At 35.8% G+C, this 113,368-nt stretch overlaps 1 protein-coding gene across 3 annotated transcripts; it reads right to left on the bottom strand.

Moving 5' to 3' along the window:
• Window positions 1–11,357: 11,357 nt before the first annotated feature.
• Window positions 11,358–89,103, bottom strand: LOC137238013 (probable sodium/potassium/calcium exchanger CG1090). Of its 3 annotated transcripts, none has more exons than XM_067762507.1 (8): window positions 88,741–89,103; window positions 87,851–88,636; window positions 55,465–55,710; window positions 55,158–55,398; window positions 42,681–42,970; window positions 41,537–42,548; window positions 22,153–22,341; window positions 11,358–19,785 (listed from the first exon to the last, which is right to left on the bottom strand). In XM_067762507.1, the coding sequence occupies exons 2-8, from the start codon at window positions 87,851–87,853 to the stop codon at window positions 19,775–19,777; spliced, it is 1,992 nt and encodes a 663-aa protein (XP_067618608.1). In that variant the 5' UTR covers window positions 87,854–88,636; window positions 88,741–89,103; the 3' UTR covers window positions 11,358–19,774. The 3 variants fall into 3 exon arrangements, with proteins under 3 accessions (XP_067618608.1, XP_067618609.1, XP_067618610.1); XM_067762508.1 differs by having other exon boundaries at window positions 87,851–88,100; XM_067762509.1 differs by having other exon boundaries at window positions 87,851–88,100; window positions 88,982–89,008.
• Between the last annotated feature and the right edge of the window lie 24,265 nt (window positions 89,104–113,368).

The raw sequence follows: 113,368 nt of genomic DNA, 5'->3' as shown, positions 1-113,368 counted from the left end.
GGCCGACCAGAAGAGAAAACGGTTATACCCGTTATATTCCGGAACTTCAAAAGGCCTTCAGGACTCGATGCCTTACTTTTTATGGAAAATTAGAAGAAGCAATCAGCTGTTGGGATACTTGAATTCGCCTTGGCTAGCTGCAATATTATGAATTCAGTACCAGGGCCTGTATTACGTGTTACGATCAGTGACTGAAAACCATTTTCACTCAAGCGATAACTATGCAACTGCCAAACTTTTCCTAAAAATTATAATAAGCTATTGATCTAACGAGTACTATTTGTCACTACTTCAAATATGCCATTAATTCCATCCACCATTTCAGAGCTATTGTGATTTAAAAAATGAGTTTCGATCACGGATCGCAACATGTAATACGGGCCCAGGTGTTGTTATACCATCAGCTGATTGCTTCTTCTTGATAATTTTCCACACAAAGCCTTGTACAACAAAATCTCAGTTAATCGAAATCTATGAGAATTTTCTTTTGACTTGACATTCATCTGCACGGCGAATTGATTGAATTCGCTTTGCCAGCACCTGGTATAGGTTCGCCTTGATTATGACTGTCAAGTTGAAACTGTTGAATATTTAAAAATGTTGCATACTTCTCTTATCAAACTAAAACAACAACACAAATTCAGTTTGTATATAGATTTTTTATTGTATTATTCTTCATTTAAAGCATCAATAATTGATAACTTCGTTTTTTCAAATTTCTTTTAAATTACAATAATTTCTTTTTAATTTATTTAAAAATGATTTATTATTCGTTCTCATTAAACTATTTAACATAACAACAACAATAAACATTATACATTATCGGTATTTCCTGACTAAATATTTGTTTTTATTTCTTTACGCTTACATTTCGTATAATTATATATTTTATTAATATTTTCTATAGATAAAACAAATATGTATGTATGTATGCATTTTATGTATTGTTTGTTTAGGTATTTATGTATATATGTATATATAGCTAAGTTTAATTGTTTTATGTAGATTTTGAACGCATGTAGGCATGAAACATTTTTTAGTATGTAGGTATGTATGATATATTCGTTTGAGCTAAGATTAACTGTATATGATTTTCATTCATAAGTAAAAGCTATTGTGTTTTTATGTTTTGTTTTACGCGCTTCGATGCCTCTGCTTCTTTTTTACACTTCCACGTTGATTTATATTTCGATCATTTGTTAAAGCCATGCTGTAAGCCAAGACTACGTGAATTTTTATACGTAACTCAAGATACGATTAAGAAAGCGAACCCAACCTGAGATAACAATATGACCACGTTCATTACAAGCCGTCATATATATCAGTTGGGTTATATAAGTTTGGGAAAGAGAAAAGGAAAACTTAAATAAGTTTACTCACAATGCTAGAAAAATTTCGTTCTTAACTCTAATGCTAACAGAATTATTTCGTTCGTTTTTTAATAGGGCTTATTATTTATTCCAGATACTTAATTATATCGGAAAAATATTTTTTTTTTACGTCGCGTATATGCTGATACTTAGATCTCGGTCATAGGTCTCTTAAAATGAGAGCACAATTCTGCTCTGGAATGCAGACCCCTGATATAGATTACCTCGATTTTGTGAGACTTCGCCAGTGGGTACATAGCTCATCGTCCTATCCAATAAATAAGTTAGAACGCTAGAAATACATGTGTGATGTACGATTGATCTCAGTAAAAGGTTGAAATAATTTAGAAGATTAAGTACGCGTACCGATAATAATCGCGCATACTTTGCTTGAAAATGTCGTTTGAGTAACAAACTATAATCCGGAAGCTATTATATCAACCCATTCTGAATGCAATTGACCTTCCCACTAAACGTAAACACTCGTAAAACGATTTATTTTAAAATGTTGCGGGAAATGTTGTTTTTTTTTTGCAAAACTTTTGTGAAAATGCATTAAGTTGTTTGAACATTAATTCTAGAGTGCGACCGATGTCGGCTTTTTTTCAGAGGCCGAGGCCGATGCCGTTAAACGGCTAAAGGGCCAATTAATGGTGACTTGTCCATAACCAGATAAAACAGCTGATCGAACCAACCTTATGGAAATCAATGTAATCGATTAATGGTGCCATATCATAACGCTAAAATCATAACCATACCATAGCCAAGCACTTGGTTTTTGGTTTCTCGCCATATCCATAACCAAAAAATATTTAAGTTGGTGAATTTAATAACTTTTTGTATATTTTATTCATTATGACTAAGAGACTTATTTTTTGTGGAATATGTTTAAAATTTTTTGCGCTTTCTTTATTTTTATGAAATTTTCACGATTTTTAAGTAAAGGCATCGTTAATCGATTACATTGAAGATGGTTATGGATATGGGTATGGTTACGACTTTGGCGTTAGAGTTAAGAAAGTTTATTTGGCCCTGAAAACGTGTGAGTTCGCTGATACCAATACCGATTAATCGGCTCATAGCCGAATAGTCAAAAGAGCTCCGGAAAAATTGTGTAAATTGAGAATTTTGTAATTCGAGAATTTTATATCTCTCCAGAAAAGTTTTTGACATATTGCTCAGCATTTTCCGAAACTTTTTGAACATGCACTTTTGAAGCCTAGTGAATTCAGTCAGTTAAATAAAGTGGAAGGGTTAACTTAAATGTATTGTCTCTTTTAAGTAAAAAGCTTTTTTCTTGCTATACAAGAATATCGAATTAACATCAAATATTGTAAGATACCAATTTTTAGGGCCGATACCCGCCGATGCCGATACCGATTAATCGGTCAAACTCTTATTGATTCACTTTGTTTTGTTGATTTTCCGACAGGGTGGATAATTTATGTATATTGGAACGAATTTCCGTCATCCCTTGTCAAACTTGGTTTGGAAACAAACCAGTTTTGGCGTTTTGTCATCTTCATTGTAATTTTTCGAGAACGAAGATGGCACAACGCCAAAACCGGTTTGTCACCAAATCAAATTCGGCAAGGGATGACAGAAAATTGTTGCAATTTACATATATTTAAAACATCAATTTTACGATGTGTTTTAAAATGGGGATGTTATAACTTCATATATTTCTTTGCCATTTTTCAGTATTTCTTACTTCCAGAGATAAACAGTATAAAAAATCGCAACCCAAAACTAGATACACAAAAAGTAGTAGGTGGAGCATGGAGCATTCATATTCGTTTAATTACAAGGTTCTAATTTTGTCTTCCTATTTCAAGGCACACTTAAGGAATCATAAAGAAATCGTCCCAAATGAGTCCCAAATCAGAGCACTTACGCATTTTAATCGCTGATTTAAGAGTAAGGTATTACACATACATATTAGCCTCATAAAAAGCCCGTTTTCGGCACTTGTCGGCCTCCGAAAACACTCATAAAGCTTCTTGGAGTCATATATGAGTCAGGATATTTTAATTGGGGAAACCCACCAGAAAGCTTTGTTTGGAATCTTTATATTGAGGCGGAAATCCTTAAAAGTAGGCCATGCCAACGTTCGGTATAGAGGGCTCGACACACATTAACTGCAGTTTTGTGGTCACAGTCGTATACCAAATTCAACGTCCATGCCCAAAACACCTGCATAAACTTTGAAGACGCAGATTAGTAGAGATAAATGTCCATGACCAGCATACAAGTGTTCATGCCAATTTAAAAATGAAACAGTAAGACACGTTCTGATTCCATTTAAATTTGATTTGAAAGAAATATTTTTCAATACAAAAATGAATATCTCTTCGTAGTTTAATTTGTTTTCTGAGCACTTTTGGCTTGTAGGTCCTAATTGCCATATCGCAATCATAGAACTTTTTTATGAACATATTTTTGACGCTTAAATTTTGCAGATATTTTGGACAACTTTTGGACAGTGAGCGTTATAAAAATGTTGGAGGGGATCTTTAAATTCTTTACTATGTATGTATCTATAACGCACAGGCGTCGGCCTCTTACAAGGTTATTGTATGCAAATCTACCTTCCTTTGGTGCTGTCTTATTTATAAAGCTTTCTTTTTTAGAAATTTCAATATCAAAAATTTGTTTGTGTTGCCGTTGTACGATTAACTTAAATTCGTTTATTTTATTGCACTCTCTCCGCTAGTGAGAATGAATGAATGTTTGCAAATTTAATATTTGCTAATTTATTCATTGGAAACCATTTATAATTGTAGCGCAAGTTCATGGAAATTTTTTTGAAATTCATTGTGTGTCTGTCTATATAAAGTATACAAACAAATGCATATCTTTTATACCAAAGACCTAGTGTTAGGTTAATGCTAAATACGCATACGTCAAGGCGAAAAATTGGACTAATTTCAGGAGCGTCAGCCCAAATGGCAAATAGATCGGTTTTAATCTGAAAAACACTGTCACTGTCATCCTTTTTGTTTAATCTTCGTGATTCTTCTAAAACGGCCGTTTTTTTTTTTTTTTTTTTTTTTTGGTGATGAAGCTAGTGAAATCAACAAATAAGGTGAACAACAAACAGACATTCAGTAAAATTGTAATTTTTGTTATGAAAACAAGTTTGTTTTGTCATTTGAAGAGAAGAAAAACTGTTGGTCTCAAGCTAACGATATTCTGTTAAAATGACAGTTTCTCAATCAATCTAACTGATTCTTCTGTTAAAAGAACTGATTTCATTGGTCAATACAACAGCGAACAACTGTTAATATTATGCAAATGTATCAGCTAATTTTAAATAGAATTTTGGGTTCACAGCGCTCACTACGTTGTTTTTATGACTATCGTGACACATAAATCCCTGTCATATCAAGAGCCACGAAATCAGTTATTTTAACAGTTTTCTTTGGTATTCCTATGCTTGGTTTTCATTAAGTCAAATTGACTGACATCAAGAATTGCCTCAAGCTGACCCGCTGGTCAGTCAAAGGCGTTTCGATTGTCACAATACTGACTACATTTTGATAAAGCAGTGCGTGTTCATTTATTTCACATGTTTCATTATTTGTTGTTGTTTCACACGCTGTGGCATTACTTATTAATGGGACACCAGTTGGCAAACAAAAATAAATTTCCAATATGTTGGCAAATGAAATTCAAGTGTCGAATTTGCCATGCCTTTTACCATCCCGTTTTCACTTATTGGTCAATTCAATTGTCGCTTTGTATTCAAAACAGACGGCAACGCATTTGATGGTGTATGACAAACCGTTTTCATTGATATGGTCAAGATCGTGGTCAAATTTGACCTGGTGATAACCAAACATTAGAGGGACATAAATAATTGCTAGTAAGCGAATCAGAGCTAGGCGACCACCGTAGTGTGATGGCAGCGCGTAAAACACAAAAAAAATGTGCATTAGGACGGTGGGTTTCGAGTCGGAGTGCTTTAGTTCAGAGTCGTGTGTTCTACCCACTGAGCAATCACAATTGAATTGCACTACTTTTCACATACGAAATCGGAAACTATACAAGTTTCTATTTTTAGAATTCTTAAACTTTTCTTTGTTTCAAAGCAATTTTGAAATTTTAGACTTATTGCTCAAAAAAATTGTATTTTAATCGAATAAAACTAAAACACGCAGTAGTCAATTGAGAGGTTTGCAATTTAGTACAAAAAAGCGTCTTTTCCAGCTGGGTTATTATAGGTGCTCTATAAAGCACAACTAATGATAAATTAATTTGAAAAACCTTATGACAAATTATCATGTTACAATAAAAAACAAGGTCCTGCTTAGACGATCATGTGCAACTCTCTTCTTCTTTCAATCTCGCCCAAGCTGATTGGGACGTCTACGGTGCAAGCTTCGAGGAATGCGCGCTGATTAGCTAGCTGAGTCGATTTTATGTTTCCATCTATTCCCATATGCCCAGAGACCCAATATAAATGTATATTTCTTACAATTACGATTCTTGCTTATACTATGTACAAACACGCACCAAATTGGCAATTTATACCATTTGGGCAATTTATTACGCAATTTATCATATAATAAATTATAATAATAAATTGCCTATTTAAAAAAAATTGCGTAATAAATTGTTTCAAACTGCAAATGCAACTATGTAAAGTGTGTTTATTGAGCAGACTTAAACGTCAGTTACGCACGGCTCAACTATACGGTTGGCTGATCTCATCAGCTGATTTTATTTTTTTCATTTCACTGGAGTAGGGTTTGTCAAAAGAAGATGACAAACTCAAAATGAATCCAAACATTGAACACATTTTCTTACAACAACTAAACACTTCTAAGTTTTATGTTTTCAGTCCATTCCATTCGTCTAATACCAACACGCACATTTTGACAGTCTGAACAAAGGTATGTTGTTGCTGTAGAGATGAGCCAACCAGCTGTCAAATTACTATTGTGCAAGCTAAATCGAGTTGTTTGAACACCACTCAATTTAAATCGAAATTGCCTCAATTTATTTTTCTGTTTGAACATAGTATTACACTCTAACGCACTTTTAGGTGTTGTGCTATGCGAGATTATAGCCTTAATTTCTGCTTGACTGTCGGTATAAAAGTTCACGCGGCTGCAGTTTAAGCTATTTTCCTCCAATGTTTCTACTGCTTTGGTCACAGCTACTACTTGCGCCTGAAAACCACTACAGTGATCTGGCAGCATGTTATACGATCTGTTTATTTCCAGATCAGTGCAGTACCCCGCAGACCTTACTCGTAAACCTTAGTATAAAATTGTTCTGGTGCCAAACCGATACGAATGCGAATATTCGTCACTTCCCTAATACCCATGTATGTGTGTGTATATGTTTTATAAGAATACCCAAATGAAATGAAATTACGCGTAGCATGCTTTTAGGCGCTAGTGAACACAGAGCCATAGTGAACACATTTGCATTATAGAATGATCGATTTGTTCTTAATTTTTTAATTAATTATTTCATTAAATAAATAATAATGGAGTTTATAGTATTATTAAAATTATGTTCTAAATATTTAATATATTACAAATTTATACATTTATTAACCCCGTACATACTTTATAATAACAATTGGATATAAATTAAATATTAAAAGGTATTTTCATAATATTTTTTAAATTACATATTTAAACAGTTAGTTTTTTTTTACTAATTAACAGTTTACCAAAATTTTGTAGAGGGGTTATGCACATACATACTTAAATAAAAATAGCACTATTTTTATAGAATTATACATAGATATATGTATGTATGTATATTTAAAAATAACAAGTTGACATTTATCAATTGACAGTGGAGCAAATATTTAATTAAGTCAATAATTTTTTTTTTTATTTTACTAAAAATTGTTTAAGACTTCTTTTTTTTTAATGAAATTGACTAAATTTCAATGCATTTTAGCGACTATTGCCTTTTGGTCACATATGTATGTATTTTATAATACATACACATTACAATTGACTAACTTTTCTAATCCTAAATTTGCAGAACTTACTTTAAATGTTCCTTACAAATGAGAGTATGTTTTAGAGTTTATGAGTTTTATACTTATGCGTATATAACCATAGAAGGGCACACTGCACACAGTTTTTATGTTAACTAAATTTTTTTAAATAAGGAGATAAGCAAATTTCTTTAAGTTGTAGCTTAGTTTTAACTGCACTAAATATTTAGACCCCTATGCCCAACTACATATTATGTATGTATATAATATATATAATTTTTAACAGCTTAAGTATAAAGTCAGTTATAATATTAAAAATTTAAATTGTAGAAAAAATTAAAATTTTGTTTAATGAATCGCGTGAATGTTACGTTTCGTTTACTACGCTTGGTTTTCATTGAGTCAAATTTGACCACAAACTTGGTCATATCAATAAAAACGGGTTGTCATCCACGTCAAATTTGTTTGCCGTCCGATTTGACTACAAAGTGAGCATTAAATTGACGAAAAAGTGAATTTCGAAACAGTATGCCAAATTTGACATTCGACTTTCATTTGCTAACATGTTGTTAATTTATTTTCGTTTTCCAATTGGCTTGTCATCAATAAATAATGCCGCAGCGTGTGAAACAACGGGAAATAATTAAAGGGGTTGTGACAAAACTTTAACGTGTGTTTTGACCACGCACTGCTTTATCGACTTTAAGTCAGTTATGTGGCATAATGCAAACGCCATTGATCTCAACTGATCAGATTGAAGGGGGTCAGATTGAATCAGTTTTTGATGTCAGACATTTTGACATAATGAAAACCTAGCATTAGCCTTTGATGATTGGAATAGGCTAATAATTTGAAACATACTTAGCCAAAAGCTTCAATACTTGGTTTGAAATTTTGTTCCGTAAATATAAAAAATAATGAACCAAATATCTCTTTCTGGACCTTTTGTACATTCAACTTCGCCAACATCCTGAATAGCTATCGAAAATATTACCAAAATTGCCCTGAAGTTAAGCCAAAACTATCACAAAGACGAACTCAAAATGATCCCGAAACAGTGCCGAACTTATCGAAAAATAAGGCGTAAAACAGTGATCCCTGATCCCGAAATGCTATAGAAAACAATACCGAAATGGTCCCTTCTCAATTTGTGTTTTAGTACGATTTCACCTTTCATTTGATATTCGATTTAAAGATTCCATAGTTTTCCAATTATCTCGAAAGGTGCAACGCATCGGTGGGTAACGAATTTTCCGAAGGTTTAAGGTTTAGATTAGGTTTTTTAAATCTCACGATCCGAGCGCCATCTTGCGGAATTTTTTTTCACCGGCATAGCGTTGTCAGTGAAGCTTAAAATATGTTCAAAGTTTCAGGTATCCATCTAGCGCTTTCCAAACAATGTTTCCAATTTCAAGTCTCTAGCTGTCCAGCAAGTTACTTCAAGATCAATAGCAAGATTCCAAATTTAGTTCGATTTTTCTAAATATTTTGATCCATAAGCTACATTACAGGGTATTGCAATAGTTCCGAATTTATTTAAACGGGGTATTTTTTTGCCAGATCTGATGTTTCGTTATTCACACTGCCTGTAGGGCCACGCTGCGTACGCCCGAGCAATGCATGGTGTATTTGAGCGTTATCGTGAACGTGAGGCAGAAGCTGAGGAGTTTGAGGTGCTGGTTGACAGAAATAATGCCCAAAAAATTCGGCAGATGAGGGAAGGCTTCAAGACTGAAGCAGATTCTTGAAGGAATGATAATGCTATCCTGGTATGGTCGGAAGAGCGAATGTCACACAAAAAATAGTTTGCCATGTTTTTTTTTTAATTGGGGGTGTAGTTCTACACCACCTGGGGACAGCAAGATTTTGATTACTTTTAGCTGAAATAGCTTTAACTATATTAGATTTGAACATTCATATTAAGTCTATGGGCTAAATTAATAGGAGTATAACTATTTACGAGAACTTTGCAAATTTTCCTCCCATTGCACCCCTCTCTCGAACAGTATCTTTAAATTGCTATAACTCTTCGCGTATTTGTCCCAGACCAACAATACTTAACATTTGGGACATATAGATGGAATACTAAGGAATTTCGCACAAGTTGCGTCGTCGTCTTCCCCCACCTCCTTGATACACTCTTCAACTGACATAGCTCTCGAGAATGTTTACGGAATCATTTCGAGGCTGTTTGGGAATCGTATCGGAAGGATTGTTACGGCGATCACTTCGGGATAGGTTTCGGAACTATTTCAATACCATTTAGGGATAATTTTAATAAAAAGTGTTTCAGGGAGGTTTTGAGACCCAACGTTTTTAAAAATCCAGCCTTTATTTGTGTTATGTATGGATGATTGCGGGTTTATCTCCGGCCTATATCACTAGTGTGTGCTCCGGTTTCATAATTCTTTGGACTGTCTCGGAGCAAGAATTTTATGTTATGCTTTTTACTTGCGGACTGGGCCGCGGGTATAGGCTAGTATGGTATATAGTACAGATGTATACAACTAAATTTAATTAATAAAATTATAGTTTGTTTTTGTATTCATTTTAATTTTTGTAGGTATTTTATATAAATATAGCACTGTTAATTGATTTGATTGTTTAATTTGTAGTATATGTGTGTAGGTGTGTTGCAGCGTGAGAATAGATTAAACAATGTTTTTTACAACTACCTAATACAAACACATTTCTCAGCAACAAACAATTTTACATAAAACATGGAAATTGTTTTTGTGTATTTTTATAATAGTACCTATTTTTAGAACAATTAATTTTACCTAAATATTTTTATCTTATTTTTCATTTGACTAAAGAGGTATTAACGTCAGCCTGGTTATCAAGTTAACAAGTTAACTATTCATTATACGCTAGCGTGTTTTTTTTTTTTGTAAACAGTATTAAGCAGATGAGTTGAAAAGGCAGGCCTACGTGAATACCCCATATGCATTATTCATAATAATTAGCTACATTTAAATATCATTATGCACTCATCTTTTTTTTTTACATAAAAACCGTACAAAAAATAGTAAACATAAAATTCGTTGTATGCACGTATTAATGTGCATATTTAAGCATTATTATATATTTTTTAAGCTATGTATGCATATCTGTGCTAAATTTTTTATTTATTAATTATAATTTGTGTATGCAATAATACGAATTCGTTCATGTTTGTGTGTTCTTTAAATTCACTAAAATATATATATAGTATATATGGGGTATTCCATCCAATTTCGACCAATTTTGAACCTGCCTGAATTGCCTGAAAGTTTTTCTTCTTTTTCTAGCTTACGAAAGACGTTTTTCAGAAGTTTTTCAAATTTTTTCATCCAACTCAAAAAAAGTTATGAATTTAAATAAAAACACCGTTTTTGTTTTCAAAATGCTATAACTTTTTCAAAAATTTACCGTTTGGGATTTTTTTTTTTAAATTTGTTTTTAAATGTACTTTTTGGAAAAAATTCAAAAAAATTTTTTAAGTTTTTTTTTGTAATTTTTCAGTTTTTCGAGATTTTTCGAATTCGCCCTTTTTATAGCATTTTGAAAAAAACACCGTTTTCCACTCAAAATAAGTTTTAAATATTTTGAAAAAACGGTGTTTTTTCTTCAAAATGCTATAACTTTTTCAAAAGCTGACCGTTTGGGATAATTTTTTTTTTTTTTTAATATGTTTTTAAATGTACTTTTCGGAAAATATACAAAAACAATTTTAAAGGTTTTTTTTTTTCAATTAAATAAAAAAAAAAAAATGTTCGGCCCACTCCGGGATTAGTGGGGATGATTGCAGAATTGATTGAAGTTGTTTATGAGAAAAAAAAGGGCGAAATTCGAAAAATCTCGAAAAACTGAAAAATTACAAAAAAAAAACTTTAAAACTTTTTTTGAATTTTTTCCGAAAAGTACATTTAAAAACAAATTTAAAAAGAAAAGATCCCAAACGGTACATTTTTGAAAAAGTTATAGCGTTTTGAAAACAAAAACGGTGTTTTTTTTTTAAATTTATAACTTTTTTTGAGTTGGATGAAAAAATTTGAAAAACGTCTTTCGTAAGCTAGAAAAAGAAGAAAAACTTTCAGCCAATTCTAAAGGGGTCGGGTTCAAAATTGGTCGAAATGGGATGGAATACCCCATATATATTCATTAACGAAACCATAGGGACCTTAATTTTAATGGTATAAAATATTTAACAAATTGTTTTGCTACAATAACACTTACAAGGAGGAAACAGAGAAAGTAGCTGCATATAGTGTGTATGTATGTATGTATAAACAAACTATGTGATTAAGAAGATTTTTAAGGCCCTGGCAAACTTGCCGTAGTCATAACGCCTTACTCATAACCATATTTTTACTTAACCATATCTGTTGGTGCCTTAACCTAAAAAAGGTAATGATTTCGTAACCGCTCAAACATTCTCGGAGCGCTCATAATTAAAGCGTCTGAAATAAGCCAAACATATGAGAATCAGAAATATGATTATGTAGTAGTTTTTATGACTCCTATATGGATGAAAATTTTGAACTGTATGCTCAGAATGTTTATTTAACAGACCAAATTTGGAAGAAGTATTCATATTTTACATTTGAATAAAACTGTATATGCATTATATACAAAACAAGTGTGATATCTTATACGTCAACAGCCTGACAGTATGTTCAAAATGCCGACGCATACGGTCGGCTATCTTCAGCGGGTGATAGAAGGAGGTACAGGATGAGACCACGATAGTCACTTTAAAAAACAGGTGATAGGTTCTATTTTTTATTTCGACGTCTGTGCTGAAGATATCAAATTTGTTTTATCTAAAATGTTTATATAAACATCATTAGTAAGAGCGTTTCCTGCCTTACTGTTTATTATGGACATATTCTTGTTCCTTTAATTTTCGCTGGCCGTGTCAAAAATTCTCACTTCTCTCAACAGCATAATTGCTTTCTCAGTATCACATCAGAGAGATACTCACAAACGCATTTCATCATCAGCCGAAGTAGTACTCACATATACACACGCATAGAGACACACAAACTACAAATATACATGTATATGCTGGTAACAAAGTATGAAGTTCACGAAATTACAAGACCTTAGGAGAAATGGGTGAACGAGGAAAAGGAGAGCATAAAAGCAGAGCAAGCTGAGTAGTAAGCAAGCAGTTTGATTTAAAGCCGCTATCAGTTGCGAAGTGAAGTATAATTGTACTACTCCCAAAGTAATCTAATAAAGACTATTTTGCATTACTGAATATTGGAGTTATTTATTTGACAATTTAGCCATTCGAACATTTGCAGAAGGTGTAAAATAAGCGGAGTTTCCCTAAATTCGTTACAATGTGGAGACTTACGCTTTTTCCAAAATACCATTGGTCCAACTAAACGCCTTGCATATGCTTCCCTCATTCCATGGACCTCTCCCTAATGACAAAACACAAAGTTTTTGGTGGCAAAATTGCAATATATGTTAAAGGTTCTGAAGAGTTTAGAAAAGGAGTAATTTTGAAGTCCAAAAGGTGCCGAAAATGAGCGGTTTATAATCCCAATAGGTTTCATATATGCTTTCATATCGGTCTCCTGAATGAGCTCATAATTTTCCTATTGAGAACACCTCTTTGATTTCTTGATGAATGTTTGCTGGGAAAAAATAATAAACTACATCAGATTACTAACAAAGTGCACAAATATTAAGTTACGTGGTCAAAACGTATCCAAAACGACAAATAAATTATGTGTAAAATTCATCAACTTAAATATTTGTAGGCTGTGGATATGGCGAAAAAACAAAAACCAACTGCTTGGTTTTGATATGGTTATGTCTAGAGCGTTATGGAATGTCACCAATTACTGATTACATTGAATCCCATAAGGTTGGTTGGATTAGCTGTTTCATATGGATACGATTATGGCAAGAATAACTGCAATTTTACTGAATGTTCAGTCGCAGTGAAACAGCTTTAAGAAAAATTCAATAATAATCGACAACAAATTTTTAGCAAAAAGCTGTGTATGTAACCTACGAACAGCTGTTTTGCCTAGCATTTGATTTAATGATTGTGTGATGTGTTGTTAAACAAAAATACACATTTTGATGTACATATATTACTAAGCGACTAACTTTATTATCTAACTGAGCATTTTGTTTTTATAACAAAATATGCTAGTTTAAAGTTAAAAAAATAGGTAAATTGACTCTGACTTAATACATATAAAGTACTTTTTTTACCCAAAAGCTTATAATATAATAAACAAATGATGTATATAATATAAATATATAATGAAAAAATATTTTTCATGAGGATTTCAGTAGCACATATTTAAGCATTTAAAAAAAAAAAATCCACTATTTTTTTATCAGAGTTTAATGCATCCTTTTTTCATACTTTCTAAGCAAACCTGCAAAGTAACTCAATAATATTAAGGCTGCTCACGGTTCCTTCTGTTGTTTTCGTTGTTGTTGTAGCGATAAAGACACTCCCCGAAGGTTTTGGGGAGTAGTTTCGATTTTGATAGTCCTTCGCCGGATATAGATCCCGTATGTTCCGGTAACAAGCGCCATTAAGTTACTAGCCCGGCCATCTAGGGAACGATTTAAAATGAACACATTGAATCTTCTAGGCCATCCTCAACCCCTAGTTCCGGGAGGATTCTGGGAACGCCAGAGCCTCGCCTGCTAAATAGTTCCTAAACAGTTGCTTCTATTTTGTGCTCGTTAGTTTAGCAAATGGTACCATTTAGACTTTTTATTTTTAGTAAATTTTTTGTTTCTGCTTTAACTGGAAATCTAAATTTTTCTTTAGATAAAAACTGTCCAGCATTTTTTATATTAATTTCATTGGTAAAAATGGAACTCAGAGAAACACAAAAACACATATTTGGCCGATTTGGATGAAATTTGCAACTATGATAGCTTATATAGTATATAGCTCCGAAATGCGAATCTTTAGCAGGCGAGGCTTTGGTGACCCCAAGTTCCATGGAACTATGCATTTTTTATTGATGTTCAGAGAAACCTCTACTAACGGGCACCTCTATTGGGCGGACACCTCCCTTGGTCGGACAATTTTTCATGCACCAAGTTTTAGGTACATCTTTTAGACCAAATTACCCTCTGTTAGGCGGACACTCTCTTGGCTCGACGGTGACGCTTATTTGCTATAAAATGGTATGAAAGACCCCTTCTGAGCGGACACGAACTTCTTATTGGCAGACATTCAGACCTGTTTTCATAACAAATCAATCAAGCACCTCTCTTGGACGAACGCGAGCTTCTCGTAACCGGACAAAGTGTGAGCACGTATTTGACGCTCGGCGAGAAAAGATCCATAACTCCAAGAAATAGTAAATTTTTCTCTTTTGACGATTTATTACAAATGAAAGTTTGTTCTAGAAATTGGCAAAAACTGAAGATCGAAATCTTGATTACTTTTTAAGCTTTGTACAACCAAAGTCGATAGTATTTGTGCCGTATACGGGCCATCATGCGAAAGGTAGCGCACACGACCCACTATATCCGGCACGTCATGTGAAATCAACGGCGTACGAGTTAGGGGCCTTTTCTCGCGAAAAGTCACATTTGTATGTATAATATATCGTACTGGTTGTGTACATGTGCCTTATGAAAAAGGGGACTCCCCGAATGAAACGAAGTTTGCCATAGATATTGTAACGAATTTTAGGAATACTTGATAATTCTGCAACTTCTGTTATAGTTCGAATCGCTGAACTGTCGAATAAATAACTGAAATATCCAGTACAGCAGCATAGTGACGTATCGAACTGCTAATATTCGCCACAGTATGTAGTCCGAGGAGTGTCGCAAATGCTCATACACATCTAGAATGAAATTTTTATGTAAATGCAAAGTTAGGCTTCCGGATTACCTGAAAATGGGTTAGATTGAATTGTACGCTCCGTAACAACCTCACATAAACAGAATGTGTTCATAGTGTTACCGTAAGTTTATTCGACGACCAAATACTAAATAACTACAGCTGTTGGAAAATACTAAAAGTTTTTGAGGCCCAACCCACTAGTTTCTTCAAGGCCTAAAAATTTGATTTGACATGATTTAGTGATCTGCCAGTTTGTACGAGCGTCTTATTACCGGATAGGCAGAGTATACAATACACCATCTCGGTTATATTTGTTTGGCTTCCCGGACTTATACGTGCATTGAACTTCTGACATTTTCGCGCCCTTGCCTCAACCTTCCAACTCTTTTAGGGTTCTAGCATCTGCGCCATCTCCGAAGCACAGTCTTACATTCATTTTAGAGCAGTGCAATATAAAAATGTGTCTTTAAAATAGAAGATTGTAAGTATTAAATCTATCAAATAATAAAAAAAATTTCAATAATATAGCTACCCATTCTTTTGAGCGGAAACCTGTTTTGGGTGAACAAAATTTGGCTGACGGTAAGTGTTCGCGTAAGGGAGGTTTCACTGTATTTGCTTTTTAGAGATTTGATTTGAAGAATGTATGTATGGACATGAATAAAGGTTTTTTTGGGATTTATCAATTTATATTCTACTATCCTGAAATTATCAAAAATTGGTATGGTTTTATGAATATATGAATAGATGTGTATGTATTGTTTATGTATATGGCTTATAATAATAATATGTAATGTAAATATTTCTTTTACTTCAATATTTCGTCCTATCTACATTTTGTATTTTTTTTAGTGAGTGCAACTATCGCTGTGTTTACTTTTTTATTTTATTCATTTTTGTTTAATTTAATATTTATTTTTGTATATATTTTTGTCTTATTATTATGTACGATTTATATATATTATCATTTCAATTAGCCTTGAACTTAGACATTTCTTTTGGGAGTACATACATACATATTTTTTATTTTGTCTATTATACATTTTTTAATTTTTCGGTCTTAACTTTTTGTTTTGCTTGCATATTTTTTATTTTATTTATTTTTTATTTCTTATTTGTTTAACTTGTTGCTTCGTGCGATGTAAAAACGTATTTACTAACTTTTTAGATATTTTTTTTTACGTTTTGGTTTGTATATGCATTAAAATGCTGCTGTAAATTTGGTGCCGTGCTAATGTTATGTATATGCGCTTTATATATTTTCGTTATATTTTTTCATCATTTAACTATTTATCAATAATTGTTGCAATTTTTTTTCTTCTACCATTTAATCGTTATAATTTGCAATATTTGGAAGTTCTATTTGTGTAACATACACGCATACATATGTACATCCATACATCCATAAATACCAAAGGCAAAATTCATAACCAAACGACAACAGAAAAAGTAGAAAGTGATGGAATTGGAGCTGACTGTATTTGATTAAGCTGACCTATGACATTTAAATTTGCACAATTTTTGTATGTATGTAAAAGAATTGACGTACTAGAACATGTACATTTAGACTAAATGGCATTTGTTTCTTATAATACTAATGGACAACTGGCCTGGAAATATGTATGTTATGTAGTATTCTCAATGGATGTCATATTTGAGTGGACTGAGGAGGAAGATGAGCCGATTCTTTAATCTCCCTCTCTCTCTCTGCCGATGTCCAGGACTGCAAACAGGACGACTCAGATATCTGGGCGAATGGCTTTACGACATTCTGGCAGAGGTGGGTTAAACTTTCGCTTCTACTTAAGTTCACTTGGTCAGTGATAGCAAATGTAGGAAGTGCGGGTTGGAGGAGGAAACGATTGAGCACGTTCTGTGCTCGTGCCCTGTGCTTGCCAGGCTAAGACTCCAGCTATTAGGAGTGATAAAGCTTTCAGATCTAGAAGCAGAAAGTGGCTTAAGTCATAGGAAGCTTCTAGTATTTGGAGTTATTTTATTACACAGGTCCTGGTTTTTGATAGGGTTTTTCAGTTTGGTCGTTACAACAAACTTCTGGTAACACTACGGACTCATTCAGTCTATTTGAGGTCCTCAGGGACCGGCCAGTTGAACCTAACCTAACCTAAGTTCACCTCGGAACGCAAGTGGTTCGTTGAGGACTGGTTGGATGAATGAGTCGGCACTCACAATCGATCAAAATTTCTTCAAATAGGAATGTGGAAGTTTCCATGAATGTACGTCCGCTTAATCTAATCTACTCTGAGGTGACTGAAAACTTTCGAATTTGTGCGCTAGTAGTGGTGGCGGGTTTATACCTATTAGAGCTGCTTGCGCTGCAGCCATCATTTGTCGCGACTCTTGTAGCTGTTGATGGATCCAGTTACCGAATAGTGGAAAATCTCCAGACGCTGTCCAAATGGCAAATACGATGGGATTTTTCAAATAAGAGGCAATGGACTTGATACAGTTGCTAACTGGCCGTGGCTGTTTTAGGCACGCGTCCATAGGCATTCCCCAAAACCTAACGGCCAACAACTTATTATTAAAGCTGGAAAGGAAAGTCGGGGAATAGGTAACAAATAAGCGCCAAAAACTTAACACTATAGCTTATAGCTGTGAAATGACCGCGGATGATTTCGACATTTTAGCAGTTCTATTTCCTAGAAATTCGAGCTGATATAAACTATTTATAAAGATTACAGAAACTACCCTTTCTCCTTTGGTAAATAATTTATATTCCTAAAGAGGTCATAAAAAGAAAGATTGAGTTGTACAGTGTAATTATTCCACCTATAAAAACTCATATCAAAGTAATGGCCGAGACACAATGAAGTTTTTCATATGTTGTTGTAGCGATAAGGTTGCTCCCGAAGGCTTTGGGGATACAGGTCCGGTACGCTCCGGTACTACAGCACCATTAAGGTGCTAGCCCGACCATCTCGGGAACGATTTATGTGGCCACATTAAACCTTCAGGCCATTCCCTCCCTCCCCACACCCAAGTTCCATGAGGAGCTTGGGGTCGCCAGAGCCCCGTCTGTTAGGGAAACAGGATTCGCCGCGGATAGGTGAGGTTGACAATTGGGTTTGGAGATGCTATATATTGCGCTGGCAACCTAAAGGGTTGCGCTACACAGCCCCTTGAATCTTGTATTTTAGTCGCCTCTTACGACAGGCATAGCTACCGAGGGAATATTCTGACCCCCTAACCCGCTGTGGTAAGTTTCTCGTATAAGTAAGTTTTTCATATAGATGCGTTCAACGCAATCTTATGCATTACATTACCATCGCTATAATCAACCAAGATGTTGCGTTAATTGTAAACTTTAACATGTAGCGTAACTAACAGCTGATCGCTCAAAGTTAGCATACACACACAAACATTACTAACGTCCATATTACGAAAATCTTTAAGAAAATTCAAATTAAATTCAAGATAAATTTTTAAACAGACATGAACTGTGATAATTTTGGAACAAATAGCATTTAAATAGCATTAAAATGTTTGCTTATATTCAAGTATTTAGTTATTTTTCTACATTTATCTTTAATATTTATACAATGATTGAAGGTATATTGACCCAATGCAACTCTGCTCATCCTACCAACAAGTGGGACAAATTATTTCACTTACAAAGTGTCAAGGCATCCTTAGCCAAATCAAATGTCAAATTCTTCTTCTTATGCTTTGCTTGCAACAAAAGTTGGAAGTTGGCTACTTTTTCATGTCAGATGGCACAAGTGTCGCTCAATATACCATTCTCCATAAAAACACGTGCAGTCTACACATAACGCATAAGATTGAGTTAAACTCATCTATATGAAAAAATAATTATGTGACGGGGCTTTTAGTTCATTGATATACTCGGTCTTGTAAATATAAGAATGGATGTATGTATGCATGTATGCATTTACATATATATGAATATATAAACTTGATTTTACTAGTAAATATTTGTGTCCAGTATACAACGGCGCGTACTTATTGAGTTGAGATATGGAGTTTAATGTTGATGTTGGTACTCATATAATATAAGTCCGATGAGTAATAATAGTTTTATTGGGAGCCAATGCGGAGGCAGATTTATATTAATATATGTATGTGGTATGTAGGAATAATGTGTTTTTGTAGAAGACAAGAGATCATATATATATATATATATATAGCTTGTGGAATAAACTTAACAAATGCATTTGTTCAGCTTCGCTTTTGCACAGCCTGCACAGCAGTCGCACCAAAATCCAAGACGACAACAAAAGCTCACCCGCATATGAATAGACAGCAGTGACTTTAATTAGAGCGTGATGATGGAGCAAATCTATTAATTACATAAAGACATACATAACTGTTAACATATTTATTTAGATTTGTATCGGATGTCTGATCGCTGCACTTTGTTTTGATGCCTCATATTTTTTTTTAATTTTTTATTGCGAAACCTTCTTGATGTCGACCCATTTATATATTCAATTTAATTATTTTTATATTTTTGCTTATATGTATATGTGTTTGTAATGGTTCCATGTATGGCATGTGGTTAAGTCAACTGATTTCTTGAATTGGAATTAGCTTCATTCGTGCAACGTACATATTTATAACAGCCATTATAACTTAATAATCACCTGAAACGAAAAATTATAAATTGCATTGAAAATATGTTAAAACACTTTTACGGTGGAACTAAAAAAAGTTCGATGATTACAAGATCATAATAGTTTTTTTATAGCAGAAGCGGCAGACGTTGTTCTATTTGAAGATTGATGGCCAGCATTTCAGCAAATGTAGCCAACGCTTCATATCTCGCTACTTCACCCTCTCTTATTCAATTTTTCCCTTCCATCTGTCGCTCGCCTCTCTTCTTGCCTTTCCCTTTTAAATTTTCCGTTTCTTATGTCCATCTACTATTTCTTCTTTCCTTTTATATTTCTATACCCATTTATACGCCTGTCCTATCAAACAGCGGCCCTGAGCTACTCTGCCGCTTTAAGGATCCCAAAACGGTTATAGTGGCGTTACTGTGGCAACGGATAAGCACTTGTCTTAGCTACCCAGAGAAGATTTTGTCAACATTACATCAATACGGTATCGAGAACAATTTTCCTCGAATGCAAAATAGCTAAATGATTAGCGCAGCGTGCCTAAAGCGTACTGATAATGAAGGCTTAGCACTCTTCGAAATTGATCTCTCTGCGCAGCTATGGCAGGTTGTCTAAAAAATGTTCTACTTACTATTCCAAAAAAAAAAATAGAGCACGAGCCCGTGACTGTCAGACCTTCGGCATTTTATAAAAGTTGAAATTTCGTCAGTGCATACTTCCAACTGAAGCAGGATCGTTGGTCTATTATAAAACTTGAGTTATAGTGGCTTTAAAAGATATCGTGGAAAAATATACCTTGATTTCGTCATTTTATAAAGACTGATTTTCCTATACATATGTGACTGGGGCTATGAAAAGGTGGCTTATGACTTAAAAAAAAAAAAGAAAAGCACAAATGTCCTGAAGAAATACATTGTTTATCTTTAACAGCTGTTTCTCGCAATTTCTTTTTTGAGTCATAAGCCACCTTTTCATAGACCGGGTCACATATGGTCTTCGTCACGATATAAGAAGCAACTAGCCTCATTGCCAGACACTTTACATAGTGGCTTTGATTAGCCAGACACTTTTAATACTTCTAAGCTCCAAAGAACATCGAGGTAATTTTATACTGAAATTCGAATACAAAATCTTTAAAAAAAAACTTTTAAAATTTTGTTTGCCGTAAAAAACTTTCAGCTTTCATTTTATAAAAAAGTACAGTTTTGCATTAAAAAAGTGTCTGGCTCGACAAAGCCACTACCCTTCAAAAAACGCGAGTACTCCATAAATAGTGTAAGGAATACTCCTTTAGGAGTATAGGAGTGTTCCAAAACTAATCTGCATTCATACAAAACATGTGCTCCAATTAACATTGCGATGTCCTAGGAGAGGAGTAGGTGATCCAACTCTCGCTTTGTTTGTGAGTATTCCATAGAGTACATACGAGAGAGTACTTTCCAAAGTACTTTCACTGTAGTACTCCATGGAGCACCCACAGAGGATCATATGCCAAAGTACTAAAGAGGAATTGTGTCGGAAAGAATTATCGAAGTGAATTTAATTTAAAACGAAGGTAAATGAAGAGGGGCAATACAACTTTTATATTTTATACTACGAATATTCTTATGTTATTTAGCATTTGCATGAATAAAGAAACTAATATTTCTCTATAAATACTATAGTATGTATACATAAAACCAGTGCGCGGTTGAATTTTATCAGAGTTGCCATAGTAAAATTTTATTATCAGTTATTTGCATGCAATATTTTACTTTTGGCAACTCTGTTCGATCGTCATCGTGTCGTGATCACTGTCGTTAAAAAAACGAGCAATGGAAGGCTGATGGTGGTACGCAAACGCATTGCAAAGGAGTATTGTTAGAGTACTCCAACATGAAGGAAATTGAACACGTAATTCAACAATTTTTGAAGGGTATGGAAAGTGTCTGGCAATGAGGCTAGTGGCTTCTTATATCGTGACGACGACCATATATGAAAATCAGTCTTTACAAAATGACGAAAGAAAGGTATATTTTTCTGCAAAAATTTGTGCACGATATTTGTTATCAAGTTTTATAATAAACCAACGATCCTGCTTCAGTTGGAGGTATGCACAGTCCAATAAACATCGTGAAGTGATTACAATCGTTAAAAACGAGCAATGATCGGCTTACAATATGTTCGTGTAGAAACATGAGTTGGTCCATTGCTGCATTACAGTGGAGTATAAGGTAAGTACTCCAGTGGACCACATGATCCAACGATTTTACAGAGTAGTCTTACATATTTGCCGTAGGATATAAACAATCCGTGGACCTTGCAAGATAAAACAAATCCCCGTATTGTGATATATACATAGATATGTGCAAATAAGTAATATAAAAGTATATAAAAGAGGTGCATATTTACTGGCGCATTCCGGTGGATTCATATATCCAAATACATTCAATTCATACAGTGATGCCAATGTTATGAAGCACAAATACCAAATCATTAGGATAATGCCAAGTCGTTTGTCCAATTTCCAGCCATTCAAGTGTGTCGACAAAATGAGAAAGATAACCGTCGAGAATAGTGACAAAGTGGAGTACGCCAAACCTTTGAATGAGAAAAAGAAATAAAAAAAATTTTATTTTTTTTTGCTTAAGTTTTGAAATGCTACATATCTACAACATACATGTGAATATACACTTAGTGAATAAATTAATAAATATATATTTTGTGGAAATACTTATTTTGTTGCAAAGAAATTTTGATTATACTTATTGTAAAAAAGTTGAAAACAACCCAATAGAGCAAAAGGAAGTGAATAAAAGGGAAAAAGTGCGGAAAGTTAAAGTGTTGCGTTGTAAATGGGATTTGAAATCAACTAATGGCACGGTTTTTAAGTAGTCGGTTAAGCTAAGCCCAAACTAAGTTTGCTTAAACTGTAGTCAAATTTAAACTCCAGTTAAACTACAGAGCAGTTTTTCAGTCACAGTTTAAGGCCGCCTTTGGGGTAAACTTTTTTGTACGGCAACATCGGTTTTTTATTATATAGCTAATTTGTAGATTTGGCCACAGCTGTATTTTGTTTACCCAACAAAAATAAAAAAAATTTCTCCACCCTTACAGGAATATATGTCTAGTTCTGGAGTTGATATCCGACATCATTCTCTAATTATTGTAAAACCTTATAGTTCTCAAGTTAATATCCAGCATAGTTCTCTAATCACTGTCCAACCTTTGAGAAATGTTGTAAAATTTATAATTCTCGAGTTGATCTCCAACGTCATTTTCAAATTAACTATTCCCCAGCCTTTAAGAGATTTTAAGAAATGTATAGTTGTGAAATGAATATTCAGCACATTTCTTCAGTGGAGATCATACAATGGATATCGGCTGAGATGGAGTTGAAAAAAATTTTCTCCAAGACGGTAATACCAGAGAGTAATAAACATCTGGTTGGTAGCATTAATGAAGCGTTATAAATAAAAATAAATTATAAATGTTTTATTTTATTTTCGTGCAAATACTGCAGTATTGGAATATTACATTTGAGTCCAATTAGAGAATTGCCCTTGAATTCAAATTTAGAAATATCTTTTTTCAACTTAAGTAGCAGCTTAAAAAATATTTCTTTTTTTGTTGAGAATGCTACGGTTCTCAAGTTGAGCTACTGTTCCGAAACAACTCTTAAGAACTATGCTAATTATTATTATAGTTTAACAAGAGATTAACCCTTCCAGATCGGCCTCTAAGCTCCGCTTAAAATTCTGTTAAAGTGACTGAAAAACTGCAGAATAACTTTAAGCGTAGTGTGACTGACAAACTGAGTTGAACTTGTACTGAAAAACCGGGCCTAAGAAAAAATTCTGCGCACTGTACGCAAAAAACTGTTGGCGTCAAAACTGCTTTTTATAATTATACTAAAAGACCCGGCAGACGTTGTCCTGCCTTAAATTTGGCCTATCTGCATACATTTTAATAAGCTTTTTCCTTCTGACTCTGCCCTCTCCCCCTCTTCACTTTTTCCTAATTTTTTTATTCACTCCTCCCTCCGTCTTTTTCGCTTCATCTATCTCCATCTTCGTCTCATTCTATCTCTTTCTCAACCTCCTTCTCTCTTTTCTCTTCCCTCAATTTCTTCTCATTCTTCTGCATCCCTTAATGCTTATCCCAGAGGGTGGTATGTATTTTATTCCAGTCTCAGTCCCAGTCCCACTCCGAGTCTCAGTCCCAGTCCTAGTCCTAATCCCAGTCCCAGTCCGTCTCTGGATAATATATTACTCTGTACTAAAGCACTCATCAACAGCCTTCATTGGATATCCATATTGTATAAACACTGTCTAGGCATTCACTGGCCCACGTTTTGGCCTATATCTCGAGACCCTAGTCACCCAGGGGCATGAAAATTACCCTCTACTAAAGCACTCATCAACAGCTTTCATTTGAGGTCCATATTCTATACACACACTCTAGGGGTACCCGGGTCCACGTTTTGGCCTATATCTCGAGACCCTTGTCACCCAGGGGCATGAAAATTACCCTCTACTAAAGCACTCATCAACAGCTTTCATTTGATATCCATGTTCTATACACACACTCTAGGGGTACCCAGGTCCACGTTTTGGCCTATATCTCGAGACCCTAGTCTCCCAGGGGTATGAAAATTACCCTCTACTGAAGCACTCATCAACAGCTTTCATTTGATGTCAATATTCTATAAACACATTCTAGGGGTACCCGGGTCCACGTTTTGGCCTATAGCTCGAGACCCTAGTCACCCAGGGGATGAAAATTACCCTCTACTAAAGCACTCATCAACAGATTTCATTTGATATCCATATTCTATAAACACATTCTACGGGTACCCGGGTCCACGTTTTGGCTTATATCTCGAGACCCTAGTCACCCACCAGTCACCTATCCTATATTTCAAGTTAGATCAATACACACGGGGTGCAAAACAAATTGAAAATCGGTTCAGTAGTTTAGGAGTCCATTGGCCTCAAACATAGTGACACGTGTTTTTTATATATTAAGATTATATTATTTATAATCTTTTATTTACTTTCACCTGGCTGTTGTCTGTAATCAAATCTTGCAAGTTAAATTTGATACACTTCCCGGTGTCCAATTGAGCTGAAATTTTGCACACATGTATAACGCCGATGACAATGCAACATTACTTTGCGAGAATTCGATAAATTAATCGATAACAGAGTTATCGGTAAAGATATGTATTCACAAGGGAATAAAAGCCTAAGTCCTCAAGAACACAGGTAACTTCGCTTTTTTCGTGTATGCAACAAACGTAGAAGTTAGGCTGTTATCGCTAAATGTTGCATACATTTTGTTGCATACTTTTCTGGGCACTTGATTTTGTTATACAGATTTTTGGCGATGGAACAGAGATCTGCAATAAGTAGTTGTAAACTGAACGCGACATAGGCACAGTCACAATAAAATATGATTTTAAGTTAGTTAACACTCCAATAGAAGAACTTGACTATTCAAAGTTGACTTCGAAGAAACCTTGTAATGTTGTTGCATTAAAAGAAATGGATAGGATGAGAAACGTTAAAAATAACTAAGTAAAGATTACATAACTAATTTAAACAATATTTTACCCTACTAAAAATTAAAAAAAAAATCATATTTAAATTAAATTTAAGAAAAAAGCTTTTCTAAGAACAAGCTTATATTACTTGTTAATAAAACGAACTAAAAAATAAAATTAAAGAAAAAAAAAACGGTTTTAAAAATAAGCTTTTATTATTGGTTAATAAAATTAGCTAAAAAGTAAAAAATAAATTGATGTGAAGAAATATAACATTTTATGAGTTCATTGAAACCTTTAACGATAATTACGCTTTTCGTCTGCGACAAAAAAATTCCATATTGTACATAATTATATATTTTTAACATTAAAACTTTACACCTAAATTATTAAATCTTACAGTTTATATCACAGTCCTAATTGTTCTAATAAAAGCGTGTTACATTGTGATAGCAAGAAAAGGAGGTCCTAAATGTTCATAATTATTGAAATTTATTATTTAGGCAGACTTTCGAACAGGTTAATCTTCTATGTAAAGGCGAATGCAAAATCTGTTGGTAACTTTATAACTCAAGATCGGATGAGATAATTTTGAAAATCATAGCTGCGATAACTACGTAAATTTTCATAGATGGTTTTTGAGTGGGTTTTAATTTCATATGAGAACCCATTTCTAATATATAGACCGAAATACGGGCCTGGGTGATCCCAGAATGGCATTTCACAATATGGGTATAAAATAGATTATGTTAATAAGTGAGGGTGAAGGGGAGAGTTTAACAAAAAGGCCATAGGCTGAAAAAAGAAAACGGAAAATAAGGGGAATGCAGTGGGGATTGGAGGCGGAGAGAAAAAGATGGGTGAAAGGGTGGAAAATAATGAGACTGAGTGGTGGTCGGAAAAAGAGATAAAAAATAAAGTGCAAGATAAAGATAGAGAGGAGAGGAACCTAGAAAGTGGAAGTAAATAAAAAAATAAATATAAGGCGCGATAAACTCCGAAGAGATGTAAGGCCGAGTTTCTCTTCCAATTTGCGTCGTGCTCCTCTTGATTTTCCCTACAAATTGGCCGGACGGGACCTACATGATTTTATGCCGACTCCGAACGGCATCTGCAAGGCAGATGAGTTTTCACTGAGAACTTTTCATGGCAGAAATACACCCGGAGCGCTTGCCAAACACTGCCGAGGGACGACCACGCTTAGAAAAATGTTCTTCTAATTGAAAAACCCTATTTCTAAAATTTTTGATGTTGCTTTGCCCAGGGTTTGGTGTGGTAGGCGGAGCACGCTACCATCACACCACGGTGGCCAAGTGGATGTAGATGTAGAAAAAAAGAGGGAGGGAAATTAAATGGGAGTAGAAGGACGATAAATGGAGAAAGTGAAAGGGTGAAGAGATTAAACATGGAGTGAGAGCGATAGTTGTAGTTGGAATCGGTTCGGAAATGGTGGGAAGGTTGTTGGAATTGGGATAGACAAGAGTAGGATGAAAAATGGAAGATAAAGTAGAAGAGCATGGGATAGAGAGTGAAAAAGTGGAAGCGAGGCTCACTTCTGAAATGTAAGCAAACTAATTTTCTGGCAGGACAAAGTCTGCCGGTTACTCTAGTATCACATATGAATATTCGTTCCGATCGATTAAACACTGTTAAAGGGTATCACACAGGGGCCAAATATATGATTTTTGTATAGAGACTTAAAGAATGCAAATTATTTTTTCTTTCATCTAATGCCGGAAATCGAAAGTACTCTATCTTTCTACTATCCAGTTATCATTGAAGTATCTTAACTTTGATCTCTGTGCGACATCATTTAACCATTTTCAATCGAGCCCAAAATTTATATGTGAAATTTCTGAGCTTGCGGAAATGAAACTGAAAAAAAAAAACGTTAATTTGGTTAGTAAGGATCACACTTGTACACATCCACCAAGTCTTGGAAACCAGGTGTATGAACGTTCGAAGGCGTGAACGGATAAAAAGAACCGTCACAATGTTAAGAGTAAAAAAAATGTGTACTTAACTACAATAACAACTTGATAACTTATATATGCATCCAAACCTTCTGCTAACGTTCGAATCGCTAAACTGTTGAATAAAAAACTCCAATATTCAATAATGCAAAATGGTCTTTATTAGACTGCTTTGAGAGTACTTCACAAATACTTCACAACCAATAGCGTTCTTAAATCAAGATTGATTACTGATTCCTCAGCTTGCGCTGCTTTTATACTCTCAGTTTTCTCGTTCATCCATTTCTCCCAAGGTCTAGTCATTTCGCGAAACTGTATTCCAGAACAAGTCTATCCCTTGCTTGGTTATTAGCTATATACATGTATACCTATTTGTAGTTTATGTCTCTCTCATAGCCATATGCGTTTGTATGAGTGAGTAACTACGTCTGCTGATGACTACATGTGTGTGCATGAGTAATCTCTTCGTCGCCTTCTATATACATATGTGTGTAAATCATGATTAATGTGTTTATGTAGCTTGCTTTAATGTTTTTGTTGTTATGCATTTATTTAATAACAGCTTAGTGATGTTAAAATTCGCCACAATATTTAGTTAAATCCAGAAAACTAAGAACATTGCTTATTCGATTAGATGATTTTGTTCGTATTAGTTATACCTAACTCAAATTGCTAGCACTTGATAACGAACATTCAAATCATTGCCAACAAACAAAAGAGGCTTTAGATGTTATGTAGGGTCGAAATCCATGTCGCACTGAAAACGAAAGTGCAGATCTGGGTTGGAGTTTGTTTATCAGCTAATATTTGTCATCAAAATATGAATGTGAACGTTTTATAGTGCACTTAAATTGAACTTTTAAACCCATTTTCTATATTACGAGTTATGACAAATAAGCATTGCAAGCCTCAGATCTTCGCCGATATGAATATCGCAACAATCACGAAAAAAGCTGATGATGCGACACTCTCAAAGTAAGCGATAAAAAATAAAATATTCATACTAATTTTTTGCATATTTATAAATAACTTTTGTCGTATATTGACATGTCATAGTATAAGAAGTACCTACCTATACATATAATTTTCTTACTAGGGCGTGCCAAAAAATGACGATATTTTTTTCGCTCTTAAACGAAAATAACAGAGAATATATCAAAACACAAATTGTGTCAGAGGCGGAGCTGTAAATTTAAGAGTTCCTCCACTGAGCTTGCTATGAAAATAACATGGGAACTAGGGTTTTTAACAATACATATTTTGTTATGAAGACATTTTTTTAGAAATCATGAATACATGAATCATATTCAGCACTAATTTCTGAACAAAACAAAGATCGAGATCAAATTTTCATCGTCGAAGTTTCTACAGGTCTTTAAAACTGAAATTTTTTAATTACATATTTTTTGCATTTTCCAACCAAGGCTGGTTGCGAGTTTATCTAAATTGCTGCCTAAATAGAGAAAACCCTCTCATCACTGGAAAATGTCGGCAAGGTAGTGCGAAAGTTAAAATTTTGTTTTTTTTTCCTGAACATACGCAACCTAAAATCATTGTATGAATGTGATACACATAAACCATGGACACTTTGGACTAGAGACCAATAGCTAGAGGTGAAGTGAATGTTAACTTCGATGATAACGACGTGTGGAAAGCGGCTGTAATGGCGTTCAAGATAGAAAAAAAGAGATATCAATTTTGTAGTTTGTCTGAAGGCTGACACAAAAGTCATGTGCAAAGTTTTCGCACCATCAGAAACAACAATGCTACACCCTCACAAAATACCATTTTCATCAATTTATGCTCTTTTTTCTTCATATTTTGCAGGACGAAATTTTGTTAAAATCCTGTTGTAATTTAAATGGCAAAACTTCAAGTTCCAAGAGGTCCTCCTCTTAAAATTAAAATTAAGAGCTCCGCCTCTGAAACCATTTTTATTTGTGTAAGTTTACTGAACTTTTAAGTGAGAGCGAAAGAAGAATATTGTAATTTTTTTGTCACACCCTAGTACTTGCGTTGTATGTATATCTTTTAAATATTATTGATAGTGAGAGTAGGCAAAAAAATAAAACCAATATAAAACCAAATCCCCAAGCTGGTTAGGGGGCTTAGAATATACCAGGGGCAGGACTGCTAAGTACATAACTTTATCTTCACATATGAAATTGTTGCGCAGAATATTAGTACTGCTGAATTTCAGTATGCATTATACTCAGTTGCAACTGAAATGTGTCTCTGCATTTTATCTCTACACTATTCTCCGTTTCGTAGCGAGTTATTTAACCACTGCCGCCAACCTTCAACAATTGCCGCTAGATGGGTATCCTTAACCTTATTTAACTGATGATAAGCGTTTTTTTAACCCGCAAATATAGATATGTACACATGTAAAACATGTAAGGAAGGCTAAGTTCGGGTGCTGCCAAATTACAGTTTGCAAAACTTTTAAATTACCTTATTTTAAAATTGGGCGGTGCCACGCTCGTTGTCCAAAATTTTACTAATTTTCTATTCTGCGTCATAAGGTCAATCCACCTACCATGTTTCATCGCTTTATCCGTCTTTGGTAATGAATTATCACACTTTTTCGGTTTTTCGAAATTTTCGATATCGAAAAAGTGGGCGCGGTTATAGTCCCAATTTCTTTTTTCGCCCAGATCATTTTTATATATAGAAGTCTATATCTATCTCAATTAGTTTATGCCGTTACGAAGTACCGTTATGCGATCAAAATTAATATACTCTGTCAGCTCTGCTCAGCTGAGTATAAAAAGACAGCTATTGTTACCACCGTTGACAGATTGACGACGCCGTCTTCATTTTCACGATTTTCAACTCAAATGGCGCTTAGACGATTTTGTAATGAAAAATAACGATTTAAGCCTGCCTTCTATGTAAGATTTATTTTAAATATTCCAACACCAAGAAATTACATATATTTAAAATTGAGAAACAAGCTTTATTGAACATTGTATACATTATATTGAAAATATGCTAGCTTTTTCTGCAGACGGAGCCAATAAAATGACCGGCTCGAAGCATTCGGTCGCTCGAATTTTTGAAAAAGAAATTCCTAACTTAATTACTTTCAAATGTATATGCCATTCTTTGGCACACTGCTCTTCTTATGCCTGCTTAAAGCTACCCAGTAGTGTAGAAACATTGGTGCGCAATGTGTATAATTACGTTTCCGATAGTTCTCACAGAAGTACCTACTCAATTGAAAAATATAATTGCAGCCAAAAAAGATGCTATACATCCATGCCAAACTAGCTGGCTATCCTTAGAGGCAGTAGTATACAGAGTATTAGAAATTTATGAGCCATTAAAAATATTTTTTAACTTCACTGTTAATGTTGACAAAATAAACAGTGAAAAAACCATTCTTGATACCTTGGATGATATGAATGAAACTCCTCTCTCCATCTTGAAGTATATCCTTCAAAATATTAATAAAGTTAATAAAATGTTGCAGATTGAAGGGCTTCAAGTACATAATATGTATTCAGAAATAAAAATATTTTATTTAACTATATTTTATAATTTTGTAAAGCCGGAATGTATTACACTAGACAACATAGAAATTATAGATTATAAAAATATTTCAAATATATTGCAAATGGATCAGATTTATATAGGAGTTTATGGGATGCTTATCACCTCTAACATTTCCGAGCAAGAAGAACTAAAATTTTTAACAAGATTGTATTATGTTTGCTGGGTATGAGCTGCTTCGGCCGATGAATTAATAAAGAAAAACCAAAAGTTTTACTTTTTCCCTCTATGCATTTCGGCGCTTTCGCGTCATGATCAGGAAGGTCTACATTTATTTTAAAAAACAGAAACATGAAAACAAAATGAAATATAAGAATACAGCACAATCAATAGACATAAAAATTAACATTTGGAACTTTACTCACATTAATTTGATTAATTTTTTAAATTACAAAAACATCACATATTAACATAAAACATATTGTTTTTATATTATTATTTGTTTACAATATTGATCACAGCTGTGTAAGCGCTGTTTGTGTTGTCCACGTCTTCTTTGAAATTCATTACTTTTGGAGTTGCTGTTGAATTCGGAGACTTTCCAGTGTCATCCGTCTTTTTTCTCTTCTCTCAACATCCAAAATCCTAGCGTTCGCAAGATCAGCTGTGTGTTCGTTTTCGATCAGGTGTTGAGAAAGCGCTGTTGTTGTTTTGTTGTTTTTCATGTCCATTTGATGTTCGTATAGTCTCTATACTAATGCCCTTTTTGTTGTGCCTATGTAACACTTATTGCAGTTATTGTTGTTGTTGCCTTTGCATTGGATTTCGTAGACTACGTTGCTTTGCTGTTCCTTGTCTATTCTGTCTTTTGTTCTTTTAAAGATTCTCCTTAGTGTATTGTGCGGTTTATAGGCAAAATTTATGTCGTCATTTTTCATTATTTTTCTTAGCGCTTGATTGCCGGTTAGGCCAGGCACATATGTAACGCCGATGTATTTTTTGTTGGTATTTGCTTCGGTTAGCCCATTTGCAATATTAGGTTGGCTCATTTTTTCCGTAGTATTATTTAGTAAATTTTCTATTAACTTATTGGGGTAGTTATTTTTAAATAGAAAACTTCTTATTTTCTTCTTATTTTCTTCAGTGAATTCATTATCGCTTAGGAGGTGTATTTTTCTTATTAGGCTGGTTGCCGTATTTAGTTTTTGTTTCCATGGGTGATTTGAATGGAAATTAATAATTCTACCCGACGATACTGTCTTTGCATACCAGTTAAAAATCAAGTTCTTATTTCTTCGATGTATTTCCACGTCTAGGAAGGCAATTCTGCTGTTTTGTTCTATTTCCTTTGTAAATTGTATTTTGGTATGCTGTGCGTTAAAAATTGTCAATATGTCTTCCACGTCTTTGGTTTTTACAATAGCGAATATATCATCTACATATTTGGCTATGTATTTGACAAATATGTCTTTACCTTTTAATTCAGCGAGGCTGTCGTCCAAAATTTTATCAAGTACGATATCTGCAATGGTTGGAGATAGTGGGTTACCCATTGGCATTCCGTAAATTTGTTGATATAAAGTTTTATTGTATGTGAAATAATTATTATCACGCAAGCAGAAATCAAGTATCGCCTGGAATTGTTTCTTATCTATTTTCGTGTATTTCTTCCACTTATCCCATTTTTGCATTATAATACGTATTGCAAAATGTATTGGTATATTTGTAAATAGGGATATTACGTCGAATGAGATCAAAACTTCATCTTCTTCTATTGTGAGATGTTTAATACTTTCTTTGAGTTCCATGGAGTTTTTTATGTTGAGATCTTCGGATATAATATTTTTTAAGATACTTCCAATGAACTTTGAGCACATTAGTAGAGAAGCAAATCGGTCTAAGTTGTGTATTTTCGGAAGTCCGTACAGTCTTGGTGCGTTAGCAGCCGAGGAAGTCAGTTGGTATTTTTGTTTTGTATCGAGTCTGTTCTGTTTGTAGAGGTCATTTATAATGGCGTTGTTCTTCCTCAGTAATTTTTGTGTGGGATCGTTCCTAAAAGTTTTCTACGTGTTCCTGTCATTTAGCAGCTCTTTCATTTTTTCTTCATATTCGTCCTTGTACATTAAAATCGTCTTATTTCCTTTGTCGGCATTGGTTATTACAATTTCGTCTCTATATTTTCTTAGAAAACTATCGTGTCTGGGGACGTTTTTAGTATGAACTTTTCTTTGGCACTGTTGCTTATTTTTTGCTGAAAAGTGTTTATTTTGGCTGCAATTTCACTTCTTACTGAATTTTTGTCCCTCTCGTCCTTAAAGCTTTGTACGGCTTGTTCCAAATCTGCAACAATTTGGATTGGACAAAATGTCTTTTTTGATATCGGCAAAGCGAATTTTTGCCCAATAGATAATAGCCAACGTGACTCTTGCGGGACTTCGATGCTTGTCTTGTTCACAAACCATTCTTCATTAAGTCTCATGCCAAACTTGACCGTATTTTTAGATATATGTGCCTGTAGTTTTCTGTTGTGTGAGTCTTGTGTGTTTGTAGCGATTTTTTTCGAGAAATGTCTGTGGTTTTCTATAATGTTTTCGTAATCTGTTTGTTGGAGTCTGTTTTGTAACATTTCCTGTATGTGCTTCACGGTAGTTGTGATGCTTTTTATGTTAATGTTGGATTCTTTTATTTCTAAATTCACAACTTTTAGAAGAAAGCACTGTTCCAATTTATTTAGGTCGCGGTGTGATGCCATATTCTTTGCACCGTAGCAGGAATTTTAGTCTTTCTTTTTGTTCGCCAAGTTTTGGACGTTTTTCTTGTGCTGTTTGATTATGTAGCACGTCTCTTCATCGTATTTGTATTTTATATGTTGGTAAAATTGCTTCATGTTTCAAATTTGTAAAATATCTTATTTTCCGGTTTTATTTGCTCACCGTAGGATTTATGATTTTTTTAGTTGGACCAAAATCTTTTTAAAATGTTTGCTGGGTAGGAGCTGCTTCGGCCGATGGATTAATAAAGAAAAACCAAAAGTTTTACTTTTTCCCTCTATGCATTTCGGCGCTTTCGCGTGTGATGAAATTAGAAAGCGTTTTGATTTTAACAATGTTGTTCTACAAAATTTAAGTTTCATGGATCCCAAAGAAGTTGCTGGAAAAAAAATTGATTCTTTAAATATGATCTTGCACCATTTTTCGCACACAATCGGTCAGAAAATTGTGCAGGATATTGACATCGAGTATAGGGAATTAAAGTTTTTAGAATTTAAGACATATTTTGAAAAGATTTCTAAGGTTCCCCCAGAAGTTCTTTGGAAAACTATTTCTACTATCAAAAGAGTTGCCTCTACATACGCTTTTTCTAATTTCTGTGCATTCGTTACAGATCTAATGTGCTTGCCACACTCTTCAGCGAATGTAGAACGAATTTTTTCTAAATTAATTTAAACAAAACAAAATTCCGAAACCGTCTGAAACGAATACATTAAAAGGAATATTGCTAGCCCAAGATTATTTAAAAATAACTTTTCCTGTCATAATATTGAACCACAAATAAACATGCTAAAAAAATGAACGCGAAAATGTATAACTAAGAAACTAAAATGATAGGAGTTTATGCGAGGTTCGATTCGAGCTCAAAGAAAACAAAAGAAAACTAATAGTTAAAATTACTGAAAACAAGTACCTTTTGTATCTAATACACAATTTATCTTTTAAAACGTTTTTGTTATTTATAAAATAAAATGAAATGAATTAAAAACGATTTTACATGTTGTATGTGGCAACAAAAAATAACAATCAAAGACAATTTTCAGAAAAGCGCTTTAAAAGTGAATATTGTTGAAACAAATACGGTAATCTCATTTTGGTTTCCAGCGAATGCAATCGTACGTCCCCTCGTAATAACCCAACTTCGTCCTGACTCAACTTTGGTTGTTGCCATAGATATGACGATTTTTTGAGCGGTGTCTGACGACTTGGGAAAAAAATATATGGCAACGCTGATTGTTTTTGACGTATTTGGGGATTTTTGAAGTTTCATAATGTTTGTTGTTTTGCCAGAAGCGTTGCCATTCCGTTACTGTTTAAGGCGACATTGTGGCTTTTCGGGTTGGGAATTTCTTTTAGGGTGAGAACGCAATGGTCATCTGAGACAATAATAATATGCTTTAGCATTTTTTTAGTTGATGACGGGTAGACTGGTTTAGCACGATTTATGTACATTCATATCGATTGGGTATACAGTAAAACATGTAATTATATTGAAAAATAGTGGATAATGACTCATACATTGGTTAGTGTCTCATATCTTTTTGGCAGCTTGACCCCTAGACAGAAAAAAAAATACACGAAAAATCTTGTTGTTCTAGCATGGCCCTATTATCATGCCCCTACAGTGAATATTTCTCAAAGCATGTTCAGAAAAAGTGTACCTCCAAAGTCTGCACATCTATGTCAATGCTAAGAATGTGTATTGGCGGGGCTGCCACAAGGTGACCCCTGATACAACTGGCAAAAAACACTCTCATAACTAGTGGCTAACTTGCAGAGCTACAGGGTAATGTTCTCCCTAAAAAATGGTTTAAAAATTCCCTCCTAAAGCGCAACGCTTGAATTAGACAATAAATAAAAAAGCAAAAAATGTGGACTTGTAGCCCATTTGTCAAGAAATTGCGGTGTCGGTTTATAAGGACCTCATTTGGGCAAGCAATTGACAAACGTGTATGTTTTGTCAAAATATTCTGAGCAAACGTACGGACACTTAAGAAGGCTATTTTCCCTTGCTTGTTTTTTCCACCAAAACAATTTTCGGGAGCTCGAAAAACTTATTAAAAACCTTCTTTTCTAGGCTGATATTTCGTATTAAAATATTTCCAAGGCATAGGGCCCATTTTTTTCTTTTTTATTAAAATAACTATGAAAGTAATTTAGTCGTATCCGTTAATATGAAATCCATCAAAATTAGAAAAATTCGTAACATTCTTCAATCTCGTAGCTTGTTTTTGGTGAAATTGTCATTGTCCCCGCAAAAGTCAAGTGGCTAACGTCACATTAAACCACCATTTTTTGTATCATGATGAAAAGTCAATTTAAATATCTATTTTCTAATGCAATATAAAGTGAAATTAGTTTAGTAAAAGTAAAAAATTTGAAGTGGAAGTACATATATATGGAATTATATGTATATGGCAAATAATGTGCAATTTCTTGGCTACAAATATAAAAATTTGACTTTTAGTACGCATACCTAAATATTTATTAAAAAGACAATACCAAATGTGCACTTAGTAATTGCTTTAAAAGTCGAAAATTTATACGCAAACATTTAACATTCAAAAAAGAAAGCAAAAAACCTGACCTTAACCATTCTCCAGTTTTGAGTTGAATTTACTTAAATAGTAGTAGCTATATAAGTACATATTTTTTATTCTAAAAATATATACATATATTGTAGGGTTATATTTATATTCAACTTTAAATGTACCTACTTTAAATAAATTGAATTTTTGTTCTTGTTAATTTTTTTATATTTCAGTTTTGAAATAATTGTTTCAAAAATTTTCATTATGAGATAAAATTTTAAAAACGAATTATTAGCATACATTTAGGAGTCATTATAATAAAGATATTTTATAAAATAAAATAGTGGTATAGTTAACGACTACCTAGTGCGTGTACAATAAATAGTGGTATAATTAACAACTACCACATTGGCGATCAGTCAGCCTTTTTTTTAAAAAGCGTGCAAAACAACCCAAAATTTAACTACAGCAAGATTAGCAGAAAATTTACAAATGCTCAGTGCCATTACTTGGTCATCTTGTTGAGATCCTGAACGCTGAATGTCTAAAAAGCTAGAAAGCAACAACATCAAGCAGAAAAAACATCTCAGCTAAAGCTATAAATTGGAGCCAAACAATACTCATTGAGCTGAGAGCGTAATCCTTGTGCATCTAAGCCAAAATTTTATTCAAAGCCAAGTCACAGTAAAGCAGAATTCCAATCTACAATCCAATTCCAAACAACAATCTAAATTTAACTAGAGAATTCATTTGAAATAAAGAGCAGTGAACTACAACAACAACATCAAATTTAATAGAAACAACAGCTCGCCCGTGTAAGAACGTGTGGAGAAGGAACTTAGGAAAATTTGTTACGAAGTTTTGGGTCTTCTGGACAAACACCTTATTTCAAAATCAGTAAAAAATATACAATTGCGACAACTATCAACAACAAATAAAGGAATTTGGTGAGCTGTATCTAACATTTAGTTTATTTAAATTTATATTATTTATATGTATGTATATGTAAATGTATCAAAATAGATTAAACATTTTTGTGTTTTGTAAACGCTCCTTTCCGGACATTTTTTTTTTTATTTCTTCCTATAATATAATTTTTGTAATTATTTTTATTAACAATGTTTCATTCATCATCACGTACATCTACACCACGAAATCAAGTAAACGATTCGCTTATTGATTTGGAAAATGAAAATTATCAAAATGATTTACCAAATCCATATGCGAATCAAAACAACGAAATTTTTGCTACATCGGTAAAACTTTCCCAATTTTGGACTAATTGCCCTGAAGCATGGTTCATCCATGCTGAAATGCAATTTAGTCGAAAGAACATTACTCAGGAAGGGACAAAATATGAATATGTCATAACTGCACTTCCGCAGGAGGTAATTATGACAATTCTTGATTTTATTCAAAATCCTCCTGAAGATGACAAATTTTCTGCATTAAAGAAAATTTTAATTGAACGGCATTCATTAAGTGAGAATGCCAAGTTAGATCGAGTGTTATATACATATATTATAAACATTCTAAATTTTATCGGTCTCTAGTGCTACTCTCTGGAAACAATTTTAGCAAGGAAATTCTTAAAAAGCTTTGGATAAGGAAGTTGCCAAAAAATTTAAGTATTATCCTTGCTAGTTCGAATTCGACTGAAATAAGTGAATTAGTTAAATTAGCCGATAATATTTTGGAAGCTTATAATAAAAATGAAATAGCTTCAGTTAGTAATTTTCCAAATTCTAAAAGCGAAAATGCAATTATTTCAAATTTGGTTCAAACAACTAACATTATTTGCAAAAATTTTGAAAAATTATCATTAGAGATCAGTGAAATTAAAAATCAGATGAGTCAAAATTATTCAAGGTCCCGATTTTAGTAGGAATCGCTTTAGAAGTCCCTCTAGATATCGAGCAAAGTCACGTGACAACCCAAATGGGCTCTGTAGGTATCATTATCACCCTTATCGCGAGTTTTATTTTCACCCGAAAATATTCACAGCTTTTGTTTACCCTATCGCAGAGGGTGGCGAAAAAATTTTTCGTGTTCGAAAAAGATTTCACCTTATCGGCAACTCTTTGTTCGGGCGAAATGAACACCCAAATTTGTTCACTTATATTTTACAGGCGAACGAGAGGAAAACAAAATTTAAGTAATTTTTTGTTTTGAAATTTGATACTCTTATAATTATATGTTCTTTTATTATTAGAAATAAATCAATAAATAATACACAATCGGAAGCTGAGTGGAAGAAATGAAATTCCTGTATTGCTGTAAATTCTATTTTTTATAACAACGTATCAGTTGGCCAAGTTATCCATTGTGGAAAAAGCAACGGTTCCAAAATGTTGAGCACCTCTCTGAAACAAGATTGGCTAAGACCCACTTCATGGTCCTTTCCGACGCCTTTTCCCTATGCGAAAAAAAAGACATTTACACAATTTTACAATTAGTGGAACTCCAAATTTTTGCTTCAATGGTGGCAAGGAGTGGTAAGTATAACTAGCAAATATTAGAATGCCGACTTGTTTAGCCTGTAATATTGGCGAAAACTAATTGAAAAAAATTAACTTGTTATTCAAAAGTGCTGAAAATAGTAATTTTTAGCTTACAAACTAAAGTCATCCGTTGTTGCGGCGACAAACAACGGAAATTTAGACACCTTTACACGTCGCTTATTTATTTTTGATAAAACAAACAAATTGAATTTTTTAATAGATAGTGGAGCAGAAATTTCAGTGCTTCCGGTTTCAAAATCTTCATGTTCGAAAAAGTCATCAGATATTATTTTAACGGCAGCTAACGGTTCAACGATTTCGACATACGGTAAAAAACTTTTAAATATAAATTTAGGACTGCGTCGCGAATTTCCGTTCACGTTTTTAATAGCAGATATAGCTAAACCAATTATTGGTGCTGATTTTCTGTGTAAATATGGTCTCTTAATTTATGTTAAACGCAAATGCTTAGTAGATCCGGTAACAAGTCTTTAAGTTAACACAATTTCATGTGTTTGTAATGTTTCGCTACCAAAAGTTTTCGCTGTTGATAACAACAAAGTTATTGAAATAATTTCCTTCTTTATTTTCTGAACCAGATTATTCACAACCAGTTAGACATACAGCAGTTCACAGACTAGTCACTGAAGGAAATTTGCCATTTTCTAAACCAAGGCGTTTAGATCCTATTAAATTCTAAGTAGCTAAAACTGAATTCGATTTTTTAGTAAAGACAGGGATATGTAGGCCTTCTAATTCAGCGGTAGCATCTCCTTTGCATCTTGTACCCAAGAAGGAGCTAAATGACTGGCGTCCTTGTGGAGATTTTAGGAGATTAAACGTTATAACAGTCCCTGATCGTTATCCTTTGTCCCATGTTCATGACTTCAACATGAATCTCAGAAATAAGAAAGTATTTTCGAAGCTAGATTTGGTAAGAGCTTATCACCAAATTCCAATGGCAGAAGAGGATATCTATAAAACTGCAACACTACGCCTTTTCACATGTTTGAATTTGTACGAATGCCTTTCGGGCTTAGAAACTCCGCGCAAAATTTCAACGGTTTATTAATGAAGTAGTTAATGATTTAGACTTTGTTTTTACATATATTGATGATCTCTTAGTGGCAAGCGAAAATGAGGAACAACACTTCAAAGATCTTCGCGTACTATTTCAGCGCCTCACGGAGTACCGTTTAAATATAAAACCAAGTAAATGTACTTTTGGCGTAACAAATGTTGACTTCTTAGGACATAATATTTCTGAAACGGGAATAAGGCCCTCGGAAGAAAAAGTTTTAGCCATTCGAAATTTTGATCGTCCAAAATCTATAAGCAGGCACAAAAATTTATTGGTATGGTTAATTATTACCATCAATATATACCAAAATTAGCAGAGTTTACGACAGTTATCGATGATTTAATTATTAGAACAAATAAGAAGCGAGACGAGATTTTAATTTGGGATGATACATCCCAAAGCTTTCGAATGCATTAAAGAAAAGTTTGCATCTGCGATATTGTTAAATCATTTTCACAAATATGCAAAACTTTCTTTAAATGTAGATGCATCCAATACGGCAATAGGTGGCGTCATACATCAAACGTTTAATAATATATCAGAACCACTTGCATTCTTTTCAAAGAAACTGTCTCCATCCGAAATTAAATATAGTGCATTTGATAGGGAACTGTTAGCTATTTATTTGAACATTAAAAATTTTCGTTATCTTCTAGAAGGACGTCAATTTACAGTTTTCACAGATAACAAGCCTCTAGTATTTGCTTTAAATTCAAAAACAGAACGCAGTCCAAGACAAACTAGACATATGAAATTCATTGCACAGTTTACCAATGACATTAGGTATATTAAAGGACAGGAAAATGTTGTAGCTGATACATTATCTCGTGCGTTTGAAGTAGAAGCGATTAATAATGCGGACATTAATTTAAAAATTTTACAAAGTGAACAACAACAAGATAGTGAATTAGGCAAACTTACCACAGAGCAAACATTTTTAAATTTAAACTAATAAAAATTCCTGTTTTTAACTTTAATATATGGTGCGAAGTGTCAGGAGAAAATCCTAGACCTTTCATTCCAAACAATTTAAGAAAAATAATATTTGATATATTACATGGGATTTCACATCCTGGTAGTAGAGGAGCTACACGTCGTTTGATAGTTAAGAAATATTTTTGGCCAAAACTGAATAAAGACATCAATACTTGGTTCAAAGAATTTATAAGTTATCGAAAATCGAAAGTACATCATCATACAAAATCTCCAGTTGTCAAAATTCCAATTCCAAAAACTAGATTTGAAGACATTCATTTAGATATTGTCGGACCCTTGCCTGTTTCAAAGGGATATCGTTACATATTAACTATAATTGATAGATTTACACGTTGGCCAGAGGCATTCGCACTAAGAGATATTTCTGCAGTTAGGGTTGTAAATAAATTTTTTAAAGAATATATTTCACGTTTTGGGGTTCCATTAGAAATAACAACAGATCAGGGATCACAGTTTACTTCAAACTTGTTTTCAGAATTAACGAAACTTCTTGGAAGTCATCAAATAACGATTTCTTCCTATCATCCCCAAGCTAATGGAATGATAAAACGTTTCCATAGACAGCTTAAATCTTCAATAATGGCTAGAAATGGGTCGAGGGATTGGCATGAAGAGTTACCAATAGTGCTTATGGGTTTGCGATCGATTTTTAAGGAAGATATTTCGGCAACACCAGCTGAAATGGTTTATGGCCAAAATTTAAGATTACCTGGTGATTTATTTGTTTCAACTACAGAGAATGTAACTTCAGCGGATGTTTTAACTAGTTTGCGTGAACATTTTAAAAATTTAAATCAAATTATATGTAAATGCATACATGTATGTTACTCGCACAAACACATACATATATGATATCACAATATACACGAAGAATTGCATGCAAATCAAAAATCCCATACATACCTTTCGAGATGACATTGACGTGCGAGCCTGGCGCTATTATAGCCGTTTGTATAAACCACGGAAGACCTAAGCACACTAGGATATCAAAGACATTCGAACCGATCGCATTCGATACGGCCATATCACCGAAACCTTCTTTAATAACCGCTATTGAGCTTAGGGCATCGGGCACAGATACACCAGCAGCAACAAATGTCAATCCCATAACTGTATCCGGTATAGCTAATGTTGAACCAATTACCGTTATCATCCAAACCATAAAATATGAGTAAAATGATATCCATATCATCGATAATAAAAATGTGAATGGATACCAATTACGGTAACGCTCCGTACGACAATCAGGCATTGTTTTCTGGCATAAATAATGTATGGGATAGACGACATACCATGCGATCAGTGTTGGAAGTCCGCCTGTCATGGGACGATCTAATGGATTGGGGCGTTGCTCTTTTGATTTATCAGTTGATTTATAATACCCACTACCACCTGATTGTTGTGGTTTACCTACAACCGGTTTGCTACCATCACCATTTGTGGTGGATTGTGTAACGACAGCATCCGCTTGATCGGGATTATAAGCCATATTATCTTTACCTAGTCCAGGACCTGAATGTATGAATGAATGTGTACCCCAATCATCGTCACCTGGTGGTTGGCCGTATCTAACACTGACTCCCATTGGATTTGTCGATGATTCTTCACCCCAAGCAGCATTGGGATCCCAACTTGTATTCGGATCGCCGTAATTTTGATATTCACTTCCTGGTTGTTGTAATTGTTGTGATCCAGATGCTCCATCTTGTGTGAGACTTGTTTGTTGTTGTTGTTGTGCACCTTGTGTATACGAGCTGTCGGGCATATTTTTATATGTCACTAACGATGATTGCTCCTCTTTGGAAGGCAATTTGAATGGTAAATTTAATGAGAGCGCCCAACGTTCCAATTCCGTGTTGAAACGTAACGCGACACAATAGCCAACATAACACAGTAACATAAACACAGCTTCGTACTGTCAAGTAGAGAGAAAAGGAAAGTGAGTTTACAAAAACAATGCAAGAGTTTTTAAGGGAATAAAGTAATGGGATACAAATAGCGGTGCGTATTTTCAAAAACAACATTTCATTTTAATTTTTATACTTACACAAGATATAACATCATTACAAATAATCAGCAACATCACCAATATAGAAAGACTATAGAAGAAACAGTCACGCACCAATGGCCACCAATTCAATTGACATACAGTGCCAGAGCACAAAGCACAAACCGATATCACAAACATAATGTTAAATACTGCTGAGCCGATCACACCACTAATTCCAATGTCATCCTTGGCAAAGAATACGCCAATCACTACAGTAGCCAATTCGGGCGCTGAGCTACCAGCGGCCATGAAAGTAGCACCAGCCACATCCGGAGCTAACTTGAGCTCTGTAACAGAATTTAAAAAGTACAATATAATTTAATATTTTAATCGCAGGTGTAAGTTTTTAAAAGTGTTTTTTTATCATGAACTAATCAGAATAATCATGATTATTGGAAATTGAAATAATCGCAGCTACCCAATAACTTAAAACAATCAAGAAAAATTATCACTTGATTGAAATTATTCCTTTCCATTATTTTATTGGTATGAATAACAAACAGAATTCTTTTCATTTATTCGATTAACTTAATACAAATATTACAATGCTAGAAAACTGCAGCAAAGAAGTTTGATTGAATGCTCAAATAAATAAATATTTCATCAAATCTGCTAACAAAATTTTAAATATCCTCAGTCAAACTTGTTATTGAAAAGTTATAACAAACCAAATTTTGATAAATTAATTGGTTTAATAATTTGGGAAAAATTTAAATAACGTTACATCAGGACGGACAAGGCGACAGCTGTTTCGATTATACCTTGTAAATCTATTCAAAGCCTTTTCTCCCGGGAGTGGGATTTGAACCCGCACTCCTATTGGGATAAAGTTTACAACAACTAAGGCAAGACGTGGTTGAATGCGTTTGTAACACTTCAACCATCGTAGGAGTGCGGGTTCAAATCCCACTCCCGGGAGAAAAGGCTTTGAAGAGATTTACAAGGCATAATCGAAACAGCTGTCGCCTTGTCCGTCCTGATGTCACGTTATTTAAATTTTTCCCAAATTATTAAATAAATTATAAAATTAAAAATTGCTTCAAATAAATGTTTTCATACATTTAAAGCAATACGGGCAATCCCCACTTAACTTTTACAAATAAATTAATTGGTTAAAATCAATTGAAAAGGTTAGGCAGTGACATTAGGGTATTCAATGGATCTAAAAAAACAAAAAAAAAACATAATTTATAATCATTATGATTTGTAATCATTACAGAAGAAGTTTCTAAAGTCCAGTTCTCGAGATCATAGAAGATTCTAAGTGGTTTAAATAATTAAGTGGTCGTGTTAATGATACTATTGAAAAAAGTGAACCAGATTTTCTAAGATATAGCCTCGCCCCTTCTTCACTATCTGTCCTATTCTCTTTTGCTCTATCTTCCATTTTCATACCCAGCTGTACTTGTACACAGGCTAATATAAGTTGGATAACAGTTGGTTGTACAGGTATAAAGGAATGGAGATAGATATGGGCTTCCATATATCAAAATCTTCAGTACCGAAAAAAATTTGATTGCCATGCCGTCCGTTCGTCCGTCCCTCTGTCCGTTAACACGATAACTAAAGTATTGAGATAACTTCACCAAATTTGGTACACGAGCTTATCTGGACCCAAAATAGATTGGTATTGAAAATGAGCGAAATCGGATGATAACCACGCCCACGTTTTATATATATAAAATTTTGGAAAACACAAAAAGACTGATTATTTGGTAAATAATACACCTAGAATGTTGAAATTTGACGTGTGGACTGATATTGAGACTCTTGACAAAAATTTGAAAAAAAAAAAATATTTTAAATGGCGTGGCACTGCCCACTTGTGATAAAATCAATTTTACAAATATTATTAATCATATATCAAAAATTGTTAAACCTATCGTAACAAAATTCGGCAAAGAGGTTGCCTTTACGAATGCTTTGAACGAATAAAATAAGCTATATCTTTGCAAAAAAGAGCTTTATATCAATGATATTTCATTTCCCAAGTTATTTAAAACAAGTAAGGAAGGCTAAGTTCGGGTGTAACCGAACATTACATACTCAGTTGAGAGCTATGGTGACAACATAAGGGAAAATAACCATGTAGGAAAATGAACCGAGGGTAACCCTGGAATGTGTTTGTATGACATGTGATCAAATGAAAGGTTATAAAGAGTATTTTAAAAGGGCGTGGGCTTAGTTCTATAGGTGGACGCCTTTTCCAGATATCGCCATATAGGTGGACCAGAGGTGACCCTAGAATTTGTTTGTACGATATGGGTATCAAATGAAAGGGGTTAATGAGTATTTTAAAAGGGAGTGGGCCTTAGTTCTATAGGTGGACGCCTTTTCAAGATATCGCCATAAAGATGGACCAAGGGTGACTCTAGAATGCGCTTGTGCGATATGGGTATCAAATTAAAGGTATTAATGAGGGTTTCAAAAGGGAGTGGTGGTAGTTGTATAGGTGGTCGCCTTTCGAGATATCGCCATAAAGGTGGAGCAGGGGTGACCCTAGAATGCGTTTGTACAATATGGGTATCAATCGAAAGGTGTTAATGAGTGTTTTAAAAGGGAGTGGGCCTTAGTTCTATGGGTGGACGCCTTTTCGAGATATCGCCATAAAGGTGGACCAGGGGTGACTCTAGACTTTGTTTGTACGATATCGGTATCAAATGAAAGGTGTTAATGAGTCTTTTTAAAAGGGAGTGGGCCTTAGTTCTATAGGTGTTCGCCTTTTCGAGATATGGCCATAAAGGTGGACCAGGGGTAATTCTAGAATATGTTTTGGCGATATGGGTATCAAATGAAAGGTGTTAATGAGTATTTTATAAGGGCGTTGGGCTTAGTTCTATAGGCGGACGCCTTTTCGAGATATCGCCATAAAGGTGGACCAGGGGTGACTCTAGAATGTGCTTGTGCGATATGGGTATCAAATTAAAGGTATTAATGAGGGTTTTAAAAGGAAGTGGTGGTAGTTGTATATGTGAAGGCGTTTTCCAAATATCGACCAAAATGTGAACCAGGGTGACCCAGAACATGATCTGTCGGATACCGCTAATTTATTTATTAAATATGTAATACCACGAACAGTATTCCTGTCAAGATTTCAAGGGTTTTTTATTTCGCCCTGCAGAACTTTTTCATTTTCTTCTACTTAATATGGTAGGTGTCACACTCATTTTATAAAGTTTTTTTCTAAATTTATATTTTACGTCAATAAACCAATCCAATTACCATGTTTCATCCCTTTTTTCGTATTTGGTACAGAATTATGGCATTTTTTTCAATTTTCGTAATTTTCGATATCGAAAAAGTGGGCGTGGTCATATTCAGATTTCGGCCATTTTTTATACCAATACAAAGTGAGTACAGATAAGTACGTGAACTGAGTTTAGTAACGATCTATCGATTTTTGTTCAAGTTATCGTGTTAACGGCCGAGCGGAAGGACAGACGGTCGACTGTGTATAAAAACTGGGCGTGGCTTCAACCAATTTCGCTCTTTTTCACAGAAATAAGTTATCGTCCTAGAATCTAAGCCCTTACCAAATTTCACAAGGATTGGTAAATTTTTGTCCGACTTATGGCATTAAAATTATCCTAGACAAATTAAATGAAAAAGGGCGGAGCCACGCCCATTTTGAAATTTTCTTTTATTTTTGCATTTTGCTGCATTATATAATTACTGGAGTTAAATCTTGACATAATTTACTTATATACTGTAAAGATATTAAATTTTTTGTTAAAATTTGACTTAAAAAAAATTTTTTTTTTAAAGTGGGCGTGGTCGTACTCTGATTTTGCTAATTTTTATTAGGCATACATATATTAATAGGAGTAACGTTCCTGCCAAATTTTATCATGATATCTCCGACGACTGCGAAATTACAGCTTGCAAAACTTTTAAATTACGTTTTTTAAAACTAGGCGGTGCCACGCCCATTATCAAAAATTTTACAAATTTTTTATTCTGCGTCACAAGTTCAACTCATCTACCAAGTTTCATCGCTTTATCCGTCTTTGGTAATGAATTATCGCACTTTTTCGGGTTTTCGAATTTTTCGATATCGAAAAAGTGGGCGTGGTTATAGTCCGATATCGTTCTTTTTAAATAGCGATCTGAGATGAGTGCTCAGGAACCTACATACCAAATTTCACCAGGATACCTCAAAATTTACTCAAGTTATCGTATTAACGGACAGACGGACGGACGGACGGACGGACATGGCTCAATCAAATTTTTTTTCGATGCTGATGATTTTGATATATGGAAGTCTATATCTCTCTCGATTCCTTTATACCTGTACAACCAACCGTTATCCAATCAAAGTTAATATACTCTGTGAGCTCTGCTCAACTGAGTATAACAATAATTAGGAAAAACTTCAAATTTTAAAAAATGGGCGTGGCACCGCCCCTTTTATGGTTTCAAGCGCCGGGCTGTAAAGTGTCGAAGATTATGTGTAGGTCTTACAACCTTAGACTAACAAAGTTGCTTCTATAAATAAAAAGAGAGGACTGTAGACTCATGAAGGGTATTCTGACTGGACACTGCCTTCTGGCTTCACGTGCCTTTAAATTAGGCTTGGTCAGTGATAGCAGATGTAGGAATTGCGGGTTGGAGGAGGAAACGATCGAGCACGTTCTGTACTCGTGCCCTGCACTTGCCAGGCTAAGAATCCAGTTATTAGGAGTGATACAGCTGTCAGATCTAGAAGCAGCAAGTGGCTTGAGTCTTAGGAAGCTTCTAGTTTTTGCCAAGAGGACGGAGTTATTTTAAACCATAGGTCCTTGTTTTTGATAGGGTTTTTCAGTTTGGTCGTTAAAACAAATTTCTGGTAACACTACGGACTCAATCAGTCTATGTGAAGTCCTCATAGACCGGCCAGTTCAACCTAACCTAACCTAAATAGATAATTGACCCATTGTCCTGCTCGATAATATACCTCGCTGCGGTTTTTTTACTCGAGATGTTGCTCATCTCAGATCGCTATTTAAAATGAACGAAATCAGACCACAACCACGCCCACTTTTTCGCTATCGAAAATTTCGAAAAACAGAAAAAGTGTGATAATTCATTACCAAAGACGGATAAAGCGATGAAACTTGGTAGGTGCATTGACCTTATGACGCAAAATAGAAAATTAGTAAAATTTTGAACAATGGGCGTGGCATCGCCCACTTTTAAAAGAAGGTAATTTAAACGTTTTGTAAGCTGTAATTTCGCAGTCGTTGAAGATATCATGATGAAATTTGGCAGACACGTTACACCTATTACTATATGTGTGCAAAATAATAATTAGCAAAATCGGATGACGAACACGCCCACTTTAAAAAAAAAATGTTTTTAAAGTCAAATTTTAACAAAAAATTTAATATCTTTACAGTATATAAGTAAATTATGTCAACATTCAACTCCAGTAATGATATGGTGCAACAAAATACAAAAATAAAAGAAAATTTCAAAATGGGCGTGGCTCCGTCCTTTTTTATTTAATTTCTCTAGGATACTTTTAATGCCATAAGTCGAACAAACATTTACCAATCCTTGTGAAATTTGGTAGGGGTATAGATTCTATGACGGTAACTGTTTTCTGTGAAAATGGGTGAAACCGGTTGAAGCCGCGTCCAGTTTTTATACACAGTCGACCGTCTGTCCTTCCGCTCGGCCGTTAACACGATAACTTGAACAAAAATCGATAGATCTTTACTAAACTTAGTTCTCGTACTTATCTGAACTCACTTTATCTTGGTATAAAAAATGGCCGAAATCCGACTATGGCCACGCCCACTTTTTCGATATCGAAAATTACGAAAAATTAAAAAATTGCCATAATTCTGTACCAAGTATGAAAAAAGAGATGAAACATGGTAATTGTATTGGTTTATTGACGCAATATATAACTTTAGAAAAAACTTTGTAAAATGGGTGTGACACCTACCATAGTAAGTAGAAGAAAATGAAAAAGTACTGCAGGGCGAAATCAAAAGCCCTTGGAATCTTGGCAGGAATACTGTTCGTGGTATGACATATTTAAATAAATTAGCGGTACCCGACAGATGATGTTCTAGGTCACCCTGGTCCACATTTTGGTCGATATCTCGAAAACGCCTTCGCATATACAACTAAGGGCCACTCGCTTTTAAACCCCTCATTAATACCTTTAATTTGATACCCATATCGTACAACACACATTCTAGAGTCACCCCTGGTCCACCCTTATTGCGATATCTCGAAAAGGCGTTCACCTATAGAACTAAGGCCCACTACGTTTTGGCCCACTACGTTTTAAATAATCATTAGCACCTTTCATTTGGTACCCATATCGTACAACACACATTCTAGAGTCACCCCTGGTCCACCTTTATGGCGATATCCTGAAATTGCGTCCACCTATAGAACTATGGCGCACTCCGTTTAAAATACTCTTTAGTACCTTCCATTTGAAACCCATGTCATACAAACACATTCCAGGGTTACCCTATGTTCATTTTGCTAAATGGTGATTTTCCCTTATTTTTTATCCAAAGCTCTCAGCTGAGTATGTAATGTTCGGTTACACCCGAACTTAGTCTTCATTACTTGTTTTTATCTTAATTTTCTACTTACACTTTCCTTCTTTTCCTTCACCCTTCTTTCTCTTTCTTCATGTCTATAATTCCCACACCTATCAAGTGGCGTAGTGAGGAGGGGACTTACACGACTAAATAAGTTTAGTTTTATATTTGGACTTCTCTTAGACGTTGGAAATTTGTTAAACTAGATATAATAATAATAATAACGACTTATATAATACAGATTTCGATGGAATAGAACTTTTTATCGAAATATGTGTCTGCAAAATATTACTTCGCAGTAGAAAAGAAATTAAACCTAGAGCTGCGTTAGAATTACTACTTTTATAATCTCGTATGGAGAAGATGTTTTTCCAAACTTGCGAGTGGCACTTCAAATACTATTGACTATCTCAGTATCAATTTCTAGTTGTAAACGTTTATTCATCAAATTAATTAATTTTGACATATTTACGACCAACGATGGGGCAAGGTCGTCTAAGTGACCTAACATTATTAAGTGTGAAAAAAGAAAAATTTGAAATGATAAATTTTTATGATATCACTGATATATTTGCTTCCTCAAAGGCAAGCAAAATTTGCACATATATATTAGTTTTACTAATGTATTATTATCATATTATTATTAAGTATGTATTTGACTCTATTTACAGATCTTTACAGATTTAGATATCTTCAGCCCATGATAAAAATGTAGGAAGGTAAAACCATTCTCTTTTCTCGGCGGCTATAATGGTTTTTTGATTTTAAAAAAATTTTAAAATCTCTCTCAAAAACTTTGTGAAATGCCAAACCAAAGGTTACAAACAAAAAGTTTAGCATATTTGACTTTTGCAAATGCCCGATAAAAAATAAATATAAAATAGATCGAATAGATTACTTCCATCATTAGAGATGTTGCAAGTGTTCGCAGCTGGACGATTCACCTAGTCCAACTGGGGAATATTAATTGGTGGAGGTTGAATTTTTCCGACACCCTTTTCTCCCACTTTGGCGTTAAGTGGGACATCCCGATTTTGTTTTTAAGATATGCAGAGAGCAGCGCACATATACATTTTCCTGTTTATCATCGACTGAACTAGGCGGCGTAGTCTTTTTCCCGTCCGTCCATGTATTGTTCTTATTTTTGTTGTACAAATCCCTCACCTGGGTTAATAGGAGGTCCAAGGAATCGAGCAGTTTCAATATGGTTTTACCAAAAAGAAGTTACTATTACAGACTTTTGTTCCACATTACAGACGAATACATGATTTGTGCTATACACCAGGCTGGGGCCATACGTAGAGATGGAATTTGGGGCAGAGTAACGCGCATATCCTTCCGAAGTATGCATTCTTCTTCGGCGATGTCTGCAAAGGCGGGAACCTGACTTTGAAGGAAATCACAGACTCTGCGTTCGTGTTGTTTTGGATCATACTACACCAGATCTCGCCATAGGGCTTATGCAGAAGTCTTCTTATCTACCTTGGAGGCCCAACTACATCAATCAATTGTCTTTTTGGATGCCTCGGTGCTGAGACGTCTTAAGAAGATATTCCGTGACAGTCCTAAGTGGGAAATTTGGCAGCCCTGCAACTTTCTCCGTTGCAGCGATGTGAGGATTTTGATGCACCTTTGCGCATTGTACGCAATTTCAGATGCATTTGTATTGAAGCAGAGACTAAGTTCGAACGTCACAACCAAAAGTTGTTGGGGTCCCACAGTAGTAACTTTCTGCCATCAAAGTGGCTGTCCAGTTGTCGTGTTATGAGTAAGGTCCACGTCGGGAACAATATGGCCGTATGTACATTAAGTCAGTGCCAAGTCCTGTGATGTGAAAAATTTGAAGAGACAAGGGATATAAATGTTTATTTTGCTGCATAGTTTTCTTTTGTTGATTCCAGTCTGCATTCACAGAGCCATGAAGCTGTCGGATAAAAATTAAGTTGCTCTTCTAAGCCTTTCAACCCGTCGGGGAATGAATCTCCCTCCGTTATTTTCCTTCAGCAACGAGGGCAATGTTTCCTATATTTCAAGATGAGGGTGTCAGAGTTATGATGTCCTTCCCACCGTTATGATGGCTTTCTCACCAAAATGATTACACTACAACGATTAAAAATTCTTAGGTTCTCATAAAAAAGTTTGAGCTTAACGTAAAATTATTTAAAAAATATTTAACGACTTCATCGGTTTATTAATTTTTGAATATATAAAATTATATTGTTTTGGTAATATAGAGGCAAGGGGAGGGGCGCAAGAAAGCCACACTACGCCACTGCACCTATCTGTTATTGTATTTTTTCGAAAGGAAGCAATACGCACAATAAACCAGACTTTTTAGAATAGGTTGGTCCCTGGTCAACATGCCGGAAGGAAAGTTTTTTAATGGTATATATATTTTGTTGAAGAGAGCCCCTGTACTAAATTTTCCAGCGAGTCGCACCATAGATACGATTTTTTCAAATAGGTCGGTCACTCGACCACTTCCCGAAATGAAAAGTTTTTCGAATAATTACGTGTCGATGCACCAAATTTCAAGCAAATTGCAACATAAATAAAACTTTTGGGAATAAGTTTTTCGCGTGGTCCATAGCCACAAAGAAAGGATCCCAAATATTTAGCTTGTCCAAGAGAAACTCGTGTACCAAATTTCAAGCGGATCTCATCACAAATACGATTTACCGTATATACGATTTTTTTAGAGTAGATCAGCCACTGGTCCACTTCCCGGAATGAAAAAATTCTCAAATATAATTTAATCAAAGGGTTACCTCTGAATCGAATTTCAAGCAAATCGCAATTTGATTTTTTTGACGAAATCGCTTCTGGTTCTCTTCCCAAAAAAAAACGCTTCTCAAATGCTAAGCTAGCCAAGGAAATACCTCTGTACCGAATTTCGAGGAAATCATACCATAAATTCTTTTATTTAAAATATGTCGTCCATGGTTTACTTCCCGGAAAGATCAGAAAAAACGGGTCGTATACTAAAGCATCCTCATACCCCCCTGAGTACACACACAAATAAACATTAATCGAAATCAGTCCAGTCATTTAGGATGAGTTTAGTATTCACGAAATATGATAAAGCTATACGTTTTGAAATCAAAATGTTTTATTGTAAAAGATTTCAAATATTTTTCAGTAATCAGTGATCTAAAAAATATAAATATAAACGATAATCATAATAATCAATCAAGATTTAACAGTTCTCTGTAATATTAAATTAATAAATTACAAATTATGGTGATCTAAGGAGATTTCAAATAAATACAGATTCCAACGACATATAGGTTAAGTTAGGTTGAACTGGCCGGTCCATGAGGACCTCACATAGACTGATTGAGTCCGTAGTGTTACCAGAAGTTTGTTTTAACGACCAAACTGAAAAACCCTATCAAGAACCAGGACCTATGTTATAAAATAACTCCGTCCTCTTGGCGAATACCAGAAGCTTTCTACGACTTAAGCCACTTACTGCTGTATCACTCCTAATAGCTGGAGTCTTAGCCTGTCAAGTGCAGGGCTTGAGCACAGAACGTGCCGGTGCTTTTATTCGACTAGTCGAGTATGTTGAATAATCAATTGTTTAAAAAGCCAATTACTTGATTAATTAAAACTTCATTTTACTAATTATTAAATATATGATTTTTATACAGTTGGCAGCTAAAAAAAAAGCTAAAAAAAATAATAATATGTATATATACATGTTCAACAAATGATAGCCGACCGCGAGTAGGAAAAGTATGAAAGGTGTGAGACACTTGATTAATTACTTTATTTAAACTGCGATTATTCAAAAAGCTGACCACTTAACTTATTTGCTCTTTCATTAATTATTAAGCCGATTACTCGAGGAAACATCAATTATGATTATTCGTACAATAGAATAATCGATAAATTGAGTCATTTCAAATGTATTAAATCAAATCTAAGAGTCATTAATTAATCGCATAGCAATAGTTTTTAAACAATTATTATAAAAATAGTTGATTGATGTATGGTTACAGTATAGAAATTCGAACCTCAAGTGATCATAAATATAATAAATAATTATACTTAATTAAATAAATGATAATATACTTAAAATTAAATAATTAAACAAAATTTAATCAATTGTTTTATAAAAATAAGAAAACTAAGCTAAAAACAAGTAAGGAAGGTTAAGTTCGGGTGTAACTGAACATTACATACTCAGTTGAGAGCTATGGTGACAACATAAGGGAAAATAACCATGGAGGAAAATGAACCGAGGGTAACCCTGGAATGTGTTTGTATGACATGGGTTTCAAATGATAGGCATTGAAGAGTATTTTATGAGGGAGTGGGCCATATTTCTATAGGTGGACGCCATTTCGAGATATCGCCATAAAGGTGGAGCAGGGTTGACTCTAGAATTTGTTTGTACAATATGGATATTAAATTAAAGGTATTAATGAGGGTTTCAAAGGGGGGTGGTGGTAGTTGTATATGTGAAGGCGTTTTCCAGATATCGACCAAAATGTGGACCAGGGTGACCCAGACCATCATCTGTTGGATACCGCTAATTTATTTATATATGTAACACCACGAACAGTATTCCTGCCCCGATTTCAAGGGGTTTTTATTTCGCCCTGCAGAACTTTTTCATTTTCTTCTACTTAATATGGTAGGTGTCACACCCATTTTACAAAGTTTTTTTCTAAAGTTATATTTTGCGTCAATAAACCAATCCAATTACCATGTTTCATCTCTTTTTTCATACTTGGTACAGAATTATGGCAATTTTTTAATTTTTCGTAATTTTCGATATCGAAAAAGTGGGCGTGGTCATAGTCAGATTTCGGCCATTTTTTATACCAGTACAAAGTAAGTTCAGATACATAAGTACGTGAAGTGAGTTTAGTAAAGATATATCGATTTTTGCTCAAGTTATCGTGTTAACGGCCATGCGGAAGGACAGACGGACGACTGTGTATAAAAACTGGGCGTGACATCAACCGATTTCGCCCATTTTCACAGAAAACAGTTAACGCCATAAAATCTATGCCCCTACCAAATTTCAAAAGGATTGGTTAATTTTTGTTCGACTTATGGCGTTAAAAGTAGCCTAGACAAATTAAATGAAAAAGCGCGGAGCCACGCCCATTTTGAAATTTTCTTTTATTTTTGTATTTTGCTGCACCATATCATTACTGGAGTTGAATGTTGACATAATTTACTTATATACTCTAAAGATATTAACTTTTTTTTTAAATTTGACTTTAAAAATTTTAAAGTGGGCGTGGTCGTTCTCCGATTTTGCTAATTTTTATTAAGCATACATATAGTAATAGGAGTAACGTTCCTGCCAAATTTCATCAAGATATCCTCAACGACTGCCAAATTACAGCTTGCAGAAGTTTTAAATTACCTTCTTTTAAAAGTGGGCGGTGCCACGCCCATTGTCCAAAATTTTACTAATTTTCAATTCTGCGTCATAAGTTCAACTTACCTACCAAGCTTCATCACTTTATCCGTCTTTGGTAATGAATTATCGCATTTTTTCGGTTTTTCGAAATTACGATATCGAAAAAGTGGGCGTGGTTATAGTCCAATATCGTTCATTTTAAATAGCGATCTGAGATGAGTGCTCAGGAACCTACATACCAAATTTCATCAAGATACCTCAAAATTTACTCAAGTTATCGTGTTAACAGACGGACGGACATGGCTCAATCAAATTTTTTTTCGATCCTGATGATTTTGATATATGGAAGTCTATATCTATTTCGATTCCTTTATACCTGTACAACCAACCGTTATCCAATCAAAGTTAATATACTCTGTTCAACTGAGTATAATAAAAAATGTATTTAACAATGATTATGATTTTGAGTTAATATCTAACACATTTAAATTAAAATTGAAGGTTTTGCATGCATTGAGTTGATCATAAAACAATTCATGTACTCACCCTCACACAATCGATCCAAACTGGCTACAAAGTATTCATCACAAACAATCGCTAAACCGAAGAACGTATACACAGCGACGATAACATGAATGATGAGCCCGCCATGCTGACGTGCCCATTTACCCATTAATGGCTGTGGAAATTGTTCAATCGCTGGTGGAGTACAATTTCTCTTAGGTCGCCAAGTGGGAACAGCGCTTTTAGTCTTCGCATGTGTAGCTGTTGTAGATTGAATTGTGCTCTGGAAGGTCAGTTTGAAAAAATTAGATCATATTTTTTAAATAGCATGCGAACAAAACTACTTTACCTCGGTAGTAGAAGATGACGGAAGTGTGCTATCCATTTGATCAGTTTCTCCATCTGCAGAACCCTCTTTATCAACTGTTTCACCCAATACAGCACCTTCTTCTCCTCCATTCTGCAAACTTTCAGGTTTTGAAAGACCCTCCTGCTTAGCATCATTTTTGGCCGAATATACTGTAACGCAGTAATAGATGAGGAACAGTAACCCCATATTCCACATACGAGCACGTCGACTTCTTCTTCGAACAATCTAAAAAAATTTATAAAAATTATTTAATTTAACCGTAGCTCCACGGATTGTGATAAGCAGCCAGTGTGTGATATGTCAATAAAATGATATATCCTTAGCAGTGTGGACAAAAATTCAAATCTCAAGAGGCGAACGAGAACCTGGCCGCCGAAGAGTTGCCGGACATGTAGGAAACAACCCTCACTATTGAAACTCAATAAAAAGCACTCGTCGGGCGAACACTCTCAAACAAAAAAACATGCCGTGGAAATCTGCTGTGCCGTAAATTTTTGTCATATTTTTAGGGCACTATGAGTATTACGAGTTGGGAAGAGTAACTCCCAATGCTAAAAAGTAGGTTTAACGTAAGTATTATAAGCCGTGACAATGCAGCCGCTAGTAGAGGGACATTTTTATATCTTATAAATAAAACATGGCCTTCACATCCCTCAGGGGACAACTTCGTAAAATTAAGTTCGAAAATACCATCTTTCAGCCTGAGTCATGCATTAGAGGATTGAAATAGAGAAGGACTTCAAAGAGGTTTACTTTCGAGGCGAATCAACATCAATTCGAACAGCCAAACAGTCTTGCGAGCCCTTCAGCCGTTAAAGTCGCTTAAGATCTGGAAGGTGTTGTAGGGAGGGCTTTTATCGAATTACATCTTTCGCAACCTAATTGCCGATCTCGGCTGAGATAGTAGGGATTGAAAGGATTGATAAGTGCAAAACAAAGCTTTATAGAATTACATTTTCCGCAACCTGATTGCTGACCTCACCTACCCGAGGGGAACCCTCTTACAAATATGAATTATCATACATATATTTAGCAAGCAAGGCTCTGGGAAAGGCGGGATGTCCTAGAAGTTTGAATGTGGTCATATTAAATCGTTCTCGCAATGGTCGGGCTAGTAACCGGATATATATCCGGCAAGGGACTATCAACATCCATCACACTGCCCAAAAACTTCGGGCGTTCGCGGACAATGTGGTGATCCTGATTTCGGGTTTCTGCTTTCTTGCTTGGAAAGAAAGTTGGCAAAACTTAGTAGGAGGGTACATGAGAGTGTCCTTAAGTTAAATACGAAGTAATTCTGGCTTGTTACTACTTTTAAAATACCAGTAATTAACCCTATCAAACTGTACCAAGTATCTGGGACTACCAACCGATTCTAAACTTATCTGGAAACTGTTCATCGCGGAGCAGAGACATAAAGCCCTACGCTTCCAAAACGATGTTCGGTATGAAATGCGATCTCAGACCGAAGATGGTGCTATGAATGTATGAGATAATTGTTCCACCAGTGTTGTCATATAATTGTTCCACCAGTGCTGTCATATGGCTTCATAGTATCGTATAATGCTCTTCTTAACTAGCATTTTACAAGCCTACCAAGAAAAAGCTAAGACATACAAGCGACAGTAAAAAGGTCAGCTGCGTCATATGCTAGCTCAAAGCGAGTAGAAGCATGCAAGCAACTATTAGCAGTTTTAACCGACACTCTAGATATATCCACCGTCTAGATTCCGTAAGATAGAGGGATCAAAAGAAATGAGATTGCTGATGCACCGGCTAAGCAGAAGAAAATAATCAACGTCGAAGTGCATATACTTTGTCGTATTCAAGGGGAAAATTCGAAATTTGTACGTGAACAAAATTCAGAAGAAGTGGAAAAGAGGTATCTTAAGCTTTCTCTTAAGATTTCTCTTTACGGCACAGCAGCCCAACCTTTTCAGCCCAATCAAAAAACGAGATCGTACTAAATTGCACAATATTTAATGCTGATTTAATACGGGTTAACTAAATTTATTACACTTGTTATTTAAAAAATATCGAGGGTTGAGCTAGCTTAAAGTTAAACCGAGCTTCTCTTCCAATTTGCGTCGTGTTCCTCTTGATTTTCCCTACAAATTGGCCGGACGGGACCTACATGTTTTATGCCGACGGGTTAATTAAATTATTACATTTTTATTTTAAAAAATATCTAGGGTTAGGCTAGCTTAAACTTAGGGTTATGCTATGTTCAAACAGAAAAATAAATTGAGGCAATATCAATTCAAATTGAGTGGTGTTCATACAACTCAATTTAGCTTACACAATAGTAATTTGATGGCCCGTTGGCTCATCTCTACAGCAACAACATACCTGTGTTCAGAATGTCAAAATGTGCGTGTTGGAATTAGGTGAATGGAATGGAATGAAAACATAAAACTTTGAAATTTTTGTGTGTTGTAAGATAATGTGTTCAATGTTTTGGTTTCATTTTGAGTTTTCCATCCCCTTTCACAATTCCTACTCCAGTGAAATGAAAAAAATAACATCAGCTGATGAGATGAGCCAACCATATAGTTGAGCCATGCGCAGCTGACGTTTAAATCTACTCAATAAACACACTTTACAAGGTTGTATTTACAGTTTGAAACAATTTATTACGCAATTTTTTTTAAATTGGCAATTTGTTATTACAATTTATTGTATGATAAATTGCGTAATAAATTGCCCAAATGGTATAAATTGCCAATATGGCATGTGTTTGTACCTAGTATTAGGCTAGGCCAAACCCATATGCACAATCAAAGAACGAAAACGTATTTAATTACAGCATATTTAATGCTAATTTAATGCGGGTTAGTTAAATTTATTAAACTTGTATTTTAAATAATATCGAGGGTTGGGCAAGCTTAAGTTAAGTGCATTAAATTTAATTAACCCGTATTAAATTAGCATTAAATATTGTGCAATTTAGTACGGTCTCCTTTTTTGATTGGGCTGAAAAGGTTGGGCTAGCTTAAGGGACCTAAAAGAGGAAAAGTAGCATGGGCTGTGCAATATTAAGACCCACCTGGCCAGACGTAACTAACAATGAGACTGTTGAGCACTTTTTGCCTAAATGTTTGGCTCTAGCTATAATACGTTTTAGATCTTTGGAAACCTCTTCTTGGAAAATCTGGATAGGTTATCGGAAATAGGGATTCCAAATTATCTTGATTTTATACACAGCTCGGACTGGTTGTAATATATTCTCAATATAGCATTCAGTAAGTTAAGATGTGTTTAATGGTATCAAACGCGTCGCAGCTTCTTCGGTGACCTGGGACGTAGCCATTATATATATCTACCTACTTTACCGACTGTGAAGGGCATCTCTGTATAAAGAGGCAGACAACCTTCTCAACTCGATTTTTGAGGGCCTCATAAAACATTTGAAATGCCAATATGGGACACTCACATTCCCATTCACGCCAAAATACAGAGTAGCCCCAAGGAATGCGCGGAGACTGGAAATATACATACAATACTGTCTGCTCATGTAATTCCATGCACTTCTATTCCCTTACATATCCTTCAAAAAACTGTATTGTATCGATCCATTTGCCATTCAATATCGATGTTTCATACTCGATACTTTTGTGACGATACTTTTTGCTATCGAGTATTTGTTGTTGTTGTAGCGATAAGGACACTCTCCGAAGACCTTGGGGAGTGTTATCGATGTTGATGGTCCTTTGTCGGATGCAGATCTAGCACTTTCCGGTAACAAGCATCATCACAACCCTTTACGACAGACATACATACAGACATTTTTAGGTACGAATCAACTTTGAGACGATTTGCTATTCTGAACTTAATTAAAGCATACACATTTTGTGGTTAAAAACTGTATAGATAATTGCTTTCTTTTTTTATAATACATAATTATCAAATAGAAATTAAAAACGAAAATAAGTAAAAGTGTCTAAGCTCGGGTGTAACCGAACATTATATACTCAGCGTGAGCTTCAATTTTACATTTCATTTCAGATAAATTACTTTTCTACATAACACGTGGCACCGCCGGTTTAAAAAAAAATTTCTCCCCATTTCCTCTTACAATAAAACTTGATAAGTGAAATATCATTGATTCAAAACTATTTTTTGCTAAGTTATAGCTTATTATTCTAGTCTACGACCCTTTTAAACTTGTTTTATATCTAAGTTGCCGTGGTCTTTAACCAATCCCGTCCATTTTTACTAGAAATATTTTCTGCTATAAGAAAAATATATTGTGGCGAATATTAGCAACACTAAGGGATACTATCATCTCTAAGCCGATGATAAGCAGTGACTTGTATGCACATCAACAAATCAATCATTATGTGTACCCATATGTCCATACAAGCAGCGGAGATTAACGTACAAACACATGAATATATCTGAGATACTCCCAAAAGTATGCAATCATTTGTGCAAGTATCACTCACATATACACGCGCATGGGCTATAAGAGAAGCTATAAAATCGTGCATCTGTAGTTATAGCTGAGTAATTTTATAGCTGATAACTAACTAGTAAGTTCTGGAAATTGAAGCGCCTAGAAATATATCAACGAAGAAACCGCACAGTATAAAAGCAGAAACAGTTGAGACACGGCAATCAGTTTGGTTTAAGCAAGTTATCAGTTGCGAAGTATAAGTCTTATTGTGAAGTACTTTAATAAAGGCCATTTTTGCATTATTCAATATTGGAGTTATTTATTCAACAGTTTAGTCATACGAACGTTAGCAGAAGATTTGGAATAAGCGGAATTGCAGTAAAGTCGTTACAATATGTACACAATTTCATTACGATCCGTTAATTTTTCTTCGAGTTATGGCTCCCGAAACATAGAAAATTGCTTATTCATTAAGGGGGCGGTGCCACACACATTTTCTAAAATTTTAGTGTTTTCCAATTTAATGTTATAATTCAAGTTATAAACTAAAATTCTATTGACACAAAGCTCATTTTTGCAAAGATATATCTTATTTTATTCGTCCGCGACTCTTTTAAAAATCTTTTATATAAAAGTGGGCGTGGTCCTTAACCGATTTCGTTAATTTTTCTTCAAAGCATTCCTAATAGTAAAGGCAATATCTCTGCCGAATTTTGTTACGATAGGTTTAACAATTTTTGATTTATGATTAATAATATTTGTAAAATTGATTTTATCACAAGTGGGCGGTTCCACGCCCATTTTAAAAATTTTTTTCAATATCAGTCCACACGTCAAATTTCAACATTCTAGGTCTATTATTTACTAAATAATCAGGTTTTTTGTGTTTTCCAAAGTGTTATATATTATATAAAAAGTGGGCGTGGTTATCATCCGATTTCGCTCATTTTCAATACCAAACTATTCTGGGTCCAGGTAAGATCGTGTATTAAATTTGGTGAAGATATCTCAATATTTACCCAAGTTATAGTGTTAACGGGCAGACGGACGGACAGAGGGACGGACGGACGGACATGGCTCAATCAAATTTTTTTTCGATACTGATGATTTTAATATATGGAAGTCTATATCTATCTCGATTCCTTTATACCTGTACAACCAACCGTTATCCAATTAAAGTTAATATACTCTTAGTGCTAAGCACGCTGAGTATAATTAATACATTTTGGACACATGCCCTTTCAATAATCAATGATTCAATTGCGACATCCACGAAAGCTTGCTCATCTGGTTATGATAATTTGGAATTTTGTTAAAAACCATAACGAAGTCCATAATCGAATCCTGTGATAGGATAGCAAGGCACCACATTTAATTATTTGAAATAATAAGGTGATCCTTCAACAGTGGCTGGCAGCGCCTCCATGAAAATCTCAGAAAGTATGTTCACTTTAGAGCTTATAAGTATAACCGAGCCTTCAATTTCAATCTGACGTTCGCCTATTTTAAGGTGCAATTATTAGACCGCTCATTTACATTAAAAATTAAGTATTTAAATGTTGAGTATCGAGTCTTTTTGATTCGATACTATCGGGTACCCGATACCTGTAATGAGTACCGTATCGATACTTTGCATGCGATATCGTGTCTCTACTTGTAATAAACAAAAGTTACTGAATAAAAAATAAATTAAACAAACGCCAAACAATCAATCTATATATGTGACCCGTTCTATGAAAAGGTGGCTTATGACTCAAAAAAGAAATTGCGAGAAACAGCTATTAAAGATAAGCAATGCATTTCTTCAGTTTCTTAGTAGTTTTTCTTTGATATCAAATGAAAGCTGTTGATGAGTGCTTTAGTAGAGGGTAATTTTCATACCCCTGGGTGACTAGGGTCTCGAGATATAGGCCAAAACGTGGACCCGGGTACCCCTAGAATGTGTTTATAGAATGTGTATATCAAATGAAAGCTGTTGATGATTGCTTTATTAGAGGGTAATTTTCATACCCCTGGGTGACTAGGGTCTCGAGATATAGGCCAAAACGTGGACCCGGGTACCCCTAGAATGTGTTTATAGAATATGGATATCAAATGAAAGCTGTTGATGAGTCCTTTATTAGAGGGTAATTTTCATACCCCTGGGTGTCTAGGGTCTCGAGATATAGGCCAAAACGTGTATCCAGGTACCTCTAGAATGTGTTTATAGAATATGGATACCAAATGAAAGCTGTTGATGAGTGCTTTAGTAATATATTATCCAGAGACGGACTGGGACTGGGATTAGGACTAGGACTGGGACTGAGACTCGGAGTGGTACTGGGACTGGAATAAAATACATACCACCTTCTGGGACAGGCAATAAGGGATACAGAAGAATGCGAAGAAATTGAGAGAAGAGAAAAGAGAGAAGGAGATTGAGAAAGAGATAGAATGAGACGAAGATGGAGATAGATGAAACGAAAAAGACGAAGGGAGGAGTGAATAAAAGGATTAGGAAAAAGCGAGAAACAGCTATTAAAGATAAGCAATGCATTTCTTCAGTTTCTTAGTAGTTTTTCTTTGATATCAAATGAAAGCTGTTGATGAGTGCTTTAGTAGAGGGTAATTTTCATACCCCTGGGTGACTAGGGTCTCGAGATATAGGCCAAAACGTGGACCCGGGTACCCCTAGAATGTGTTTATAGAATGTGTATATCAAATGAAAGCTGTTGATGGTTGCTTTATTAGAGGGTAATTTTCATACCCCTGGGTGACTAGGGTCTCGAGATATAGGCCAAAACGTGGACCCGGGTACCCCTAGAATGTGTTTATAGAATATGGATATCAAATGAAAGCTTTTGATGAGTCCTTTATTAGAGGGTAATTTTCATACCCCTGGGTGTCTAGGGTCTCGAGATATAGGCCAAAACGTGTATCCAGGTACCTCTAGAATGTGTTTATAGAATATGGATACCAAATGAAAGCTGTTGATGAGTGCTTTAGTAATATATTATCCAGAGACGGACTGGGACTGGGATTAGGACTAGGACTGGGACTGAGACTCGGAGTGGTACTGGGACTGGAATAAAATACATACCACCTTCTGGGACAGGCAATAAGGGATACAGAAGAATGAGAAGAAATTGAGAGAAGAGAAAAGAGAGAAGGAGATTGAGAAAGAGATAGAATGAGACGAAGATGGAGATAGATGAAACGAAAAAGACGAAGGGAGGAGTGAATAAAAGGATTAGGAAAAAGTGAAAGGGGGAGGGTAGAATCAGACGGAAAAAGCTTATTAAAATGTATGCAGATAGGCCAAATTTACGGCGTGTGTGTGTTCGCTATGGAAACGTATTTCCCACACTTCAATCATCACCAAAGTTTGGCTATAAGTTCCTTCGATCAAGACGAAGGCTTTTCATATTTCAGGATTAAGAATTTTAAATTTAAAATTTTTTTTGGCTATGCGAAAGAGCAATCTTAGCTCCCAAAAATGATCATGTTAACAAAATCAACCAGACTTTGTGTTAAGAAATTAATGCCGAATGTAATCGCAGCAATAATTATCAGCGGTAAAAGCATAGGTGATGAAGATGGGCTCATACCACGGATCCCAATGATTCCTGCAGATTTTCCATTCAATTTTAAGCACTTACAGTTTCCTGTACGCCTTGCTTTTTCAATTACAATCAACAAAGCACAAGGACAATCGCTTACTGTTGCAGGATTAAATTTAGAGAGTCCATGATTTTCCCATCGCCAACTATATGTTGCTTGCTCTAGAGTTGGAACGCCAAAAATTTTTTTTTATCTTTGCACTGAAAGAAAAACCAAAAATATTGTGTACCCACTTGCATTACAATAAGATAAATAAAATGTTTTTAACGAAAATTTCAGCAAATATGCGTACATAATTCAATTCAATTGGCGGCCACCGTGGTGTGATGGTAGCGTGCTCCGCCTATCACACCGTATGCCCTGGGTTCAACTCCCGGGCAAAGCAACATCAAAATTTTAGAAATAAGATTTTCAATTAGAAGAAAAAATTTTTCTAAGCGGGGTCGCCCCTCGGCAGTGTCTGGCAAGCGCTCCGATTGTATTTCTGCCATGAAAAGCTCTCAGTGAAAACTCATCTTCCTTGCAGATGCCGTTCGGAGTCGGCATAAAACATGTAGGTCCCGTCCGGCCAATTTGTAGGGAAAAATCAAGAGGAGCACGATGCAAATTGGAAGAGAAGCTCGGCCTTAGATCTCTTCGGAGGTTATCGCGCCTTACATTTATTTATTTTTAATTCAATTCAATTTACAGAACAATAAACTAAATTATCAACAAACAAAACAGAAAAAATAACGCAACATTCATTCGATCTTGGGCGTTATAACGCACGCCGGGTAAAGCTAGTCAATTCTATATTCTGCATTGATTACTGAACTTTGCTTAGATGATTCGAATGTAAAGAAATTTGATACTGCCGCTTGTTCACCGCACAACTTTTACATTTGTTGTTTGTGTTTTTCTTCTATACTTCCACAGATATTTCATTTTAATTTAATTTAATTATGATGCCAGTGAACTTTTAAGTCATAGAACGGAAAAAACTAAAATTTAACGACATGTTGATATTAATATGCGAATCAAACTCATATTGCTTTATACAATTTTTTTGTTATATATGTATGTATATTAGAGAAAAATTATAAAATTTGCACATGACGATGGTTTCTGAGACATGTTTCTGAATTACACTCCTTCATCAGCTAGCTTTTCGGAAGCTGAGCTATCCTTTTATCCATATGAATGTCCCGCTGCACGCTTTGTAATTGATTTTTTAAATATTGCCTTTTTGTTTTTGTTGTTTTATCATGTTGATAACAAAGATACGTGGGATAACAATTTCAAAACGGATATGGACTTTTTTCTCTGATACGGTTCTAATTTTTAAAATTGTTCAGCACATATTTGGCAACTTTAGGTTATACTAAAATCCATCGAAGAATCATTATTGGACCATGACAACATCAGAAGAAGATTTAATGATGAGCTGTACCAACTTTACTCAGATAACAACAAATCTTAGCAAATTAAAACGCAGCGGCTACGCTGACTAGGCCATATTATGCGAATGAAAAATGACGCTCCGGCTAAGAAAGTATTTTTATTGGAGCCCGCCTACGAAAGCAGTGGAAGAGGGCTGCCCACACTCCCCTGGAAGGACCAGGTAAAAATTAGTTAAATTTGCTTTGTTGTTATGAATTGGCGCTTGTTAGAAAAGCAAAGAAGCGACTGGCGCGTCTTGTTGGACGGACATAACCCTTTAAACGGTTAAGTGCCAATTAAGTAAATAAGTAAGGTAAATTTGCACATTTCAAGCAGACAAGACTTAAAGAGTCTACAAATATTCAATTAAATCGGTTAGGCCATGATAATAATAATATCTATTTGATATGATATATCAGTTTTTCCAAGCGGAGTCGACCCTCGGGATGCGTATGGCAAACACTCTGAACGTTTTGACGCCATGAAAAGCTTCTCAGTAAAAAATCAGCTGCCTTGCAGTTGACGTTGGAAGTCGGCATAAAACATAAAGGTCCCGTCCCGCCAATTTTTAACGAATATTAAGAGAAGCACGATGCACATTGAAAGAGACGCTCGACCTAGATCTCTTCGGAGGTAAAATGCGCCAGTTATTTAATGTTTAATAGTAGTGGTCTCCGCTCAGGCTGCCACAATGCAATGAGTTCCGCTGTAGTTGTTAACGCTATGTAAAGTGCATAAAGTCCCGTTGAGGACTTCCTCACTTCTTCCTTCACGTTGGGGTTCCACGACAAATTTCAGCCTGAAAGGATATTCTTCTGCAGGATCACCCCTCCTAACTTGGATCTAATTCGATTCGGGACCTTATCCTTACTAGAGATTTACGCCGATCACTTTATCGGCGGCGGCGGCGTAGGCGGCGCGCCGGCGTACGCCGGTGTTCTTACTTTAAAAGCTTGATTTTTCTATTTAAAAAAATAATATTTAGGATAGGTTTTATTTATATGTATTTAAGGAAATCAACGTGTTGGCCATTTCGGAAAGATCCGGGGCTTTGCATCAAAATCTCGCAGACCGTTCAAAAATTTTCAGGAGTAGCTCCTTGCGAAGGGATTGTCCCTCGTTCGCATGCTCCACAGAGGCTTCGAACCTAAACCCGGTCTTTGGAATTGGTACTGCTGCGTCTGCTGAAAAGATATAGAGATACATAAAATAGTCACACTTTTGCCTGTATATCTCGTGCAAAGCGTAGTTTCACCTAGGGTTAACTCCTAATAATCGTCGCGAACACAATTTCTTTAAATCATTTGTCGCTCCTTGGCGGTCACGCATAAAGGCGACTTAGGGTTGCTATGAATGATCTATTAATACTCATGACTATCGTGGCACAGGGCGCCTCCAGTTTTTTCGGCTGTTTTTAAGAGCTAAAATTTCCGATGTGCGAACAGTAGGAATCCCTACCACCAGTCGATACCACGCCTCCTGAGCCTCACACCATATGCCAGTACAGAAGCTATAGGACTGCGACTTCGAACTCATACCTTCGTCGACGTCACTTTCCTAGAAGTTTTAGGTGTAGCTACGAAGACTTTCCAACGGATGCTTTTGTCTCCCTATGCTGCCGAGCTACACTTTGAAACGATAGGGAGTAACTATTCGGCCAAAGATGCCGCCCTCGAAATCATAAGCAGTCTAAGTGGATGTCATTGCGTCATGGGTGAAAATCCGTATAATCCTCGGCGCATCTACATAATTAAAATTTTACAAGGACCCTGGATAAAATTTTTAAAATGTAGACCAAAGATTGCAGACGTCTGTGTTCACAACATTGATTTCAATAGTCTTCGTTAAATCAAATTTAGAATGAAAGTCGACGGATTTTAAGTTGAAAGTTGTTAACTACTGTTTTCCGGCCTTACGATATAGGAGCTCATTATGGATGACCGCGTAGCTTCAGTTTTCAAACAAGTTCGACTGTCCACTACGTTAGGGTAGTATCACACACAGTCATTAGTTCCACTGTCTTGGGAAAGCTTTTGCTTCACCACTTTGAGTGTTCTTGCGAAGGACAAAGCCTCACCTGGTAGATATATGTGCCTACGTATTCACAATTGTAAAAGGAGCCGTAACGTGTAGGTGATATTTAAACTTGATTGATAGGCTATAACCAATGTGATTCACTCCAAGGGACTAGTTTTGGATAGGGCCGCCGCTTTAGAAAATGTCCAACCGGGAGACTTGGGTGTGGAAGGATGAAGTGTGGAAATCAAAATTAACATTTCAGACGCTATTGTCTAGTTTCGCAAATAAACAACAGATGTTTGAATGCAAGACTTATAGCGTTTTCTTTTCTGAAATAAATTGTTGCCTAAGTAAATGGTAAAGCCTTAATAGTGTTACTCCTACCCCAGAAAATTGTCAACATTTATAGTGCATACAAAGAACATTTCATCTCACCACATTCACTCATATCACAAATCACACAAGCAGATTGCGCATTGCGCATGTAAACATTAGATCATATCTTTTTTATGGGCAATTTTCCTTTAGCTCTTGTTTTTTTCGTTCTTTCTTTCATTCGCTCAAACAGTCAACTGTGACGTAGATGCGCAGAACGAAGCAATTTTGAACTCGTGAATGCGCAATCTGGGTATCTGATTTGTGCACTCATATTAACAGAGTATATGTGAAACACAAGAGCGAATTGAGAGTTTCACAGAGTTGCACTGCCACACCGCCATTTTATACAGGGTGTAACGCTTTTGCGTTGCGAGCAGGCAACAATTTTCACAAAAGAACGAAATGCCCCGTAAAGGCGTTGCCTGTTTTTTAGAATAGAACAACAACCCTTGCGCGGCGTACAAAAAGCGTAACACTATAGCCAGAAAAGAAAACGCTATTAGTGATTTTTCAAACCCTTCTCATAAGTACATATATCCTCAACTTAAGTATGAGGTAAGAATAATTTCAAAGGAGTGTTTATGCCCCTAGACCTACTAAAGGATTTGGCATCACTGATTTCGCTTATTCTTGAGGACAATTTAAGAACATGTTCGCTTTGGGTCATTTTATTTGAATTATGCAAAGTGAGCATATAAATTTATTATATAACTTTTCTTTTAGTATTTTGTTTTAATAACTTGCTGAATTGGGTGATAGAAAGTCCGTGTTAAGCTGACATCGAAAGCGCCTGTTATTTTAAATAAATTTTGAATAGTTATAAAGAGTTAAATTTCGCAATTAGTTTCTTATAACTGGCAGTGATGCGCATCCGTTGATACCACTTTCGACCATATCGGACCAATTTTCGAGATGAACAATAAATGGCCTAAACAGTCTTAAAGAGTAGAAAATATAGTAACGCGCCGGACGCCGCGCCGCCACGCCGATATTTTTGACATTCGGCGGCGGTGTGCGAAAAACGACCAAAATCGGCGGCGGCGTTTATCGGTGGCGTATATCTCTAATCCTTACTATTAAACAAGACCATATCCGTAATCTCCGCGTAGTCCGAAAACACGACATTATATGCCCAGTTTTATTTATTCTGAACCAAGCGCCCGATCCATAAAAGAGTTAATTGTTGGAAGGCATTTGCTGCTTTTGATGACTGCAACATAATCTGCGTACATTGTAAGTCTGACGGGTCTTTCGTCGAACCACCCGAGCATTTTGTTAACAACCAGTGTTTACAACAGGGTGAAAATACCCATCTCAGCGGCGTGCCACTTTTCATTGATTTCTTAGCCTCATACATCCCCTATTGCGAAGTCATCTGTTTGCAATTCAGCATGCCGTTACATCTAGTTAAGGACGGATGTAATTCAATGTGATTAAGACCCTCCTAAGAGACTCCTAAAACGTATTCATATATTCCAAAGCTTTCTGCATGCTTAAAACCACCCTATGCGCAGTCAGGTAGGATACCAATTTCTCATTCATGCTGAGCTTTAAATACACATCTATAAGCCTCCATAACATTTTGAGCATATGAGTTTTGGTTACATATGACTGACCTTCCACGCCTTTGGAGGGGAAATTACGTTTGCAATTCTCCAGGAGTGGGGTACATGATTCAGTCGAATATTATTTTAAGCCACGATCGCTGAAATCAACTTTTGTAGCATGACATGAAGTTTAACATCTGAACCCGGCGTTTCAAATTTATCGAAGGTCTTCAGCATCCATTCGATCTTCGTATCAGTTACCAAGCCCGACATTATCCGCTTCGTAGTCGAGGTGTAAATGCTGTATTATGCTCCCTTAAGTGCTACCAAGTGTGCCAAGTATAAATATAATAATTTTCTATTTTATTTAGTACCGGCGTATCGCTCTCGTTTAAGAAGTCAATAAGTACATAGCGTATGCCAAAAATTACAAGTAAAATAGCTGATGTCATCATAATCAAATACAAATTTAATAGCACTCATTCCATTTAACGGTAATATATCATTATTGTCTACTTTGCCCTACTCAGCTCGTATGTACTTAGAGTAGTAAAACCAACCAAATTCAGAGCTTTTCACACCCCTCCCCCCCCCCCCCCCCTCAAGTTTGCTGCTAAATAAATACAAACAAGTAAGGAAGTCTAAGTTCGGGTGAAACCGAACATTACATACCCAGCTGTATATTTGAAATGCTGTTGATGTTTGTTTTGTGTGCTTAATAGTGTTACAAGGCTGCGACATATACATATGGTTCTATTCTGAACTAATTTTCGTTTAAAAGAAGCAAAAAGGATACAGAGGCTAACACCAATGACCTTGAGCGGGTAAAAATGCAGTTTTCCTTCAGATATGGGGATTTCTCTACTGTTTATTTTAAAATAAAGATATTTCAGAACAATAAAAATACGATTGGTAGAAAACTATTTTTCGCTAAGATTTGACGTATTATTTTTGCCTACGACCCTTTTTAAAGTCATTTATATAAAAGTGGGCGTTGTCCTTAACCAAGCTTATTCATTTTTACTAGAAAAATGTCTTGCTATAAGGAAAATATGTGCACCCAATTTTGTTACGATATGTAAATTTTTCTAAGTTATGGCTCCCGAAACATTGAAAATTGCGTAGACAAAAAAGGGGCGGTGCCACACCCATTTCCAAAAATTTTAGTGTTTTCAAATTTAGTGTTATAATTCAATTTAGAAAGTAAAATTCAATCGATATAAAGCTCTTTTTCGCTAAGATATAGCTTATAATTTTCGTCTACGACCCTTTTAAAAATCTTTTATATAAAAGTGGGCATGGTCTTTAACCGATCTCGTCTATTTTTTCTAGAAATATATCCTTCTACAGGGAAAATTTGTGTACCCACTTTTATTACGATCCGTTAATTTGCTTCAAGTTATGGCACGCGAAAATTGCTTAGTCATAAAAGGGGCGGTGCCAGGCCAATTTTTTTAAATTTGAATATTTTCCTATTTATTGTAATAAATCCACTCGAGAAATGAAATACGATTGATAGAAAGCTCTTGTTTGCAAAGATGTAGCTTATTTTATTCGTCCACGACCCTTTTGAAAATCTTTTATATAAAAGTGGGCGTGGTCCTTAACCGATTTCGTTAATTTTTCTCCAAAGCATTCCTTATAATAAACGCAACCTCTCTGCCGAATTTTTTTACGATAGGTTTAACGATTTTTGATTTATGATTAATAATATTTGTAAAATTGATTTTATCACAAGTGGGCGGTGCCACGCCCATTTTAAAAAATGTTTTCAAATTTTTATCAAGAGTCTCAATATCAGCCCACACTTCAAATTTCAACATTCTAGGTGTATTATTTACTAAATAATCAGGTTTCCAAAATGTTATAAATATAAAAAGTGGGCGTGGTTATAATTCGATTTCGCTCATTTTCAATACCAATCTATTCTGTTTCCAGATAAGCTCGTGTACCAAATTTTGTGAATATATCTCAATATTTACTCAAGTTATCGTGTTAACGGACAGACGGATGGACGGACATGGCTCAATCAATTTTTTTTTCGATACTGATGATTTTGATATATGAAAGTCTATATCTATCTCGATTCCTTTATACCTGTACAACAACCGTTATCCAATCAAAGTCATAATACCCTGTGTACAAGTACAGTGGGTATAAAATAGTAATAATAATAGCCTATACATTTTTTTATTGTTCGTCGTTTCATTGGTGGCTACATAATGTCTGTTCCGAAAAGTTTAAGTCAAGAAAACTGTTAATCGATAAAGTGTGTTAACGTCAATGCCTTGAACCTCCATCAGTGCCCACATTTATGTTTGTGGTAACTAGATCAGTGGTGCCCTCAAGAGCTTCGAAAAACTATGCGGCGTTTGCCTACATGTGGTGTGAGCGCAACGACAGAGATTTAGTAAAACAAACAGTCGACCAGTTTTAGCTTGTACTTCAAGCAGTAAACATCTGATGCGTGAATTCTATGCTCAAACATTCTCCATGTAAACACATACTACTAAAAAAAGGAGTGAGTACGAAGTACTCGTAAATTTCGTTATGTGAAACTAATTTTTGAAATTACCTGGAGCTCCCCCAGGGGTTAAAGGTAACCCATAACATTTTTAGCCTTACCAGCATTTTTGGGAAAAGCTTCGTCGGCTTCTTAATGGTAACAACCCATATGGATATGTAATCGGCTTATTATCAATAACGAACAACTATCGTCGACTTATCGGTTTGTAATCGGCTTGTTATTGCCCGTCTATAACTTATCGATAAATTTTTTACAACCAAATCTATAACTTTTCCATAGCATGCTGATAACAAATTGGTAACATTCCGACAACAAATCTAAAGTTTCCTAAAACAAACTGATATCCTTTTGATAATATATCGATGACTTTTCGGTTAGCAATCGATAATTTTTTGATAAAAAATCTTTAACTTTTTGATAACAGTCCGATAGCATATTGATAGCATATCAATAGTTTTTCGACGATAAATCCAAAACTTTTCGATAGAAAACGGATAACTCATCAATTAAAGATAGATTTAATTAATAATTATTAAATAAATTATAAATAAAAAATTGCTAAATGTTTTCATACATTTTACCAGCAATGTGGGCAATCCCGCTCAATTCATACAAAAAAAAGGAGATTTATTTTTGTAAATTAATTTTATTTCATTTTGTTTTATTTTATAAAATTTAATTTATTTTACCTTATTTTATTCTTTTACCTTTACTTTATTTTATTTTAATTCATTTCGTTTTATTTTATTTTATTTTCAAATTTCTTTATCATTGTGTTTTATTCTATTGGTAACACTCTGAAATCTATAAGTTTCTTAAAACAAAGTGATATCCTTTTTATATATTTTAAATGAAAATATCGAAAACAATACGATGGTTTATTTACAGCATATGGCAAATTTTTCGATGATGAATCCAAACTTTTCGATAGTAAATTGATAACTCATCGAATAAAAAAGATCTAATTTTATTTAATTAATTTTATTTCATTTTTTTTTAATTTAATTTTGTATTGTTTCATTTTATTTTATCTTACTTTATTCAACTTTTTTATTTTATTAAATTTAATATTATTCTATTTCAATTTATTTTATTTTGTTCAATTTTATTTTATTTTTCCAATTTCTTTATCATTCTGTTTTATTCTATTGGTAACACTCTGAAATCTATAAGTTTCTTAAAACAAAGTGATATCTTTTTTAAAATCCATCGACCAAAAATCGATATATGTCCGATGGTATATTGACAGCATATCGATAACTTTTCGATGATAAATGCAAACTTTTCGATAATATCGTTTAAAAACGATTTAACTTTATTTATTTAATATTATTAATTTTTTTAAATTTTATTTTATATTATTTCATTTTATTTTATCTTAATATATTTTTTTACTTTTATTGTAGCTTATTTTATTAAATTTCACTTCATTTTATATTATTGTTTTTATTTAACTATGTTTTATTTTATTTTATTTTTTATTTTTATTATTTCATTTCATTTATTTTCTTTTATTTTTTTTTCATTTATTTTATTTTATTGATTTATTTTACCTTATTTTGTTTTCATATCTGCGTTTTATTACTTCATATAAATACAAAGATGCTACAACCAACAAAGTCTCTAAAAAGAAATAAATGTTAACTTAAACCTGAATACATAACGACGTATTTTTGTTTTCTCTTAACGTTTTGCGTATCAGTAATAAAAGCCCAGCGCAAGAAGAGTCGAGCCCCGAGACTTTAGTTAATATGTATGTGACGTGTTTGCCTTGATTTGCTGTAGGATTACGCTCATATCCACTCTACCACGTGCCTTGCTCCCAAATTTCGTTAGAGTCTAGTGACTGCGGAACTATAAAAGGTGGCAGCACGGTGAGAGCTGACTTGTACTCTTTTAATATGATTTCATATATAAAGTACCGGCGCAGTACGATTTTGACATTAGTCCATCGATTTACAAAAACAAAGATTATGGAACTTATATTTATGTTTGTTGGTATGTCACCGTGCTGCCACCTTGTATGGTTCCACCATGAATGACTGTGACTGTACTTACGCTCTCATTATTTATTACTCCATACAGCATACCAAACCACAGAGCACGCCTACACTGATGCATTTCCTAGTATTCTATACAGTATATATTCCAATATTACACACTACGCCTACATTTACATTCTACATATATCCACCATATAGTATACCTCTTTCAAAGACTACACTTACGTTTATTCTTACACTTACACCTTACGCTTACATTCAGGATTACCAAATACCGTGAGCAAAGATGCTAACACATCAAACAATTGGGTTTGCATTCGTAGCTCTGCCGGCGTTGTGCACCACTGAAGTAAACAAACAAAAGTTGGGCCGTCAACGTCACACCAACCACAACCAAATTATGTGTCCCAAAACAATAATTTTTGTAAGAGTGTGTGTTTCACTGTAACGAACTTGCGTTGTATGCGTAAAATTATGTTAAAGTGAGTACATACTCACGTCTGTATATATTCATCTGTTATCTTTCTCTATGCTTTTGTTACATTTTTTGCTGTTATCTATCATTATGCAATTTAATATATTTAAAGAAATATATTTGGCAGCACATGTTAAGCGTAGAGTTTTAGCTAACAGGAGATACAGAGGATTATCTTCAATCAAATGCAAATACAAATTTCGGTGTGCAAAACGGCGACCTTCGCTTACGGATAACGTTTTGGTGTTTTTAAATTTAGTTTTTGTCCCAGCTTTGATTGCTTAAATACTATGTATGTTTGTACATCCGGATGTCTCACCAAAAGAATATTGCGTCATTTCTACTGAAGGTAAGAAACTTAATATGCTTTGGGACCTTAGCAAAGTACTATGGAAAAATATGAACATCAAGGCGGGTTGAAAGCCTCCAAAAAACAAGTTTTGGTGAATACCACACCAAAAGCTGTGTTCAAGAAATTTGTCGGAATAAAATTAACTATTATTTTTGGAGCGAAATGAAAAACTAAAAATTAAGTTTTTCGATTTTTCTTTTATAACGCATTCAGTATGATTCTTATACCAAGCGTGTACGTGTCTAAAAACAAAACCAAATCGAAAACGAGACCGGCAGCTTGATAACCGATCTCCAGAGGGTGCTTGCATAATGGAGGGAACACTTATATCCGCTCTTAAATGGGGAGAGCGATGAAACTCCCAGGGATAATGAAAACGAGCCCGCAATCGATGATGAGGGAAAAAATGTTCCCCCACCTAACTATGACGAAGCCAGAATAGAACTAACTAGATTAAAAACCAACAAACCTCCGGGCGCTGGTGGACTGCCTTCCGATCTATTCAAATACGGGTGTAAGGAGTTCGTATGGCGCATGCAAAATATGGTCAAACGAGTGCATACCCGCCGATTGGAATCTCTTTTTGCTCAGTTTTTAAGGAGGGTAGTCCTGCAAACTGTACCAAATCTTGAAAAAAGCAGCGAAAAATAAATTGACTCACATTAGCTCTTTGGCGATTTTAAAGCCGCCATCAACAGCACGAAAAGGAGCTGCCTATATGCCGCTAAACGTATACGGTTTTTCAACATCACGCTGAAAGGACCTCTCCGATTCGCATAAAAATAAACGAGCTTACAGATAGGGAGACACCCTGTCGTGCGATTTCTTTAATTTGATGATGCAGTAAATGATGCAAGCTGCAGACATTAATATCAACGGCCTGAGCACCCGCGTGGTAAGTTCTGCTTTCTCCTGGAAAAAGAAGCGGAAAGGATGGGTTTGATGCTGAGTGAGGACAAAACAAAATACCTGCTGTCATCAAGTAAAGAGTCAACGCATTTGTACCTTGGCAACCACGCCTTTGTTGGCAGTCACAATTTCGAAATAGTAAAAGACTTCGTTCGCTTTAAAATATTACCTTGGACCAGGTAGGCAATTTAAAAGTAAAGTTATCTCTAAGCAAACGAAAATTATGCTCTACAACGTACTTATCATACCCGTCCTGCTATTTGGTGCAGAAGCATGGTCCATGACAACATCAGATGAGGCAGTTCTTGGAGTGTTACAGAGAAGAGTTCTTCGAAAGATTTACGGACCTCTACGCGTTGACGATGGCGAGTACCGAAGAAGATTTAATGATGAACTGTATGGGCTTTACGGAGACATCAACATAGTCCATCGAATTAAAACGCCGGCTAGGCCGTGTTATGCAAATGAAAGATGATGCTCTGACCAAGAAAGTATTTTTTTTTATCGGAATCTTAAATCCAAGCCGAAGGACATCAGTTTTCTGCAAATTTAATTTCCAGGAGTATGTATGTATATAGATAGTAAATGCGTACTTGAATAAATATTGTTAAGAACTTTGGCGACTGCTTACATCATCCAAAATGTACAGCAAACCGATTGAGCTACATATAAATACACATACATACATACTAATACGTAATAATTCGCCAGACAACAAAACGATGTCAATCGGTTTCGCTTGTACAGAAGTTTTTTTTTTCAAACAAATTATACTGGCGCCAGACAATCATTCTTCCCAATCACTAAATTTAGCCGTTAGCACAGTAATCCTTGTTCGATAAACGCATTCATGATTGCAGTTCCACTGCCTTAGCGAACACGCAATACTTTAACATTGGGTTATCCTTCGTTTTGAAGTTAAAAAAGAAGAAAAATTGAGGCATCAAATCATATGATTCTCTGCCGTTTAAGATAACAAGAACTGAGCTTGAAACTCAGCCCTTGACTAAATAGCCAGTGCACAAACGAATTAAATATATACTTGCATCATTCTGCAATAAACTAGGCAGGTGAAGTCAATATTAACAAGCAAGAAAGTCTAAGTTCGGGTGAAGTCGAACATTACATACCAAGCAGACCACTTCAAAAGTTGTTGTTGTTTGCTTTGTGTAGTTAATAGTGTTATAAGGCTGCGCAATAATACATATATGGTTCTATTCTGAACAAATTTTTCTTCGAGTTATGGCTCTCGAAACATAGAAAACTGCTTAGTCATAAAAGGGGCGGCGACACGCCCATTTTTGTAAATTTGAAGTTTTTCCTATTTATTGTTATAAATCCACTTGGGAAATGAAATACCATTGATATAAAGCTCTTTTTTTTTTTCAAAGATATAGCTTATTTTATTCGTCCACGACGCTTTTTAAAATCTTTTATATAAAAGTGGGCGTGGTCCTTAACCGATTTGGTTAAGTTTTCTTCAAATCATTTCTTATAGTAAAGGAAACCGAATTTTGTTAAGATAGGCTTAACTATTTTTGATTTATGATTAATAATATTTGTAAAATTGATTTTATCACAAGTGGGCGGTGTCAATCCCATTTAAAAACTTTTATCAAGAGTCTTCTCAATATCAGTCAAGACATCAAATTTCAACATTCTAGGTGTATTATTTACTAAATAATCAGGTTTTTGTGTTTTCCAAAATGTTATATATATAAAATATTTACTCAAGTTAACGGACAGACGGACAGACGGACGGACGTAACTCAATCACATTTTTTTCGATACTGATGATTTTGATATATGGAAGTCTATATCTATCTCCATTCCTTTATACCTGTACAGCCAACCGTTATCCAATCAAAGTTATAATACCCTGTGTACAAGTACAGCTGGATATAAAAACACATCAGTAACGTTCCGTTGAGTCATCGAGCTCTGTATCACGACCAAATCTCATTGGAACGATCAGTATCAGTACTATGAGAGTTGGCAGCACTCAACGAATGTGTACACATAATAGGGAACCTTTTATTTTCAACTTTTTTTCCGAATCGCTCCATAAAATTTTACTTAAAAAGTTAAAACAAATTATCAAACTTATATCTAAGATCCGGCACCTACCAACACAGCCGTTTGATCCAGATGAACATAACAAGGTCCTAGGCAAAATCCACGCAGCATCGGTAACGCCTTTGCCGTTATCAATATACACTATCCTACTCTTGCAGAAGAAGAAAGCATACTAGCAAAGGAACACGATTCACCCAGTACCACATGACACCAATCATCTTTTCCATTGTAATGTGGAACCTAAGCCTTTAACACCAAATTCTCTATGGTTCACCCCTCTTGAAACTGCTAGTTTTCTTGGACTAACATTAGAGCACTGTGATGACAGATTTTTACACGCCCATAATAACAATGTCTTTTTATTGAAATTTTTTACCAAATATAACTGCAAAGCACTTTGAAAATAGTTACGTGCTTCTGATGGGCATATCTGTGTTAATGCCTGATCTTCCCCTAACTGCTACGAAGAGCAAGACATAGCCAATAGGAAATTTTATACTGAGAGGTTAAAAGATATACCAAATATTGAATGAACAAGTGGCATAGGTCCTAGCAAGTTTCTAATATTTGCAAAGAGGACGGAGTTATTTTATAACATCGGTCCTGATTTTTGATAGGGGGTTTCAATTTGATCGCTAAACTAACTTCTAGTAATGCTATGAGCTCATTCAGACTATGTAAGGTCCTCACAGACTGGCCAGTTCAACCTAACCTAACTTAAGCGAATGTTTATCATACGCCCTGTAGGCCCAATTAAATGTACATCGCTTACAACTGCAAATCTTTCACTAAAAACTTAGTTTATTGGTATGCACATGCATCTATACTTGTGTAAGTTAAATGCAGTTAATGAGCTTCTCAAATCAATGTGCGTAGAAAGAAAGTCTTTTGGAATGGCGTATGTAAATAAAATTGTGAGGTTATAAATAGCGAAATTGAATTGAGAAGTTTATATCAACTGAAAAGGATTTTTTTTTTGTTTTCATCTTATACTAATTATCTTTTAATTTCACATAATGGTTATTACACTCTGGAGGCAGTTTTGTCTTAAAGCATGTACACACTAACCATTAGTGGGCGCGTGGGGCGCATAAAAACTAATTTGAACAAGTAAGGAAGGCTAAGTTCGGGTGTAACCGAACATTACATACTCAGCTGAGAGCTTTGAAGACAAAATAAGGGAAAATCACCATGTAGGAAAATGAACCTAGGGTAACCCTGGAATGTGTTTGTATGACATGGGTAACAAATTGAAGGTATTAAAGAGTATTTTAAAAGGGAGTGGGCCATAGTTCTATAGGTGGACCAGGGGTGACTCTAGAATGTGTTTGTACGATATGGGTATCAAATTAAAGGTATTAATGAGGGTTTTAAAAGGAAGTTGCCCTTAGTTGTGTATGTGAAGGCGTTTTCGAGATATCGACCAAAATGTGGACCAGGGTGACCCAGAACATCATCTGTCGGGTACCGCTAATTTATTTATATATGTAATACCACGAACAGTATTCCTGCCAAGATTCCAAGGGCTTTTGATTGCGCCCTGCAGAACTTTTTCATTTTTTTCTACTTAATATGGTAGGTGTCACACCCATTTTACAAAGTTTTTTTTAAAGTTATTTTTTGCGTCAATAAACCAATCAAATTACCATGTTTCATCCCTTTTTTCATATTTGGTATAGAATTATGGCATTTTTTTCATTTTTCGTAATTTTGGATTTCGAAGAAGTGGGCGCGGTTATAGTCGGATTTCCGCCATTTTTTGTACCAAGGTAAAGTGAGTTCAGATAAGTACGCGAACTGAGTTTAGTAAAGATACATAGATTTTTGCTCAAGTTACCGTGTTAATGGCCGAGCGGAAGGACAGACGGTCGACTGTGTATAAAAACTGGGCTTCAACCATTCTCACAGCGAACAGTTACCGTCATAGAGTCTATGCCTCTACCAAATTTCAGAAGGATTGGTAAATTTTTGTTCGACATATGGCATTAAAAGTATTCGAGACAAACTAAATGAAAAAGGGCGGAACCACGCCCATTTTGAAATTTTCTTTTATTTTTGTATTTTGTTGCACCATATCAGTACTGGAGTTGAATGTTGACATAATTTACTTATATACAGTAAAGATATTCAATTTTTTGTTAAAATTTGACTTTAAAAAAAATTTTTTTTTAAATTGGGCGTGTTCTTCATCCTATTTTTCTAATTTTCATATATAGTAATAGTAGTAACGTTCCTGCCAAATTTCATCATGATATCTTGAATGACTGCCAAATTACAGCTTGCAAAACTTTTAAATTACCTTCTTTTAAAAGTGGGCGATGCGACGTTCATTGTCCAAAATTTTACTAATTTTCTATTCTGCGTCATAAGTTCAACCCACCTACCAAGTTTCATCGCTTTATCCGTCTTTGGCAATGAATTATCGCATTTTTTCGGTTTTTCAAAATTTTCGATATCGAAAATGTGGGCGTTAAGTTATCGTGTTAACGGACAGACGGACGGACGGACAGACATGGCTCAATCAAATTTTTTTTTGATACTGATGATTTTGATATATGGAAGTCTATATCTATCTCGATTCCTTTATACCTGTACAACCAACCGTTATCCAATCAAAATTAATATACTCTGTGAGCTCGGCTCAACTGAGTATAAAAATCAATATTTATTTGGAAAATCCATTTTATTACGTTATCGCTATTAGAAAATACTCTCCTACTTTCCTTCCTCCCACTTTCTCTCTATCTCTGTCTTGCGCTTTGCCTTACGGTATCTGTACACCTCTCTCTGTCTCTCCCTATCACCATACGCCCTCTCCACTTATTCTCCCTCTACTTCTACGTATCCCTCTTCACTATCTTCCCTCTGCATCACTCCTTCCATTCCGTATCCCTATTCCCTCCCATCCCGCCACTTCCGCCTTTCCCTGCCTCTCTCCCCGTTCCAGCGTCTATCCCTCTTCCATTCCTGCACATCTTTCTTTCCCTCTATCTCTCCATCTCTCTGACCCTGTCCAGCTCCTTTTACCTCTGCTTCTCTCTCCCCCTGTACTGCTCATTTTACCTCTCCGCCTTCATCTCCCTCTCGACCAGCCTGCCCCGCCTCTTTTCCCTATCGTCCGTGAATATGATTTCTACAAATCTCTCGGTTGTTTAAAAAATCTTTCGATGTACCAAGTTCAAGCAAGTAAAAGAATAAATACATTTCTTTTAAATTGGTAGTTTCCTGGCCCACTTCCTCTTATCTGACGAACACAGAAACTAAACATCGAACATGCTTTATCGTTTTTTCCCGCAACGCACACTTTTTACATTTTTCGTTACTGGCGACATTTAGTTTATGTAATTCATGAAACGCCAGAAAGCGATGCCTTGTAAGAACGTCCACTACGAACCTATCATTCTATATCTTTACTGATGAGAGTCACTTTGTTAATCTAATGTCAGAAGACTTTCCCCAAACTTTGTTCCACGACTTTCCTGCTTACGACCTCCAGTTTCTTTATGTAGGATGCATAGCTGGTGTTAGTACCCAATGGAATAGGTAGAACAATAGGTCCCACGTAAATCCCATCATTTTTTACATGCATACAGTGCAGTAGAATTTTTCGTCTCTTCTCACATTGAGCCACCGTGACAGCTTGCTGTCCTAGATACATGACATGACAAATGTGTCAGGCTGTAGTCAAGCTAATACTTTTCTCCTCAGGTTTTTTTCGGGTATTACGCACTGGCAGTCGCGAGCACTACTAAAAACCCCAGCGTGTTAGGGGGCTTATAATATACCCGCAGCAGGTGCCTGTCGTAAGAGGCGACTAAAATACCAAATTGTTTCAAGAGATTGTGTAACGCAACCCTTTCAACACGATTGTCAACCTCACCTACCCGTGGCGAATCCTTATGGAGGGGATGAGAGGGCGCCATGACCTAGAAGGTTTCATGTGGGCATACCAAATTGTTCCCGAGATGGTCGGCAGCTAGTACCTACCTACTTCTTAGTCTGGTTCGGGACCTTATGCCACCTACATTACAACACCATATCTGACTTGAACGCTTTGACAGTTAGCCCGACATCAGATACCCAAGCATGCATATCCCGAAGCGGCCGATTCATCAGACAACTAACTTTTGGCAGACATTCGTCATTTTAAAATAATCTTATTTAAAGAAATTAATACTATCCATATTCGTCCGTTTCAAAGATTCTTCCCAAATTCCAGAATATTTTCCCAGAAGCAAAGCCGTCTGGTGTTACCCTCCTAAGTGCGCCGAAATAGGTGAAAGATGATTGGTGTGCTATTGAGTCACATTACAAGCAGTGCTTACGGCACGTATGTGTGTGGATTCTGAATAAGTAGGAGTTCTACCTATTAAAATAGTCATATCAAAGCTGATCCAGAGAGACCCGCGATTTACTGGAATTTCTCATTCATCCACTTTAATATTTGTGTATTGAGATCTGAGAACGGGATTTATCGGTCATATGTTAGGGTAAAAATTTACCGCCCACGTGTGCTCTTCTGAATCAAGCGGTGAAGTTCTTAAATACTGAACCTCTTTATACTTAGTGCTTGATGTCCCTTAATTGCTTGGGCGATGATATTGCACCTATGAGTTGTCTTAGAATTTAACAGAAACTGGCTGTCCTTTCCTGTTTGTTTTGTTCCTATCTCAACTTTATTTCAGCCTACTGACTGACTTCAAGCTTCCCTCGCTATCAATGCTTAAACAAGCTCATTTTCTTTCCCAAGACATCATTCTCTCTCTTATTATATATATCCTCGTTAAAAGTTTTTGAGTTAAGGATGAGACGTACGAGAACCTGCTTAGCTGTGGACAGTGGCTATCAACAAACTTCTCAGACAGTTTGACAAGGAGCTCCTCAAGTTAACGCGGTACGCAGATGTCGTTGCAGTTGTCATAAGTGGAAAATGCCTTCTCATAATTAACTCTTTGATGAATCGGGTACTGCGGGTTGTACTTGCCTCAGACGTATATGATCTTGTTTACTAAGAGGTAAAAGCTTTCGAATTGGACTAAGCCTAAGCAGGAAGGGGTGAACCTTCAGGAGAAACCATGTAAAAAATATTTTAGAATCATTCTAGACAGTAAGTTGTTGTAGAATTTGAACATGAAGCTGAGAGGGAGGAAGGCCTCAAAGGCACTTTCTGCGTCTAAAAGAAAGCTGGGATGTACGTGGGGCCTATATCCCTCTCATTAGGAATTTACAGCGATTGTCCATCCCATACTATGGACTCCTTGTTAGGCGGAGTACCGCTACAAAAAATGAGCCGTTCTCAAAAAAAATTTGGCTATCAGTGTTTAGCATAACGGGAGCGTTGAGAACAACCCCCACGAATACATATCCCATCTGCTAACATAGCGTTAAACACTGCCTTCAGCGAGACTCAATGGATCAGGGCAGCTTGAGCATAAACCAGCGGCCATGGTAGTACAGCGCCATCAAATACTTACTGGATGAATATGTAACCCATTACCCACCTGTCCTTCGATGGGTCTCTTAGAGCCACAATAGAGGTGAAAAGTTTGCACAAGGGTGTTCAAATGACAGACGAGGCGATATCCCTGACCACAAATGGTTACTAAGTAATGAAAGAAGTAGGGTTCGCAGTATACCAGGCTGACCCGGAATTAAACAGATCCCAGAAGCTACCAGATTACTGTTTTTGAAGCGAAAGTTGTAGCCTTGACCAAGGCAGTAGACACGCCTGAAGCGAGAAAATATATTCAACTGCAGACGTGTTAACTTTCATATTGACCTTCAAAGAGCATTCAAGCAATAATCTCTCAAGCAAACTGTGTTAGAGTGTAGGCAACCCCTAACAAGAATCGGATTAGAGAGAAATATACATCTATATTGGGTGTCCGAATTTTTCGGAAGCTATAGAAAAGCTGACGAGTTAGCTAAACTGAGTGCATCCCTCAAAGCTTGTGCTGTAGACATCCCAATCGGACAGGACAAGATTAAAAGAAGGGGAGAGCTGCGCATGATCGACCAAGCAGAAAAAGCATGGAGTTAAACGCGGGGCTGCAGATTTTCGAAGACCATGTGTAAACCAAGAGTGCCACAGCAATCAGGTAAACAAGCAGGAAGTGTCATAGATTCTAGAAAGCTTCTAGTATTTGCCAAGAGGATGAGTTATTTCATATCATAGGTCCTGGTATTCGACAGAGGCTTTTAGTTTGGTCGTTTAGCAAAAGTATGGTAACAGTCTGGACTCATTTAGTCTATGTGGGTTTTTCACTGATCGGCCAATTACACCTACAGCGCCGCATGCTCTACTAAGGTTATCCTATTGGATCCCAGTGTCGACAATGGTCCATAGCGAATACAGCCAAATATACTCCCTTACTGCATCAACCAATAGGTACCGTTTGCATGACACCCCGACAGCTCTTGGTCAGTGCTATATATTCATCCGTCCTCCTATGAGACAGAGTGGCTCTTAGCCCGCTAGTGCTGGCTCCTAGCCAGCTCACCTACATGTCGGGCGATCCCACATAACGTCGACAGAGTTCCTCTTCTAATGAGGTTGCACTCTAGCTAAATAAAGCTAGAATTTTGTTGGGGTTATTCGAATGAAAAAAATTAGCTTATAAAATGTATTTAATTAAAATGCACACGCCCATACCTGCATGCTAGTACTAGCAAGTCGGTATGTATGTCTAAATGTCTGTATATATGAAGGGTTCACCTGTGCGTAAATTTGTGTAATCACCTTTCACTCTGTTGCCAATAAGCAATCAAAAACAGAATAAAGCAAGAATGAACAAAAATGCGGTGCAATTGTTTTGATTTGATCTCAATTCTAACTTGAGTAAGTGCAATACACCAGTACATACATACCTATACATACAAACACATAATACACATACCTACATCTTTTTTACAAAATTTCTGATGCAAATATTCAGAGTGGCGGCTACAAATTATAAAAATCCATGTAAATATTAACGTACGTAAATATGTACCTACGTAGTGTATGTATGTATGTGTGTAAGTAAGAATTTACTTATACAGAAATACACTTTACGAATCCATGCTATTTACAGTTACATGAAACCCAAACGCGAAAAATTGATGTGAAGTGTAGCATACTTTGCGGTGCAAACGAGAAAGGAAGGAAATGAAAATGAATAAATATAAAAATAAGTACTTATATGAGATTTTGTGAGTGTATTTAAATGTGTGCCTGTGTGTGTGTGTGTATGCATATGTATGTTTTTGGTATATCGTTGTATGTGAGTGTTTGGATAGGCGCCTTTTGACGGTGCAATAGGGTGGCTCAAACAAAAGTTATGTGTCTTTAAACGGTTTTATTTAGCTTGACAGGCTGGCCGGCACAAATTTTGTAATTGAAATTTAAGTAACTTCCCGATAAGCTACAAGCTTGAAACTTGGAATATAGTTCATAACCCAATGACAATGCAATAATAAGAAAAACCTCCGATAGGTGGCGTATGGATCGAAATATTTCAAAAAATTGTACTTGTGGTCCGAGTTGATTCATATTTAGAACACATAATACATACATGAATAGAAAGCGACATATGAAAAAATCGCCGCCAGGTGGCGCAAGGATTGAGATACAAATTTTGTAATTGAAATTTAAGTAACTTCCCGATAAGCTACAAGCTTCAAACTTGGAATATAGTTCATAACCCAATGACAATGCAATAATAAGAAAAAACTCCGATAGGTGGCGTATGGATCGAAATATTTCAAAAAATTGTACTTGTGGTCCGAGTTGATTCATATTTAGAACACATAATACATACATGAATAGAAAGCGACATATGAAAAAATCGCCGCCAGGCGGCGCAAGGATTGAGATATTAAAAGTACTCGTATTTGTGGTCCGATTTGGCTCATTTTTGGAACACGTAACACATACATGAATAGAAAGCGACCTATGATGTCCGATTCGGCTCATATCTGGAACAAATATATCATATAGTCCGGTAGAAGTGACATCAAAATATTTTGGAGTTCGAGCAAGGACAAGCATACGTGTCTGAAGTCTTTGGAAGGATTGTGTATTGAGGACTTATGTAAATTGTAACAAATCGACAGGAAAGAGTCCGTGTAATAAGTGGTGGGGTGCAATAACACCATACGCAATAAGGCCATAATGGCTTTATTTCGCGTTGCAATTGCGTTTCCAAAATTTATATCTAAAAAAGATAACATAATTTGGAACGGACTTCCAGCGCGGCGGGGCGCCGTGGTGCGGCAGGCGAATTAACGCTGCCTTAATTATGCTACCAAGTTACGCCTATGTATATGTATATATGTGACCCGGTCTATCAAAAGGTGGCTTATGACTAAAAAAACAGCTATTAACAGCTGTCTCTCGCAATTTCTTTTTGAGTCATAGAGTCATAAGCCACCTTTTCATAGACCGAGTCACATATATAAAATATTTTTTTAGTTTAACCAAAAAATTGGGAAATAATAACGGACATTTTTTTTTATTTATTAGTAACAAGTTGACCGTAACCTAATTCACCGAGTACTTGTATTTGAAAATTTGGTTTTCTGCTGCTATATATAATAATTTACAAGATTTTCTAAATCCCGGTATTAGCACATATTCGAAAATTAAATTATTTTCCATTTGCACAACATTTTTGTTCAATCGAGATCAATGATTATACTTGACAGAAAACACGTGCATTGTGGATATGAAAAGTGTGATATCTTAGGCTTAAGCGTCAAAATTATAAACAGCTGTGATCACCTGATTTTCTACCTAACCATATTGTTTTCATCATCCCCCGTCTCTTTCTATCATTCGTTAAAGATAGGAGTTCGGTTTGAACCGGATGTGCAACCATCTGTTTTGATTTTGAGAGGGTACGATTTTAAATTACGCCTTTATTACTCATTTGTTAGCATTTTTAAATGGCTTTATTTCCAGTCTGTACGATTATTCCCAATCTGCATTGGAAATAATGCCATATGCTGTTATGGCCTTATTGCGTATGATGTTATTTTACCCCACCATAATGAGTCACTAAATGAACTAAATAGAATGAGAAATAATAGGCAATTAAATAAAGACTAAAAACTTGAAAAAAAAATAATTAAAAAAAAAATTTAAGTTAAACGGTTTTATTGAAAACAATACTTACATGAAGTCAGCGGCGGATTTACATAAAGGCACTTGGGGCACGTGCCCACAAGGTAGGGGCCCCCACAGAACAGTAGCGGATTAAAACTGCGTGGGGTACGAGACTGAAATTCAGGGGGGCCCCTACCGGGCTCAGACAGGCGGGGGAGAAATACTAATAAATTACAATAAATAAACCCTAACTCTTAACCCTTAAACCTGTAACAGGCAGGGGAGAAAACTGAAATACTATGAAATTATAATAAAAAAACAATAAATCAACAAATAAAAGATGGAGAAATATTTTAAAATTATTAAAAAACAAAACATAATATTTCTCTCTCACTCTTTCGTGGTTTAACAAAGTATTTTTTTTTATAATTGTATAGTATTTCTCCGCCGCCTGTTCGTGATTTAACAAAGTATAATTTAGAGAGATCCAGGTCACATGAGGCCCCCTGCAGACGGTGAGACTCGAACCTAGAGCACCATCATGTAGCCCCCTAATAATCTGCCACTGCCAGTATAAAATCATAAATCAAGGTCCTTTATTTCCATCCTATGAATCGTAATTAAATTAAATATGTCATACATAATTAAATATTTCAAAAATTTAATTATTCAATTTCAATAATTAATTTCAGTAATAATAATAAAATTGTGAGATTTTATTTAATTTGAATCTATCAATTCACCTATAAATAATTTATGAAATAATGTTTAATGAAAAAGATAAATTTTAAATGTTTTTTTAATATGAACTTCACAACCTTTGAAGTCATAGCAGCAGCGAAGAGCCGTAGGGTAATTTTACGCTAAGAATAGAATTGTAATTAAGTGGTGCATTAACTTTAAAAAAATATAGCATCCAAACCGAGCGGTGATTTCTTTAAATTTCTGTAAGCCAGCGTCCAATCGTTGCGCAGTGTACCCGGCATATTGCCGCAGCGATGCCGCATCAGCGTTCGACTTTTGTTTTTGCGAGTCGCAACATGCATTATACGTACGGACGTTTGTCCACATCATTGGTGCCCAGGGGCCCCACTAACTTAAATCCGCCGCTGCATGAAGTACCTAATAATAATACTAAAAGCTAGAAAATAATTAGGTAGGTCCTAAGTGTTAGTCATCATACTCCTCATCAATCTAGGGAGTTGATCAGAAAATTAAATAAAAGCACCGTTTAACTCAAAATTTTTTTTTTATTATTTTATTTTTTTTATTTTCGCTTTCGGATTCGTGGTCCCTGGGTTCAAAGCGTGTCTTTCGATATCTCTCCCGAAATTTTTGGACGAATTTGTGTGAATATTGTGAGCTAAAGTAAAGAATTACCATACCGTGAGCAAAGATGTTTAGACATCAAAAACTGTCTACTGAAAATGAAACACCCTAATAGATTCGTTTATCGTGTGTGTATGTGTATGTGCCTGTGGGTATGTAAATTCTATTTTTCGCTTATGTACATAGCGTTCTTTTTTTACATTATAATTTCTTACTTCTACTGTTTTTCTTTCTTTTATGTTTTACTCACCATTTTATTGTTTTTATTGCTGCTTGCTACAGTTATCGCGATTATTTCAGCTTTTGTCTACGATGCGCTTTTGTTTTCTGTATTTTGATTGTTTCCTCAAAGGATATTCTCAGCTTACGCCTCCTTAATCTTTTTTGTATTTTTTTTTTTTTTTTTGTTTTTTTGTTTCGTGGCTGCTGCAGTAGATACTAAATTTTTTCCGTTTATCTTATTTGCACAGACACTTGCATTTGGACTTTTGCACAATGGACTTATAACGAAAATGAAGAAGAAGAATAATAGCACATGTATTTTTTTTTTTTTTTTTTTTTCTTAAGCAAAAATCGCAAAATTCGTTTTAATTACAAATACAAATAAATTCAATTAAATAATTCACTTATGCAAATTGAAACACTTTTGAGTTCCTTTTCTACTTTCGTTGTTAATTTTTCAATTCGTTTGATCAGGCTTCACACTTCAATATATTACGACTAGTACCGTTAGCGATGCCAAGTGAAAAAGGTTTTTTTCAATTAAGCTCTTTTTCTCCTGTAAACGTATTGTATATAAATACGTACATACGTATGTTTGTATGTGTTCTATTTTTTTCGTCGCTCTCTCTGCGGGTGCCACACTCTGTTTCTGTTAGTTTGTGTGTTTGTAAGTGGCGCTAATGTGACAGCAGCGTAAAGTTATTATTCTTCTTGTGGGTGGTTGGGTGGTGTGGTGATGGTCTTACACCTTCTTAGATACACAGCATATTATAGCCAACGTTGCGTAGTGTGAAAAATTAAAAAAAAAAACACGCTGAGGAAGAGGAAAATATTAGGCGACGTTTTGAAAATTTTAGGAAAAGGCAAGCGCCTGATTATACTTTAGGCAGATCAGAAAATTTTTCTTTTCAATTTTACACTTGTTATGGCAGCACATTACACAATAACAATAACTTCAATTTTAATGTACTCATATTTGATTTAAATTTTTTTCCAAGTAAGTTTTCAATATTTAAATTATATATCTTAGTTTTTAAAGAATTTCATTAGCTTTTTTTACAATAAATCTTGTTTAGATATATTATTATTTTTTTTCACAATACATTTAACACTTCCTATCGTTCCTTCTAGCTTGGGAAGACCATAGACTTGAACTAACTTTTTCACCACCGCATCGATTGTTAAAATGTGTCCCCCAAAGTGCTAAAGCTACTAACTAACGGTTCGTTTATTATTATGTTACCGACCGACACGTCGCCACTGTTGCTGGAGCTATCGTTGTTGCTCGCATTGCTCATTGCTCAATGTGCTGCTGCAGAAATTTAACAGAGTGTGATTGTATGTTACGTACATACATATATAAATTAATATCATTTCCAGTACATATTCACATACAATCGTTGTGCTTTACAAATCAAAGGTTAAATAGAAAAAATGGTATCAACAAACTTTTAAAATACTACAACCAGTGTTGCCATTTTGGTGCTTTTGGAGCCAGATCTAGCCCATTTTTTTGCGTTTAGCTCCAAAAATTCCGGTTTAGACCCTAGCTCTTTTTTGGCCCTTTTAAAAATGTTTACCCCTTTTTGGCTCCAAATCTATTTCGGCATACGTATTGTGAAATTTGTTATGTGTATCGAAGTTTAATTTTATTTGTTTTGTTATGTATGAATTCATTAAAAGAAAGCTACGTATTACTTATATGTTATATAATTAAATTAATAGAGCAATTAAGGCAACGCTTACCGCGCAATATAGAAACGCTTAGCAAAATAGATTTCTTTTCGGTTCAAAACACATTGAGAATTGTAAAATCTCAGTGGTTTTCATATTTCAAATGAAAAAAAAAAAAACAAGTATAGCACTGATGAAATAACGAGATTATAAATGCAGTGGAAAAATATCTATCTCCAAAATTGGAAAAATGTGACTTCAACATTAAGTTTTTGGTTTGATGTTAAACAGTATTGTGACGAATATTAGCATCACTAATTGATTCACATCACTAATCTGATACTAAGTAGATAAAGGCACAACAACAATAAAGTAAGCTGACACTATTGTGTACATCAAATCAATCATCATTTACTCACATACATGTCAGGCAGCAGAGGAATACTCACAAACGCATGTCATCTTCAGCAGAATTAGAACTCACATATACACACGCATATGGATACAATCTACAAATATACATATATGGATGGTACCCAAGCATGAATTTCGAGAAGTTACTAGACCTTAGGAGAAATGGGTGGACGAGACAACAGAGAGTATAAAAGCAGCGAAAGCTGAGTAGTTCAGTAATAAGTTTTGATTTCAGCACGCTATTGGTTACGAAGTATAAGTGTTATTGTGAAGTATTTTCAAAGTAGTCTAATAAAGACCATTTTGCATTATCGAATATTGGAGTTATTTATTCAACAATTTAGCGATACGAACGTTAGTAGCAGGTGTAAAATAAACGGATTTTCCCTAAATTCGTTACAGTGTAATTCCAAAAGCTTGTCGATTTTGTGCTGCCACTAAATAATGTTGAAGTTGCAAGAACGTTTTCAAACATGAGTTTGATTAAAAGCAAACACAGAAAGAAAATGAGTTTAGTTATGTTGAATTCGCTTCTGACAATAAGAAGTGATCTTAAACGGCTAAATAAATGCTGCCATGACTTTGAAATAAACAGCGATCTCTTAAAATTAATGAACAAAAAAAAATATTTATGAGTGTAGCAAAAATAATAATTCATCTTCTGAGGACGAAATCTTAGTTTTTGAAATCTAAGGCCCTTCACATATGTATATCTCGTCCCAACATAAACTTCGCACACATGTATTTTAATGGTGATTCGTGCTCCAGTAGGACTTTAAAAATTTAATAAAAAAATTTAAACAAATTTTCATCGGTCAACATTTTGGCAAGTCGTATTTTTGACAAACCTATAGCCGTGCCGTCATTGTAGTAGTGTGAAAAATACTTCTTACTTCTTAACGATACCTTACCGCCAAATGGCAAAACAAAAGTTAAAAAAAAAAACACATTTTTTTTATTCAAAATATAAAATGTACTATAAAAACAGTATTCCTTATGTACCTTTCTTGTACCTTATTTTTTTTTTACTATACCTTTTTTATAACTTTGTTTAAATTTGATTTGAAATAAATGTGAAAAATTACATTGAAAAATATACATATATTTTAGCTCTTTTTGCAACGGGTTTTGGATTTTCTTGATGAAATTTAGCTCTTTTTTTCTAGATTCTGGCCCCAAAGAAATTTTTATTCTAGTAACACTGACTACAACAGAATGACCCTTCATCAACGTTTTCATTTACCGTTACGCATCCAAAGTTTGCAGAGCGCAAGTACAAAAAACATTGAGCGAGTAATACTATCCACACTGAATGAGAGTCAGAGCGCGCACAAACAAATGCACACACACGTGCGAAGCATATTCTTATTGAGTATTGTCACATTTTACGATTTATACCGGTTTTAATGTTGTTGTGTGGTCGGATATTTGTTTGGCGTACAATTTTTAATTGACTTGCATACATATTATGTGCACACTGTAACGTGTGCTGGCAGTAACGCATATGCGCCGCAGCAACTACAGAGTGGTATAATGTTAAAAAATCTTTGATTTAACAGTAGCTGTTGTATCATGCATTATTACTGCTAACTACTGTAAACGAGATGTTAATTGACATTTTGTATCCATATGAGGGACTCCAAATTTTTTTTTCCAATCCTGAGATTTTCGCAATTTCATATGGCAACGTCTGGATATTTTACATTATTACCTCTTTCATATTAGGTCGATTTTATGTTTGTTCGCCAATTTGAGTACAGAGTTCGGGATACTGCAATACATTTTTGAATAACTTTCCGTGGAGCTGGTGTCCTGAAATTTCGAGCCGATAAAATTACAATGTGAGGGAAACAATGTTCATCATATGGGCTAATTTATTTTGATAAATAAGAGGATTGTCAGAATTTGTAAATTGCAATTTCAAGTTTTAAGGAACTTCCGAATAATCTATTGAGCGGAAACTTTGACCATTGCTTCTAACCTCCTATATTTGGGATAAAAATTTTTCTAAATTAAGCACGGTACTCAAATCATAAGAAAACGCTCGCTTATGCTAATCATATCTGTGCACTTTTCCCAGCAAATTGAGGTTGATGCCTTGCTCCGGGCTGACCACCATACGGCTACGCCATACAGCAATATGGTTCCAATATTCATGGTATAAATCCATCTGCATATATTGGGAGTTGGTTCTCATTTTTTGCCGATGTCTCTTCACACGTGTATCAATTTACGTGCTTACGCTGAATGACGTTATTCTTCCAGTTCAGATTTTTGGTTAGAACTTTCATACTTACTCACATAATTGGCGTTTAACCGTTTAAACGGTTATGACCGTCAACTTTGACGCACGTGTTGATAGCCATATATGAGTTGCTTTCAGTGATGGTAGTGAGGAAGTTGCTGTTTGCCCTCTTCAGTGCCTTGCGTACGAGGACGAAAGACTTATAGACGGTCTGTAGTACTTTGGCTAATAATAAGAGTAGTTCCCTGGCTTAGTAATGAAAATAGAAGGCGACAACCTGTCTCTGCCACTCTGACATAATCGGTTTAAGGGCTAGCCAGGGGATATTTCATCAGCAGCGTCTGTTCACCACGAGGTGCGGCTGCAAGCGGGCGTCTGTCTTGGATCAAGCGGCTCGTATTATAAACATGCAAGTAATATTTTCACCCCCGCTGAGCGGGTTGTGCGCTGGGCTTGGGACCTGCCACGTCAAACCACACTCCAATGAAAGCAACAACAAGTCTCGGATAAAAAGACAACACTTTGTAGATGACCACCATGGTAAACGTTTGAAAGACAATGAATTGAGGGCATACAACTAGAACGTCCCCTCCCTGAATGGGATTGGTGTAGATGCCCGGCTGGTTGATGTCCTCGTAAAAGCAAAATCTGACATCATCTCCATTCAAGAAATGCGTTGGATGAAGCATTAAAAATTGTGACATCTATTGGAGTGGCCATACAAATAAGCGTAGTTTCGGCGTCGGATTCGTGGTGGGAGAGAGAGACTTTGTCGCCAAGTATTGGCGTTCACGCCTTTTTAATACATATATCATTCATCTGCGCCCATGCACCGACAGAGTAGAAAGACGATGATGTGAAAGACGCTTTTTATGAACAATTAGAACGCATTTAGGAGCGCTGCTCCCGCCATGATATTAAAGTTGTGCTTGGCGGCTTTAATGCCAGGGTGATCAAAGAAGGTGTTTTTGGCCCTACAGTCGGAAAGTTCAGCCTACACAATGAAATTTCTCCTAATGGACTGAGGCTGATTGACTTTGCCGGTGGTCGAAACATGGTCATATCCAGCACGATGTTCATGCATAAAAAGATACATCAAGCTACATGGCTGTCGAAACAGGATTCGCCACGGGTAGGTGTGGTTGACAATTGGGTTGGAAAAGCTATATATTGCGCGGGCAATCCCTTGAGAGGGTTACTCTACCCAACCCTTTGAATCAATTTGGTATTTTAGTCGCCTCTTACGACAGGTATACCTACCGCGGGTATATTCTAAGCCCCCTAATCCGCTGGGGTCTTGGGATCGCTCGGCTTTCTTTTCTTGTGTTTCGATGTTTGTTCCCTCGGTAGAAAGCTTATCTGCGGCTACCTTCTCCTAGTGTGGAGACCGGTTGCCGGACCGCTCTCTGATGGGCGATTAAAATCAGCAGCCGCTTCTTCTTCCACCGTCGCCTACGCAACAATCTTCCAGTTTAAAATTGAATGCGGCTACCTTTTCACTTGGTTCAAAATCGGTGATGCAAAAATCCATTGGTACCTTGAGTTGGCATGACAAGCACCAAATATGTACAAATAAGTATACAAACGCTAATCAGTACAAGTTTTTGCATTAGATTGCCTACAAACGCCATTTAAACGCCTTTAAACCAAAAACCAGCCGAACGAGCACCGAAAATTTGACAAAGAAAATCATCGTGACAAAACCACAATACAAAATTGACATCATAAATTAAAATTATTACCACCCTTCTTCACCTTCTTAAGTTTGCGTCAAGTAGTGAGTTACCTAAAAATGTCATTAATATCGTGCTATATAAATGCATACAAAGATACTTTCGCATGTGCATATATGTATGTATATGACTTTACAACCTTCATACATACATACATATATACGGATTTCAACAAAAATCTGTTAGCACGCATTTGTACAGCGGGGGGTGAAAATCGCCGTTGTGCCATCCCAAGTACCTTTGGGCACATTCGCAGACGATTTGTAACAATTCCACCGATCGCACAGATATTTAGCAGAATGAGATTGCACCAAAAATCAACCACAATATCAAATAATGAAAACCATACATACAAACCAACAAAATGACAATAATAAAATAGAATAGCGGCGGCAAAAGGGGCGAGTACGTAACCATCAACACGATTATTTCGCATAAAATAAATTGATTCCTGTTAAAAGTCAAAAGAGAAACTAACGTAAGGGGGAGCTGCACATACAAGCGCAGACATATGCATACACACACACATGCACATATAAATAAGCATGCTATAATTTAAAATTATCTGTTAAAAATTTGTCCACAATAAGTTCCTTTATTGAGATCTCAAAAGGATTGTCGTGCATTTCTTTTTCTTATTTTTACTTCCTTTATATTAGGTCGGTTGAATGTTTGTCCGCTTTTCATACAAATCTTGCAATCGATTTTTTCATTTTTCTCATTGAGCTACAAACTGGAAACTTTACTCATAGGTTAGAACACTGTGACAATGCAACAAAAGGAAAAAAAATCCGTAAGGTGGCGCACGGATCGAAATAATTAGATAAGAATTTGAAAATTTTCAACCCGGCTTTTAAGTAATTTCTCGACGAGCTAGAGACTTGAAATTTCAAACTTAATTCAGAGGTCGATGACAACCGATGACACGGTACAAAAAGATTCGCTAGGGGGCGCACGGGATGAGACATTTAGAAAAATCGGACGAAACGGAGGGAATTTTGGGATTGATTTTTATGTAAATTCTCATTGAGCTACAAGCGTAAAACTTAACAGATAGGATAAGACGTCGAGAAAATGTAAGAAAAGGAGAACCAATTCCGTGAGATAGCGCACGAATTAAAATATTTAGATAAGAATTTGGAAATTTGGAGTTTCTAGGTCGATTTTTAAGTAACTTCTCATTGAGCTACAAACATGAAATCTCAGAGACAGGTTAAGACGTATCGAAATAATTAGGTAATAAATATATAAATATTTAGATACGAATTTCGAAATTGAGAATTAAGAGATCGGTTTTTAAGTAACTTCTCGGTGAGCTTGAGCCTTTAAATTTCAAACGTAATTTAGAGGCCGATGACAGTGAAAACATAATACAAAAAATTTCGATAGGGGGCGAAAAATCGTACGGAACGGGGGAATCTTGCGATCAAATTTTAAGAGACTTCCCATTAAGCTACAATCTTGGAACTGCGTACATAGTTAACAATTCGGTGGCAATAAATGAAAGGGGAGACGGAACCACATACTCACTTTCAGCATTGGGGGCCACATACTCATCAGAAGCAATCCAAGCCTGGCATATATGAACAATTTTCAGGAGTTTAAGAATTAATGTAGCTTGACGTATAGATACAAGTATTGTACGCATTCTGAACTAATAAAAGTAAGTTTTTCACCTTGTAAATCATAAAGCAGTACTCTTTTCCACCTAGAACTGAAAAGGAGAAAAAAAAAATAAAATTAAAAAATTTTAAGCACTTCCTTTATATAAATGGACAAAAATCAGCGAGAAATGTCTCCTTATATAAAGATATAGTACCTGTGCGACCGAGCTTTGCTCGACAATCTTCGAGTATGCCGCATAACATACTTTGTTCTACATAATTAAATATTTAATTCAATTAAATTCCATTATTTTTGAGTGCTAAACGACTTTCGACACTGTAAAGAAAATGAAACAACACCTTTTATTCTTCACACTCGTGTGGTGTCTTCTTCAGTTGCTAGTTTTCAACTTAGAAGTTGAAGTGTTGAAACATTTTTCTTGTATAAATAAAAACAAAAAACTCAAACGACTAAAAGGTGTTGTTTCATTTCCTTTACAGTTTGTTCTACATGTAATCATTAATCAAACTCAACTTTTTTTATATGTATGTACATATATTATATATTTCTACTTACCAATATTTGATTTCCTCAAATATAGATTTCAAAAACATATCAAACACTAACAGCCTATAGTATAAGGGATTGTTATAACAATTAGTGGAATCGAGAACTAAGTTATTTGGTTCGAATATCTTCATGCGCCGAATTATTAATTTCAAACATTTTTTTAGTTATACAGTATGAGTGTCTCACAATTTAATTACATTCCAAAAACTTGTAAATTTCACGAATGACAACTATCAGTTAGTTTAATTAAATGTCAACTTACTTCCCTAAGCGCCATCTGTTGGTAAGTAGTTAAATTGTTAGATGTCGTTTCCATATTGGATATATGCCTCTAATGTTCAACGGTAGCAAATTACCATGGTGAGATATCTTTTTGCTATGGTGAGAAATCTTTCTAATAGTAATCTGTGAGAAATTGCAATTATTCATTTCATATTTGCCAAAAATATGCATTTAAATATATTTTGCAAGAATTTGCCACGGTGCTTTGATATTGCATTTCAATTTTATTAGCGTGTGTGAAATTAAGAAAATTAAGTCGAATCATGTGTAAGATTTTTTTACGAAGATTTTTTACTTTAATGTTCTCCTGGAAAGCTTTAATAGAATATGAGTAAGTAGAGTACTATTTCGTCTAACTACCACAACCCTACTCAAAAATGCCCCTATTGTAATACGGAGTGAAATACCTTTCTTTTAATACCCATATCGGCATATCACATGTAATTTTTTTTTATTTCGAATAGGTGGCAACCCTAAATGTCAACCCTACTCAAAAATGTCCCTATTGTAATGCGGAGTGAAATATCTTTCGTTTGATACCCATATCGGCATATCTCATGTAATTTTTGCAAGTTCGAATAGGTGGCAACCTTGTGAAGCATTCTGAGTGGCAACACATAGGTAGAAAGTCTTAGAAGACGATACATTATCTCTGTGCCAAATTTCATTTAAATCGGTTGAGGCGTTCCCGAGATCGTTCGGCTATACAAACATACAAATATACGAATATACAAGAATTGCTCGTTTAAAGTTATAAGATTCTTGCTAAACTTTGATTTTTAAATTTTGACATAGAAATTGCAAATATTTATGAGCAGTAAAAATTTAAAGATGGAGCGCAATTGATTGACTAATAATATCTCCTTTCCTACCAACTTTCCAATCCAAGTAATGTGCCCTCCACTTTTATATTTTTAATTCTCATAAAAATTGTTCCAATTTCTATGTCAAAATTAAAAAATCAAAGTTTAGGAGACATTTTTCGCTAATTTTTGTCCATTTATATAAAGGAAGTGCCTAAAATTTTTTTTTATTCCATTTTTTTCCATTCTTTACTCAACAACTCCCTCTTACCATGCACATTCTTCGTTTGCAATGCTCTTTCGCAACTGAAGGACACTCTGAAGTATTTATTATTCTTCAAACATAGACAATGAGCATGGCCGATGATAAAAATGCGTAGACAAAGAATATGTAACTCTTCGCATTGAATTGCATTGCGCATCTGTGTGCGTTGCACTTTCGATTAGACAAAACGATCATCGAAAACAATTGAATTTACCTGAACATGCATACATATAGGCGCGTAAGAATGCTTACTATACAATAATGTGTGTGTGTATGTGTGTGTGCGCGCGCATTGACACCTTTTTTGTTTTTACCATTGAATTCACGCATATAAATAATTGTGGTAGCATCCTATACAGTCAGTGTTCCTTAAATCTCTATGCGGCACTCATTTATACACTTACATACGTACAAACATACTTGAATACAATACGAGTAGGTACTTATGTAACGCTATCTTTCCATGCCAGACAGATTGGCGTTGTCAACACGATTGATACGGTTATTTTGATATCAATTTTGAAAAGGCGCAAAGAAGAAGATATTTCTTCAAATAACAGCATTATAGAAAAAAATTGTATATATCTAACAAAAATAGAATACCCGGCAGACTTTGTTCCACCTACATTTTAGTCCATTTTCTCTACTTTGTATTCAATTTTTCTTCTTACTCCAGTTCATTCCTTATTCCATTTGTTTTCTTCCCCATTCATACTGCCACTATCACTCCCATTGCTACTTTCACTTCCACTTCCATTCCTACTTCAACTTACATTCCCGTCTCCACTTTAAGATGAAGATAAATAAAAGAGATAACCTAAGCGGGTTAGCGGGCTTAGAATATATCCGCGGCAGGGGTGCCTGTCCACTAAAATACCCAAATGATTCCAGGGGGTTGTGTAGCGCAAACCTTTCAAGAGGTTGCCAGCGCTATTTATAGCATCCCCAACCCAATCGTCCACCTCACCTACCCGTGGCGAATCCTGTTTCTTTAGCAGCCGAGGCTCTGGCGAGCACAAGTTCCATGAAACTAGGGGATGTGGGGAGAGTTGGGCTAGAAAGTTCAATGTGGTCATATTAAATCGTTCCCGAGATGGTCGGGTTTATACCCTAATGGTGCTTGGTACCAGAACGTACCGGATCTTTATCCGACAAGGGATTTTCGGGTGTATCTTTATCGTTACAACAACAACAACTACAAAGATGCAAGGGACGTTCTCCTGCTCAATGAAATTCCTCTCTGCGATGTATGTATGTATCTAATTTCTCAGTAAATAGAGGCAACAGCCATCCAAGTCGGCCGCATCATCTATTGATGCGTAGCGGAAAATATATGTTCCATTAAAAACTAATACCGTGGTATTGCGGCAAACTTCACATTACTCATCGACATTTTGTCTTACCCTGTCTATCGTACTTCCTGAATTTTGGCAATATCGGCCTTTGCCTTCACGAGAATATCAACAGCCAGTCAACTGGACCTTCTATACAAGAGTTATGTATGTTCATAAATGTAAGGCGTGATAACTTCCAATGAGATTTTAGACCAAGCTTGTCCTCCACTTCGCGTGGTGCTCCTTTTAAATTTTCCTACAAATTGGTGGAACAGGACCTACGCGTTTTATGCAGAATCCGAACGGCATCTACAAGGCAGATGAGTTCACTGAAAAGCTTTTCATGACAGAAATACACTCGGAGTGCTTGCCAAAACCCTGCGGAGGGGCGACACCGCTTAAAACAACTTTTATTCTTATTGAAAGAACATGTTTCTAAAATTTTGATGTTTTTTGTCCTGGGCGTGAACCCAGGATCGTCGGTGTGGTAGGCGAAGCACGTTGTCGCCACACCACGACGGCCGCCGTTTTTTCATAGGTAGATGTTTTAACGTCGCGGGTGCCAAACCCAGCGCACAATAAGGGTACGATATTTAGACTAAGTCGCCTCTTACGACAGCGATGCCTTACCGCCATTAATTGATCAAGCAGAGCAATCAGTAAATCAGCCGAAAGCTGCAATATTTCATGGAATGCTCGTGTTTAGTATATTGAGAGTTCTTAGCTGTGTTTTTTTACATGTATATACATATGCACTTAAAATTTAAATGGACTGCTAAGTGCATAACTTATATAGATACAATCAACAAAGATGCTACGTTTGTAAATAGGAAGGAACTTCAGTCTTGGCAATTGTAGTTTCGCCTTGACCATTTACATACAAAATTTCGCAAAGCACTATTAAAAACAGTCTCACTGTACAAGAAAAATACTTCATAACATATTTTTTTATACTTTTATTTATACCTTTATATTAAGTCGCTTTCATGTTTGTCCCCTCATTTCCATACGAATTTTTGATCCACGGAAAAGTCTTTTTCGGTAACTTCCTGTTGAGCTATAAAAAAATAAAAAATAAATGTAAGGCGCGATAACCTCCGAAGAGATCTAAGGCCGAGCTTCTCTTCCAATTTGCGTCGTGCTCCTCTTGATTTTCCCTACAAATTGGCCGGACGGGACCTACATGTTTTATGCCGACTCCGAACGGCATCTGCAAAGCAGATAAGTTTTCACTGAGAGCTTTTCATGGCAGAAATACACCCGGAGTGCTTGCCAAACACTGCCGAGGGGCGACCCCGCTTAGAAAAATTTGCTTCTAATTGAAAAATCTTATTTCTAAAATTTTGATGTTGCTTTGCCCGGGAGTTGAACCCAGGGCATACGGTGTGATAGGCGGAGCACGCTACCATCACACCACGGTGACCGCCTGTTGAGCTATACACTTGATATTTAGAGCATAGTTCAGATCTGGGAGACATTACAATGCAAGTGGAAAAAAATCCGCTAGGTGGCGCACGGATCGAGATATACAGAAAATTAATTTTAAGTTGGAAATTTTGTGATCGACTTTTAACCAACCTCGGTGACCCAGAGACTTGAAACTTAGCACATAGTTTGCGAGTCTATGGCACTACAATTCGTGGAAAACAAAATACCGCCAGGTGGCAGACGAATCGAGATAAACGAAAATCCCTGAAAAAACGGAGGGAATCTTGCGATCGGTTTTTAAGTAACTTCCCGGTGAGCCAGAGACCTGAAACTTGGGCCGTGAGTCAGAACCCGGTGACAATGCAATATTTGAACAAAAAAATTTCGCTAGGTGGCGCATGGATCGAGATATTAAGAAAATTAATTTTGATTTGGGAATCTTTCAATCCATTTTTAACTAACTTCCAGGTGACCTAGAGACTCGAAACTTGGCACACAGTTCGAGGCTTGGTGACGATAGAATTTTTAGAAAGCAAAGTTCCGCTAAGTGGCGTGGTAATTGAGATAACTACAAATCCCTGAAAAACGAGGGGAATCTTGCGATCGATTTTTGAGTAACTTGCCGGTGAGCTGGAGACTTGGAACTTGGGCCGTGGGTCAGAACCCAGTGGTGGCGCACGCGGATCGAGATCGTAGGAAAACAAATTTTAATTTGGGAATTTTTCAATCCATATTTAACTAACTTCCCGGTTACCTAGATACTTGAAACTTGGCACTTAGTTAGAGGCCTAGTGACAATACAACTTATAGAAAACAAATTTCCGCTAGGTGGCGCACTTGTTAAGATAACTGCAAATCCTTGAAAAAAGAGGAGAATCTTGCAATCGATTTTTAAGTATCTTCAAGGTGAGCTAGAGACTTGAAACTTGGGCCGTGAGTCAGAACCCAAAATTCCAAATGCATTTTGCCCTAAAAAAGTGAAAATAAAAAGATGATAAAAACATTTTAAGGACTACCTTTATATAAATGGAACAAAAAATTGAAGGCAATTTTTCCTTCAATACAGACATAATCTTGCTGAATTTTGACTAAAAAACTTTAACAATAGCTCTTGTAAAAGAATTTTGGGATTTAAAATTATAAAGGTAGAGCGCGTGTTTAAATTTTAAATAATAAATTAGTTAATCCCAAGTACATGGTTTGCCTTAAATTGAAAGATTGAGCTCCACCTTTATAGTTTTAAATCCTAAAACTCTTTTTACAAGAGCTATTGTTAAAGTTTTTTAAGATTATGTCTGTATTGAAGGAAAAATTGCCTTCTATTTTTTGGTCCATTTATACAAACTTTTAATTATTCTATTCAATTGTTGAATTGCAGCATTTAACTGTGAAATTTTTTGAAAAGTACCAACAAGTGGAAAAAATTATTTCACTTGCAAAGTGTGAAAGCACCCTTAGCCAAATCAAATGTCAAATTCTTCTTCTTATGCTTTGCTTGCAATAAAAGTTGGAAGATGGCTACTTTTTCATGTCAGATGGCGCTAGTGTCGCTCGATCTTCCGTTCTCCATAAAAATTCGTGCAATCTACTCATAATGCATACGATTGTGTTAAACGCATCTATGTATATGAAAAACTTCTTATGTGACGGAGTTTTTAAACACTGCCGCGAGTATTAAGTAATTTCCGCTAGATGGCTCTCCTAAACACTATCTTAAATTAGGTTAGGTGGTAGCTGCTCTGCTAAGGATAGCTCACTTGGACAACACGAAGGTCCGTTGTGATACCACATACACCAAAAATAACGGTGACTTAGATTTAGCTACTTAGAGAATCATTGGGTAGCAACGATAATGCTCCGAATGATACAAATCTCAACTTTGGATAAATCCTCGGGAGATCCAAGTGAGTCGCTACCGAATAACTTTCGCCTAGTTCTTGCAAAAGCTGGGCAATCATAAAGTGATTTGGTGATTCCAACTCATCATCCTGCATACAGCTGCAGCAGGATGGAATTTCCAGTATATTGAGACGTACCGCATGGATACCCATGGGACAGTGCCCTGTCAAAACACCAATGACCATTGATAGGTGAGCCTTAGTGAACCCAATTATTTCGGCAGACCTCTTGCCATCCACTTTGGACAGATAGATTTTGCTACCCTGCAAGAGGTGGTGTCCGCCCAACGTTTGCTGAGCTGATTCGAGGACCAGCTATAGAGGTGCAAACCACAGGTGGCCAGCGGAGTCCCGTAATCCCTACAGCCATCTTCATCCGGCTCAGCTGTACAGATGCGGGCTAAGAGATCCGCTTAACAGTTACCCGCGATATCACTATGGCCCGGTACCAAAATAATCTTAATTGTAAAATAATTCGATGCAATCGCAAGCGAGGTCAGGCACCCCCAGACCACCATCGATCGCACTGTAGTTGATATCAAGGCCTTGATAGCCGCTTGGCTATCACAGTAGATGTTAAATTCCCTAACCGTAGTAACACTGGATAGCATTTCATCCACCGCATCCTTACTCGCAGCAACTTCCGCTTGGAATACACTGCAGCGATCAGCCAACTTAAACTTGCGGCTTACAATTAGCTCTTGACAAAAGACCCCCCCCCCCCCCCCCCCACCAACCTTTCCGTCCAACTTCGACCCATCCGTGAACAAGTTAACCTGTCCCATGCCACAGCTAATTCCTCTTCCCCACTCATCTCTCGGTCGAATGACTAGGGTGAAGGTTGTATAGGGAGCAATTATCGGCATACAATTGTCCCTTCTGTCAGGGATAAAGACGAAACTGGTAAGAATGCTAAAGTGTCCGAAGTCAGAAAGCCCATAGCCCATATCACGAAGCCTGACCAACGACCGGGCCGCGGCCGCCCTATCCGCAATATCTGCTGGATAAATATATAAACATAATCTTAGTGATGAGCGTTTTTTTATCCGCAAATGTTGATGTATATACATGTAAAAACAAGCACGGTTCTTGTTTCAATATGAAAACAGTACATATTTATGTATACATATACATACCTATGTACACAGAAATTATTTCTGGTTGTCATTATTCTTAGCAAAATATTTCAATTGCGGTAAGAAAAGTATATATTTCTTAACAAATACGAACCCCATTTGAAATATATTGCAGAAAATCGTTTATTGTCTTATTTCGCTCGCTTTAAATCAAACAGATGTAAGTATGTACATATATACTTATCTGTAAATAAACACAATAAAGTGTCGGATTGCGTTTGATGTCTTTCTTCTCTGACAACGCTGTCACACAATTGCAGTACTCAAACACTTCAGCCACTTTGTAAGAAGTCACCGACAACTAAAAGTGACAATTGAACGCCTGCAATGATCTCGCTTGATACCTGTTGACACCTTTGAAGTGAAAAGAATTGATCTGCTAATTAATAAAATCCGATCAAGAATAAGCTATAGAGTACAGAATTCATAAAAGTATTTATTTCCGCGAATTTCACTAACCATTCTTGTTCTGAATCGAAAATAAATAGTCATCTCAACTAGAGGTGGTAGAAAGGCCTTTGTGTTATCATCTTGTAGCAATATTAAAGAACTTGACGTTAAGTTTGCAAAGATCGTGGCTTAAATGACAGTCCTTATGCGATTGAAGATAATAATTTGTAGTTGTACAATGAAATAACGCCCTGGGAAATAAGGCCCGCGGGTGTTAGGGGTGACTCCATGCCAGTGATGTGGCAAGCACTCCGAGTGTACTAAAGCCCGCACGCATAATGCTTGAAACACAATGCCGAGCGACGATGATATACGCCGCGTCGGGCGATGACATTTTTCAAATTACGCCCAGACATTTCGTCTACTTAAAACCAGGGATGCACCTTAACGTTAAGCTAATCGTTTATCAAAAAATGTCCACCGTTTCCGTTGAAACACTTCGAAATATTATCGATAAAGAAATTATCAAGATAAATTGTATCTCGTTTTTAACCGAAACGAAAAGCTTTCGTTAACGTTAAAAACGTTAACAAAAACGTGATACTTTATGTTTGAATTGTGCTGGCAATGCTATAGCCATGGTGAAGCCGTAAGGTGTCAACAACGAGCGCACATACACACACAAACTCTATGTAATTTGTTTGTGTAATTCGTTGGTGGTAATGTCAAAAATACTCTGAGAAATGTTTGTACTGTCAAAATTCATGAGAAAAGTTGCAATCAGCTTGGCTAATGCTTTCACCTTTAATGACTCCGCCATCAATCTTAAGCTTTGCCAGCATAGTTTGAAATTAATAATTAACATAAACGAATTGAGTTCGTTTTGATATGGCAGAAAACGAAACGAAATCATTTCGTTAATTTGACGATCTTAACGTTAATAAACGAAACGAAATGACTTCGTTTCGTTTATTAACGTTGATTATCGTAACGAAATGATATCGTTTCGTTGGTTAAGCATGCCTGCTTAAAACACAATGCCGGGCAAAATTGACGCTGTTTATTCAGAGTGGCCATTATTTAGCAATAAAGATGAAAACAATTAAAACTTTTTTAATTCTCTGCTTTAGCACTTGACTGCTAAAACACCCCCAAAATCTTAAGAAATTAACAAAACAAAACAAAAATGTTAAGAAATAAAATTAAAAATTATAAAAAATAAAAAAATAAATGTAAGGCGCGATAACCTCCAAAGAGATCTAAGGCCGAGCTTCTCTTCCAATCTACAAATTGGCCGGACGGGACCTACATGTTTTATGCCGACTCCGAACGGCATCTGCAAGGCAGATGAGTTTTCACTGAGAGCTTTTCATGGCAGAAGTACACCCGGAGCGCTTGCCAAACACTGCCGAGGGGCGACCCCGCTTAGAAAAATTTTCTTCTAACTGAAAAACCTTATTTCTAAAATTTTGATGTTGCTTTGCCCGGGGTGCGAACCCAGGACATACGTTGTGATAGGCGGAGCACGCTACCATCACACCACGGTGGCCGCCGAAAAATTAAAAATTATATGTAAAGAAAAAAAATTGTTTGTGGATATTATGTTTTCTTTTTTTATACTTAAAAAATTGAACAGCAGCAACCCTTGGAATGTTTATCGTCATCGCCCGGCGGCGACGATAGAAATAAATCTATCGTCGCAAAATGACGTCGCGTAAATTTCGCTCTTGGCGTTCATTGTGTTCACCTTCATGTAATTATGGGGATTCCCTTTTTGACAAGGCGATGTTCGTCGCGTTTATTTCGCAGCGTCAGGGCATTGTGTTTCAAGCTTAATATATTAGATGCAGCATCGTGCGTTGATAGATGAGTAGATTGCATGCGCTTGCATGGAGAGCGACAAAAAGGCTTTTCCCACCCATGCAATCTACTTATCTGTAAGCACACGATGCTGCATCAAAAATCGTATGTGTTCGGGCTTTTACTGCCATGAAAAGCTTTTCAGTGAAAATGCATTTGCTTGCAGATTCCGTTCGAAGTCATCTTAAACATGTAGGTCCCGCCTTGCCAATTTGTAGGAGAAATTTAAAAGGCCACGACGCAAATTGGAAGAGAAGCTGTGCCTGAATCTTTTCGGAGTTAAATCGCACCAAGCATAAAGTTTTTTTATTATATTTATTTGCTGACCACTTTATGGATTTTTTTATAAATGTTAGTTTTTTAATAAGCTGATGCGGTCTGATGTGCGCTAGTGCAAGAAAAAAAGATACGCTTTTTCTCCACTTAACTCCCTACGTTTCGCCAATCTCCTTGGCATCGTCAGGGGCAGGATCTTTATTTTATAAGACACAAACAAAGATAATACATAAGAGACAATATCATCAAAACATGTATAAGTGTCACTTACATTGAAAAGTTGGAAAAAATGTATAATCTAAAAACATTAAACAATAACAAAAATTTTTTTTTAATTTGAGTCACGTAACATAATTCATCTGTAGCATCAATGTCAGGTACATTTGTCAGACTGATTTGTTATCATAAACATAACAAATATGCTGCCGCGATTTCGTCGCTATCTTCCTTTTTGTTTATTGGTTTTTCTCTGTTTTTCAAAATATGTAGGCTCTCCAGTGTATATCTTGTTCTCTCTCTTTTCTCTGTGTCTAAAATTCTGGCGTTTTGCGTTAAAGTTTTTTTTTTTTTTGAAAGAATTTTGTTTATATGTTTGAGAGAAAGGTTCCTCGAAAGATTTACGGACCTTTACGCGTTGTTGTTGTTGTAGCAGTGCTTAGCCCCATTCAATAGAGGCGATCACTCACAAATTATATCAATATCATCTAACGGTAGTCGGAGGAAACTTGAAGTTTCAATAAGGTTGGACCAGAGAGATAAGGGTGTAAGAGGAATTGGTTCGAAATTGCAATTGAAAAGATGGTTGGTGTCATGTGGCGACACGTTACAAGCAGGACATATGGCGTATGTCGGGCTTGATTTTGGATAAGTAAGAATTTAATCATTTACAGTATTAAGATCAAAGTTGAGGTAGAGTGACGCTCTTCGCCCTGTGGAGGTTGCTATCCTGAACTGCGAGTTCCGAGTTTTTGTCGTAAACAACGGGGTTCACCGGGTAATAACCCCCAGCGGGTAAGGGGGCTAAGAGTAACCCGTGGCAGTTATGCCTGTCGTAAGAGGCGACTAAAATACCAAATTGATTCAAATGTTAGACGCTCCGTGTCGGAATTTATTCCTGTACACATCCGTATTTAACAGCAGAGTAAGGGCAGCTACGGCAGGAAGATTTGATCTGCATTGGGAGCAAAGAAAAGTGGAACTACTCCACTGAGATAAGGAGACAGGTGGAGAGAGACTTGATCGCCTTTGGCAGCATATTTGGAAAACTTGATCCCGCTGAGCGTCAGTTATTACGAACAGAGATGGCTCACCACATATCTGAGTCCAGATATGACTTTGAACCTCTTATCTGAAGACCGATTTGCCTAAAAATCTCTAAACGGCACAACCCTAGTTTTTAAGCATCAGTTGAAGACCATGGCGGCCGCCATGGTGTGATTGTAGCGTTCTCTGCCTACCACACCGAAGTCACTGAGTTCACGCCCCGGTCAAAGCAATATCAAAATTTTAGAAACAAGGTTTTACAACAATTAAAAGACATTTTTTTCTAAACGGGGTCGCCCCTCGGCAGTGTTTGGCAAGCACTCCAAGTGTATTTTGGCCATGAAAATCTCTGAGTGAAAACTCATCTACCTTGTAGATGCCGTTCGGAGTTGGCATAAAACAAATAGAACCCGACCCGCCAATTTGTAGGAAAAATCAAAAATCACGACGCAAATAGGAAGAGAAGCTCGGACTAAAATTTCTTGGGAGGTTATCGCGCCTTAAATTTATTTATTTAGTTGAAAACCATTCGGGCGTTTGATGTGTACAAAAATCGGCTCCACTCACTTATTGTGATTTTCCATGTTTTTTTTTTTACTTGTTTTTTTTTTAAATTTTTTAAAGTAAAGATTACCTCATGAAATGCGGTAAAATAATGCCTCTTTGCCTCAAATCAGTGATGAATCAAAACTCATCCATCATATTTGCACTAATTTGGTGTTGCTTTTTACAGCAGCGAAAAAGGACGAATCTATGGAGATTTCAAATGAATTTTTGCGTATTTCATTGTTTTGTTTTTTTTTTTGCCTTTTGGCAGCAGGCACGAGCGCTTCAGTTTTACCAATACAACTGGCATATGCACTTCAAATTAAATAGATGAGTCCATTAGTAGATCAATCAAATGCGTCGGTGACACAACAATCAAATGCACTTTCATCTCTTCGATATTTTATGATTTTTACTTTTTTTCTGTTTTTGTTATTTTTGAAATTTTTTCGCCAATGCACATCAGTTTGCCTTTGGATTAATATAGTAAAAATCTGTAAAATTTTGTGCACTCAGAAATGATTACCTTCCAAGCAACGTTAAGAAAAATTCGCATTCTTCGCAAAACGTTTAGATTTATGAAAATCATTGCAGCATCACGAAAGTCATCAGCATTTGCATTGTTTAATAATCTTAGAATTTATCGCCTATTTTATGCTACCTTATATGAAACAATCACACAGTGGGTGACAGTCACCACGTGATATGTAAGACCACTAATATTTTGCAACAATGCATACAGTTAGCCGCGATCAAAATGGCACAGTGGCATGGCTTCTGAAAATTATAAAGCACCACCACCGCGCTAAACACCATCAACACATGTATCAATTGTGGACTACATCAAAAATCCCACCTTAGAAAAGAAGTCGTTGCGCTAGACTTAGAAAAAGCCCTTGATACAGTCAATCACTGCATGTTACTGCAATACGTTTAAGGGTCCACTCTTCCTTCCAGTCTGAAAGGGTGGACTGCAAATTACCTGTGTGTGAAAGCATCGGTGTAGATGTGGAACGGAACATCAAAACTCAGAAGAATTAAAGAAGGTGATGTCCTATCTCCACTTTTGTTAAAATTTTCCGTATGGAAGCTCCCTTCCCCATCAGAAGTAGTTACCCTGCATGCATGTATGGAGTACTCGCTATGGACCAACCGAGTGCTCCAAAATTAACCGCAATTCATACAAAAAATATGGTCCAATTAACATAGCGATGTCCTAGGACTGGACCATATACTCCAGCTCGACATTACATCAGAGTAATCCATGGAGTACCCACAGTCCAATAAACATCGTGTAGTGATTACAATCGTTAAAAACGAGCAATGATCGGCCTACAATATGTTCGTGTAGAAACATGAGTTGGTCCATTGCTGCATTACAGTGGAGTATAATGGTAAATACTCCAGTGGACCACATGATCCAACGATTTTTGCAGGGTGCCATTGTGTCCTGCGCCAGTGACTGCACGATAACAGCAATGATTATCTCTCGAGTCTTTCCACCTTTTTCACGTCGCCTAATCTGACACTGTCACCGACCAAATCTTCATCGACCCTATTTACAACATACACAAAGCAAATGGCGACCATATTGGACATCCACGTCGATGGCGCTACGCTACCGACTGTGTTACATTCACGGGTGCCACATGGTGGTGTTCTATCCACATTTTTATTTAATTTTTACATATCAAAACTTTTTTCCCCAACAGAAGAAGTTGCTATTGTGTTCTACAACGGCAACAGGTCCCAAATGGATGGGATGAGCTGTAATATGAAATCAGCGACTATCTCCCTAGTCTCCAGTTTTTTCACCTCGCTAATTCCGACACTGTCAGCGACCAAACCCTCGGAAACCTTATTTAAGGCGTGGACATGGCAAATGTCGACCATGTTGCACATACGCGTCGATGGCTTACGCTACCGACTGTTGTACATACAACAATACTGGGTGTGACGTTCGATCAGGATCTACATTTTGGCGAGCAAAGGCCACAATTTACCTAAAACCAAAAGTTGTAAGAAATCCTGTTGTTGTTGTTGTTGTTGTAGCAGTGCTTTGCCCCATCCAATAGGTGAGACCAATCACAAATTTACATCAAAGTCCTCTAACGGGAGTCCAAGGAAACTTGCAGTTTCGGGTGGACCATAATGAGAGGGGTGTTAGAGGCGTTGGTTCCATTTACAATTAAAGAGATGGTTGGTTTCATGTGGGGACACATTGCAAGCGGGGCATACATTTTGTATTTCGGGGTTGATTCTGGATAGGTAGGAGTTTAAGTATCCAGATCGAAGTTGAGCTAGAGTGACTCGCGTTTCCCTGGGGAGTATGCATTCCTCTGTAAGAAATCCTAAAACCACTAAAGAAATGCATGAAACCACTTATAAAGCTTAAAAGAAACACACTTGGAGAAGCACATTGAGGCGAGAACACTTCCAATAAAGATATAACTGAAATGCCAAACAAACAGGTTCTGCTAAATACCCAGAAACCTGGGTATCCCAACAGCCATCTGATTGAAGAGGCCCCACCTCCCAGGCACTTAAAAAGTCATCTCCGTAAGCACTGTGGAGAAATCCAGTACTTAAGAACTCAGCTATTTCAAAAAGAGGATCATGGAAAGGCCCTCAGAAACATCGATAAAAGGGCTTCGAACCACTATGTCAGGGATTGCCCGGTGAACCCCGCTTTTAACGCCAAATACCCTAAACCTGCTGTTGAGAAAAGACCTTTCTAGGGATACTCTAAAAGGGTCCACTCTCACTTATCCAAAATCAATCCCGACATACTCAATGTATGCCCCGCATGTTTTTCAATGCAATGTGGAACCACATCCCTATCTCTCTAGTCCGACCCTATTAAAATTGCAAGATTCCTCGAACTCTCGCTAGAGGCCATTCATTACAATTAGTGAGTGGGCACATATATTGAATGAGGCGAGGCATTGCTACAACAACAACAAAGGGTGAGCCTCTCATTATTCTCCTGAATGCTTCAGTGTTCGGGTCTCATCTTTGAATATTTGCATACGTTTTTGGGGATTATGTCGGGGCTATTTCGAGACCGTTAAAGGGATCATTCCGGAGCCAGCTCGAGACAATTTCGGGATTATGTTAGCGATGACTTTGGACCGATCTCGGTCTATTTTAAGTAGGTCCCATAACTATCTCCATATGATCCCGAACCAAATACCAAATTATACTGAAATGGTTCTAGAAGTAATTTCGATAAACTACAAAAAATTGGTATTAGGGAAAATGAATTGCAGTGGTTTAGAAGCTTCATATCAGACCGGAAACAAAGAACAGCCATCGAGTCAGTAGTCTCATCCGAGGCACAAGTGGACATAGGTTTACCACAAGGGTCGGTATTAGCACCAATCCTGTTCAACGATATATCATCAGCACTGAAATATAGTACAATCAGGTTGTTTGCAGATGATGCGCTACTTGAAGTAAATGAAACGGACATTTCAATAGCAAGGGGCAAAATGCAAGAAGATTTGGATTCATTGTATAGATGACTTTGCATTAATAAACTCAAGCTTAACGTTAACAAAACTAAGTTCATGGTTTTGTCTAGGACGACCAATAAAGAATCACTTAATTTAGATCTAAAAATAATGAATACAAGCATTGAGGATGTCAAAATATTTAAGTACTTAGGGATCCTGATTGACAATAAACTGAGGTTTACGGATCATATTGATTATATTGTTGCCAAAATGGGCAAAAAATTGGATTTTGGAAGAGATCGTGTAAACTTATTAGTAAGAAATATAAGTTGAAAGTATATAGATCCATCATAGAACCGGCAATGAAACACAAGTAGACAGGTTACAAGTTATGCAAAACAAAGCTATGAAATTTATATTGAAAATGAAGTACGACAATTCCATAGAGAGTATGATCGGTGCACTAAACTGGTTGAGCGTGAAACAGCTGATATTTTACCATAGTATGAAATTTGTATTTAATATCAAGCATGGTAAACTACCAGCCTACCTAAGTGAAAAACTTGTTTATGTAAATGAAACCCATTCTTACATAATCAGGGAAAATAATAATTTTAGATTACCTCTTCTCAAAATAGAAATGGACAAGCAAAATATATTTTACAAAGGCCTGAAATGTTTTAATGAACTACCTAATCATGTTAAAAATTGTGAAAACTTAAACACCTTCAAAAAAAGTTTATTAGAATATTGTAAAAAACTTCCAATAAGATAAAATATTTTGTATCTGTATTTCATGTTACTGATCCTTGAGCGTACATGGGCAATCCAAACAGACACAGAGGAACCTTATGCATCAGGTCAAAAACATATATCGATCGCAATCAAATTGGGAAAGAATTCCTGAAAATATCGTCCCAGACAAACAGTTGGAGTGTTAATGAGAATCACGTATATTCCTACAACAAGCTGGTACAGGGAGTATTGGAAACGCGTCCTTTCCAACCGTCCGATAAGAGTGGCTCGTTCTGCTGAGCTGCTAGCTTTTGGGTTGACTGGAATCAAATGCATTCCGACAGCATAAATAATAAAACTGTGTAATCATACGTCTTGGAGTAGGGCAGGATTGAGAACACGTCCTTCCAACCTCCAAATGAAATGACTCCAAGACTCGCCCGTTGGGACCACCAGTTCCCGTGCTGATCAGAATCTCATGCATTCCAACACCCCAAAAGCTAGAAATCCTGTTATTGTTAAAATATATTTATAATTTGTAATAATCTAAGTTTTAGGCTTAAAACGCCGTAATAATAAATAAATAATAACAATAATAATAATAATAATAATAATAATAATAATAATAATAATGATATTGGTATGATACTGAAAACAACTCCGAAACAGTCCAAATATTACGCCGAAAATAATTCCAAAATGATTTTCGAATAGTCCCTCAACTCCGAATACACGTTCACGAGTACAACTCCGAAAACGTTTTCAAAGAGTCCCGAAAAATGCACCAAAATCATCCTGAAATAATTCTGAAAATAACTCCGGAAGCAACCCCTTATTGATCTTGCAAGGATCCTGAAAACAATTGCAAGGCATTGGTACCGAAACAGTTTTGAATTTATCTCAAAAAGACACAATGGTTTCCAACTGAACCCTGAAATAAATAAAACAAAAAAATAAATAATAGGTGCTATAGGCCTCCGGATGGATTTAGGCCAAGCTTCCCTTCCAACATGCGTCGTGCTATTTTAATTTTCCTAAGAATAGCAGAACCTACATGTTGTTGGACTTTGGGCTGTAGTCCTTAGCACAATACGCTTACTAGAACTGTTCGATATATTAAGAAGGCTGCCTACGGTGCTCTTAGCTCAGTTTAGGCTTCGGGATCCCGTTTCTTGTGGATTGGGCAGATCACACTTAACTTTATTCTGAAAGTATGCGCTGGTCCGACCATATTTTGCATAAGAGGTGATGCAGGCTTTTTACCAGCTCTTCGCATCTGCGTTTAAACGGTTTGTGGTGCAGTCCGTCGTTATCCGGTGCTTATTATTTTTCAATCGGGATATTATTACCCTCACTTATAAGGAGAAATGTTGCCTACATAACTTAAGCAGGCTCTATATACGTCGTGAAACTTTCCGCTGTCGATGAGGTTTTCTAGTCGAATTTTCGGAACGTCTCTCTTCGCTCTTTGCGTCATGACAGAGTTCCCACACACTGCGCGTGGTTGCGCCCGTACACAGTCAAACCCTACAGGTAAAGTTCTTCCTTCTCAAAGCAGTGCGATATTCCTCATCGTACCAACAGTAGACAGCGAAGTAGCCACAAGAACCACACGTGTCCCTTTCATATCGGGA

This window comes from Eurosta solidaginis, chromosome 1 (assembly GCF_040869045.1).
Source record: "Eurosta solidaginis isolate ZX-2024a chromosome 1, ASM4086904v1, whole genome shotgun sequence".
Classification (NCBI taxonomy): Eukaryota; Metazoa; Arthropoda; class Insecta; order Diptera; family Tephritidae; genus Eurosta; species Eurosta solidaginis.
The sequence above is the reverse complement of the archived record's forward strand: the minus strand, read 5'-3'. Positions and strand labels throughout refer to the sequence as shown.

Excerpts from the sequence above, each read along its gene's own strand:
- LOC137238013 (XM_067762507.1), bottom strand. Across the intron at positions 55,399-55,464 it reads CGTCATCTTCTACTACCGAG|AGCACAATTCAATCTACAAC; the intron begins GTAAAGTAGTTT and ends CTGACCTTCCAG. Across the intron at positions 22,342-41,536 it reads CGTCAATGTCATCTCGAAAG|GTTTGGCGTACTCCACTTTG; the intron begins GTATGTATGGGA and ends TCTCATTCAAAG.